The 134,224-nt window shown below is 42.7% G+C and overlaps 1 protein-coding gene across 1 annotated transcript; it reads left to right on the forward strand.

Moving 5' to 3' along the window:
• The first annotated feature begins 5,143 nt into the window (after positions 1-5,143).
• Positions 5,144-104,569, forward strand: ARHGAP20 (Rho GTPase activating protein 20). Its single transcript, XM_063127073.1, has 15 exons — positions 5,144-5,317; positions 21,706-21,791; positions 58,106-58,276; positions 65,684-65,833; positions 70,441-70,482; positions 74,087-74,171; positions 78,422-78,499; positions 80,364-80,430; positions 86,714-86,902; positions 91,179-91,357; positions 93,194-93,355; positions 95,432-95,541; positions 95,952-96,141; positions 101,108-101,222; positions 101,989-104,569. Exons 1-15 carry the CDS (start codon positions 5,219-5,221, stop codon positions 103,731-103,733), a joined length of 3,468 nt encoding a protein of 1,155 aa, XP_062983143.1. The 5' UTR covers positions 5,144-5,218; the 3' UTR covers positions 103,734-104,569.
• Positions 104,570-134,224: the final 29,655 nt, after the last annotated feature.

Raw genomic sequence — 134,224 nt, forward strand, 5'->3', positions numbered from 1 at the left:
ATAAGAGATCTTGGGAGATCGTATATCTCCTAGCATAATTGTGTTGATTGGTCCTGAGCTTCCATATGGGTCCTCAGGAGAAGATCTGTAGCAGCAGAACTTGCATTGATAAACCCGTATCATCCAAATATGGATAGGAACCTAGAACCAATCGGTTCTCATCCCACTCTGCAATTGGAATGGACAAATCTGTCGATTTCTCTCTGTCTCCTTTTTCCAGTCCTCAGTTTGTTTCATCTTGTTTCTGCATCAGTCTGAGACTTTTTTTAAGAGCCCGCAAGAAAGTGTGCATGGATTTTTGTGTTCATTTCTCCTAATATATTAATTTTGCTTATATATGAGGTCGCCTACACGAGGCTGTTAATCCACTGTTAATCCATTGTATCCACTTTCAGTTTCGTTGCATAATTGAGACCTGAGCACTACACAAGAGCGTTTCCTTTCCTACTTTTTCTCTACATAACCTCTAGGTGGCAGTGTGGTATAGTGAGATAGCACAAATACACAAGTGAAAAAAGCAATTTCTTCCCCTTTTCACAATTAAAAACTCGCCAAAAGTGCCTGTTAGACGCAGAAGTGAAACTGGAGGGTCACAACATCATCTAAAGAACCCATAATAACTGTGAGTAGGGAATGACAAGTTCACTATAAATGATGTGTGTAGAAAAGCCCTATCTATATATCTATATGTCTCCACCTAGATTATTGCCTTCCTCTGGTAGGTTGATGGGGACTGTAGACCTAAATACCTGGAGGCTTGCATATTACATAGGTATAGTTCGCATACCATTGTTTTTATAAGGTTTATGTTTTTGATGGTTTTAAATTTTGTATACTTTTTCACTGTTTTTAACTTTAGTAAACCGCCCAGAGAGCTTCAGCTATGGGGGTGTTATATAAATGTAAATCATCATCATCATCCCATCCTCCTCCCTAGAGTGTTGCCAGTCCCATGTGGCACATACAGGATCATGTTTATTTATTTATTTATTTTATTTATTTATTTTATTACATTTATATACCGCCCCCCAGCCGAACCTCTCTGGGTGGTTTACAACAATTAAAAATAGTAGACATTAAAAGTATACAAAAAAATTTAAAAACATAAAAACAGTATAAAAACAACAACAGTATTCATTTAAAACAACAATTCTGGGGTCCATTAAAACAAACTTAACGTTATTAAATGCTGTTAAAATGCTGTTAAAATGCCTGGGAGAAGAGAAAGGTCTTGACCTGGCGCCGAAAAGATAACAACGTTGGCGCCAGGCGAGCCTTATCGGGAAGATCATTCCACAGTTGGGGGGCAACCACTGAGAAGGCCCTCTCCCTTGTTGCCATCCTCCGAGCTTCCCTCGGAGTAGGCACTTGGAGGAGGACCTTAGATGTTGAGCGCAGTGTACGGGTAGGTTCATGTCGGGAGAGGCATTCCATCAGGTATTGTGGTCCCAAGCCATGTAGGGCTTTATAGGTTAAAACCAGCACCTTGAATTGGGCTCGGAAACATATAGGCAGCCAATGCAAGCGGGCCAGAATCGGTGTTATATGCTCAAATCTTCCTGTTCTTTTCACTCCCAAAGGTGTATGAGAGAGGAAAGGGGCTACAAAGTACTTCTTACAGCTGTTTGCTCTCTAAAGATGGAACTCAGCTAGGAATCACTTAAAAATGAAAATGAACATTCCCTTAAATGTATGAGTTTGTATATGAGAGTGGTGAGACATGCTAGCAGACATGAATATAAAGTCAAGATTTCTGGCTACATTCCTCTTCCCAATCTCCCACACAGAGTTGCAGATGTTTCTTATTTTAAAGGGTCATCTCCCCCCCCGCCCCCCCAACATCATCACATGGAACATAACGGATGTCCCTTATTTCTGCATTTTCACAGGATCTTATAGCTGATACAACACCAAACCAGATGAATCCAACCGACCTTCTTCATGCAACATTAATGTGAGCCCCTCTGTTTATGTGAATGTTGTGGGATAATTATTAGGGGGGGGGGGGAAGTCATTTAATGCTAAAGATGTAGCCAAATCAATGTAGCTACCATTTGTGAATTAAATATACCTGAAATGCAAGATGGTTAATTTTACTTATTAACAAGTAAAATCTGATTTATCACTTGTGAAATAAGCCTTAATATGCTTTTCCAATTAATTTCTCACTGTGCTAGTACAACTTCTTTGTTTTGCTTGCATGGTTGGTGACTCAATCAAGAGACTTTCGGAGAAATGTATGATTTCAGATTATATTTTCTCCTTTGCTTAGTGAAAGAAAGAAACTTATGCATGGTGTGGAGAATGTGGATAGGGAGACAATTTCCCCCCTCTCCCATAATATTTGAACCCAAGGTCATCTAATGAAGTTGATTGGTGGGAGATTCAGGACAGATAAAAGGAAGTACTTCTTCACACAACGCATAGTCAAACTATGGAATTCACTACCAGAAGTTGCTGGGATGGCCACCAATTTGGATGGCTTTAAAAGGGGATTGGATAAATTCCTGGAGAATGGCTACTAGGCGTAATGGCTATGTACTACCTCCAGTATCAGAGGCAGTAAGCCTATGTACACCAGTTGCTGGGGAACATGGGTGGGAGGGTGCTGTTGCACCATGTCCTGCTTGTGGGTCAACAGCTGATTGGCCACTGTGTGAACAGATTGCTGGACTAAATAGACTCTTGGTCTGATCCAGCATGGCTGTACTTATGTTCTTATGACTTAGCATGTGCAGCTGAAACAGTCACATATTATTTTACTGTGTACTCCGTTTGCCTCCCCTTCCTCTGCTACTTTGCTTTCTGTTGAATTTTAGATTGTAAGTTTCTTGGGACAAGCATCAGTTCTTTTGTACAAGGGCTGGTCATACCAAGAGGCAGAGTGAAGCATCTTACTCAGGCGGCAGATGCTGAAGGGTGCTAAGGTGTTTTGTACCTCCTAAGCTAGCTTGCTGCCTTCAGCTGTAGCAGAGGATGCTGTCCCACTGCCACTGTTGAAGTGAGGTTCTTATGTAGGTGGCATGCAGGGAGCACTGTCTTGCTTTCACTTCCAGTTTTGGGTTTCCCTTCTCCTTGTACTTTGTAAAGCAACCTTCACCAACCTGACACCCTGACACTGAAATGCACATTATCCGCAAATGATCAGACCAGGGGGACTGCTGGTTGGGGATGATGGAAATTGTAGTTCAACACGCTTGGTGGGCACTAAGTTGGCCAAGGCTGCAGAAAAGCATTCTGTACATACTGACGGCACTGAACAAACAAAGAAACAGTAGCTGAGAATCTCTGGGCAATTGAGTTCAGCTCTGTAGATGTTTCACACTGAAATTAAGACCTTTTCTACACAAGGTTGTTAATTGCTGTATCTACTTTTGATTTCTTATTTATTTATTTATTTATTACATTTTTATACCGCCCAATAGCCGAAGCTCTCTGGGCGGTTCACAAAAAAAATTCACAGAACTGAGATCTGAGCTCCACAGAGAGGTTTTCCTTTCCTTCTTTTCCTTTCCTGCTATAGGTGATGCTGTGCTATAGCAGAATATCATAATTATACAAGTAAGAAAATATTTTTTCTTTCACTTTCAGAAATAATACCCCATTTTCTCCATCTAAAAAAAAAAAACATCGAGAAAAGTGTTCTTAAGAAATAGAAGTGAAACTGGAGGATCACGACATCCTTTAAAGAACTTGTAAACAACTATGAGTAAGAAATCATGAGCTCATAATAAATGCCTCATGTGGAAACCCCCCCACCAAATTAGCATTGGGCGAAGTATCCACTCGAATGCCTATTCCCCTTGGTAACATCCAGCAAAGGCCATGCACCCCCTAATAAGCTGTCCCCTTGTTCCTTGTTTGGACTTGCTGCATTCTCCCCCCACAAACCTCTTTTGTGCCCCAATCCTGTGCCTGTCTACTCAGAAGAAAATCCCACTAAATTAACTCCAGCCTGAGGTTGCAATCCTAAGTACACATATATATCTGGGATCAAACCCCACAGGGCTTGGCTGGACTTATTTCTCAGTAACAGGCAAGACTTGCACCTATCTGCATTTCTCTAATTCACCTTAACAAGCAAGGTTGCCCACATTCTAAACACTCTTTGTCCTGTGTCCTTATGATAAATGTTGGCAAAGTAAAGTGTTTCTGCAAATCTCCAATGAATGAAATGATGATGATGATGATGATGATAATAATAGGCCACAATCCTATGCATACCTGCCTGAGGAATGCTGGGAGCTGTAGGACATTTTTCTGCCTAAACATCATAGGACTGTATCCAAAATAAACCAATACAAAAACATGTTCATGGCTATGAAGAATGGGAAATTCTTATTTGATTAAGCTGCTAAGGGTACATGATCTTTCATACTGGCTGATATTGATATCAGCTGGTGTGGAAGATTGTTTTGTATATGATAAATGCAGTGGAGGCTGGCTGATTGTGACTGAATCCCAGAATGGATTCATAGCCTCCCAAAATCAGAGCCACCAGAGCCAATAAATAAAACCAATAATTATTAATACAACTGACTATCCTTATCCTTTCCTTCTTCCCATCCCAAATGGGGCACGTTTTTAATTTAAATCAGTATCTATGTACTTGTTCTACTTTCTTAAGAACCTCTATCAACAACGCCTATGGCTGCATTTCATTGAAAACTTATCTAAATTAAAAACATATCCATGGTTAAAGGAATAGAATAGAATAACGATGGAAGAGTCGCTTTACCTTCCACCTCAAAATTCAATTCGAAGCCTTCCAGCGCCGCCCCCGACCTGCAATCTAGCTGGGTGGGCGGGGCTACCAGTGTGGACCCGAAGCAGAGGCGGGGCTGCGAAGTTGCCTGCCGGCTTTGCGGGCTCGGCTCTGCAGGGGTAGGGGCGTGGCCAGCGAGGTGGCGTCTATCTGTGGGCGGAGCCTGGCCGCTAAGCTTCGGCGCCTTCGGGCCGCCGGGGGGGCGTGGCTAACGGTGCTGCGCTGTGCGGCACTCGCATCGTTTCTTGCAGAACTCGCTGCAGCTGAGCTCGCGGTAGGCGCTGCGAGATGCTGCGGAGGCGGCTGTTGCTGCAAAGCCCTTTGCACGGTGCCTTCCCGTGCTGCCGCCTTAGCGGAGACACCAAAGGGGGGCGCCGCCTTCTTTCCCCCTGGACTGGGCCCGAGCCTGTGATGACCCCGGGCTTACTTCGGGCTGTTTAAAAGTGGAGCTTGATGGAAGCGATGTCCCCCCAGCAGGATCACATCGGGCAGGGGCGCTCTTCCTCCCTGGCCGGGGTTTCTCGACTCTCCGCAGCTCCCGACAGCAAGAAGGTGAGAGATCGCCCCTTCCCCCGGGTTTCCCTGTACTCCCCGCCGCCCTTGCAACCCCGCCGGCAGACAGCACCGAAAGCAGGGCCCTTTTCCTGTGCAAGCGGCGCCCGGTGGGTTCGCCATCGCCTCGAATCTAGCCTTGCTACAGGCTTGCAGGTTGGTCTCGTTTACTCGGGAGCAAGCCCTACTGATTTCGATGGGGGCTTACTCCCAAGTAAGCAAGCCTAGGATCGCAGTCCTGCAGCCCCAAACTTAAACGCGCGTTTCCTTGGAAGTCTCACAGAGATCGGTGAAGCTTAATCCCAGGTAAAGCATGGCAGCTACTGCCTGTTACCTGGCAGGGAAAGAACTGGGTTCCTCTCGCATTCCTGGTCCTTGGCTTGCGCGTCCACTTTCTCTTCTTTCTTTCTCCTTGCCATCTCTTCCGGGAAGAGGGAGGCGATATTATTGTTATTACTATTATTACTATTATTTCTGATTGCCGCCTTTTCATTACCATCCGTGGGTGACCATTGGCGTCATTGGGTTATAGCCAGAGCCAATGTTAGTCTTACTTCGAGTAGACCCATTGAAATGAATGGGACTTAAGTTAGGCTAACACTGGATAAACCCTTTGTCATCGTTTTATCAATCGTGTGAATGCCCCCCTTCTTTTAAGGCTGCGATCGTGTGCACGCGTAAGGTGAGCCAGCCCTATTGAAAGGCAGCGGCGCTTGGGATCCGGGCTGCAGGTCTCTGGAGCAATGTGCGTATCTCGCGCGGAGCCCTTGGATGAGGTCACAAACTGTCAGTCGTGACCGGGAGAAGCTCGCCCGCAAGGTGCGAATGCAAATCTTCTCTCCAGCTGCTGTTCTCCGTACATCATGTTCCTTAAAAGCACCAGGGAAACCTCGGCGTGCCGGTGGGAGGAGCAGCAGGATTTATCCCCCCTCCCCGCCGCCGCATGCGTGTTTCACGGCTGTAAGTTTGCATGCCTGTAGTGTGTTTGCGCTCGGCGGATGATCATTGCACCAGGTCCGCTCTTGCCATGGGCGACGGTGCTGCGGCGGGTCATTGCTGAAGCCCTGCTGTCCTGCAGCCAGAGCGGCCCGCAGCCCTCCATTCCGTGTCAGCCGCCTACTGACATGCACAGTGCGGGAAGGAAGTTCGTGATTGAGCTATTCATGGAATGATTGAAGATGGCCTCATCGCAAGTCCCGGGGTGATCGGGCTGGATTGGCATCTTGAAGAACTGCTCCTTGTTGGTGCTTCTGGGCTAGAAATGGAACAATCCCGAGGAAGGGTAGTGCTCCCGTGGGAGCCGGTCCGGTTGTGACAGTACTCCCCCTCGAAAGCACTCCTGTGTATCGAGGTATTTTTTTTAAAATTCGGAGCCTTTTCTAAGGCTGCAGTCCTCAAGGCACTATCCTGGGAAGGAAGCCCCATTGTACTGGACAGGATTGATCTGCTGAATAAACCAGTATGGGGTTGTGCTTGAAGGTCCTGGAAGCGCTTCCGATGCATTTTTGGTGATCACTAGGACAAGCCTATTAGGTAGGCCTGTATTGGTATCCTCAAATTACTGATGGTGGGGCTGGGGGAGGGGACTGGGACTGAGCAATTGTGCCTGGGCTAAGGACACCCAATAAACGTCCGGCTGGCAAGGTATATGAACTATTTTGGGGGTGGAGGTATTATTGCTTGGTACTAGATCAGCGTTCCCCCCAACCCCATGGTACCCTCCAGATGTTTTGGACTACAACTCCCATGGTGGCTGGGAATGATTGGAGTTGTAGTTCAACACATCCAGAGAGCAACCACCAGGTTGGGAAAGGGTGCTGTGGATGATTGTGTATGATATGAATGCACACAAATTTTGCTACCTATGCACGAACTGAGGAGGTGGGAGGACTGGCGCTTGGACCTTCCAAGGAGTATATGACTGTCTTGCATAGGAGCTGTGCGGTTTCCTATGTTGCAGGAAATCTCATATTCTATGAACCCGAAGCTGGTTTCAAAGAACAAGAACAATGAAGATTTTTGTGGCATCTTAAAGACTAATGAATTTGTTGTGGAACAAGCTTTTGTGGACTCTAGAAGTATCTTTTAAGGTGCCTCAATACTCTTGGTTGTTTTTCTCAGTTGTCTAGAAATAACTAAAAATGTCCCGTCCCACCCTTTGTAAATACCAGAAAAAGAATGCTTGGGAGATGGAATTGGGAATAGATTTTTGTGTGAAAGGACTTGCGAACTTGGTTCTGATACCAATCACAAATTCCTGGGCTAAACATGTGCTCAGAGGAGACATGTTCCTTAGCACGTGCCTGCCTGTATTTATATACAGAAATAAATGTATTAATACATTTATATCCCACCTTTTTTCTTCTTTCAAGGAAGCCAAGATGGCTTACATGATCTTGCTCCTCTCCATTTTATCCTCACAACAACCCTGTGAGGTAGGTTAGGCTGAGAGTCAGTGACCAACCCAAAGTCACCCAGTGAGCTTTAGGGTTGAATGATGGTCTCCCGAGTCCCAGTCCAACACTCTAACCACTATACCATACTGCTTAGAAACCATACATTTTGTTTGTTTGTTTGTTAAGGAAAATAAACTTTAATCTACCCCTCCTTGAACAATAATACATGAACTTCTGAAGACACTAAAAGAGTCCTGTTTCACTTAATTCACCATCCTTGTTCTAACATTGGATGGCCAGCAGGAAGACAATAGGGCTCCTCCAGGGTTTAGCACTGGATGGTGCTCTTTTGAATACATGAGGATTTGCATTCAGAGAGTGAGTTTTCTGTTTGTCAAAAGTAAGGTTAAGTAGCTCCTGTTTTTTTTAAAAAAAAGGGATGAAGGTTTGAAAATTGTATCTCCAATTGTGTATACAGGTTGTGGTTACTCACTAATGGAGCAGCAGCACTTGGCTTATGCTCAGAGGCACTCATTTCATTGCTTTTTCATATTCTTGCCATTGATCTAGCCATTTAAGACAGGTTTTAGGATGAGGCCTGGCTGTAAACTCTTGCCTTTCTGTTATCCCTTTCAATTATTTAACTACTGGCACTTATTTCTAGAAGACTTGTGAAAACTTTGACTGCTGAAAACCATTTGTGAAATCTGTTTTGTGGTCTCAAATGATCATGGTGGGTGATGATGGGCAGTTCCCTTTGCTACACAGGCAATTGCTGCTGTCCTTGTGGAGTCCTGTTGTATTCATTGATCACAATGGGAGGGGCACAGAGAAATGGGCTCCCTTTTTAATCTTCCTGGATCACATCATCTCTCTGATCCACAGGCTACTCATTCTGGAGAGAAGCTCCACTGAAATTCCAGAGATCTGAGCAAGCACAGGGATGAGTAGAAGACAGATCAGGGGCTGCTCTTGGTTCTCTGAGTGATTTCTAGGAGATCAGCAAGGGTTTCTGGCTCTCAGTTGTCTAAATTGAGCTAAACATTATGGCTTAGCATGCCATGTGAACCATTCCTAACCATGGTGGCTACATAGCCCCAGTTTAAACATGCTCAATAACCATTTGCTGCAAAAGGGCTAGTGGCCTAGCCATGGCTTAGCTTGTTATCTGAACAGGCCCACTGCCAGTAACTAAGTCTTGGGAGAGGCATTTCAATGATTTAGAGGCAAAGCTGTGTATGTTTAGACAGAAAAAAGTCCTACAATACCCAGCATGCTCCAGCCAGCCATTCTGGCTAGGGCATGCTGGGAGTGGCAGGACTTTTTTCTGTTTAAACAAGCATAGGATTGCACTCAGAATGTGAAACAAAAAACACAACAAAGGCTGGGAAATCACCAAACGGTCGGTGGATGGGGGAAATGGATGTAGCTATCTGAGAAATCTTGGAGACCCAAATTATGATCCCAGGCAGACTGGATTTGCCCCTTAGGCCTCAGTTTCTGCAACCCTTTAAAGAAGGACGGGATACTAGTGCAATGAGCCAGTGTAGTGTAGTGTAGTGGTTAGATTGTTGGACTGGGGCTCAGGAGAGCCAGGTTCTAGTCTCCACTTGGCCATGGAGCTCACTGGGTGACTTTGGGCAAGTCAGTCACTGACTCTCAGACTAACGTACCTCACAGGGTTGTTGTGAGGATAAAATGGAGAGGAGGTAGATCATGTAAGCCAACGTGCGTTCCTTGCAGGAGGGAAAAAGAGTGGGATGTCTTAAATCTTATATGAGAATGCGGTAGTGCAAGGCTTATTACTTGGGCCCTACCAGACCGACGTTGCTAATTTTTGTTTTAAACTGAAGCTTGAGCAGTGTAGAAGCACAGAAAACGTTGAAAGTTCGAAAAAGTTCAAAGCTTGAGCTTCAAGAGCAATTAATTTCCTGCGGGTCCAACAGGCAAGGCAATCCTTCCGCCAGCAGGATGATGGACAGCCCTCCTCAGCCAGCATGGTACGAAGGTAGGCCTTGGGCGTAGCTGCACGGTTAGGCTGTTGCCGCCAGGGGGGAGAGGCTGGGGGAGGCGGCCAATCGGAGTGTGTAAGGGAGGGGGCAGGGCAACACCGCATGCAAATTTTGGAGGGGAGATTCACTATGCATGGGCCATATTTGCATTATTCATGAGCCCCTCTGTCGTGAGGGGACTGAGAAGCAAAAAAGCAGGAAAGGAAGCAGGACTGCTAGCACCCATGGGGACATGGGCTTTACACTAGTACATGTAATAGCACATGAATAAAAATTAAGAGAAAAAGTAAAATAAGAAGAATGTTCAGTCTTGAACCCAAATCCATCACTCTTAAATGATTTGGTTCACCTGTTGTGGCATGGGTATATAGGAGATTTCAAGGGCAGAAATTGTGCCTTAATGCTTTTTGCTACTCTATTAGAAAAATCCTGCATCTAAGAATACATATTATATGTGTGGGCTTGCCTCTGTGTGTGAAACCTGGCAGGAGAAAGAGTGTGATTTATGAGTCACAGATATGTTGGGGGCCCAAAATATGTTTCAGCATAGCAACTCCTCTTTATTTCCCCCCTCCCCATTTTTTAAAAACTCTGTCCCTGCCAGAACCTCTTCCAGAATAAATAGTGCGAAGACGAAAGGGAACCAAGCTGGGAAGGAAATCTCCTATTTGCAGGGTTTGCATTAAAATGTCATTAAATCCCCGCAAGCGCATTCTCCTTAGAGAATTACTGCAGCAGGCTGCCAGATTGCTTATTGGGTTTTTAATGCCTGCCTGGGTTATTATAGTGCACTTCATAAATATTTCCAGTCCTGATCACGATGGGGAAGGAGAGAGAGAGAGACAAATGGGAACTCTACATATGTAGTTTTTCTCTTGGATGTCGGCCCTCCAGCGCAGTGTGAGATGGTTGTACCGATAAACGTTTTATATTCCCCAGTGTGTTGGCCCATCACAGTCAAGAACGGAGCATTTGAATTAATGTGTGCTCCTGTAAGAAATCTAATTTCTGATGTCAATAAAAAATGCCTCACCTTAGCACCAGATGGGGAGCTGTGTTAGTCTGTGGCTGCAAAAAAACATGGGGCAGTATCCAATGCTGGCACTACGCCAGCTCTAAATACATTACGCTAGCTGGAATAACTGCTAGCGCAAGGGAAACTAGTGCCTGCTTGCGTAACCCGGGAAATTAACTGAAACCACCACTTCCAGAATGGGACAGGTCAGCGGAACTCCTTTCTGCAAGCCCCACTGACTTGTCCAATTCCAGCAGCGGTAATTTCGGCTAGTTTCCATTTGTGCTAGCCGGCACTAGCTTCCAGTTGTGCTAATGGTTGTTTCTGCTAGCGCACTGGCAGCATTGCATACTAACAGTGGAGGTTAGTGGCTCCAATTTCAGTGGGGCTGTGAATCCATTCTGGGTCTCAGTCAGAACCAGTCAGAACTCTAAAGAAGCTATCCAACGTGCTGAACCTATTTTGGGGGTAGGGTTCACCACCTTGGATACCTCCTTTAGAATTTGGATGGCTCTGACTAAAACTCAGAGTAGATTTACAGCCCCACTGACATTGTAGCCACCAGACTCCACTGCATATACTTGCCCTTAATTATTATTATTATTATTATTTATTTATATAGCACCATCAATGTACATGGTGCTGTACAGAGTAAAAAACTTAAGTTTTACCACACATTGCTGGAACCATTTTCAGATTCCTGCAACTTGTGCATACTTACAAGGCAGTAAGACCTATTGAGTTCAATGGTGCTTCCTCCCAAGAGTGCAGCCTTACAGAAATCTTTTTAACATATATCTTACCTGCTCATCCTACTCACCACAACTTTCTTGAACAATATCTTGCAGTATGAAAAATATTTAATTAGGGGCGCGTTAGCTCAGATTTGTAAATAGCTGTTTGGATGATGATGTTTGATGATGAATTCATGATGGCTTTGGGGGATCTTAAATATTTATTTCAGTTGTGGTATTAGACATAAACTAGAGTGACCATATGGAAAGGAGGACAGGGCTCCTGTGTTTCTAACAGTTGTATAGAAAAGGGAATTTCAGCAGGTGTCATTTGTATGCGTGCAGCACCAGGTGAAATTCCCTCTTCATCACAACAGTTAAAGCTGCAGGAGCCCTGTCCAGAGTAACTAAATACAAAAGATGGCAGGGCTCCTGCAGCTTTAAGTGTTGTGATGAAGAGGGAATTTCACCTGGTGCTGCATGCATACAAATGACACCTGCTAAAATTCCCTTTTCTATAGAACTTTTAAAGATACTGGAGCCCTGTCCTCTTTTCCATATGGCCACTCTACATGAACCCGAAATTGCATATAGCTCCTGAGCCAGGGTTGGGCCAGAATGGGGAATTTGGCTGTATGCTTTGCGGATAAAATGTTCTGTTTTCTAGTAATATCCATGCAAACAGACTCCTTCCTTGTGTGTTTTCTCCCCCACCCCCTTGAAAATATGCAGAATACATAAGATTTTGTGGGATATAAACATGCTGTGAGAAGCATTAGTATATCATGATTACCTCTCAGTACAGAAATGGACAAGAGAAAGAAATGCATGGGATAGGTTTTGCAGAGTAGAGATGGGGAAGAACTTCATTCTGTTCACATTTTGCTCAGAACTTACCCAATTTGCACTTCCTGAAACAATATGCAATCCTGAATGCAATTATCCTTCAGTATTTGCGCTTTTCAGAATTTTGTGACACAGTACTGCAGACAAAAAGTGCATCAAAAATGCATATGTTAGGGGAAAGTTGCACAAAAACATGTATACTGGTGGCGGAGAAGTACAGAATATTCTGTTATTGTAGGAAACTTCTGTTCACATTCTGAATTTCTGCCAATCACAAATATGGTAAATAAACACACATGCAATCAGAATGGTGTAAACACTTTACAAAGAGAAGGAAGGCATTGGGCTCCTAGAATTGTGCCTTTTCTAGAGCCAGTATCACATTGCTAGATTTACCTGTGATTTTTCAGCTCTGCTTATACCAAGTACAGGTGACTTACGCCTTTCCAGATGCTTTCGCCTACAACTCCCATCAGCCCTGGCCAGCATAGGCAATGGGGATGGATGGTGGGAGTTGTAGGCCAAAACATCCTCAGGGCCACAAGTTGCTGGTCTGCAGCTTACACCAAGAGAAGCTAGTCCAGTAAGAGATATTGGGAGATCATATATCTCCTAGCATAATTGTGTTCTTCAGCCTTGGGTTTCCATAAGAGTGTTGAGAAGAAGACAACCTGTACTAGCAGACCTCGCAATGATAAACCATAGAATCCAAATATGATTCGAAACCTAAAACACATTGTTTATTTCTCATCACAGTCTGCAGTTGGAATGAACAAATCTGTCAATTTCAATTTCTCTCATTTTTTCAATCTTCAGATCTATCCCATTTCTGCTTCAGTTTGTGACTCAAAAAAAAAGTCTGCAAGAAAATCTGAACACATTTTTGTGCAGTTTCTCTGAATATATGCCATTTTGTATGTTATTTACCTCAAAGATGCATTTTTGCAAGTAGTTCTCTCTTACATAATGCTTTTTCTCTCAAATGCTGTACCTGTTGAAATTCTGCCTATCTTGTATCAGTTAAAGGCATAGTAACCCAGCCAGAAAACAAAAGTTACAAGTTGATACCTGTTTGTGAACATTGCTTTCCTAATGAGGAGCTGTTCCTGTTCATAAATCATCTTTCTATGTGAAATCAAGAAGCTATGGACTGTTAGTTACAAAAGATGTTGCTACTGGGACATTGAATGTGTTGTATGAAGTGAGTACATTACATGCTGTTAGAATCACAGGTCTGTCCTTTGTATTCTGAGTTATTTGTTATCAGAGGTGTACATAGCGGTTGTATTTCTCCTTCTCCTGCATTTGCTGTTTTTTCAAAGCACAGCCCAGAAGGGGCAGCTAGCAGGCTGTTTAGATGGTTAATCTAGAAGTTTAGGGATTTACCTTCCTATTCTTTAACCAAGGGTTCTGTTGTGTGTTAGAAAGAAAGAGAGAGAGAGAGAGAGAGTTGTGGTGCAGGTGGGGATGTATATATGATTTAAAATTGCACATTTGGGAGGAAGTGCCATTAAACTCAATAGGTATTACTTCGCTGTAAGCATTCACAGAATTGGATTGTACAAATCTGAAAACGGTTCCAGCAAGGATTTAGTTTTCTAAGGGGAAGTGTGTTAACAAGTTGACTTCAACTATTTTTTTTAGCTTGCTCCATTTACATAGTTGTTATGAACATGCTTGTCATTCTGATGTGATTTGATTGTCTCAAAAGTATTTGTGCTATCATGATTGTTGAAAGGACTGTGATTCTCTGGGACAAGGCTTTTAAATATGTAATGTTCTTTAAAAACACACACACCAAGGTAGCCCTTTAGAACAGGGTTGGGGAACTTATGGTCATCCAAATATTTTGGCCTACAACTTCCATCAGCCCGAGCCAGCATATCCAATGGTTACAGGCTCCCCAAAATCTTAAGGGCCTCAAATTGCCCGCCTTGATATAGAATGTAGTAAGTGAGGGCTGCTCTTACAATAGAGGCAGAAAAAATGAAGACTGACACAGATTAAAATTCTGTTAACTAAAACGGGAAACTGGCATTGGGCCCCTTTATGGATTCTCTGGGATGTTGCTCTCAACTTTGCTATTTCTGTGGTGAAAATCCTTTGTGCTTTGTATTGGAAGCTAGAGTGAAAACAAAATTCAATTTTTAGGCCGGGAGTGCCAATAGGTAGTGCAATTGGTGTGTTTCTATATAATTCTATATTGGATATTTTTCTATCTCTGTCGCTCGTTCCTTGAAGCTGAGTCTGTATCATAGAGTGCTTCTGCTATGATCTACCCATTAGGCCACTGGTCTCTTTCTGTAACGGCCATTTTAAAGAAGGAAGTGGCCATTGAGTGAGAACACTTGCTGCGGAATAGGACTGTTGTATATGTCATTCTATTAGAAAGCAAGGCATGAGGAAACCTGCTTATAGATGGATGACATTTAAACGTAACGTTTCTACATTGTTCCTGTTAGTAATGAGAGGTAAGTTTCATGGAGAATGGACCCACGAAGGTGTTAGAGTAGATCTTAAAAGTGTCTTTCTGTGGGAGACAAAACACCTATCAGTATTTAGAAGGTCTCTCTCTCTCTCTCTCTCTCTCTCTCTCTCTCTCTCTCTCTCTCTCTCTCAAACACACACTCACACACCTCTGCCTAACTCTCTTACAAAGAATAAGAGTCTATATACATGATTTTACTTCAGTTTGCTAAAAACTTTCCATACATAATTGTGGAAAATGGAAGATGGATGCTCTTATTAGCATCCTAGGCCTCATAAAACTGACAAGTCCCTAGGTTCTTTGAAGGAGGCAGTCAGTATTAACATGGCTTTGCTCTATAGCACAAACATGCTTCAAGACAGCAAGATCAAAATATCAGGGATAGAGCAAAGGCTGTGATGTTGGCTTTCTGCTGGTGTTTTGTGACAAATTCACTTTTAATCTTTTATCCCGGTTTGTACACCGGTGTATGTTCTAGGAGTGAGGCCAAAAATACCAGCATATTATAGCTTAGAGGTCATAGTGCCAGTAATTGAGCCTTAGGAGAAACATTTCAAACTTTTAAAATGAGGGAAAAACTGTCCGAAAGCTGAAAAACCACCAAATGATCAGTGATGGGAGTAAAGGGGGTGGGGCCATCAGGAGAAGTCTGGAGGGCTTGATTTGGCCCCATGCCTGAGGTTCTGCACCGCTGTTCTAGGTTATATGTTAATTATGCCTAATCTAAGACATCAGAATTAAGATTTTAATGTTTTGGTTTTATTGTTTTCCAAAAATGGGAAGATCAGAAAGAATTTTGTTTTTGCAGTTTTGTAAAAATTTTGCAATTTTGTTTTTGCAGTTTTTTGCAGATTGCAAAAGGAGTGAAGTTTGTATTGCATTTTGTTTCTTCGTTGCTTTGAGAATAATTTGATTGAAATTATTGATCAAATTATTGATCAAAATAAATAAATAAATTGGTATGTATGTCTATGAACTTCTCATGATCTCATCCAGAATTTCTGTATACACACAAGGAATAAGTCCCATTGAACTCAGTGGGGCGTTTTCCTGAGTACTGATGCATAGGATTGTGCTGTCAGGTACATTTTACTAATCAGCATCTGTATGTTTTGATTATGGCAAATATTTTTTACCTAAATTCAATATAGGGCTCTTAGAAGTTGGAAATATTTTCCAGTCCTGTTTTGGAGCATGCATTAGTAAAGATTATTATTATTCTGGTTCCTAGGACGTAGTGTAATTGGTCTCTATCTTTGTTTTATTTTCTAGCGCAGTAGCGCTTGCTTAATTCTATTGACATCAGTGTCTGTGTGTGAGATTACACCTTTGTTTTTGTGTAGTAATCCAATATCTGAAAATTAATACTGTGCCACTGTACAAAATAGAAAAAATATATCTTTTTTCATTGACCAAGTACAAGCACTCTTTCGTTTGGAACTCTTTCATTTGGAAGTTCCATTGCAATCTTTCTGGCAATTTTATTGCCCTAGTCATAGGCTATTGCAAGTTCATCCATCAGCAGTTATGTACAGGTTAATACAACATGCAGTATTTATGCTAATACTAATCTTCCAATAAAATTGTTAATATCAAAAACAGAGAATACAAAAACAAAACATTAGAAATGATACACTTGAGTCTTCATTTCTGTGTAGCCATTGCAAAACGTACCAGTTTTCAGGTCTCAAACCTGTATATGTGTGTGTCTGTGAGAGAGAGGGTGGTGGGGGAGATTTTACACTTTAATGTTACAACTCCATGGGGAGTTGTATCATGACAACCCTGTGTGCGTGCAGGCAGAGAAGGGAAAATCGTGGGTGCCTCAAAAACAGGGGAACTTCACAGGCAGCCTCTCCTAGTGCAGAGGCAGCTGACTCACCGTGAAAACCCTGCGAAATTATTAGCAGAGGAGGTAACTGCCCCATTCCTAGCCCCCCATCCTCATTTCCAGCAGAGACAGTAGGGAGAAGAAAACGCCTCTTTCGCAAAGCCAGCCAGTTGGAGAAAGGTGGGGTGACGTGGCAGCAGCAAGGGAAGACAGGATAGAAGCAGGAGGACAGAGAGGGGGCTGGGGTAGAGTCAAACAGTGCACAGTAGCTTAATAAACCACTCACAGTAGCTTATTTGTCTGGTCATGTGGGGGATAACTGTAGTTTTATTAACCCGTTGTGGGCTTTCGTGACTTCTGAACACTGCTTTCCTCTGAGTTTTGTATGTAATACATCTGAGCACCTGTGTGATTGGGTCAGGTTGTGCAACAAAATATATTCTTTACCCCTGGACAATGCAGAAGTTGACCATTTCTGATCTGGATTATGAAGGCTGACTATTGTTGGTTGGTGCAATGTGAATGAGCAGTAAATAAGGAACCTGCTCTAGGGAAATGGGAAAAACATTTGGAACTGAAAGATCTGTTCCATAGCTATAATTCTCATTTTACATGTTTCAGTATTCATACTTCCATTAATCAATCAAACTTCAGTCAAAATTAATTTTGAATTAATTTTACTTTAGACAGAATTTAAAATGTTTTGTGATCATCTCTGTGCCTGTGCGAAGGAGTTCTTGCTGAGAAACAGTATCTTAGAGCAACACTTTCCTGCATGTTAGGAGGTCTCTGAATGGGGTTTATTCGGCATTGGAACTTGGCACGATTTGTGTTGGCTCACCCGCCCAGACGCCTATCCCCAGTAGCAGTTTGGAACAAGCTTAGGACTGTGTGAGCCATGTCAGTTTTAAAATCCCGCTGGGAAACCCTGAAGTCTAGGAGGACGGGCACACTCTGCCAAGTATTAATCTGCTCACTTTGTTTGTGTATATTTATATGTGCGTGCTCTTGGTCAAACAGAGGCTGGAATTAAAAAAAAATAGAGTTGGTCTTGGCATGAAACCTTATTGGGGAAAATGTCTTCTCTTTTTTTAAAGCTCCTGCAAGTGTTTTAATAAATGGATCTTCATTACACCCAAGTCTGATTCAATGGCAAGTGATCTCCTGATGTCAGATTTATACCATTTGATGACTTTAATCTAACCGGTTCTCTTTTTCTCTGTTGATGATCAGTATATATAACTAATAAAATACTTTACAGGACTTGTTTTGTTTATTTTTGCAAGCCCTGGGAGTTGCGTCACTAAACTTACTGAGGCCCTGCAGTCCTCTTCTTTTTTTTTGGTGAGGAATGTCTTCAGCCCAGAGTGACATGACTTGCTTAGGACACATGAGGTGTGCAGTAAAACCCAGTTTTCAAATTGTAAGATAGCACTGAACTACTTTGCTAATCATGTGTGTAGGAATCGGCGTGGCTGCAGATCATGGAGTATCTTTAATACAGGACTCTGAATTTTGGCAAGTTTTTGCTGGGGGGCGGGGCAGGGGGCCAGGAACAGCTTTCTAGTTGTGATTGTGGAGATATAGCAGAATGTCTATTGGCCATTCTTTCCTAAGGTTTTAGACTCTACTCGATGCCATATGGCCCATGAACAGCTGGGTGGATAGGAGTCATTCATCCCTCCATCCAAAGACAGTTCCCCACCTTTTCTTTTGAGGCAAGAGGGGAGTGTAGGTGCCATTTCTTGGTGGCTAGGGGATGGTTTTTCCTTTTTAAAATATCCATTTGTCTCTTCCTAGGTTTTATTATAGGTTAGGATTTTTTTAAAAAAAATTGTTTGAGCACAACTCTAAAGATACCCAGATAAATTGCCAATGTCAATTATAAATGTAAATCCCACCAAATATCAGCTAAACTTTCCTGTACAAGCAGAAAGGTGTTAGCTTGCTTCTGGAAGACAGTCAGGTTAGAGCTACTTCCATTTGCTGTGGTCACAATCCATTCCCCCAGTCCCTCTGCCCTTAACACAGCCGTTCTCTCATCCCATTATTTCATTAGCTTTAACTCTTCTCCTTTCTATTTTTGAACTAGTCTCGAGAGTGGGTGGGGAAGAGAGATCCCAAACCAGATATTGTAAGCAAATTTTCAAATTTGGGGTTGTAGGAGGTTAATTAGGGTGACGATATGAAAAGGAGGACAGGGCTCCTGTATCTTTAACAGTTGTATTGAAAAGGGAATTTCAGCAGGTGTCATTTGTATATATGGGGAAGCTGGTGAAATTTCCTCTTCATCACAACAGTTAAAGCTGCAGGTGCCCTGCCCTCTTTTAAATCAGGTTACTCTAGTATAGCTCCTGCAGCTTTAACTGTTGTGATGGAGAGGGAATTTCACCAGGTTCTCCATATATACACATGACATCTGCAGAAATTTCCTTTTTTATGCAACTGTTAAAGATACAGGAGTCCTGTCCTCCTTTTCATATGGTCACCCTAATATCCTGAATTCATGCAATAGGATCAAGAGGTAAACTTACTCACATGAAGCAAAATTCTTTCAACTGAAAGAGCATTTCCAGACAAACCCAACTGAAGACAACAATGAAAATCATTATAATGGAAAGGAAGGTTAGAATTTCCAAGTTAAAATACTCCCAGATTCTGCAATGAAATTCTGGAATAGGAATAAATTGCACTCCTTCTAATTAATTGAAATGAAGAATAAGGATCAGGGTTATTAATAGCATTTTTGTCCTATTGAAGAAAACTATATTTTATTTTATTTTATTTTTAATTAAAATAATTTTTGGCTTATTCCACAGTGATCTCAGTAAAACATGAGAGAGAAGAAGAGACCAGACTTTTATCTGGTTGCTCATTTGCAGTTCAGATGGTCTTTCTGTACCCCTTCAAAAACTTAAACTCGTTTATTTGGCTTGGTATGGGATCTTATCAAACCTGTGCATTGGGCAGAGTTCATTTTATTTTTAACTAATCCAAGAATATGCTTTTTCACTGATACTTTGGTTGCTTAAACTGCATGAAAAAGTGCAACATGTTGGCTTGAAATCATTAACTGTGTTTTATAGTGTGGGGCTTATTGAAAAGGGCAGCACTAGAGTCACCCATCCAAGTAGCAAAGACTTGTGAAGTCCAGGCATGACATGGGCAGTGCCCCCATGGGCCTGCCTGCCTTTACCTTGTCATTGAACCTTGACTAGGATCCATTTTTAGATGTAAGAGATTTACACACTTGTCATTTCCACATGAGACAGAGCTTCTCTACATGAGTGATTTATTGGGGGTACTTTACATAACGCCCTCAACCTCCAGGACATTTCCCGCACTTTTCCCTGGTAATCTCGCTTTAAAAATAAATAAAATGGAGATAATGCAGTATTTAAATTATCGTGGGATTTTCCCAGCATTTAAAGCTGGCATAGTGCTATAATTCTGCCACTAGATGGCAGTGTTTTATTTAACAACCTGATGTTCTTTGTCTTAACTGCTTTCAACAATAGACTTAATTGATAGGCTCATATAGACCCTATTCATTCATCCCCCCTCCCTTACCATCTTATGAATGGGAGAGTGTTGCACCCTCATGACCCTCATCACCTTATATTAAATTGGCAGGCACCATCTTAAGAAAGATGTGCCCTCTTGTATGAGAGAGAATGGCTACTGTGGCTACTGCAACACAGCTATGCATCATTTTAAAAACAAAGTCTGCTCCGTTTTTTCTTTAGAACCATCCTGTTCCCCATATGCAAGTTTCTGCAGATTTCATCAGTAGATCGATCTATCAACTCAAATTTATGTGATTGACTAATATTTATTCATTTTAAAACATGTATATCTTGACTAATCTCTGAAGACTTCTTGGCGGCTTACAAAAATGCATTATTTAACAATTGAATACATCCTTCCAGTTTCTCGCTATAATATCAAATACAAAAACAGCAACAGAAAGACATGACACAACAGCAATCAGAATATTTAAAACATTAAAAAGTGGAGACTGGTTCAATTTAGTGGCAGCCCAGTTTTTAGAGGGTTTTTTTGTGTTTGTTTACAATTGAAAATACCAATGATAAATCTCATATTCATTTTGTAGGGTACAGAAATCTTTAAGTTTTTACTGCTTCAACTTACTGTAAAGGCAGTGTAGTTATTTTTAAAGAAGAAGGGAATAAACTGTACTCTTGTGGGATTGGCTTACATTGGTTTGGTCAGTGAGGTGGAAAGGATATGAATAAGGTAGTCACAAGTTTAAAGTCCTGATAAAAGTAAACACTAGGTGGGGACACTGGTAGTGATGACAGGCATTGTGTTTATTAGCAGCAAAGTTTTTGAAAATGCAATATAGGTGCTAACCATACTGCATTGTCCCTTAACATTTATACCTTTTGGGTATTCCATTCATGTGATGAATGAATGTGCGGAGGGGGGCAATGGCAGGCTTCACCCCTATCTTTTCGCATGTTAACTGAACAGTTGAAGAGAGACCCATGTATACAGCTGCATGCATTAAGGACTCCTTCCATGCAGGCAAGTTCCCAATTAGCAGAGTCGCTGCTTGTGTAGATGGAGACCTCTATGCATGGAAGTTCCCTTCAGCTGGAGAGAGAGAGTGTTCATTAATTGCATAAGAGGAATCCCTGATAGGGGCTACAATGAATGGCAGTTTAGATAATTAACAAGAGGAGGAGCACTGGTTAAGGCCAGACACAGGATTTGTCCATGCACCAAGGTACTTGCAACATTTATAGAAATAAAAATAAATAAATAAATAAATAAATAAATAAATAAATAAATAAATACATTTACTTGAACCAAAGTGTGCCAGAATAGTTGTGTCTCACCTGGATACCTCTACTTTCCAAATATGTAACATCCTGCAGTCTTACCTCTTCTGTCTTCTAAGGACTGGAGAAACTGTTTCTGCTAACAAGACATTATAACGTCTGTACATTGGAACTGTTTTTTGTTTTCCTTTCCATGTTTTTCTTCCTTACAATTGTTGTCGTAAAGATTTTTAACCTTTAGCTTTGTTTGTTTTTCATCAGAAAATGAAGAGCTTGGCCCAAAGACGTCAGTCGGCACCATCCCTGGTTCTCAGCAAAGCACTGAACAAGTCCAGAACGAGTGCCAGGTGAGATGGGATGTGTTCTTTCTGGCTGGGCCTTTTTTGCAGGATTCCTGGCCTAGATCATAATGTGTTTTTGAAAAGCAATTAACCATACATGGCTAAAATGGTTTCTGGAGGCAGAGCTGTAAGTCAAGCCACAATGGTCTTTTCATGATGGTATTTGATCTATGGAAAGTGTGCACTCTGTGTGTGTGTGTGTGTGTGTGTGTGTGTATAGCAGAATGTGACCAAAACGTCATAAATTAGGCTTCCCACATTAAAAACAATTCTTGGATTTTAATGTTGATGATTGATATTAAAACATGAGTATCTACACCAGTCTTCCCCAAAGTGCTGCTCTCCAGATGTGCTGGACCACATCTCCCAGCATCCAACACACCTGAAGGGTACCAGGTTGGGGAGGGCTGATCTACATAATGCACTAGGTCCTAATAATTTTATCTTATGAACCACCCAGAGAACATTTTGTTGTGGCGAGGCCTATAAATGCCATAAATAAATGTTTCATTGGAAAATTGCACAATTAAATTAAAATTGGGTGTAGAGAGCAGTTCATATGAGGGTTGCAGACTACCTGGGTGGCCTTTGCAAGTCCGACTGCATTTCTTCACATATGGGACCTGGCTTCAAGACTAAATGGTCGCTTTAGCAGTATAGGTAAAGCGGTGTGCATGGTAAGTGGATCTGTCTGGAACACAGCAATAAGGCGGCTCAATCGGAAAGTGCAAAGGGAAACTCTGGAAACATGGGATAGGCATTAGAGTGCAGCAGAGAATCATGCTAGGAAAGAGTCACAAAGAGTGATAGTAAAGCCAACTGGACTCCTGGGGTTATTCTCAGAACTGAGACATGCCAGCGTGAGGGATGCCCAAGCACAAAGAACGAACATCAGCAACTTAAACTCAAGGCAGTTAGAGGGTTTGAAACAAAGGGGTGATTTTTCGTGTGATCATCATGGTTTGGTCACCATTTCCCCAAGCTTTACACAATGCCGTTGCTGTGCAGTTGTTGTCCCACCTCTCTCTCCCCCCCTTTTTGTGTGTTATTTTGAAAATGCAGTGCTTTTTGTGGTCACGCGATGAAACCACCATTGTCTTCCCGTGTAATCCTCCCGTCGTGCTGTGTCCTGCTTTAGTGAGCGGGTGTTGGGCGGTGCAATGTTGAGGTCAGTACTGACGAGGGTCAGTTGGGAGGGTCTCTTCCCTCCCCTCTGTTCCTGCTTGGGTCCATATTTCAGGAATGCCTAAGCAGATGGGCAGTGGGGAGGAGGACGTGAGCCCATGCAACCTGTTTCCATTTAATCCCCTCTCTCAGTGTACACTCAAACGAAAAAAAGTTACTGATTGCTTTTACAGGGACAATACTGACTTGCATGTTGTAGGGGGTGGAGTTGGGCTTCTGAAGACACAGACCTCTGAACTTGCGAAGAATCAGCGCTTAACAATGGGAAGGGGTTGCTCTGCTCTGCACGTGGTGCCTGGAAAATAAGGATGTGCACGGACCCCCCGCTCCGCCCTGCCCATACTCCGCTCCTCTTCACCGCGGAGCTCCGGCTCCGAATTGGAGCTCCGCAGTGGAGGGGAGTGGCGCCAGGTAAGGCCGGGAGAGGAGGTTGGGAGGTTTACCGGGCCCTGCCGCCGTCGCCGCCCATGCGGCGACGGCGGCAGAGCCCAGTAAGGGACCAAGGGAGAGGGGGGCCTTACCTGCCTCCGTCCGCAAGCGGCCCAGACTTCCTGGTTGAACCGCGGGTTCAATTGAAGACGCCAACGGACCGCGGACGGAGGCAGGTAAGGGAGAGGAGGGCGGGGGGGGGTTTACCAGGCCCTGCCACTGTCGCCGCATGGGCGACAGCGACAGTGGCAGGGCCTGGTAAACCCCACTTACCTTTCCGGCGGAGCTCCGGATCGAGGCGAAGGATCCGCCTTCACCTCGATCCTCTTCGCCACGCTCCACCGGCCCCCCAATCCTCTTCACCTCCGCCTTAAGGGCAGGCGAAACCCCCCGCTCCGCTTCTAATTCGCCGGTCCGATTAGAAGCGGAGCACATCCCTACTGGAAAACTTTTAGCCCTTTCTATTCACTCTCCATAGGAGAGAAGACATGTTCTGTTTCATGCTGAGAGAGGGGAGGGGTTACGCCAGAGGGGTGGATGTCTGATAACATCCTGACAGGCTCTACCCACCTGTGGAAATGGCATATAGCATTATGCATAACAAGAAAAAACGGCTCTATTAAGACCCCATTTAAATCCCGAAAAGAATCCAGAGCAGGAAGAGGCGGTAAGTCACGGAGAACAGCTCTGTCTGAATATGCCGAAAGGGTACAAAAAGCTCATCAGCTCAAAGGCTGGATCCAAGACGGATCAAATCAAAGGGAACAGCATTTGGGTTCTGATGACTAAATAGAAAGCTCTGGGAGGTTTCTTGCCCCTTGATTAATTCTCATCTAGTCAGTTATGCAGTCTCATAGTACTGTGGTACTCAAAACAAGAGGTAGTGCTTGACCTTGCTGGTGTATCTGGGAGGCGGGGATGCTTCAGGATTGAGTCATTTTCCCCGTGAGGGCTTCTTGATTGGCTTGCTTAAAGATAATCTTGTGGGTTGTTTGGCTGGGTGGTGGCATAGCAATCAGGAAGGCATTTCCAGGTTTCCGATGTTTAAGGGAACGACTCCCTTTAATCTAATCAAGGAAGAAGCACATCTACTCTATGGTTCCTTTGCCTCTGCTGCAGTCCGCAGCCTTAATGATGTTCCTGGAACTAAGGTGGATTCTTTAGCTAAGGTGTCAGAGTAATACCAATTCAATACTCTCTCTCTCTCTCTCTCTCTCTCTCTCTCTCTCTCTCTCTATATATATATATATATATATATGATTTTTATGCTACCCCATTTCCAAAGCTCTCTGGGTAGTTTACAGCAATTAATAAAAATACAAAAAAATTAACACAGAAAAATTAAGACAATGTAAACAGCTTAAAACAATTGAAATAAATAAATACGTGTGTCAGAGATGCGATGTCTGAAGTTTCTCTGTAACAGCATAAATACATGGTTGTAGCCCAAGTGGTCCATTTATGTCCTGATCCTAGTGTATACAGGCTTCCATAAATGTCAGAGCAGTGACTTTCAAATTTCCTGTCTTAAGGGAACAATGTCTACAAAGGCTCTGGGATGGTGTTATTCTGAACCCCTGTGCATTGTGCTGCAATCTAGGGCATATTGTAGGGCGTGGTCAGGTCACTCAGAGCGCTAGCCGGGTCTTTTGGACATTGCCATTGCGATACTTGACTACAGCTGCAGATTTGCAGCCACCATGTGGCTTTTCCTTGGGAACTTACCCTGACTTTTTCAGTCGGAGCGAGGTCAGTATGGCTCTTCCACCATCTGGCCTCACTCTGGGGCCGATGCAGGGGGTGGTCCTGGTGGAAGGTGCCTGGCAATTTGTTGCCTTGGGTTGGGGTGGCAGCTCTGGTACCCAGATGACTGCTGGAAACCCCGCGCTCCCGTCTTGGTGACGGGATTACCCGATGCCACCCAGCGTAAGAAAAACTGTGGTTTTGGGGGGAGGTGGCACCAACTGAGCACTGTGAAAACAGGGCCCTGCTTTTCATTGAGAGACCTCAAGAGTGCAGTTGGAAATCCACTTGTTAAGCTCCACTTCAGCTTCTGCAAAGCTACATGTCACTATAAAGAGATTAGCTGATGATAAGATTAGTTAGATAATGTCTGCACAGCATTTTTATTTGCATTGTCATTCTCAAAGAACTTGAGTTGTATTGGCTATCCTCACATGAACTGATTTCTTTCTTTTCTTTTCTCTTCCTTTTTTACATATTCATGTTCCACCTCTGTCTAATAATCTTCTGAAGCAATTTCTACCACTCTGTTCTACCACTCATATAATTTACTGCGATTGTATCTATAAAAGCTATTGACAATTTACATGAGAGGACAATTGGCTCCTTTTTAAGGGAAGACTTTCAGTTCAGTTTAGTGGATTTCTCACCCATCTACCCCTTGGTCTAAGTCCCTTCTCTGTTTTAACAAGAATGCATTTGCCTTCATCAATAATCAAACAAATGGTGTTTGGATTTTCTACTTGTATGTGTTCTGTAAATGCTTAACTCTTGTGAGTTGTTCACTTTTATAAGCAACAAAAGAGCAGTGAGTGGCATAACCTCTGGTATGTTCAGATCTTCAAATATTTTGTTTTTAAAGCTGTCTTAACTGTAGGCAAACTGTTGATTTCAAGTTTAAATAGATTATAGATTTATTCTGGCACTAATTCCTAATGTTGATACTCAGTACTCTGTTTTTTTAGTAGTTAGTTTAATGGCCTGTAGATTACAAAACTCTTTTCCAACTCCATCTTAACATCTGCGAGAGCTTTATATGAATAGTCCTTCCTTAGCAGCTGATTCATCTCAGTATTTATTGAACTTAATGAGGGAGTTTGGTCAGGAAATATTTAAAAACCTAGTAAGTTTATAGTTTCATACTATTTTATTGTCCATTCTCATGTCTCCTCTCGCTACATGTATAACAACTGCACCACTATGTAGGATTGGCTATTGGGATGATCTTGATTTTAAGATTGTTACCAACATATAAATGTTCAAGCAAACTATGTTATGACGTCTGAATATGATTGATTTTAACATTCCATGGATTATACATCTTGACATTTTCTGGAAACTTGGCTGATAATTTTGCCTACAGCTAGGCTATAGTAGGGACGTTTTGACATTAAAGGAACATTTCCCTGTTCATTACTTTGAGTGAGATAGTAGCTTTAGCACTTAGATATGCGGAGAAGATTTTTTCCCCCTCGTTTGTCTTTTGCTGTGATCTATCTCAATTGCAGGGAATTTCAAGTAGTTTTGAACTTTGTTGACAAACTTGGATCATTGATGGCCTTCCAGAATAACCAGCACTGAAGTTTGCTAATACAAACTTATTTGCCCCGAAATAATGAATCAAGAATGCTACTATTGGATAATTCACTTCTAGAAATCGCCCTGTGGTATTCACTTACTAGTGCCAGTTGTTCATAGTCCAGAACTTTGCCTTGGTGTTTTGATTTGTTTTCTACCTGGGATTGGAAATATGATGAAAACCTGAATGAGTGCACATAATATTAATATTTGTCATATGGTAGGAGGAATCATGGCGAGAGGTATTTCCTATAGTGCAGTTATTGATATTTTCAGCCCACTTTATATCCAAGGATACATTCAAAAAATGGTATTTCCTCTAATAATGAGCTTGGGTAGTGAGTGCTCACAGACTTGGAACCAAAATGGAGCTGCTGAGAAAGGAGACAGCAGTACTGACATGCTTGGAGGAATCCCAATATTTGCAGAAGGATAATTAATCCTCCTCTTGCAAAAACAAAACAAAAAAACCCTCCACAACTCATGGGTGTAAATATATCATGCTTAGTAGCCACAGAATTACCAGTATAAGTTGGAAAAGAGAAATGGGAAACCAGGGGAGGGTGGTGGAGTGCATTGCCTTGCTTAAGCTATAGTATCCTAGAAGAGGGTCTGTGGGCTGGCAACCTAAATAGGAGCACTTCTATTAGAAGCTACACTGCAACATTTTGTTTCAGGTATACTTTTTTAAAAATAAAATTGGGATCTAATATAAATGAAATATGGATCTCAATTTAAAGCAGAGGGAGAACATTGATAATGCTGTCTTGATGTCATTTCTATTGCATGGTAAGTCTCTGGCACTCCCAGGTCAAGATGATAATTAATTAATTAATTAATTAATTAAATTATTTATATATCAGTCGTCGCTATCAAATCACAGAGTGGTGACAAAATTAATTAAAACAACAATTAAACTAAAATACAAAGATAATGACAAGAAATCTACTAAGCTAGGTATTAAAGTAATCAAATGTCTGCTGAAACACCATCAAGGTTGGTGCCTGTCTCATTGCAGTGGGAAGAGAATTCCCAAGGTGAGGTGCCATAACAGAAAAGACCCTCCCCTGGGTTGCTGTCAGATGTACCTATGCAGGTGATGAGACAACCAGGAGGCCTTGATCTGTAGATTTCAGTAAACGGTCAGGTTGATATGGGAAAATTCGCTCCCTTAGGTAGTCTAGTCCCAAGTTGTTTAGGGTCTTAAACGTCAATAACAACACCTTGAACTTAGCCCGATGATATATTGGCAGCCAGTGCAGTTCTCTGAGCAAAAGTGTAATGTGCTCACTGTTGGCTGCCCCACTCAGCAACCTAACTGCAAAATTCTGCACTAGATGCAGTTTGGGGACCAGTCTCAAGGGAAGCCTCATATAGAGTGCCTTGCAGTAATTTAATCTTGAGCTTACCAATGCATGGGTCACCGTGGCTAGACAGGCCATATCCAGGAATGGACACAGCTATTGTACCAACAGAAACTGATAAAAGGCACTTCTCGTTAACAAGCCCACCTGAGCCTACAGTGATGAAAATGGTTTGAGGAGTACCCCCAAATGAAGAACCTGATCCTTCAAGGGAAATGCAGCCCCCTCCAGAACAGGTAACCCACCTAATTCCTGAACACGGAACTGTGCACCCATGGCGTCTCCGTCTTGTCAGGATTCAGCCTCGGGTTATTTACCCGCATCCAGTACACCAATGTTTCCAGGCATGATCTAGGACTTGTACTCTGATGTCACAGAGAAATAGAGCTGAGTATCATCAGCATACTCATGGCACCATGCCCCAAATCTCCTAATGATTGATCCCAAGTGCTTCATATAGATTTAAAACAGTGTTGGGGAGAAGATAGATGGCACCCCCAATGCTTTGTGGCTGACAGACAGTCACCCAATGCAATTCTCTGACACCAGCCCTGCAGATGGGAATAGAACCACTGTGTGATACAGTGCCTTTTACCCCTAACCTGCAGAGCTTGTCTAAGAGGATGTCACGGTCGATGGTATCAAAAGCTGCTTAGAAATTTAGAAGAATCAACAGGGTTACAGTCCCCTGTATCTCTCTAGATAAAGGTCATCTATAAGTGTGTCCAGGGCTGATTCTAAGCCAGAAACCAGATTGGAATTGGTCTAGATCAGCGGTGTGGAACGTCAGGCCCAGGGGCCAAATCTGTCCAGTCTGGGGTCACAGTCTGGCCCTCTGGGCTTTTCCATTTAGCCACGTCCTCTTTCCCAGGGCCCACCTGCTTTCCTACAACCACCAATCACTTGGTGGTTTTCTGACTTTTGTGCAGTTTTCCCCCATTCTAAAAGGTTGATTTTTCCCCCTAAGGCATAGTTACTGGCAGGAAGAGTGTTAAGCTAAAATACGTTGGTATTTTGGCCCCACCCCTTTCCCCCTAAAACCTCGCTCACCAGTGAAATGCGGCCCCTGAGAGCTTCTCCAGAATTGAATATGACCCTCGGGCTGAAATGAGCTTTACCTTTTCTTTCTAGACTGTGGTACCAGATGGTTTTGTTGGCATAGCTTTCCCATGAAGTAGACTTTTATGGGAAATACTGTCAACAGGCTTGCACTAGACATGTGTTGAAAATGGCAGTCTCAAGCAGTATCTGCCCACTCATGTTCAGGTTTGGGGAAAATTGGATCTCATTTAATTTCATTAATATCTGATGAAGGGGATATTTGGCTGTGAATTTGGTACACAGCTGTAATCCACTTGTTTACCATCGGGACTTCGTTGTGTGGGAGGCATCTCGATGCTAATGCTTATTGCTGTGCTTGAGATATGCCTGAAGTAATTCCCTTTTGTTGGAATTCTAGTTTTATATAGGGAGATGATGAGAATTAAAATGAAGACTAGCTAACAAAACCTTGGTGGTTTGAGCTATGCAAATACAGATCTCCTGGGCCAAAATTGTGTTATCATATTCCTTTCTGCTTTGAACAAAAGGCTTTCAAAAGTGGCATAATTTCTTGCATTCTAATCCAGTGTAAAATCTCTAATGACTTCATTAAGCATTATTTAGAGACCACTAGCCTCACAACAGTGGCTAACATGGGGACAGGCGAGGTGCAGCTTTGTTCTGCTTTCATGTGTCACTTCTAGGTGGTATTACCCACAGCATGTTTGGCGAGGATGTTGTACATTGACAGTTGTACATTGGACCTATGTCCTCCTTACGAGGTGTCATGTTGCTGGAAGCCAGAGTGAACCCCACTGGAGCTCCCAGTGAGGTAGGAGATGCCCCTCCTTTCAGAACCATAGCCTTGACTAAAGGAGGCTGTGCACACAACACGCTAACCCGCACTCACTGGTTCAGTATGGGTTGTTTTTAACCGTGGATTGTTTGCTGAACTGTGGGTTAGCATACTGTCTGAATGTAGTGCGTTTTCCACAGGGTGGGTTATCGTGTTGTCTGAACGCAGCCAGGGTGGCTTGTTAATGTGGCTTGTTAACCACCCTGAATGACCCAACAAGAAACCATGGGTTCTCAAGGCGTGAAAATAAACAACATGGCATGGTTTACAAGCCACTCTGGCCCATGCTAACCCACAGTTAAAAACAACCCATACTGAACCAGTGAGTGTGGGTTAGCTTGCCCCATGGAGTGTCTCATTACTTTTGGTCTAACAGAACACCCCGATGTTAGATGGAAAGGCCCTTGCATGATGGAAAGGTGCTTGTCTCACCCTCATGGAGAGGATGGTCTGCTATGCTGAGTGGAAGAACAAGAATGCCAGCTCTCTCATTCTAAGGGTCAAATTAGACATGATATGACACCATTCATGTAACTAACAAGTTGGTGATTTATTTTTTAAGTAAAAAGCTGGTGTAGAGAGCCCAATATGAATTGAGATCTTGGGTCAGGAGGAGCATAAAAAGGGGGCTTTAACCCATTGCTCCCTGCTCTTGCACATTTTTCGGGAGAAAAGATGGTGTACTTTGTACAGAACGGAACCTTCTTTTAAAGATTTCACGTAACTTGCTTGTTTAAAATACTTTTTAATGAAGGTGCCTGTAATGAAGCTGATAGGCAATATAATACAGTAGTCTGGAGATGGGGACTGTTTGTTTTTAAAATAGCAAACTTAAGGAGGAATTTTAATAGACTTTATAAATAAATGTATTTGAACCCTTGTATTTATAATTCTAAATTTGGATTTGTAGGCACTGAGGCAATGATGTGGTTTTTAAGGCATTTCCCAGTCTCTCTTCCATCTGTGTTGAACAATACCAAAGATCCATGTTTCATGGAAATTCTGCACTTGCCTAAATCACAGTAACTGATTTTGACATGTTATTTTGCAGCTCTGTGCCAAATGCTGAGTATCCCTAGATAACAAAGATCATGTGTGTTATCTAGTAATGCAATCGGCTTAGCTCTACTATGGAGATACACTGTGTACCCTAAAGAATTGCACAGAGTGTTCTCAAGGATTTAATCGGAAGACATGTGGATCATCTGAGCTATGTGGCTAGAAGAAGATGATCGGAGATTTATTAAATGCAAATTGCCAAAAGGCCTTAATTTGTCCTATCTAAGTAGACAGTGCTTCATAAAACAAAAATGCCTAGTTCACCAAGGGTTCTTTTTATGGCTTTCAACTTGCTTCTGCCTGATAAACCTTTGCTTAGTGCAGCTAACCCAAGGCTGAAGTGGAGTTAGGTTTTTTAGGGTGTCCCAATCCTTCTGTAGTGGGTTTGTATTTCTTTTCGCTCCCAGTACTTCAGCAGAATTACTTTTTGTGTTAAGTTTCCTTGGCAAAGACATTTGCAGTCCCAGTTCAGCTAACTAAGGTTTCCTTCTTGTTTAAAGTTTCACCTTGGGCTGAGGCTGTCTAGTCTCCTAGGTGGTTTAGGGCTGGGTTTTTTTTTAGCTTTTGGACAAAGCTTTGAGAGTAAATCTTGCCTGAGTTGCTCTACACTGCAGCAAAGCTGAGTAACCAAAGAAGTGTTTCCACAACGTTGTTGCCATCTCGGATATGCATGGCCCTAAAATACCTGCTACTATAAATCTATTTATTATTTATTTTATTTATTAAAGCATTTGTATCCCATCCTATTATCACTGGGATTTCAGGGTGGTGTACAGATAAAATCAGAACAATAACCAAGACTGGGCTTTCTCCATTAGAAATGCCAGAATTAGCTAGAGCCAAGTGGGATGTTGAAAGAAACCAGATGGAGGGGAAATGAGGTGAGGCTTAATGTCCCTCCTCACCCCCCTATTTTGTTTTTGTGCAAATAAAGGCCTTTTAAAAACTTATACAGAGGAGTAGGAAGTTGAATGCATTTTTCTAGTCAACAAATGATTTTTTTTAAGATTCCACAGACTAAAACCTATTCCACAGGTTTTAATTTTTGTGAACCGCCCAGAGAGCTTCGGCTATTGGGCGGTATAAAAATGTAATAAATAAAATAAAGAAAGAAAGAAATGTGTTTTCTTTCCAAATGAATGTCTTTCTATGTTGCCAGTAGACAGTTGACTTCCCATTTAGTGATAGGGTGGCACTAACTGTAATGTGATCACTCTACAAACACAATTAGATTGGGAGAAGTTTGTGGTTGCTTCCTTTTTCTTTTCTTTCTTAAACAATGTAGACTTCTGTGATGGGGATACCAATATTGGAAAGGCAACAGGAAAAAGGTGTGCTGCCTTACCGTGTGTCCACATCTACATGTGTCAATGGTTGCACGTGTGCATAGGAGAAACACACCTTTGAGTCTTGAGCCGAGAGTCATAATCACGCCACAAGGAACTAGGCCTTTTAGTGAGGGTAATTGGCAACTAGGTAAGAAATCAGTTGGAGTAATTGAATGTACTGTTTATTATGGAAATATAAAAGGGGCATACATGAGTAGCATTCAGACTGGACTGGCAACTATTTGGTAAATTCTATAGAAAGGAAGAGGTACCGTGTTCAGGAGGAAAGAGCTGGATTAAGAACTGGAGAGGGAAAAGAGAACCAGACCTGCAGTGATTAGCTGTTCACAAAGAAGTAGGAGCATTCTGCTTCCTCCAGAGAGTTCACTGTAGGTAGGGTTGTACATGGGCAGCTACAGTGATAACTTAGCCACCTTCCTTAGGACTGGGACATTTGGATATATCTGGAGCCTCTGGACGTCATACCCCAGAGGTGGAAGCAAAGGCATTATCACTGCTTGAAACTGAACATTATGGGGAAACAAAGGTGGGCAAAGCCCTTGTAGTCCCCCTTGAGTCCTAATCTCCTGAGTACAAAAACCGGAGATGAGATAGCAAAGAGCAGGGGAGAAAGTTGGGTAAAACTAACTGAACCTGTCTGCCTTCCTGAACCACTGAGCTCAGTTTTAAGTTTTGGATCCTTTGTTAAAGGTTCGGTTGTATGAGGGAGGGGTTTTCCGAGATCAAAAGAAGGGCAAGGCTGATATAGGTGAGGCTTGGTTCCCTGCCATGGGTGATGAGTGCAAAAGGGGGTTCTGTATGTCTAATTTGGGTAGAGGTCTCTAACCGTGATGGATGCTAATAGAGGCTGATGTGTTTACTGGTGTTGACTGTGCTTTAGGCATGGAGCTTTCCCCGTCAGGACTCTAGATAAGCCAATTAAAGGTTGCATCTGGGTTACTTGATTGCGTTAGGAACCAGACAGACAGTAGGCCAGGAGGTTGTAAATGCCTCCTTGAGAGAGGGAGTGGTGCCGGCCTCTTTAAAAGAGGCGGTAATTAGACCACTCCTGAAGAAGCCTAATCTGGACCCGGAAGATGTTAACAACTACAGGCCGGTGGCTAATATCCCTTTCCTGGGCAAGGTGCTTGAGCGGGTGGTTGCAGGACAACTCCAGGCACTCTTGAATGAAACGGATTATCTAGATCCATTTCAATCGGGTTTCAGGCCTGGTTTTGGAACAGAAACTGCCTTGGTCGCCCTGTGGGATGAGAGACAGGGGGAGTGCGACCCTGTTGGTTCTCCTGGACCTCTCAGCGGCCTTCGATACCATCGACCATGGTATCCTTCTGGATAGGTTGTCTGAGCTGGGAGTTGGAGGTACTGCGTTGCAGTGGTTCCGCTCCTACTTGGATGGCCGATTCCAGAAGGTGGTGCTGGGGGATTATTGCTCTGTGCCGTGGCTCCTAAGCCATGGGGTTCCGCAGGGCTCTATTTTATCCCCTATGCTGTTTAACATATACATGAAGCCGCTGGGGGAGGTTATCTGGAGATGTGGACTGAGGTGTCATCAATATGCGGATGACACCCAGCTCTACCTTTCCTTTTCATCAAACCCAGGTGAGGCAGTGACTGTTCTGAACCAGTGCCTGGGCACGGTAATGGACTGGATGAGGGCTAACAAACTGAGACTCAATCCAGACAAGACGGAGGTACTGTTAGCGGGTGGTTCATTTGTCCGGCGAGGTGATGTTTGCCCTGTCCTGGACGGGGTTGCACTCTCTCTAAAGGATCGGGTCCGTAGTTTGGGGGTGCTCTTGGATCCAGAACTGTCACTTGAGGCACAGGTGAACTCAGTGGCAAAGAGCACCTTTTATCAGCTTAGGCTGATATACCAACTGCGCCCTTATCTGGACAGTGATAGCCTAGCTACAGTTATCCATGCTCTGATAACCTCTCGTTTGGATTACTGCAATGCGTTATACGTGGGGCTGCCTTTGAAAACGGTCCGGAAGCTTCAGCTGGTACAAAACAGGGCAGCCCGTTTACTAACAGGGACTGGCTGGCGAGATCACATTACGCCAGTCCTTTTACAACTTCATTGGCTGCCAGTCCAGGTCCGGGCCCGATTCAAAGTGCTGGTATTGACATTTAAAGCCCTAAACGGTTTGGGGCCAGGTTATTTGAAGGAACGCCTCCTCCCATATGTACCTACCCGGACCTTAAGATCATCTACAGGGGCCCTTCTCCGTGAGCCCCTGCCAAAGGAAGTGAGGCAGGTGGCTACTAGGAGGAGGGCTTTCTCCGCTGTGGCACCCCGGTTGTGGAATGAGCTCCCCAGAGAGGTCCGCCTGGCGCCTACACTGTACTCCTTTCGTCGCCAGCTGAAGACCTTTTTATTCACTCAGTATTTTAACACTTAATTTTAACTTAAATTTAAATTATACTGTTTTAACTCTGTATTTTAACCTTATATCAATTTTGCTGCATGGTTTTATCCTGGTTGTGCTTTTTATATTGTATTTTGTATTTGTATTTTTAACTTGTTGGTTGTTTTATGATGGTTTTAATTTTTGTGAACCGCCCAGAGAGCTTCGGCTATTGGGCGGTATAAAAATGTAATAAATAAATAAATAAATAAATAAATAGGCCATTTGCAAGAGGTCTGATGTCCCTTGCATATGAGAGCCACTCCTGTGACCTATGCTAATAGAGGACAACCTGTGTACGCTGTGGCTTTGCCTTCTTGTCCTAATAATCTGAGATTTTTGGAGACTTGACATGGAAGTGAGGCTGTGCTTTGTGGTAACAATTGCATGCAACGAGAGGAGGTTGAGTACTTCTACATCTCTGAAAGTGTGCAAGACAAGCACTGCTATTGAGCTTCAGAATTTAAAGCTTTGAAAACACAGCAGTGCCTCCCTACAACCGCTTTGCAAGCAGCTGAATAATTGGTATGTGTAACATTATCACGTTGAGTAATTGTGCTATTGTATCTTCAGCTGCAAGTCATGGACAGACCCTGCAGGGAGCTCTGCTGAGAGAGAATTACAATAATCTAACCTCATAGTTAAGAGGGCAAATGTTGCTGTTATGGAGTTGTCCCAGGATAAACAAGGATATGACCTGCACACCTGAGAAAACACCTTTGCTCATCCCTGCACTGGCCTCCATGGTTTAGGCAAGATGTAACGGCAAAGCTCGCTTACCATCCAGGGACCTGGAGAAAGCTCTGCCCTTTCCTCTGCAGATATTTATCATCCAGCAGAAAGTTAATAGGTTCTACATCATTTTAGCATTTTTCCATCTAAGAGTGGTAAATCTGGTAAACATGAAATGATGTATGATACAGGAAAGCCTCATCAAAATTTAAACCCAAACCACTCATGTGTATTAAGGCACAATAAACTGCATTCCCAAGTTTTAGCAGTTTAGGTACAGGATTGAGATAGCCTCTGCCTCCATACGTGCTACTCCTTTTATCCAATCTTGGCCTTTTCCTTCATGTTTCTCTCATTCATATCACTTGCAGCTTCAGATCTCATTTTCTCCTTTGGCTGGGTCACCCAGAACCTGAAGTGTGGGGCTAACTCAGGAAGCCAACTCTGTCCACAGCCTGTGCATGCTTCTATCTGATCCCTGTTGGCATGTGGACCAGCAGGTCACCAGCGCATACTGGAGTGCTTGGCGCTCTGATTTGGCAGGGTATAGATTGCAGACTGCAGTGATACAGTCCGGGAAGGATCATGCCATGGGATATTTCTAAACAAGTAGATTTCCTGTGTAACACATCTTCTAACGGAAACCATCCAGTGGGAACATGCTGTCTCAAAATTAGTAGGCTTGTACTGGCTGCCGGCCCACTACTGAGCACAAATTCAGAGTGTTGGTGCTTACCCTTTTAATCCCCCAAAGTCTTGGGAACCAGAGATCTGAAGACACGACTTCTCCTACACAAACCTACCCATGTACTAAAATCATCTTCGGAAGCGCTTTCCTGGGTTGCCTCCATCTTCAGTAGTTAGATGGATGGTGACTAGAAAGAAACTTTCTTGGTGGTAGCTCCATGCCTTTTGGGATGCCCTCCACAGGGAGGCTTGCATGGAGTATATTCTTATCTCTTCCCTGTACTTGGACAAGACCGTTTTTATTTTCCAAGTCCTTTTAAAGGTGGTTGAGCCCTTGGATTTTATTCTGCAGTGTTCCTTATTGCACTAATTCTTTTTGCAGGATTTTTTTTTAATTGTGCATTTAATGGTTTTATTGTTTTACCGCCTTGTTAGTCTCTCTTGGAATAGCAATACTGAAGGGTGTGACAGCAATTCAAAATCTAAATAAAATACGATTGTTTAAAAAAGCTAATCCATGAGGTCTGATAGTTGTGCTGGAAATGGCCCTTGGCTTGCTGAAGAGATAAATAGCAAAATATCATTAGTCCATTTCCGTGCTTTTTGAGTTCAAACAGGGATCATTTAGTCACAACCTGCCCTTTCTTGAAAATTCAATGTGGCTGATATTTCCCTATGATTTTATTATATAGTTGTTGGATTATGAAGAAGAAAAGATAATAAAGGGAGATATGGATATGTACACAAAATATGGGAATTGGCAGAATGCCAACCCAGCAAGGCGCTTAGTCCTTCTCATATGAATTCAATTACACCTAGTTCAAATGACTGACAACAGCATAGCACAAAATGAAATTTTTGGATCCTCTAATTCCTGTTTCATTTGGGTCAGTTATGATGCGTGTGTGATTTTAACTAGAGTTATTTTTGTGCAATAATAGCTGGGGATAAAATTTCATTAAAACTGTTAATAAGGAACAACATGAACCTTCTGAGGTCTCCTCTCCTCCTCCTCCTCCTTAACTTGCAGACTTAAAATCCCCTGTCCTCCTGCTGTGACTTTTTCCCCCTTCTGTTTTTGTAGGACATTTCAATTCTACGGTTATTACATAAAAGTGGCTTTATGGCTGTGTTTGTACACCTGGAAAATGAAATGGGTTAGTTCTATTCAATCCTGGTAAAGTACTGTTTTTAATTTAAAAAGAAGGGTGAAGAGAAGCAGAAGGAAGAGTTCATAAGTACATTTCAAAAGATAACTTAGTTTTATCCAATGAATCTATACTCTAGTATTCTTTATGGAAAATTGAAACTCTACTGTTCTATGAAAGTGCTTGGACCCCAACCTTCAATATACATTTGCTAAATGTAATTTCTAAAATATTATTAACAACTTTGAGTGAAAATATTTTTGAAAGGTGCTTAAATATCCTAAACAAGACTTGATGGGGGGCATATTTCTAAATTGGCCCCTTAATGAGGGGTATCCTGTGTATATAGAGCAAAGAACTTATGAGTAGATCAAAATTGGGCATTAAAATGGTAATGTAACAGAAGTTGGCAGGAGAGCACCTCAGTTTGTCAGCACTCTCTCTTTGACTTAAGTATCTGTAGACTTTATAGGGTAGCTTCAAAAGATGACTGAAACAGGCAACTAGGCAGATGTAATTTATTAATGGATTTGGTTGTGTTTCTCAAGTCATCTGTCAGGTATGCTTTAAAGTGGATTCCTGCATTGAGCAGGGGGTTGGAATCAATGGCCTTATAGGCCCCTTCCAACTCTACTATTCTATGATTCTATGAATGAGGATTATGGCTGGATTTTGCATTACCCAAGGCACCAGATCTGTGAGCATAATACACAATCAAATCGGTAACAGCTTTTATCTCTTCGTAATTGGGATTGTTTCACTGTAAATGTTCATTCTTGTCTAATTAACGTGATATACCTGGTTTGGTGTGCCTTGATGCAAACCCCCCCCCCCAAATCACCTACTTTTTCAGTACAGTAAATCAGTGAGTCTTTAACAGCTTGATCCTATATGTAGTTATTCAGAAATAAGTCCCATTTAATTGAATGGCACTTGCGTCTTAGTAAGCTTTGTGGCCTAACGTCTACAATATTTTTACTAATTGTTCCTCCTTGAAAAAGGCGAGGCCACTATATGGAGGGAGAGATTCTACCTCGTTCTATTCACTGGTGAGCAAACTGTGCCCATCATGTGAAAAGGAGTTGCTGAGAGATCTGTGAAATATATAGGAGACTTTCCCCCTTGGCCTAGAGAGAATCACTCTTGCAGATCTGAGGAGCTCTCTTCTAGTTAATTTGTAACATTTCAAACACCGATTATTCAAGAAGACTAGGTAACCTGACACATACCTCAAGGGGAAAAATGAGATGGACGTGGTCAAAAACCCTTTATGACCTTTGCTCTTTGCTAAACAAACAAATGATTTGTAAAATTTGATGGGATTAATATTGACACGGCCAGGTATTGCATTCCACCTGATGTGGAAGTCACGCAGCAAATAGCGTGATTAGGGATCCACTGGTAAAGCTTGCTTTTGACTACCTATCTTTGGTAACCATGTCGGGTAAATACGGTATTGTGAAGGGATTACCTGAGATCTTAATTATTTGTCTTGGTGGATGAAGCATGTTACGCAGAATCCGTTAAGGAAGACATTGAGTGACTAAGAAGTGTACATAACTCTTATCTAATGTTTTCCCTGTCCATTAGATCAGGGGTGCATGTGTTTCAAGTCAAATGTACATTATAGTACACATGGCGACACTCTCCCCCATGACTTCAAGTTGGTTTTGTCTACTAATTTAGCCTATTGAGGTAATAAGCTGGGTATCTAGGCAGCAGTGAAGGGGAAGGGTAGTCAGGCATGTAGGTCTGACTTTGTGACACTGGCTCTCCCTTTTTACAGTTATCAAAAATGCCTGCTGCCTGTTCAACTTGAGGCATCCATGCCACTGGTTGGCCATAAGAATTTTCGCTCTCCTTTACCTTGAGCAGAATAGAGTTTTGAGGTTTCCCTTAACTGATGTAAGGTCATTTTGAGCATCTTCTAGTGGAAATCACAAGTCATACATAAATACTGTATAATGATTGAAAGGTTAAGGAAGGATGGGAATCTGTCATCCACCTCATTCCAAAAATTTGACAACCAGCTGAGATCTATGTTTCAACAGTCTACTAGTTGGAAGGATACTGCATCAGACCAGTCTTGAGCAAAGCAGAGAAGAAGACACTAATGTGCTTGTTGCAAACAAGAGTAGAGCTATGGCTACATACAGCCTCCAACCAAAGTAATATCTGAGGCATGTGCTTGAGAAAAGCAGAGGTGCTACCAGTTGAGTGAACCAAGATTTGCTGACTCTAAGTAGGCTTAGAAGGAAATTTGTTTTCGTTGCTCTATACTTTGTATGGACAGGTGTACATTCTTCCACAAGTAAGCCTCAGAGCTGTGAAGAATTCGGCTCTCTACATCATTTTCCCAATGGATACTGCAGCTCCAAATAAAAAATGCTCTCTGAACAGTCCAGTTGTGAACAAGCACATAAATGAGAGCTGCATCCACCAATCTATTGTGCTAGCGTTGATGGAATCTAGGTCACTGTGCATATACATTTGCCACAGCTACAAAGTCCAGAAGAATCGATTAGAAGAGAATAATCTCTTTAGTCCACTAGGATAATGCTTGTGTGTTAGAACACATATCAAAATATGGTTCCAAAGCTCTACTGACAAAACAAGAGGATATTCATTCACATTAACTCTGTGGGTTTGGTTTGATCTTCAGTTTTTTAACATTTCAATTTGAATTCCCGCCTGAACTTCAAGTCATGTTGAAACCTTCCCTTAACACAACTGACGGGGCAAAAACGTTATTTTAAACAGTGACCTACGAAAGCTGTATTATATTATGGAATATGGAACCTGGCCCATCATGTGGAATCCATTGGCTTGAAAAAACTCCCCAAATCAAGCAAACTATATATTCCCATTTAACCAGGGAGGGATGTACCAGGCCAAAATAAAAACAACAATAAATTTCTTTCTTACCCGCCTCAGCAACATTGTATACAAAAATACTATAAAATACATAAAACCGTCCATGCCATAGAAGGGAATCTTGCCCTTTGATTAGGTTCCACTAGTTCTGTTTAAATAAACGTGCATAGCACTTGATGCACTACAGCAGGGCGTGGGTTAGGTTGCAGCTGAACTGGGGGGCTATTATTATGTTACGATGCTTTTGTTCATCTACTTGTTATGTACTTCTGCCATTTTTGTGCATTCCAGAAATGGAAACTAGAAGTGTAGGTTTATGAAGTTGTGAAACTGTTTTAGACTTAAGTTTTTTTTTTTTAAAATGGTGCTGTAGAATTGGCAATAAGACTTTGAGTAGTTTCTAGATTGATGTATACATTAAGGGTGCAATCCTATCCATGTTTAGACAGAAAAAAGTCCTACCACTCCCAGCATGACCCAGCCAGACACTCAAGACAGGCATTGAGCTGATAGGAACCTCAGTGATTCATAATTTGCAGGACCAGAGCATTCTGAGAAAACTATAGGCTAACCGATATAGGAAAGTGGTTGTATATCTTTCAGTTTCTTGCTTCGTAAAGTTATCCTGTTCCTGCCTTTTGGAAGGTGTTGCCACGAGGACTTCTGACAACTTATATAACATTTCCACCAGGGCTCAACTCCCTTCTCAAGGAAAAGACCAAGTATGGATGGATCTTTCGCTATTGCCTTCTGCTTCCCAAAGGCTCAAGGGTGCCTTCGGGCAACAGTGTCCAATGCTTCCCAGCTTTATTAGGAAAAGCAAATAGGGGAATGCTTTTTCGGTTTGACTTGGATGGCTAAAACTTTTCAGATGCCTTTGTTGCACTGCTGCCAAACAACCCCCAGCCTTCCTCCCAATTTTCGAGTGGTTCAGGTAGCAGAGATCACCACACAGCGGTTTGGATGATCCCACCCATCTTTGCAGCTTCAGAACTGGAATGAAGGCTAGCTGCTTGTCACACTCACTAGAGAGCTGAGACTTACAATGGCACGTGCGTTGTTTGAACTCTGGTTCTAAAGTACTTCTATCCTTTAGAAAAATCTGCAATGGTTTTGCAACTTGAAAAAGCGATTTATGATAACTCTCACCTTCTGGTGAGTGGGAAAGATTTGGAGGATAGGAAGGGTGAGATGTCTGCTTTCTGAAAGGGAGGGAAAAAATGCAGGGGGATTGGAGACAGCCACAAAAGTGAGGAGACAAATGTCTCATGTTGCATGATGCAGTCAAAGTTAACTCATGGGAAAAGGTGATCCTCATGATGTCCTTGACTTGGGGATGGACACTCCAGATCTACCTCCAAATTCTGACTTGAGAGAGCCTGCTTTATCAGTGGATCCAGATGTGGGGTATAAAAAGTTTTCCTTCTGTAGATCTTGATTGTGCAGACTTTATACTGTTAGTTTTACCCTACCCTGTGCCTGCTTACCCTACCCTGTGCCTGTTTGCATTCTCTTCCCCTCCTTATTGTTTTACTATGATTTTATTAGATTGTAAGCCTATGCGGCAGAGTCTTGCTATTTACTGTTTTACTCTGTACAGCACCATGTACATTGATGGTGCTATATAAATAAATAAATAATAATAATAATAATTGATTGTATATCAGGGGACTATTGAACTATAACCTCATCCCAATCTACACTTTCCCAGTTCAACTTACTTGCAAGTAAAACATGCATACCATTGGACTGTTAACCAGTGGTGGAGGACAAGCTTGTTGAGAAGTAGAGACTGATCTTTTTTCATTCTTCTCGTTTCTCTTTGGTTATTGGGTTCAAGACCTAGTTGTTGTGGTCAAGATGGAAGAACAAAGAGATCTTTGTTTATTTAAAGATAAGTAGAGTGGTATTTAATTGATGTAATTGTTTCAGGAATGCTGTTCATCGTAGCTTCTGCTATGAATAAAAGTTTAATGAGAGTTGGGGTTGAGGACATGGGGTCAGTTCTTCTGCAGTCTGATGTCTATACTTCCATCTCTCTACAAGACAGTCTTTTGGATATGCTCTGTAGGCATTGATTATTGTCTAGCTGCCTGGTCTGGTAGCTTTACTCTTGACTCAATTCAGATGAGAGTTGGCTCCAGGCTTTGGGGGATCCTTGGCAAGATGTGTTCAGTAGGCTCCCCTTCTTTGAGAGGGCCCTCCTCCTCCTCACTGCCGTTGCTTCTGCCTGTTCACTTACACTCTTCCTCTAGTCCCAATCCACACAGCCAGCCAGAGGAAGAAGATATAGTGGCTCCTTCTCACTCCCTTTGCTGCTCTCTGACTTGGAGGGCAGGTGAGCAAGGAACAACAAGTCTTCAGCTGTTGGCAGTGGGCTCCCTCCTGAGGCAGCGGCCTCAGCAGGTGCCCAACGACACCAAGGTTGGGATTGAAAAGGAGCTAGGAGTTTATATTCTCCTTCTGCCACCCCTTTCCCCTCACATATGCAACTTCACATTCAGCTTCTGGTTTAGCACTAACAACAGTCTGCTCAGATACCTAAACTGGCAAACTAGTTAGCATTTGCCCTACAACAGGAATGGGAAACTATGGTTTGATGTTTGATTGGGCCTGTGTTTCATTTCTGATCCAACCTGCCATACTTTGGAATACTGTCTGAGTTGAGCATTTTAAGCAAGCAAAAATCTCATGGATATTTTTATTCCATATAGCTGTTTGTTACTGAGCCTTGAAAGCTCTTTTCTCTCTTTTGGATGATTTCTTCTTTCCTTTCAGTTTTTAAAATATATCTTCCAGATTCCTCTGTCTACTTCTATTGTTCTTCACCTAAGGCACTGTGCTTGGGCCCAGCATTTCCCAAAATATTCCTATTCCTATTCCTCGCCTTCACTTTTTAGAAAGCTAAATTTATCCACTGAAGATCAGGTCTCTTTATAACATATTTATTTTTTATTATTTATTAAAACATTTGTATCCTGCCCTATATCATTGGGATATTAAAATTTGTGTCAATAAAAATAGTGGGAGATGTGCTGTGGGACGGTAAATGTTTGGATCTCCACGGAATACAGAAAATCATACTATGTTAGGAAATGTGTATCAAACTTAGTTGAATAGTTTACATATTCCACCAATTCTCAGAGTTAGAAATCACTTTTTGCGGGGGACACTTTGTAACTTTCTAATACAGCTGGTGAAGAAGACAGCGGTCAAAGCATGTTCTGCGATTTGTACTCATAACTGAATTTTGAAATATGAAGTATGTTCCAGACTTCGTTGGAAGTTAAAGCTGTTAATTCTCTTACGCAGCGTGGGAAATGATTGGGCAGTTACATTCAGAACAAAGGCAATTGGAAGGCATGAGTTTAGCTGTTGCAAGTGGGAGTGTGTTTTAGTGGGACACATAGAAAGAAATAGAGGAAATAGCTTTTTGATATCTGTTCTCTGAGTTTATAGCAGCAGCGAGATACAAATTTGGTGCCCCCCTCCCCAAGAAATCTGTTGTGTTTCTGAGAAGAAAAATCTTTCAGAGCTGCTGCTTCAAGGAAGCTTATATTGCTGGGACCTGAATTGGCAGTAGAGCTTGCACTTGGAGAACAGTCAGTCACCATTTGACAAACTGATTTTATTGAGCTATTTTTGCGAGGTGTTTGCTAATAAACTCTGATTTCCAGTCGTCTGTGTGGATGTAGCCTTTTCCAGATGCTGCTGTTATATTGTTTTGTTTGGATTCCAGATTCAGATTTTCCCCTCCCCGTTCATGTGGATAACTAGTTGTTTTTGTATCACTGGAATTTGTACCTTCTGCAGTCCAAAGCATTTAGCGCTCCCTTTAAATGCTTTGGACTACAACTCCCATAACCCCCACCATTAGCTGTGCTGACTGACTGCCCCTGTTCAGTTGTAACACCAATGAAATAATGTTGATTATAAAATTTCAACCCCCACCCCTCCCAAATATAGCAGATGAATGCTTTAGGGAGTGGTATTCCTTAGCCTCTGTATAATGTTTTCGAGGGTTCAGAGTGCAGCATGTATGTTATCTTGCACATTTGGGGTGGGTGGGTTGAGCTGAGATAGACGGATTTGCCAAATGCCATTTAGTGAGTTGATGGCAGAGGTAATATTTGACAGGGAGCATCCTGATTCCTGGCTGAGGCCAAACTACATGTTAATTTATTCACACTTGTCTTAAAAGTGTGTGTAAACTGGTTGCTTTTATTTTGAAGAAAAAGCAGCTGCAGATCTGGATCCTGTACCATTTTCCTGTAAAAATCCCCCCACTCCCACAGTTTAACCCCGAAGGTGCTGTTTGCAATAAACAGCAATTTAAGAGTGCAATGTTATGCATGTTTAGCCAAAAAAAGTCCTACAACTCCCAGCATTCCCCAGCAGGAGAGAGGGGACCGTAATCTAGATCAGAAGCGTATTCCGGATCAGGACCCCCCAGCTATTTTTCTTCAACATCAAACTGGCCAGTTTAAGCACACCTTTTTAAAAAGCATCAATAATGTAACTTGTAGTTTGGTGGTAGTATAGTATATTCACAAAATATATCCCATTTGATTCTTTTTTTCTGAATTCAGAAGTGTTTTCATCACAAAGTGCTTGAACTCTTAAAATATTTTTCATTGTTAAACTAAAGGGCCCCATTCTTGGAATGAGCCTGTCATAAGTGCTCAAGGGATCCAGTTGCTGGTAAAAATTTCAAAAGTAGATTGGATATCGTTCTGAGAGAGGAAGTTTGATTGCTTTTCTTTATCCATGTACTTTCTGTTAATAGTATAATATTACAACCTCATTGGAAATCTGGAAGGTTGCTCTTCCTTATTTATCCCAAATTCTTAAAGAAGAGAATCAAAACAAAGCAAAAAATCTTCTATTTTTAAAATGTCTTAGACTGCAATCGGATTCCCACTTACCCACAGATAAGCTCCATTGAACTCAGTGTGACTTATTCTGAGCAGACACATATTGGATTGAGCAGACGTGTTGTTCTTACAAAAGGAGACTAACTTCTTAAAAATATTAAAATATAAATCTGCAATGAATATAACTAGAGCACTAATAAAACAATCCTGAGCAGCCATAGGCCACAATGTAAAAGACTGTTGAGAATGAGGAAGCCTTATCCTAACAGAGAAAGGCATAAAGAAATGGGTTACCATGAGCTTCCTTAGGGAGACTTGCCCAAGGATGAGCATCACCACAATGGAGGCTGCATGAGTTAACCAAAGTCCCTTCCCATGAAGTGGCTCAACCCTAGAACAGAGCCTTCCCATCTGGTATTGCTGGGATCATCTTCCATTCATATGGAAGAAGCTTGACTAGAGATACCCTGCTGTTCTAGAGTGATACCTTTAGAGAGGACTTAGTCAGGAACAAAGAGTGTGTGTTATCTAAAGCTTCCTCATTTTTTCCTCCTTCTACTTCTGTCTCCATATGCTGCTTCCTATATTTAGGCTTCCTCCCTCTCTGTTCCTCAGCATGTGGACTCATTCCCCTTCTTTTTAAGTCCCTTCTCAAGGGTGACTTCTTTGGTCTCCTGACCTGTGTTAACCTTTTAAGAGCCATCTGACTCACCCACCCCCCTTACCTATCTCAACTACCCTTGTTTCAGTCCCTGTCATCTCTCACATTGTGACAGGATTATGGTTCAACCTGTGGAATCTTATCACTTAATTCTTTGACATGCTTAGCAAACAGTACTCTATAAATGTTTGTAGTAGTTGCAGGCCTACTGTGAGACACCTCCTATAATTGTTAAGTGATGTTCCCACAATGGGATTAATGCCTCATTCTTAAAGCCATTCTGTGCCTTTGCATCCCAGATAATCTGCAGCGCCCTATTAACCTGAGTAGAGCTGGAGCCTCCAGTACCTTACACTTATCCTGCATGTAATTTGGGCTATAGTGGGAAAGGATGTGCCATCTCCTGCCTAATAGTTGAAGAGCATGCCAACCTGGCTTGCGTCACCCCAGCCTCATTGGACAATGGGAGAGTGGCCGACCTTTCCCAGATGTGTCCACCATGGTTTCTTGTATGGCAACAAACTTGAATAAAAGGGCAATGAGGTGGGTAGCCTTTATTTATAGCAGGCCATTCGCGGCCCACTAAGCCAAGCCTGAAGGCTTGCCAGGCGCCCTGGATCTGTTGCTGCTCAAAAAATTGTGGCAGCACTGCATGGGGTTTCCTGAACTAATGCTAGGAAGGAAATTCCTTCCTTATTTCCAATCTCTAATTTCTGGTCAAAGATAAGGGACAGGATTCCCTTGCTGGTTTGGGTACCCCCAGGCTTTCTGTAGACAATTCTAGATTCTATAGGGACTGTGTCAGGCTAGCACTCGTGCGGGAAATCCCATGCAGTTCTGCCATGATTTTTTCTTTGCAGGGCCTTTAGGAAAGCCCTCAAGACCCATATGTCTTCATTGAGCTTCTCTTGATTATGTCTTAATGGATTTGGATTCAGTTCTTGGATTTGAACTGAAATTGCATTTCAGATTTTAGTACTGTCTGGGCTAGATGTTTGTTATTGCTAGTGTGTATTGATTTTATTTTTGCTGCTTTATTATTATGAGCATCATTAGACGGGGGGAAATCGCGTTTCCTTACTGTCGCTTTAATCCCCGCTTCTGTCCCACGATACTTCCTCTTTCTTCACACTGGGGAAGAAAGAGGAAGTAAACAATGACCATGTGGCCATTGAGTGGGCATTTTTATTGCGCCACTTTTCCTGCACATATTTTGTGGGTTTTTTTTTTTAAAAAAAGAATTTACTGGGTCTATTTTGTGACGGAATGAAGGCCAGAAGGAGCGGGAGACACGTGGGAGGCAGATGTCATCATCTAAAGGACATGCAAAAAGCCTTGAGTGGGCAGTAACGAGCGTGTGATAAAACACTCGTCTGATGGCGCTCTATATGAGCATTTGTCCTTAAAGTTGTCCTAGAAATATTTTAACTAAGCTAAGCAACAATGGGTAACAAAAAGAGAGCACGTATGAACAAGATATATTTATTTATTTATTTAATTTATTTACCGCCCCATAGCCGAAGGTCTCTGGGCGGTTTAATACCAACCAAAGTGCCAGTAGAAATACAGAGTCCTATGATTCAAGCAAATTCTTCAGGTTGTGAGGCCAGGCAAAACAAGCAGCAACTATCCTTCAAGTGGTCTGCCATTTGGGAGCTGAGGGAAAGACATTATGTAAGCAGACTCTTGCTGGTTCAGACTAAGGATCCATCTAATCCTGCATCCAGTTACGAAAAATTGCCAACCAGATGCTTTGGGGAAGCTTGCACACAAAGCATGAATTCTTCCTGGCTGCAATTATACGTTGTTTCCACGCTAGCCCTTTTCTTGGAATTCCCATTACATTCTCTCACCTTTTTTTATGGATCATCCAGAGGGCATTGTTGTCAGTCTATAGTATTTCTGTTTTTCTATGTTGCCTTCCTTGATCTCCCCCCACCTGATATGTGTCTAGTGTAGACAGGCAGAGCGCAATTGAAACTTCTAATGTGGCACTGTTCTGAGGAAGAACATAGTTCTGTGCAAGGAGGCATTAATTCCAAGTTTCCTTTCATTATTTTCTTCTAAATACTGAAATAGTGCTATTTCAATTATTATTATTTTTAAAAATGTGTAGAAATCAGAAACTGCTATTGGGGCAATTGAGAGAGATGCTATTTAAGGGAAGTTAATAGGCCAATCTTCCCCAACCTGATGCTCTCCAGATGCTTTGCGCTACAACTCCTAGAATTCCTGCCCATAACATCTGGGGGGGGCAACATGTTGGCGAAGGCTGTAATAGGTTAACTGCCCACCATTGCTCATCAAGTAGTCCTAAAATTGGCTGAACCTAATTTTAATAAAGTTGTTGCAAACCATCCCTGAATAGATTTGTTTGTCAGTAAATGTTATAAGAGGATCTTGGCTATGGGGAAAGGGCTTTGTTATATAATATAGTGCTATATGAAGTGCTTGTATAGAACCTCTATATTTAAATTTGGCCTCCACCAGCTAATTGCAGCCATGCGATGCCTCAAGTAGAGCTAAAGAGATCTAGTGAGAAAGAAAACATGGATGTGTGTGTAGAAGTTGTAAGATGTTGGCTGAAATGAAATATCTATGGTCAAATCTGATTTATTGTTCTTGCAGGGATGATAACTTCTTCAAGTGCTCTATAAATAGGTGTGGTGCATATATTTATTTTTGCTATGTTCTACAGCCCCTGTGATCTGAGGGCGGCTCTCCAGTTTGGGGATGTGTTCATTATGAATGCAAGCTGCATTGGCTAATTATGAGCACTTTGAAGTCTGCTAATAATGAGAAATCAGTTTGGTTGCTAAGATCCACTTAGTTACATGTGTAAGTCACATTTCTTCAAACAAGGCTTGAATTAATAGTGTTCAAAAGGTTTCTTCTCAGAGGAATTGTTCGGAGAATCTGAAAATTAGGCTGTGAAATAACAGAGTGGAGGCTGCCATCTGCTCACCAGAATAATCTCCTTTTTCGAAATGAACTTGACCTAGCTTTGCCATCTTGGGATAATGACTACCAAAAGAGAGCAGTGACGCACTCATCCTTTCAGTGTGCAGTATAAAAACGTGGTTAGATACATATTGAATAGAAAGAGAACTAGAGCAGTGGAATATAGGTAGAATGAGTTGTACATTAGTATCATCGGAGCTCTGTAGTTCAATTTTAACCCAGATAGCATGAAAAATCCAGTGGATTCTGTTTCGACAGGGTTAGGATGATATAGATTAGCTCATGTTGGGCTCCTGTATCATTGAGCGTTTCTACACTAAGGAAAATTGTGTTGCTTACCTGGGGCTTTTGTTTCCTCTTTCTTTGGCACAACTATTACAGGCTGCATTACATGGGTGAAGAGGGGTGGCCATGTGCTTTGAATTGAATCCTTCCCCTCCCTTCACTTCTTTTGAGACAGTGCCATCTAGTGGTGGAAAATCCTTCTTTTTCTCGGCTATTACCACTTTAAAAGTGGTTCTTTTATATCAGTATTTCCAGGGGATACTACAGGAGAGACAATCCATAGATGTGACATGTAGATGCCAAAGCAATGATCCACTGATTAGGCATTTGGTGGTGGTGCCCATAGCATGGTCTCAAATTTCCAAATGTACCCACAGATCCCAAAAGGTTGTAACTACATTGATATTTTTGTGAACCGCCCAGAGAGCTCCGGCTATTGGGCGGTATAGAAATGTAATAAATAAATAAATAAATAAATATTTAAATGGTTATTTTTATTTAATTTAACCCTGAAGAACCAATGGTTTTGCCACATTGTGGTGAACAGAAACAACTAGATCAGGTTTATTAAGAATTATCTTCCAGTCCTGATCCCAAGTTCATGATTTCACCCCTCAACCCCACCCACCAGCATGTGACATAGCTCCATAGCTTACACTGCCTTCAGCTTTTATAAGGATTTCTATTAGTATTACTTGAGAAAAGTGTACGATGCAAATGTTCAACTACCCAGTTCATGCACTTGCCTGAGTGCATGACTCGTCAGAAGGTACAGGTTCAGCTCTTAAAGTGTGTCCGATGGTTAAATTAACATGTTCAGCTTAAGCAGTATCAACCACCAGAAGAGGGAGTTTCAAAGCTCCAGACATAAAACACAAAATCTCTGATAGCCCATGTGCGCTACCAGAGATAGAAGCCAGACACCTTTCATTCTCTTTTAGTTTGCTGCCATGGTGGGTGTCATTTAAGGATTATGGATTGGAAGTTGCCTTGAATCAAGTGGTTGCGCTGGGAAAAGTCAGTATTTTCCTTGTGATCTCCTAGAATGTGTCCAACCCTCCTATTCCCCATCTCCTGGTTGGGGAAGGCCAACTCAGGATATTATTATCTCCCTTTGTTGGGTAATTGCCTGGGTAGATAAGAGCAATTATTCATGATGACTCAGTGCAGTGATGATTGATTATTTGAGTTTCACATCTTCGGATAATGGACTGCAGTTGTCAAAAAAACCTAATAATCTCTTCCATTTCCTGCCAACTTCCCCCACCACCACCACCACCAATATTAAAATACAACGTTATATCATTTTGAGGAAATAGAAATATATTAAACACAGCAAACTGACCACCCAATTCATTCTAAATGTTTGATAGTTTGATATATCCAGTGTAAATCTAGATATTAATAATAATAATAATAATAATAATAGTAATAATTGTATTGACTGCTTTTTTCTTTCCTCCTTCCTATTTCCTCTTCCTTTCTCCTCCAAGGCCAACATTTTCACCAGTCAAAAAGAAAATGGGGAAGAAATACGCTTTCTATAGATAGAAATGTTATTTTTCTTGAACCAGTATATTTTGTATTCTACTGGCACAGGAGGTTTGAGAAAAAAATCTGGTAGCAACAAATGATTCCCCCTGTAGAAATATTATTTTTTTGATTCTTTAGATTGCTAGAGCTTTTAACTGTGCAATATACCTGCTGTTCCCCTTTAATTTCACAGGCTAAAGATAAAAATGATTTTTTTTTACCCAGTTGGTATTTCCAAAGAATGAAACACTCTGTTTGGGTTATTTGCATGGAGCTCTTGCAAAGTAGAGCCAGCAGTTTGTGTAAAGTTGAGCTTAGTCTGCAAAGCAAGTGGCTTGTCTCAACTTTCCATAAACTTTTGAGATGAGCATTTGTTACAAAAAAGTAAAAATTTAAAAAATTCAATTCCATTTGTAATAATTGCTTGAATACACTGTACTTTTAATATACCAAATGTGATTTTATGCCAAACCAATTTGTACATAATTACATTTTATGTTCCTAAAATAACAAAGTGACTTTCAATCTGTAAAAAGTGTTAACACTGCATTTTCCCCCCAATTTGTCCCCAAAAATCCATTTCCCCCTGGGAAAACCCCCCAATTTCCGCCCCCATAGCTTCAAAATTTCCAGAAATGTTACATCTCTACCAGTGGTGAGTCCCCCTTTTGATTTGCCATTATTAATGCACCACAAACCAGTTTGGTAGGTGGGGCTGGTAACTTTTGCGAGCTTATTTCCAGGGCTGGTAAACTGCCCGAAAACATGGAGGTTCCATCTAGCTACAGAATAGTCAGCTTCATTGCCAGAAAGTTTTTGAATGGAGCTGGGTTTCTGGAAGTTCTCTTTTGTCAGCTACCAACCTATCCATTGACTAGAAGCCAGACTGCCATATGGCCTGAACTGTCAGCTCTATGGCATCTGAGTTTACTTGCTCTGTTCGAATAATCATAAGCCACAGGAGGACTCATTACTTTTGAGAGGGCTTTAACTAAACCATGTTGACTTAAAAATTGGCAGTGAGCTGTGCTAGCTGCTTCAGAGCAGGTTGTTAAACTGAGCAATCCTGTACTGACCTGTGCAAACCTAACTCTTCCACTAATTGGAGTTTTGGGGATTACTTGTGCATTGGGTTACTGTTTTATCACCTGCTTCTTAGCAGTGGGTATAAAAACAATAATGTTACTGAGGCTGGGTCCCTGAACTGTTTTAGGTAGGTTGGGTTACCCACGGGGAAGAAAACCTCCTCTTTTTCAATGAATAAAAACACTGTTTTCTTTCAGACCTTTCTTCGTGCATAGGATTATCTTTCCTGGTTTGATTTAGAATGATCATACAGCTGCCCAACTAGTTGCTGTGTCTCCTCCTCTTCTCCTTTCTATTATGTGGTGTTCAGATGCACTTCTGTCTCTGGCGCAGCATGTAGAGGCTGATGTCACCATTAAGGGCCAGTGTACAATGTCCCTGTTTGCTTGTGTCCTGAGCTACGTTGTTGATCTTCTGCATGGTTGACATGTATGCCTTGATGAAGCCATCAGAGTAGATAAGCATGCTTTATATTTGATTGACTGATTGGACTTGCATATCTTTCTACAAAAGCTTGATGATCAATGCTTGGTCTTGGCAAACATGGGTGATCTCACTGTAGGTCTCATCCTTACCAGACACTGAGTCTTTGTGTGCTCCTGGGTAAATCCCTGGCTTTGCTCTTCCCAGTCTGTAACAGTTTGAGGAGGGAAAAAGAATGAGTAATGATGAGGTCAGCCCTCAAGCATCCTTCATTGTTTTAAAGGTGCAGTGTTAACCCAGACAAATTGGTCCAGTCTTGTTCCTGTTCCTCTTATTAACAAGCCCTTCACCACTACTTCGCTGTACTTGACCTCTGTGCTGTGTAGATTGTAAAACCTGGTTACAGGAACTCAGTCATTTTTTCTCCAATGGATGTGGATCGTGATGCTGCTGTTTCCACCCAACGTGAGTTGTTTTATTAGGTTACTAAGGGACATTATCTTTTCTTGGACCTGTTCCATCTAGCAGCAGATATTAAAATGTATTTACGGTCTGCTCTGAATGAAAATAAATATATTGGTGCTCACATAATAAAGATACTGGCTTTATTTAGAAACATGGATGAAAGCTCTGGAGGGGAAAAAACTGCTTGCTGGTCAGTTCTTGTTTTAATTTTCTTGTAAAGATAATGTCATAATGATGTGAGACCCACAATGTTTGTTTTCACTTTAGATACAGCCTGGGTGTTCTCTCTCAGACTCTTCAATATTTAGGTGGTTCTTAATCCTGGCCACAAAGCTTCCAGTCACCCACGTTACACATGGGCTGGAAAGCTCTTTCAGGATAATGTAAGGGATCTGCTATCCTAGTCGGAGGTCAGGATGTCACAACAGAATGCAAGGGAATGGTTTTAGGCAGAGTGGCTATTGTGTCACAAAGCTGCATTGTATGGAAAACCTGGGCTTGCCTTTCCCAAGGTCCTTTTAGGATTCTTCATCTCACCTAGACAGATTTCAAGAAGGCAGATGAAGCTTTGCACTTTCGTTTTTGGATGGGTCATGGCCACCTTGGATATAGATATGCATTGTATGGTGCAGCCTCCATGTATCTTCCAGGTCTGACTCATTGCTGGGTTCTTGGAACCAAGTTGGCTAATTCCAGAAATTGGGGAGAAGTCCTGTGTTGGACCAAAACGATCAGTAAAAGTAACTTAGCCCTTTGGGTTTCTGTAAGTGGTTTTCTATTGGCTGAATGCCACACTGACCTTGGAGCCAGACTGTGTGCCTGGATTCTGGATAGTGTCCAGGTGCTGTGGCAAGCCTTCAAGTGGTAGGGTGGTCCTTGGTTCAATTCCAAGGTTGGCAGCTGCTATTTAAAAATATAATCAAGCAGTTACAGGCTTATTTAAATTTCAGGAAAAGGTCATTCAGAGTTGAATTAGCTTGATAATCTGTGGAGATGAATTTCTCAAATGTGCTTTCCATTTTTCCACAAACTAGTGCTTTTAATGACGTGTGATACTGGCAAATCAGTAATAATTTTGATGTAAGTGTCTTAATCTTTAAATAGATGCTTTTACCTTCAGTCTTCCCCCTTTCCCATTTTGGGTGTATTAAAATTGCTACGTCAGGGGGTTGAAATAAATTATACAGAAACTTCCAGTTTTTATCTTAGGGCTTTGTAAACAAGATTCTGTTTATATATACTTGCAGTATATTTTAACCAGCTATTGGGCGGTATAGAAATGTAATAAATAAATAAACCAAGTATGTTCTGTGTGTTTTTTAAAATTCATACAAGTTGATCTTAAAATGGGGGAAGAGAGAAAGTTTATTAACTCCCACTCCCCAATGTATTTATTTTGTAGGAATTTGGGGCAGTAAATTGTATTATGTTTACTTGCCAGTAACATTTTCATGGATTTCTTAGTTGGAGGTATTCATCTATCTATTTTATTATTATTTCTATACTTAAAATAAAAACAAACAGTTGAAAAAAGAATTAAACCTCTTTGAACTTCATTTTTTTCTTCATCATAAAACTATATAATACAATCTTTTGTTTAAAACTTTTGAAGCTCCATGGATGTTACTTTTTTTTACTTCCTGTTCCAGAAAGCTTCTGTTTTAATAGAGTGGTTCCCATTTTTTAAAAAAATTAATAAAAATTGCACATGTTCTTTTCTAAACTTGCTAGATATTTCATACTGCTCCAGTCTAGAAACCTTTTTATTTTTCTTTCCTCTCACCCACCCTGGCATATTCCCAGCTTCTATAGGCTCTCAGGCCATTTAACCTCTCCCATTACGCCCGGGGATGGAAGAAGGTAGATCTGGAACTATTAGTATATCTCTGGATGATTCACAGTAGGTCTCTAAAGGATTTCTAACTCCCAACTCTTTAGCTATGGCAGCAACAAAATCCCCCCAAATTATAGTGCTGAAATTAAGAAAACTTGGGGTAAACAGGAGTGGACTTCTGTGTGGAAGAACTGTGAACTCAGTTGAGTTCTGGTACTCAAAACAAATTCCTGGGCTCAGAATTCTTTAATTCCAAGTGTGTATTTTGCATCAGGCTTCGATTGCTGGTGTTCTAGTAAAAAACAAAGTGCTATACTGAATCAGACCAAGGGTCCACGTAGTCCAGCATTCTGTTCACACAGTGGCAAACAACATGCCCATGAGAAGCCCACAAGCAGGACATGAGTGCAACAGCACCTTCCTGTCCATTTACCCCAGCACCTGTGGTAGATAGGGATACTGCCTATGATACTGGAGGTAGCAGAGAGCCATCAGGACCAGTAGCCATTAATAAATAGCCTTCTTCTCCAGGAATTTGTCTAACTCTTTTTTAAAGCCATCCGAATTGATGACCGTCTTGTGGTTGCAAATTCCATAGTTTGACTATGTGCTGTGGGAAGAAGTACTTCCTTTTATCTGCCCTGAATCTCCCACCAGTCAACCTTTCCTGTTCTACACATATACCCAATGCTCACCTCTTCATTGCTAGCCTGAGGTATCTGGGCCCCCATTTCTCCATTTTAATGGATCCATTGAGGTTGCAGCCATTCTTTGTGAATCCTGATTATTTGGAGGCCTCTTACTACTGATACTTGCAAAATGGTGTCCCTAACCCCAAATACACTTTGCTAGTGTTGTGTCTCACCTCCCAATTTGAATGTGTTGTTCTGGTATTATCACACCATCCATTTAGCACGTGAGATTTTAATCGTTAAGTGTTCCATGTTTTCTGATTGCTTTTATCTCTAATATGGAAAGAGTTGTCAGGCCAAATTCAACATGCATCCAAAAATGCTTAATATGCTGAGTAAAAAAGGAGAGGACAAAGATTCTTGAATATGTTTCCATAAGAAGTCTCATTTTCTTAATAGTCTGAGTTGAGTGCCCTGATATGACCCAAATGCAAGAAATTGAAAGCTTTATTTGTGCATGTACTTCTTTAAAAAAGAAAAAAAATGAAGGGGGAATAAAGGTAATTTGAGGATACTTCCTGTTTCTGTAGTAATAACCAAGGCTGCCAATTCTCAAAGGGACAGAGGTCAGTGGGGCTACTTCAGAATAAGTGGTTTGAGGATTACAGCCTCATTCTAGTTTGGTGAATAATCTTCTCTGTCAAAAAGTAAGTGTTTTGCAAACAACATAACTGGGATGGTGACATCCGCACCCTTTTTCTTAACTATGAATGGAAGGGAATTATGGATACATCTCAGAGCCAAGGAGAAAGAGGACTTTGGCACCAATTAAAAGCCATATGAGTACAAATAAAAGTACTGTAGTGGTGTTAGTCTCTAGTCCAGAGTTTACTGTTTCCTAATTCCAAGAAGAAGAAGAAAAGGCAGAGCGTTTCAAGGTACGACTCTTGACAAAACAAGAGACATAGGAATGCAGTTTATAATAGATGCATTTTTACATTTTTTAAAAAATGTGTGTATACTAAGCAAATGAAATCTCAGTGCTTTCAGAAAAGGGTTCATCTTTTCTGCCTGGGCTTGCTTGTAAGATTATTACCCCTCCTTCCTCCGGTTTGTCTGCTGTGCCTTTCTAACAGCAGCATGCCTGGCAAAAATTCAACAGATATAGTTTTCATTATGCCCTACCTTCAAGGTTCCATTTCCATATGTCGTTTGTCTTCAGCCCTGTTCAGAAGTAAGGCTCACGCATTCAGTCAGCATATGAACAAGGCCGTGCCTATTATCCCCACCTCCTGGCATCTGCGGATATGGAATGAAAATCTACAGCAGGAAAACCGTCACACTTGCCTCAACCGCTTTTCCGTTATTGATGTTCATGCTCTATGTGTGAACGCTTAGTGGTGGGGCTAGTCAGCAGAGCCCTGCTCATGTGTTGATTTAATGCAAGAGTGTCATTTCTGAATGGGGCCTCTGTCTCCCAAGGGATCCCTAAACATCAACCAAGCGTCCTTAGTCTGTTGCAAAGAATTCTGGGGCAGTTTCTAAGGTTGTACACTCACATTGTGCAGGGCACTGCCCAGGCCTAATAGACCTGCCTTGTTGACCTGTCTACCGAGACTGCAACCTAGAGCCCACCTTCTATCCCCTAACAACTGTAAGAGAAGGTGACTAGTGATGGGCAAGCTGTCCTTCAGGGAAGCTACTATGGATCTTTTTACTTGAAGGACCCCTTGCTGAGCATTCAAGAACCCCAGTATTCCCCAGAACACAATATGAACAACAACACCTTCTAGAATTGTTATAGTATGACTATTGAATGTGTGAGGTATGCAGATTTTCAAGGCACAGGGGCCGACCAGAAGAAATATGTGGCAACTCAACTTGTTCACACAATCCAGACTCAAAAGTTGTCTCAAGTTGTTACGAAAGGTGTTTTAGCCACAGATCCTTGTTAATTGCATGGATTGTTTGCAAGCCTTTTAGTTTTCTCTAAAGAATGGCAAATTCTACTCATCAGCAACAACAATCTCTTTGTGTGTGTGTGTTTTTTTTAAAAAAATTAGATAACCATCCTGGGCTAGAAGGGGGTTAAGCATTCAGATCTTGACAGGCTGTTGATTCCAGCTTACTTCAGCCTCCTTATTCTCCACTTTGAAGATTTAAACCAAGGAGAAGGGGGGCATGGAGCGCAGGATCTTGTCTACTTTATGGAACTCCTAAAAATGCCAGATCTCATTCAGACAGGACTTTTGTAGGCCGGCTTGCAATCTTAGAGCTAACTAATAATCGATCCCCACAATTAGCTATTTATCTTGGCTTTTCCTTAACTCCCCGGCCAGCTTCACCAGTGTAAAACTAAAAGCATCTTTATCAGAATTAAGGAACAAAATACTATGTTCTCAACCCAGCAGAGAAAAAAGAGGATATGTCTGGACTCTCATTGGCCTGCAAGAAGGCCACAGATAACTGCAGCCTGACAGTGAAAGTGAGTCATGCTCATGCTGAAGTTCATGTCCTTCCAGCACCAGCTGTCAGGGTTTCCCAAGTCAGCAATATTATTAGACCCCTCTGAGTAATCCAGCTGCACTCAGCAAGGTTCATAACAAACACTGGGATAGGGAAGCCAGGAAGCATCCAGACACAGCGTGAACCTCTCCGCCCTGGCAATGACCCTGCAAAGTTCTTTGGGGTGGCCAGCTGTTTTCACTGCTGTTGTTCCAGGCAAGCAGGGTTCAATGAAGAAGGATTTGAGGGTTCTGGGGAAGAGCAGATAGCCAGATGCAAGGGATAAGGCGGGGTGGGCGGGTGGGAAGGTAAAGGAAAGCTGGCTTGTCCCAACGATAAGATCTGGCCCTGTTATCTATGATACCAACAGCGAAATCAAATTTTGGCTGAAACTTAAGAATTACTATCTGGTCAATTTTGATGGTAAGGCTGAGCTGGAGAGCAGTGAGAAATAGATGACAGGTGTGACCATTTTCAAGGATTGAATTTAGGTGAGTGCATGTGAATGAATCATTTACTTTGTAAGACCAAAACAGCGAAGATCCCCCCATGTTCTGAAAGATCTGTCTTCAGCTTAACTTGCAATACCTTCTTTTTCTTTTCTGCAGGGAAGGCTGCTTCTCCCCAATCAGTCCGGAGTCATGCCCGCTGGTGCAGTCCTTCCTGGGTCCCAACAGAACATTCCTTCTGGATGGGCATGTACAGCTGAAGACTGGCCTGCAGACTCAAGAACGGCACCTTTTCCTCTTTAACGATCTCCTTGTGGTTGCAAAGCCCAAGTAAGTCCAGTGCTGAAGAAAATTATTCTTGTGAAACATCCTGACAGCTGACATCTTTTATCTGACTTCGTATTATGGAGTTGGTGAGATGTTGAGGATCCTTCCAACATGACCTACTCGCACTAAGGCCTATTCTACACCAAGCAGGATATTGCAGTAGGAAAGCGGTATGAAATTGGTATATAAAAGGTAGGAGCCACACCAAGCGGTATATATGGTATGTGTCAATGGGCCCCCACAGCTGTCAGTGCACTTCAGTACTGCTATAAAGCATTTGTGTGGCTCCTGCCTTTTATATACCACTTTCATAGGGCAATATCCTGCTTGGTGTAGATTAGCCCTTAGCCTTTTTTCAGTTTTACCACAGGGCACCTGATATGAGCAGAGAGTCATGGCCAGATGTAAAGCTTGGGTTGATGATGGATTAGTTAGCAGAAATTAATAGCTATTCATTGTATTGTGTTGTTACTAGACTAGACTTCAGTATTGTGCTATAAATTTAATGGTGTTTTATAGGGTAGCGCAGGTGAAAAAGAAAGACTTCTGCCCGAAGGAGCTTGCTGTTTAAAATCTTGACCGTGTGAGAGACAGAGGGAAGGAAAGCAAGCAAGAGGCATGGAGAACAGGATGGATATGAGCCAGGCAGTGACATATCGCCCCTGGGACTCCTGAAGTTGCCTATTCCTGCTTGCAACAACTACAGAAAGGGCCTATTTGTATTAGCTGCCCCAGCCGTCTTTTGTGTGGCAACAAGTTCAAGATATGCATTCAACACATCCAACCTACTGCACCCATTATCTGATAGAGGAGGAAATTATATCAGGTCTTTTCCTTCTGAATTTCTCCTTCACACATAATCACATGTGAAAGAGTCCTCCAGGTTTGCCTGAAGCTACTAGCGCTACATGAGGCTGGCATGCGAGAGCTCCAGCTTGTAAGTTTGATTTAATTGTGAACGGTCGAGTGAATAATCCAAGCTTAGCATCAAGCCTGATTGCTCACAAACAGCCTACCCAGACTCCTTGGTGCGATCACCTTCTGTTTAGGAGCATCTTCCAAACACTTTCTCTTTGTGCAGGAACATGAGGAAGGCAAAACAGTATGCCTGTGCTTATGAAACATTGCCTTTCTGTGAACTTGTTCTTGAGATAGTATCAGTAGAGCCCCCAGTTAAAATCACCCCTACGTAGAGCTGGTTTATACACTTCTTGGCTCCCTCCTACTCTAGTTCTGGATCTCAGTGAGCAAAATCTAACATCGTGCAAGTGGACTTCCGCGTGCACAGTGAAACTTTGCCCACCTCCCTCCTGCCACGAATCTCCTCCAGAGTGTCCCCAAATCCTTTGGAGCACCTTTTGAATGTTTACATGGGGCTGTAGTGGGGAGGGGAAATCACTAGCTCCCAGTTCTGATCGCAGAAGCTGTTCCGTTGGCAGGAAGGGTTCATTGGAACCAAGCTATGCCTGTATCTCAGGTTGTCTTTGGTCATCCATATATCTGACCCACATTTTCTTCTCCTGTCTTGTGTTCTTTAGACTCCGTTATGGAAGTACTAACAACGTCCAGGTAGCTTCACTTCCCTATCAACCTCCTAGATGTTTTCTCCCATGACACATGGGTATTATATTAAAATAATACAAACGTGTGACATTCATGTTGCAAGTTTATGCGATCATGCATTTAACAAAACAAGAAAAACACTCTAAAGCAACGGTGGGGAAAAATAGAATGATTTGCATACATCACTCTTTATTCTGTCAAGGACATTCCAAGGGTCTAGCCACTTCAACAGAAATCTAATAGCTGTTTTTCCAGACCCAAGGGGATCTGGCCCATGTAGCTGTAGCTTCTCAGCACCAAATAATTCCCTTCCTGAAGCTGCTTTTCTTTAGAAAAAAGTTAGGCAACTAGGCATTCTCCAGATGTTTTAGACTACAACTTCCATTATCCCTGACCATTGGTCATGTTGACTGGGTTGGTAGGAGTTGTAGTGCAAAGCACCTGCAGGGCACCAGGTTGCTTGCCCCTCCCCTAGAAAAAGCAGCCATTGGTGTTCTGTTATACACACATGTATTTAATGTGTAGTTGGGTCTAAAGGCAGTGGAGAGCAAGCAGCACTGGCAAGTCCTGTGTCATGGAGGGTAGGCCTGTCAGTGGTTGTTCACTAGCTGAATGGTTCCTCCTTGTTCACAGGTAATATGCCCCTGATTACTGGTGACAAATGGAAGATAGTGATAATAGAATATTCATAGGACCTCCTTAGACATTATTAGTAATGCTTACAATACGTTGTATGGGAAGTCATTGTTACTATACAGGCATGATAGATCCTATATAGGGTCCAGAAGGTTGCAAATTCCTCCCTGAGAGAGGGGGTGGTGCCAGCCTCTTTAAAAGAGGCAATAATGAGGCCACTCCTGAAAAAAAAACCTAACCTGGACTTGGATGATGTTAGCATCTATAGGCCAGTAGCCGATATCCCTTCCTTCGCAAGGTACTTGAGTGGCTGGTTGCCGGACACCTCTAGGCACTCTTGAATGAAACTGATTATCTAGATCCATTTCAGTCAGGCTTCAGGGCTGGTTTTGCAACAGAAACTGCATTGGTTGCCCTGTGGGATGACCTTTGCCAAGAGAGCGAGGGGGGAGTGCATTCCTCTTGGATATCTCAGCAGCTTCAATACTATCACCTATACTTCAAGATAGGTTGCCTGAACTGGTAGATGGAGGCATTGCTCTCTGGTGATTCCAATCCTACTTGGATGGCTGATTCCAGAAGGTGGTGCTGGGGGTTATTGCTGTGTGCCTTGGCAGCTGTGCTGTTGGGGTCCACAGGGCTCTATTCTATTCTCCATACCGTTCAACATCTACATAAGCTGCTGGGGGAGGTTATCCAGAGGTGTGGGTTGAGCTGTCATCAATATGCATATGACACCCAGCACTATTCATCCTTTTCATCAAATCCAGGTGAGGCAGTGGCTGTGCTGAATCAGTGCCTGGGCATGGTAATGGCTGGATGAGGGCCAACAAACTGAGACTCAATCCAGACAAGACAGAGGTACTGTTAGTGGGTGGTTCATCTACCTGGCTAAGTGATGTTCAATCTGTACTGGGCGGAATTCACTCCCACTAAAGGATCAGGTTTGTAACTAGGAGTGCTCTTGGATCCAGAATGGACATTCGAAGCACAGCGTGGAGTACCTTTAATTAGTTTAGGCTGATGCACCAACTGTATAGGCTGGATTACTGCAATGCGTTTTATGTGGGGCTGCCTTTGAAAATGGTCCAGAAACTTCAGGTGGTCCAAAACAGGGCAGCAAAATTGTTAATGGGGGCTGGCCAACAATATCATATTATGTCAGTACTTTTCCATCTGCACTGGCTACAAGTCCATGTCCAGGCCCAATTCAAAGTGCTGATATTAACATTCAAAGCCCTAAATGGTTTGGGTCCAGGTTACCTGAAGGATCTTCTCTTCCCGTATGTACCTGTCCAGAACATAACATCATTCTCAGCAGTCTTGTCACTTCCAATATATACCATACTCTCTAACCCAAAATGAAAGCAGGTGGGGAAAGCAGGTCGGTGTTACAGCTAGGTAGCCACTGATAATGGCAACCCACCTCAAGAGGCTAGATTCTGTATGGAATATGGCCCCTGTGCCTTTAATAACAGCATAGCAACAAGAAGCTAGGCACGGAAGCCCTGCCTTTTATTGACGTGTTGGCAGCAAAGCATGTTAGATCAGGAATTTCTATAGAGAGCTTCCCAATGCAAACTTTTTTTGTTCTTCACACTTGTCCTTTTAGATGCCTATTAAGGTTCCCTTTTTTAGACTGACCTACATTTACACAAGACTTTCCAATCGCAGGCAGTAAGTCACTTATCAGGTGAGAGATTCTGCAACAACCATCTCCAGAAAGATGCTTTGTTAGAAGCAAAATAAGCTGGAGACTCCCAAAGAAGGGAGAACGTCTTTCCATTGATTTACTCCTGTACCTTTCAGCATAGAAGAGTAAAACTTTCATTTTGCTGCCTCCGAGCGGGAATTGACTCATATTCATTCTGCTCTCTGTCCTGATCCTTACTTAGTGTTGATGAATCTCTCTCGGCCTTGTGGAAGGAGAAAATATCCAGATGAAAAGAAACTTCAATTGGTGCAATTCATCCGGAAGCATCAATTGATGCAAAGCGTGGCAGCCAGGCTGCTAACCAGGCTGCATGGAATAGAGATTACATGACACCAATATCAAACGATCTGGACTGGTTGCCTGCTGTTTTCTGGGCTCAGTTCAAGGTGTTGTCCTTAACCTTTAACATCTTAGGGAGTGGATGTCTACAGGTCCACCTGTCTTGCTATGAACCTGCTTAGATATTAAGATCTTTAGGATGGACTATTTTGAAGATACCCCTGTTTGCAGAAGCCTGCTGGTAGGGTACAAGTGAAAGGACCTTCTCCTGAGCTGCTTCCAAACTCTAGGATGCTCTCATAGGAACAGAGGAAACTGCCTTGTACTGAATGACATCACTGGTCCATCTAGCCTAGTATTGTCGGCACTGACTGGCAGCTCCTCTCCAAGGTTTCAAGCAGTTTTCTTCTCTAGCCCTACCTAGAGATGCTGGGGATGGAATCTTGGGCCTCCTGCATGCAAAACAGGTGCTTGTCACTGAGCTACAATCCCTCATTTTAGAGTTCTGCTTGGCGCCGACTGTCTCCGTTTTTAGGAAAGATGTCAAGTCACATCTCTCTAAACGGGCCTTTTAAATTACTTTTGGGCTGCAACCCTATACCCACATACTTGGGAGTAAGTCTCATTGAAGCCAGTAGGATTTACTTCTGAGCAGACAGGCTTGGGATTGCACTTTCGGGTTAGAATCCAATGCTGTCCTAGTGCAGGCGGTCGGCCAAGCGTCACAATGTGCAGAAATGCTCGTTTTCAGAAGGGGCAGGTTGTGCCTCTTCCAGAATGAACTTTTCCCACTCGCTTATTTATTTTATTTATTTATTTATTACATTTTTATACCGCCCAATAGCCGAAGCTCTCGCTGTGGCGCTTCCTTCTGGAAGGCGGCGTTGGATTCTACCCTCAGTGTTTTATTGTGGTTTTAATATTTTAAAAGGTTTTTTTTTATGGTTTTAATTGATTGATTTGTTTTGATTTGCTGTGCATCACCTTGATTGCTTTTAGCAGAAAGATGGTATAGAAATGATGATGATGATGATGATGATGATGATAATTATAGGGTGGCACAAATACTAATTAACTAATGTAAAACCACAGTAGCAAATGTAAAACCACAGACCGTAAACAAACATTTGGGTATCTGGCCTCCATCTTTCTTTCAGCTTGTGACCTTGAAAAAGAAGTCCCCACGTGAGACAAGAAAGTTCTGTCTCAATTTTTTCCCTTGGGAGTCAGATGGTTTTCTTCAGTGCCTCATAAGTTATTTATTTTATTTATTTAAAACATTTCTTGGCCACCTTTCAGGGCAGAAGTCCTCACAAGGCAGCTTACACCACTAAAATACATAAAACCAGTTAAAATATTAGAAGCAATAAAAACACAATCACAATAAAATAGCAATTAAAATCAATAAAACCAATAATAAAAATCGCAAGAGCAACAATAGCAGCAGTAACAATAAGTCCCATTCGCCACATGTAGTTCTAGCTTAGCTCATGCTTTGCCCCTGCCACCGAAACAGTAAAAAGGGCATGTGGCAGAGTTAGTGCAGTAATGAATGCCCTGTCAGTTTCAGCCACATTGTGATAAAAGGCATGGAGTTCCCCTGCATCACATTTTTGTTTTGAGAATTTTTCCTGGTGCCCAGTTTGAAACTCATGTGCAGGAGATATGGCGGTGACTGGAGATGTATGGCTGGCAGTAGGAACAATCCATGTGGAAAGGCTGGAATGCCTCAGCACGCCCCAATGGAACTCATGGGAATGGTGTAATAAGAGTTAGACACAATCACACTTCTGCTCATTCTAGTGGGGTTTATGCAGGAGACATTTCCCAGTGAATTGTGTCCAGAGCAATGTTTATATCTGTGGATATTTGGATTGGAGCCAGTTCTGCTGCTGCACAGCATCCAGTCACAGCTGTTATCGGACGAGATGTTAAAAGCTTTGGAAAAATCAGAGCATCATAAATGTAGGTCAGTCCTTTGAAATCCATAAAGGTCAAGGGCTTTCACATTTCAGATCTAAATAGCTGGATGTGGGCTATGCTATGTTGGTGATTCAAATTAGACTATTTTTGAAAAAGGAATATCATATTTTCCAACCCTCTACATGCATGTTCAGGCTTTACTTGACCCTTGGGATTCTTCCTGAATTGAGATTTGAGAGCTGGAACTAAGGCCGTAGCTAGACCTAAGGTTTATCCCTGGATCGTCCAGGGGTCAAACCTGTTCATCTAGGTGACACACAGGGGATCCAGTGCTCAGGCAGGGGTGAACCCTGGATGATCCCAGGCTAAACCTTAGGTCTAGCTGTGGCCTCCGTCTAGATTTTGCTCAGTTCTAGGCAAGCTGTTAAAACTTCTTTTTGTTCTGCTTAGCTTGTTGTTGTATTAAATGTATGTGTTGCTTCCCACCACAAAAAGCCTCGAAGCAACTTACACACGCAATGCAGAAATCCGTGATAAATGGAGGTAGTGGTGGACCCAAAATCAATATAAACCATAATCAGCACAATAATAGAAATAAAACTAAATACCATAAAAGCATAAACTAAAAACGATACAATATCAAAAGTGTTGATCCACAAATTTTAAATGTATTAGGTCCACACTCTGTTTTGATGTTTTTCTTGTAAGTTGCCTTGTGGACCAGCAAATATGTTTGTTATGACGAGTCACAGATTTCCAGCTGTCCATATCTGTGGCAAGGCTGCTTGTCCCCTAAGGTTTGAGGTGTGGCGTAAAGTCCAGGCACCTGCAAGCTTCCCTGTGCCAATTCTGCCTTTTTCTGCTTCCTCCCTAGGCTTCACACACAGTAGGAAGTCAGGAGTCAGGCTTCAAACTGGCTTACAGAATGAAAAGATAACCAGCCGCGACATAAAAATATTACAGAGCACTTCTTGTCATAGCTTTGAGATTATCCCAATTTTCACATTTGATGCATACTTGCCCTTTGATTTGCTGTCTTCCTTCGATTACAGCATTTGGTGACGGTTCTTTTTGCCTGGAGAAACTAGTCTGGTCCAACAAACACAGATTTTTTGAAACTGACAATCCGTCTGCTTGCTCTTCAGGGCTGCTGCAGTTGCAGTTCGCATTTGTAGCAACGGTGGGGTTAATTGCTTTACGGACTTCAGTTGATCTTAAGTTTTGCTGATTTTATATTTATTTCTAATCCCCTGCTTGTATGTGATGAACTACAGTACACTTTGTTTTAACTACAGGTCCCAGTTACATTTCAAGCTGAAGAGCCAGGCACGTCTCAGTGAAATGTGGACAGCATCTTGTATGGAAGAGGTCTGTGAGGGCAGCCCTAACCTGGAAAGGTCTTTCGTTTTAGGATGGCCCACCACTAACTGTGTTGCTAGTTTCAGGTATGAGAGATTCTTTACATTGATTGCTCAGCTAATGAGTCAAAGAGTAACCTTTGGTGCAAAATCTGTAACTCTGAAAACCGATGATGACGACGATTGGATGTGGATTTGCACCCTTTTTAAGCAAAGGAAGTTGGGACTGAGAACCAGGGGTTGTATCCAATGGTTGCGGAAAGCCTTATATTTGCTCAAGTTGGCACTCCTTATTTTTGCTGCTCCTCCCCCCATACCACTTAAGCCTCCTGTCCCCTCCCACAAAAAAACTGCTCCTGGGTATTGGGGGACCCTTGGGGACAAAATGGGATATGGTGTGCATGGTTGCAATATGTAGAGAGGATAGGTGAAAGTTGGGTCCCACAATTTACACAAACGGAAGCACTTTCTGCTGTGGTGAAGCCACCCTTGTGTACAACCCTAGGGTTGAAATCCTACTTCTTTCTGTAGCCCGGGGGGGCTTGTCTTGACGAAGGGTTTGCCCCGCGATGGATTTGGAGTGGCGCAGGTCATCTACATATTTCAATGCGGCAGTTTGGAAGCATTTCCTGAAATGTCCTTGTAGTTCTAATTTTTTAAAAACAACAACAACAACAACACTCCTGCCCTCTCTGCACCTCTGCCCCAATCCTTCTTTCTCAGGGATCTTTGTTGTGTGTTATTAGTATAGCTCTTCCCTGTCTTATACTAGTTTAACTGTCATGGCTTCTTCCAAAACATTCTGAGACTTGGGCCAGATCTACACTAAGCAGGATATGACACTTTGAAAATGTTTCGAAAACTCTACATGAGGTGTGTCCTGGGCCTCAACAGTTGTCACTACTGTTATAAAATGTTTTAAAACAGTAGTGTAGATCTTGCCTGGGTTTGAGCACGAAGCTTCCTCATACTGAGTCAGAGCCTTGGTCCATCTAGCCCAGTTTTGTCAACACTGACTGGCAGCAGCTCTCCAAGGGCTTCAGGCAGAATTTTTTCCTGCCCTACCTGGAGATGCCAGGGATCAAACCTTCTGTAGGCAAAGCAGGTGCTCTACCATTAAGTCACACATGACCCTCACCCCTGAATTCTCTGTTCGAGATCTCTAGTCACCCTTGGAGAGCTAGCGTTTCCAGAATTTTGGAAGGAGAGGGATGCCTGTTTAAGCCAGTTTTACTCCATAGTCTAGCTGTGTCTGAAGAGTTCTGCAGGAACCTCTGCAGCCACAAAATTAGCATTTGCAGCAAGAAAGAAGCATTTTTCTGATTTGCAAGGAAGTGGCTAAGAATGGAATATTGTAAGTATTCCTTCTGAAACAGAAAATCTGAATGTTCATAGAGATGAATGTTAATTTGAGAACTACAGGGGCCCAGTTGGGATACTGATACTGTAGACATGAGCTTCTAAGATTGATCATAGCCTTGGCAGAAAGTTATAAACGTTGTTAAGTTTTCACCTTAAAATTGAGATGGAGGATTGCATCTACCATGGTAACTTGATTGAATACTGGATAAGTTGAATGGAACTTGCCTGAGTACTGAACGCTTAATACAAAATGCAAAATTACCATTGCTTTTACTTTTATTTTGTTTTTGATTTTGATTTTATTTTGTTGTTGTTATACCCTGCCTTTCTATAAACTATTCTGGGTGGCTTACAATAAAAAAAATAAAGCAAAACACAATAATAAAAACAAGATATCCATAGAACTAAAAACACTTTTAAAGACTAAAAAAGGCAGTGGAGCAAAAAGCAGTTTAAAACAACTTAAAGATGATAACCCACCAAAGTTTGCTGAGATAAAACAATTTTCACTGCCCATTTAAAAGTGAGTAGTAAGAACATAAGAAGAGCCCTGCTGGATCAGACCGAGGGTCCATCTAGTCCAGCACTCTGTTCACACAGTGGCCGACCAGCCATTGGCCAGGGATGAACAAGCAGGACATGGTGCAACAGCACCCTCCCACCCAGTAAAAGCGCCAGGTGGACATTACTTCGGAAAACCATTCTGGATCTTGGGTGCCACCACTGAAAAGCACCCACCCACCTCTCCAGTGCCCACCTGCCATATTTCTGACAGCAGGACTTTAAGTGAATTCTGGAAACAAATTGGCAGCCAGTTAATCTGTCTTATGTATGACAGCGGCAGGCTATTTGTGGCCCTCCAGATGTTTGGCCTACAATTCCCATCAACCCCAGCTGTCATTGTCAATGGTTGGGAATGATGAGAGTTGTAGTCCAACAACATCTGCAGGCAACAGCTTCCCACCCTTGGTTTAGTCTGCAGTCCACAATCTGTGTAGTTCAGAGAAATCTCACTGAGCTCAATTTGACAGCTTGGAATAAATAGCTTGCTGCTTATGGTGATTACATTCTTAGTCTTACTTGAGCTACTGTGTCAGTAGTCTTGCTTGACTCTCTCTTGTTGACTCTGAAATAGTCAGACTTTAAAAAAATTGGTTGTGTCTGTCAAAATGGAATTTTAGGTTTTATGTAAGCTGCGCCATTCAGACTGGGAGGTAAAGAGGGTACATGAAGAACTTTAAAAGGGTTGTTCTGGAGTATTTAATTACACAAGAATGTAGTAAGTGAAAAGATTAAAAGAAAGTCCAAATATTTATGAAAGGCATGCTGTGGAAGCAACTTACGCTTCCCTAAATATCCTCTTTGAATCCACGGGAGCCTTTGGAATTCTCTCTAAGAGATGAAGGTGATACAAAGGCAAGAGATGCATGAATTGATGGGCATGAATTGATGGGCATCTTCCTAAGGTCAAGGCCATTGGTGATGTTTGTCAGCTGGTCTAAGCCTGTCACTTGGTGTCTTTGTTAACTTGCAGCTTGGTGGGGGTGGGGCGGCAATCTAGTTCCATATGAATGCAGTGCTACAGCTGTCATTAAATTGGGCGATGCAGTGCCACTCCTTTGTATTCCACTTGCAGATTGCTTTGTCTAGTTCGCATTGTCATTTTATTAGTTGAAACTGGTCACTTATACTGTGGTTTGGATTGATTGGTTTGATGAAAACATTTACATCCTGCCTTTCTGGTGCAAAAGCACCAGACAACAGCATTTTCAAATTATAACTTCGCAAATAATAATAATCCTGATTCAGTAAAAGACAGCATGACTAGGCAAAGCCCATCATGTCCATTTAGAAAAACCACCACGAGTGAGAATAATAATAATGATGATGATGATGATGATGATGATGATGATGATAATAATAATAATAATAATATAAAACAACCAATCATGGTGACAGAGTCAAAAATTCAAAACAGAGCACAAAACATTATTTGTCACTTACATGGGGCAAAGTGTTCCATAACTCTTTTGTTATTTTTACATTTCTTTTCCTAGGTTTTACAATGTATGTTTTAAACTTTGTAAGACCGCCTTGATGCCCAGTATTGGGCAAAAGGCGGGATACTACTACTACTAATAATAATAATAATGGCACAGCTACTGAGAAGCCCCTTGCTCTTGTCCTACTCAACTATGTTGCCACCCTAGACAGGACAATGAGCATTTCTACAAGAGGCATTTAATGTGCGCTTGTGATTCATCTCTCACAGTGGTTTGCGGGTTCTTTGGATGATGTCGTCATTTTCCAGGACCTCTTCTGTGCTTTGCAAGCATTCTGTGAATGGTGGCAGGAAGCCCTGGTGAATTTGCGCAATTTTGTTACACCACAGCACCACCTGGTGGTTGTGTAATGGAATGTATAGAAGGGTAGAAAAAGAAAACCCCTGGAAAAGAACACATGTAAAGCAGCCAATCTTAATCCCACAAAGAATCTGGAAGCAGGAGCCTCAGTAAAGTGGCAGGTTAAAATCCTCATGTAGAAATAACCATAGAGAAAGGCCTCTCCTTCTGATATTAGGGAACAGACAAAATGATGGTTAGAGCAGTATGACAATGTTAACCAATTACTTAGGAAGGTTGTGGGCTCTCCCACACTAGAGTCCTTCAAGAGGCAGCTGGATAACCATCTGTCAGGGATGCTTTAAGGTGGATTCCTGAATTGAGCAGGGGGTTGGACTCAGTGGCCTTATAGGGCCCTTCCAACTCTATTATTCTATGATTCTGTGAGATATCCTGAACACGTGGTTGATCTCATACTACCAAGGATCTTGCCTGCATCCACCGGCTGTACAAATTTGAACATATTCATCACAATGAGACAAGCAGGTGCTAAAAGTACATCCCTAGGATCTGCTGTAACCATGACATCCAAGCTACAGTGGATGTGAGTGACTTTATCCTCAAAGTAGGTGACAAAATTGTCAGAGCAGGCTGTGAGTTAGTTGAACCATGTTTAGCAGGGTCTCATTTCAAGCAAGTGAGGCCAGATTTCTTACAGCAAAAGAGGTTCCAGAAGTGGCATCTTGCATTTAGCTCTGTTGTTGTTGTTGTTATGTTGTTGCTGTTGTGTTTATCTGACTTAGTGGTTTGGCAGTTTACCCCAATTTTCTGAAGAACTTTGTCTTCTAATTAAATACCTCTTTTGCCTCTCTCTGACCAACTGCTCTAAAAAAAACAAAGTTGTCCAAAGGCTTATACTCTGCAAATTGTGATATAGATATTCCTATTGCACTGACGCTATCCTTTCAAACTTATTTTTAATATTTTCAGTTCCGTCGAGCAGAAAGAGAAGTGGCTCACTTCCCTTCAAAGGTACTTCTGTTTTACAGTATTATCCACAATAGGAAATAGAAAGCCTTTTCTATCTGATTTATATTATACACAGGTCAGTTACTTGTTGTAGTTTCCCTACTCAAAGATTTGGTATCGCCAAAAACTGAATCAGTCAAGTTCTATAAAAACAAATTGAAGAGGCTGACATCTGGCTTGGATAGTTGAATTAGGTCAAGCCTTTATGAAATAAGTTCTCATTTTGTGGACTCAAAATTCAGCTACGCAAAGGGAAAAATAAAGTTATGTGGAAAGAATACTTGTAATATTTATGTATTTATTTATTTCAAACATTTATAGACTGTTTTACATCTAAACAAATTCTGGAGTGGTGATGAACAATAGAAGATAAAAAGAATAAAAACACCATATTAAAACTTATAAAGAGTAAAACAACATATTAAAAGTTTTTTAAAAACAGAATACCAATAAAAAACATGCCTGGTCAATCAAGGAAGGTTTCTTGAAATAATGATGTCCAACAGGTGCAGAAAAATGCCATGTGGTGCCTACCTGACCTCCAGAGGTAGGGAGTTCCATAGAAAGGGAGACAACATACTGAAAGTTGGACTCCAGTCAGGTCATAAGTCCATGTGGAACCACCAAGAACATCCCATTTCATGACCTCAGTGACTGGGCAGGCTGTTAAGGGAAAAGGCTCTTCCTCAAGTATTCCAGTCCCAAGTTGTGTGGGGCTTTATGCACTAGTAGACACTTCGGCCTCCAGCGACAGTGATGGATCTAGGAGTACACCCAAACTACGAACCTGATCTTACAAAGGGTCTGAACCCCCTCCAGGACAGCCATTGAGCCTATTTTCTGGACTCAGGAACTACTCACCCACAAGACTTCTGTCTTGCCAGGATTTAGCTTCAGTTTATTAGCCCTCATTATTATTATTATTATTATTATTATTATTATTATTATTATTATTATTATTTATTTATTTATTTATATAGCACCATCAATGTACATGGTGCTGTACAGAGTAAAACAGTAAATAGCAAGACCCTGCCGCATAGGCTTACAATCTAATAAAATCATAGTAAAACAATAAGGAGGGGAAGAGAATGCAAACAGGTACAGGGTAGGGTAAGCAGGCACAGGGTAGGGAAAAACTAACAGTAGAAAGTAACAGTAGAAGTCTGCACAACATCAAGTTTTAAAAGCTTTAGGAAAAAGAAAAGTTTTTAGTTGAGCTTTAAAAGCTGTGGTTGAACTTGTAGTTCTCAAATGTTCTGGAAGAGTGTTCCAGGCGTAAGGGGCAGCAGACGAAAATGGACGAAGCCGAGCAAGGGAAGTAGAGGCCCTTGGGCAGGCGAGAAACATGGCATCAGAGGAGCGAAGAGCACGAGCGGGGCAATAGTGTGAGATGAGAGAGGAGAGATAGGAAGGAGCTAGACCGTGAAAAGCTTTGAAGGTTAACAGGAGAAGTTTATATTGGATTCTGAAGTGAATTGGAAGCCAATGAAGAGATTTCAGAAGCAGAGTAACATGGTCGGAGCGGCGAGCTAAGAAGATGATCTTTGCGGCAGAGTGGTGAACAGAAACCAACGGACTGATGTGAGAAGAAGGAAGGCCAGAGAGAAGAAGGTTGCAGTAGTCCAACCGTGAAATAACCAGTGCATGAACAAGCGTCTTGGCAGAAGAGACAGACAAAAATGATCGAATCCTGGCAATATTATACAGGAAAAATCGACAAGATTTAGCTACTGCCTCAATATGAGGAATAAAGGAGAGCGAGGAGTCGAAGATAAAGCCAAGGCTACGAGCTTCCTTGACCGGAGTAAGCGTAACATCATTGACAGTAAGAGAGAATGAGAGATGAGGAGAAGGTTTAGGAGGAAAAACAAGCAATTCAGTCTTTGCCATGTTAAGCTTCAAGCGACGATGAAGCAGCCAAGCTGAGATATCTGAAAGACATGCCGAGATACGATCGTGAACATCAGGAGAAAGTTCCGGAGATGACAGATATAGTTGTGTATCATCGGCGTACAGATGATATTGGAGGCCATGAGATTGAGTAAGCTTGCCCAAGGGCAACATGTATAAGGAAAACAACAACGGGCCAAGCACCGAGCCTTGCGGAACCCCTACTGAAAGGGGAAAGGAGGAAGACGAGCTGCCATTAGTCAACACGCTGAAAGAGCGACCCGCTAGATAGGAGGCAAACCAGTTATAGACAGAGCCACAAAATCCAAGGTCATGAAGGGAATCTAAGAGAAGATCATGATCAACCGTGTCAAAGGCTGCAGTTAGATCAAGGAGAATAAGAACGGAATAATGGCCTTTAGACTTGGCAATAAGGAGATCATTGGTGATCTTAGTAAGGGCTGTTTCGGTGGAATGCAGAGGACGGAATCCAGATTGAAATGGATCCAAAGCAGAGTTACTAGAAAGAAAGTCAAGACAACGAGAGTAGACCGCACGCTCCAGGATCTTTGAAACAAACGGCAACAAAGAGACAGGTCGGTAGTTAGACAGAGATAGCCTATCAAGAGTAGGTTTCTTGAGAATGGGAGAGACTGTAGCATGTTTAAAAGCAGAAGGAAATGAACCAGAGGACAGAGAAAGATTAATAATATGTAGCAAGGAAGGGAGGATAGCAGGAATAAGATTAATAAAGACGCGAGAAGGAATCGGATCACGAGAACAAGTGGAAGGCTTCGAAGAGCGCAGTATTGTAGACAGTTCATCATCCAGCTCATCACTGAGTTTAGACACTGATCAAGGACTTGCACACCTTCAACTGATTCAGATGTTACAGGGAGTCAGAGCTGTGAATCATCGGCATACTGATGGCATTTGGGTCTAAATCCCCTAATGACTGCTATCAGTGGCTATATAATAGATGTTGAACAACATTGTGGACAAGATAACCAAGGGGCCAAGGAATGTTCACCCAGTGTTATTCTATGAAATCGACCTTGCAGATAAGACTGGTATGACTGTAATACAGTACTTCCAATGACCAGCCTACAGGTATCTATCCAGGAAGATACCATGGTCGAAGGTATCAAAATCCAATGAGATATCAAACAAAATTAACAGAGTCGTACTTCCCCAGTTTCCCTCCTGACAAAAGTCATCCATCAGGGTTACAAAGGCTGATTTAGTCCAGTCAAAACCCAGACTGGAATGGGTCTAGATAAATAGTGTCCTCCAAGAGTGCCTGCAGTTTCTCCAACATGACTCTCAAGTACCTTCCCTAAGAAAGGGGTATTTGCAACTGGCAAGTATTTGTCAAATACCATTGGCATAAATAAATAAATAAATTCTACATAAATTTATTAATTTATTTATGTAATAAATAAATGTAACAAATTTATGTAATAAATAAATAAGCAGGAACCAGTGCGGCCATTCGGTGGGGAGAGCAGGGCGGGGGAGAAATGACTACTCAACGGAGTCCGAGTACTCTATTCCTCAGAACACTACTTCCGTGTCGCCCAAGTGTGGCACGCAAATAGTAATCCGTTAAATGGACTTTTCACACTCTGTGGACTAAAGTGTTGTATGAATGCACCACTGTCTCTGTTCTAGTTTTCTAGATTTACATTTTAAAAAAATCTTCTTGCTTTGACAGTCGCATCAAAGACGAGAAAGCCAAGGACTATCCCAAGAGCATTCCCCTGAAGATTATTGCGAAGGATATTGGAAATTGTGCATATGTAAGTATTCATAAGCCACCTTTTGAGTATGTAAGGACAATGGTTATGCCACTTCCTGGGCAAGCAGCTGTGAAGATTTGAACATTGCATGATTTGCAACATTTATTCTGAGTACAAAATTAGGTATTTGTTTAGAGAACTATTAGTCCCTATAGTGCAGTTCCTCTTCTGTCTTTGGGTCTTTCTGGATGTAACACTAAGCGATGGCTTAGTGTTGCATGAAGGAGTCTCAGACTTCCACGCTTCCTCCTTCCACTCTCCTTGTCTGGTATGGTCATGATATGGTGATCATAAGGTGCGGCTTCTGCTTTTAAAACTAAGCAAATACTTCGTTCCCTCAGGACTCGGGGGAATTCTGGTTTAAACTGTTCAAACAAACTAGGATCAAACCATGATTTAAACTAATTGTGGTTTCGAATAATCTGAGCTCCCCTGAGGTAGGAAGGGGCTAAAAATTCTCACCATTGAAACGGCAAAACTGATCTATGGTTAAAAAAAATGGTTAGGAAAGGTTTGAAGTGCCCTCCAATGGATAGATATTTAACAAATCAGCAATGTCTCTATATTTTAACTAATCCTAATTTTGCTTTGTGAAATGCTATAAAAGATACTGCCATAAACTACTGTCAGACTCGCGTAAGTAAATAACAAAAGCTTCCTATTTCCCTTGTGGGAGCTGTTTGCTACAGAGACGTATTCAACCTCCTGCATGCTATTTTATCTGAGAGGAGTATGTAGGAAACCTGGTAGGCGTGAGGAAGCCCAGTAAGATTTCATCATGCTACCTTGTGTCTTACTCTAAAAATACAATTCTACATGATTGCTGCTAGCAAGCCTGGTCTCTGTTGCCTGCTTTCCCAGCTTTTTCCTTTGACCCAGTTCCAGCAATTGGGATCTCATGTGACCTTGACTAGCCCAGTGTGGCCAATTGGCCCCTGAATCCCTTTCTTATTTTTGTATCCCTCAGGCCCATTTAGGAATTGACTGCAAGGAATAATAATAATTTATTTCTAATCTGCCTCTCCATTTTGATCAAGGCAGAGAACAGCAGTAAATATAAAATACATAAAACTGAATTAAGAACATAATATACATTGTTAAAACATCCTAAAAACATTCTAAAAAAATCCTAACGGGATCAAAGCTATTATTGCTGATCATTAAGAGTTATTAAAAGGAACTCTATGGCAATCCTCTTTCTGCTAAATGACCACATAACAAGTGGAGATTTATTGCGGAGCAGGGTGGTGGGGTGGGGCGGGACCGTGAACATATAAAATATTTGTAGTGCTGGATGGTGCCGACTTGATTTGCCTATGCAGTTGCCTGCAGGTGCTGTGGATTTATTTCTGTACTACTGCCGGCGTGCAAATCACAGTTTGATTCTGCATCTTGGGACAGCTGCCGCAAAACCAACTTGTTCCGGTGCCTAAATTTTTAAATAAGAGTCAATCCCCTATAATCGCAGGACTACAACTTCATAAATAAGCAGCCCTGCTGTATCAGTATATGGATCCATGTAACTACTTTGTAAATTAATTTTGAATACCACTGTATGATGCTGTTTTAAAGAAATAAATCTAGTTCTAATATCCTTTTGCCTGATGTATCTTGAAAATCCTCAGGCAGTGTATAAAGCTATGAACTGTCACCCCTTGGCCACCAGCTCTGGGTTTCAGAGTTATACTAGCCCATGGAAGTTCCTTTTAGATAATATGATGAATAGCCATTGGTAGACCTAGAACTTCTTTAAATGAGCAATTTATAGCATGCTCAATTTATAGCACGCTCGTTACTGGCTGCTCATGGATGTTTGTGGTTCATCTTGATGCCGCTGTAAGCCTCCTGTGCATCTCCTACTCCTTTTCTTCGTTTTAGCATCACAAAATAAACCTCAGAAAACCTTACTGTTCTGAGATATGTCGGGTTTGTCAGGATTTCCTGCCGTGTGCAGAGGAGGTTGCACCATAAAATGCCACTAGAAGGCTCTGTCCCATTGAAATGTACAGGCCATGGGGTTGCTGCTCTCTTCGCTGTGCAATTCTGCTCGTTTCAAACCTGGAAGGAAACCAGGAAGAGAGCCACGGTAAGGAAATGCAATCCCTCCCCTGCCCTGTCTGAAACAAACTTCTCCAAACAAAAGTCAGTAGTACTGGTTCGAGACAAACTGAACGAATGCTCATTTAAGATGACTTGGGAACTGCATCTGTCAGTCATGCGTATGCATAAATTGCACAGTAGTTCAGAACCTTTCAGCTGAATCGCTAGGGACTCCCCAGAACTGGTCATCCTTGAAGTCTAGTGCAGGGGTGCCAGAAATATCACCAATAAGGCAGCCGAATGGCAGATGGATAGAAGCTTCCAAAAATCCTAAATGCTTTCTATGGAGTTCCTCTTCCTTTTCTGCTAGAGCAGCTGGGGTTTTGGGGGAATTGTTTCATTTTATGCCAGAGTCAGGGTTAGCGAGGGAGGAGGCATATGCAATGCAAATTATTTTGCTATGTGCTAGCCAAAGGCAAGCCTTATGCAAATGTGCTGACCTACTCCTGGGTGCCAGATGTCATCGCTTTGGGGAAATGTTAATTTTTTTTGTTTATATTATGATCGTTCAGCTATAGCCTTGGGCAAAAATATATTGCGTTTGAACTCCTTCACTTCAGTTTCCTTTGCAGTTTATAATTTTCAGTGGTTCAGGCAGAACGATATTTTGCAGGGAGCAAACTGGCACGGGGGTTGTGTGACCTGGAAATTCCGTGGCCGACTTTAAAAATTGTTTCGGAATTTAAAATCTGTAGTAGAATTGGACAGAATGGTCTTCGGATTAAAATGTGGCAGTCTTCATTTGACTTTGATATGCCTCTCGTGATGTATCTCTTGGTGCTAGTAAGATATCATTGATAATACTGGAGAAATTGTTTCTAATTTTTAGGTTTATTCATTTATTTATTTATTACATTTTTATACTGCCCAATAGCTGAAGCTCTCTGGGCACCAGCTTTGTATAGAGTTGAAAAGAAATTAGAGATTTAAATTTATTTAAAAACAAGGGAGTCCCTACTCTCCTGGGAGCTCCCTAAATGATATGTCTCTCGTAGGGGTCTTGGTTAAGTTTCTGCACTGATGAGAGAGCTGTTTCGGGGTGGGGTGGGGTGTAGTTGTGGTAAGTCTGATTTCCATTTATGCCCAACACCCCATTGGCTGCATCTGCACTTCACACTGAATGTGTTTTAGTACAGTGTGCCCAAACCGCACTGAGCCTTGGGCTTCCGTGCCCTCCGCTCCCTTCTCCTCCACCCATGTGGCTGAGAGGAGGCCTTCAGCAGCTTTCCAGGTCATCCAAACCGAGAACCGTATGTAATACTTCCTATGGTTAATTTCTACAAGCTAGCTTCAGAAACCAGAGATTAAAGTTGCCTTGTTAGAAATGATGAAGTCGTCTTGTTAAAAAATTAAGCATAGCTAGCGTTCACCATACTTTGTGACACCAGACAACACAACAAACCACACTGTAGGGAAAGTGAAAGCAAACGCTTCTGATCTAGATGTGTGGCAGAGCAGAGGGATTGGGAGAGCACAAGACCAAGGATCATGTGTATGTCACGATAAACTATGGTTTAGGGTGACATGCAAATGCCGCCAGTGTGTCTATTGAATCTGTCGCTATGTAGAACATCCTGAGGATAAGAAAGATAATGTGCTAATATATCACAAGCGGATCTGTTTTCCACGTAGTACATGTTTCCTTATCAGCTAGATGGTAGACATAGACATTACCTCCAAGTTCTAGCTGATATTTTCAGCTGCTGCTGTCCTGTAAAAGCCAAACAGCTTTTCTACATGATGCGTTTATCATGTGATTGTTACTCACAGTTGCTTATGAGTTCTTTAGATGATGTCATGACCATCCACTTTCTCATCTGTGTCTAGCAGCACTTTTGGTGAGTTCTTTTACAGCAGGGGAAATGCGACATTTAATTGTGAAAGTGGAAGAAAGTGTGATTTCCTCTTGTGTAGTTGCACTATTCTGCCATACTACAGTGCTGCCTAGAGGTTATGTAGTGGAAGAGCAGGAAAAGAAATGCTGCTCGTGTAGTGCTCAGATCTCAATTCTGTGATGAAACCAAAATTAGATGCAGCAGTTTAATAGCCGTGTGTAGAAAAGCTCAACATTTCATGCAGTATTGACTCTTTTTAAAGTGCCGTAATTCTAATACTCATGTCCCCTTCTGTCTCTTTTCTCCCTCCAACAGTCAAAAACCTTAACTGTGACCAACAGGGACACAGCCAATGATGTGATCCTCATGGCCCTGCAGCAGCTTGGAATCAATGTGAGCTTTTATGACTTCTTTGTTTTGTTTTTGTTTTTGTTTTGCTTTCAGTCTACTCTAGTCACTAGTAATATGTCTGCCAGTGTCATAAGTTATCTGATGCCTAGTAGAAAACTATAGTACTCTACAAGTTGGGCCATCATGAAAATTCACTGGGGTTGGGGGAAAGAGAGAGAAAATCAACTAGGGTCAGAGAAGGAAATGTATCTGCACTTGGCTCCAGACACCCCGCCCCCTTTAAAACAAAAGAGGCAGTCCACTTCTCTTTTTTTAAAGGATCCTGGAGCAGAGAGGGCAATTGACCACTTGCTTCCTTCTAGCCATCTGACCAGAGCTTGCTGCCTCATCTGCTCGTACCTGTGCTTTGCTCTCTGCTGCCAAGGATGCTTGAACAGCTGGCAGCTGGCCTGATCCCTGCCTGTAAAGCTCTGCTCAAGGCAGGATGCTGCCCTTCTGCAGAGGGGTGCCTTTGAAAGCGCAGATCTGCCAGGTTGACAGCTGACCCAACCCGTGCTTTCGAAGAGGAGGCTGCCCAGCACTGGGCAGAGTCTGACCTGAGGAGTGGAGAGCTTCGGAGGTGCAGACTGTCCGCCTGGTCCACGCGTTCAAGCACACTTATGGCGGAATGTTGCCGGCTGGTCTGGGCAACCGTGCCCCTGCTAGAAAGAGTGGCAAGACTTCTTTTAGATGCCTCCTCCTGAAATAGTTAGAATTTCTTCCCCCGTGCTCTCCAAGCAGAAAAAAACGGGCCAAAAATTTTGGCCCAATTGTTCACTTTTATTAGAAAAAACTGGGTGCAGTTCTCTCATGTGATTGAAAATGAGCAACCATTCCCAAACCATTTTGTGTTCCTCGTCTGTGTGTGGCAGTTATGTGATCCAGGAGGACGGGTCCCAGTAGGCAGCTACTTAACCGGTGGACTGCTTCAAATGGGGAGGGGGGTGGAAGGCTACCCCAGAGTAATTGGGTAGTGAGCACGGCAATTACTGCCCCCTCCCTTCCATGTGTTCCTTGAAATGTGGAGCAGGAGCAAAAAGATGGGTCCTGCTCTTTGCCTCCTTCCCAGCTCTGTTTTGTCCTTGGCGGAACAAGGGAAGTGAGGGCAGATGTACCAAAGCAGGATGCTCAAATCTCTGTCTTGCCTCATCGCCAAAGCTGATCCAAGAAATGGGGCAGGGAAATGGGGCTAGCAGCTAGGGAGCCAGATTTTACCCTGCAGGCTGCTGGTTGTTGGGCCAGTGTTGATTTACCATTCCAGGTTTGTTTTGAAGCAGCTGTGTTTTCTTGGCTCATCCGACTACTGTCTTTCATCGCACCAGGTGGTTTAATGAGCCCAGCATGTGTTTGGGGGCAAGCCCCTCTTTCGTTAGGGTTTTGGATGTGTCAAAATACTATTCTAAAAAAGGGCCTCATGATGCAAAGTCTCTGCAAAAGAACACTGGAAGGACGGGGTGGAAAGGAATGGAATGGAAATAAAACACAAAATGAAAGGAATGTCATGGATCGTTTCTTCCCCTTGCCTTGCTCCCCATTCAATTTCTAGTCATTGGGATTTGTGGGATTTGCAGTGTATGGAAGCAACACCTGACATTCAGCCCTGTCTATAACTCTCTGATGTCATACTATGTCATTTCTGATCAGTATCTCATATAATACTCTACTCATTGCAAATGCAGAGGATGCCTGCAGAAGGCTATGTCAGGTGACCTCTTGCAAAGGGTGGGCTAATAATGTAAGTCATTAGGAATTCTGCCATTTGAGCTCTGTGGCTGTCTGTGACAGCTACATTCAAAGCAGAGATTTCATTGTAAAATTGTAAGTAAATCAATTTCCTATTCATTCTAATGGCTTGTATTTTTTAAAGGGCACTGAAAAGGAGTATCAGTTGTGGGTGAATTCTGGGAAAGAAGATGCCCCGTATCCCCTTATTGGTAAGCTTCTGAAAAGTGTACCCTTATGTATGTTGCTTCATTTGGTGTCTGTCCTCTGCCTTCCCAAGGGTTCAGGGCAGGTTGCAATAGCTAAAAAATTAAACAAAACATACACAATCACAAAACCATTGGGGTGTCAGTGTGGTGCAGTGGTTAGAATATTGGACTGGGATTAGGGAGATCTGGGTTCATATCTCCCCAGTCACAAAGCCCACAAGGGGACTTTGGGCCAGTCACTCAACTTAACCCACCTCACAGGATTGTTAGAGATAAAATGGAGAGGAAGAGGCTTGTGTATTTATTTATCTATAATAGCATCATAGAGTAGTAGAGTTGGAAGAGGCCTATAAGGCCATTGAATCCAACCCCCTGTTCAGCTGACTCTTGAAGGCCTCTAGTGTGGGAGAGCCCACGACCTCCCTAGGTAATTGGTTCCATTGTCGTACTGCTCTAACAGGAAGTTTTTCCTGATGTCTAGCTGGAATCTGGCTTCCTGTAAGTTGAGTCCATTATTCCATGTCCTGCACTCTGGGATGATCAAGAACAGATTCTGGCCCTCCTCTGTGTGACAACTCTTTCGAGAACTTGAAGAGTGCTATCAAGTCTCCCCTCAGTCTTCTCTTCTTCAGGCAAAACATGCCCTGCTCTGTCAGTGTCTCCTCATAAGGCTTTGTTTCCAGACCCCTGACCATCCTCATTGCCCCCACTCTGAACCCCCTCCAGCTTGTCTGCATCCTTCTTGAAGTGTGGTGCCCAGAACTGGATGCAATACTCAAGATGATGCCTAACCAGTGCTGAAAGACAAGAACCAGTACCTTGTGCGATTTGAAAGTTATACTTCTATTAATGCAGCCCAAAATAGCATCACACTGTTGACTCATATTTCTTTATTTATTAAATTTATTTATTAAAACATTTGTATCCCGCCCTATATCACTGGGATCTCAGGGCAGCTTGTAATTCAACTTGTGATCTACTTCTACATTGCTGGATATATTAGAATCCCTAAGCAGTATGTATGCCTCCTTGGACTCCTTGGAAAAAAAGGCGGGATATAAATGTAACAAATAAATTAATAAAAGCAAAAACACAAAAATCAACAGTAGAACAACTCCTTGCTTGCTGAATCTTGGTGTGTTGAAAGCCAGCCCAAAGAGAGAGAGGTTTTCAGCTCTGCCAGGAAGTCTACAGGATCCAAATCTCATGGGGAACGAAGTTCCATAACTGAGCGACAGCTACTGCCAATGCCCTTGTTCTTCAAACTTGGCGCTTGGAAGGAACAGTCAGGCAGGCGCTCTTCGTTGTTCCTGCGGAATAGGCTTTCATTTCAAGAATGCCAGAAGTTCAGAAAAACGGACTTTCCACGCTGACTCCCCTGGCTTTGTTTTTATGGTGTTGAGATTTTGCCATGTCAAGTTGGTGTTATATAAGGCTGAGTGGATCTGAAAAGATGAACGTGCAACTTTTATAGTATCTGCCTATTTTAAATAGGCAATGTTTTAAAAAAACAGTATATCATATCCTAATAAAATCTTTTAGCATCCATTAAAATTCCCATGGAAGGGCGGCTTGTCCTCTTCATGCTGAAGGCGGTAAATGGTTTAGATACAAGGCCCTGGCCTGCTGATGTTGCTGGTCTGGTCTCACTGCTCTCCGCAAACTGCACGGGTAGTCTTCCTTTCCGGCCAAGGTGCTGTCTGAAGTGTAGAATTCTGTAGCAATTTTTTTGCCTTTAATTCACTATTTATTTATTTATTTATTGCATTTCTATACCGCCCAATAGCCGAAGCTCTCTGGGAGGTTTACAGTAATCAAAACCATGAAGACCATTCAAAATATAAAACAAACCGTATACAAGTATAGTATAAGATGCAATATAAAAACACAACCAGGATAAAACCGAGCAGCAATGCAAACATTAATACAGATTTTAAATACAAATTTAAAACAGCAACATCAAAATTGTTAAAATACTGAGAGAATGAAGAGGTCTTCACCTGGCATCTAAAAGAGTATAATGTAGGTGCCAGGCGAACTTCTCTAGGGAGCTCATTCCACAGCCGGGGTGCCACAACTGAGAAAGCCCTCCTCCTGGTAGCCACCTGCCTCACTTCCTTTGGCAGGGGCTCAGGGAAAAGGACCCATGTGGATGATCTAATAATGGGCTAGTAAAATCCAAGCATTTTTTTCCCCTCAAAGCTGTAATGATTGCAAAACACTTCATGGTGCTCCAAGTAATATTGCTGGCAATCTGGCATTGTTTAGAAAAAATTCTGGGGGACCCCTTGGGATTTTAATGTAACTTCCTGCATGTCATCTTGCTCCTGTCTTTGTTCATAAGATTTTGCATCGACAGTTTTGAAAACAGATGGAAGGACTTTGAGTTCACGGAGTCTCCTCCCCTGCAACTCCAGAACATCATCTTCTCTTACTGAAACCATTCCAGGCGCTAAAGAGATGCTCCTGGTGAGATTCCGCCAGGCGCTCAGTGAAGGGAGCCAAGGGTCCTGCTCCCATCTCTGCTGGATCTGCTGTGGGCGTTGCACGTTGTGGCCCTGATTGCTTTGGCATTGTTCTCTGACTGCCATCACGCCCACAAACAGATTGTAGGTTTCATCGCTTCCGAGTACATTGAATGCTTAATCCTCTGCAATGTTTCATTGAAACGAACCGGCGTGCTATAGGCTGTTCTAAGCCAAGGCAGAGCGTGTTTGAATTCAGGTTGTATTGCCTCCTTTTCCCTTTGGGGTCATAAGGTGCCTTGGCTGTGGTCGCTCGATGCATATTTGTAGTGATTTAACAATAATAATAACAATAATAATACATTTATTTATTTATTACCCGACTCTCCCTCTGGATCGAGGCAGGGAACAACACTAAATAAAATATAATACATAAAATTAGTTAAAAGACCATATAAAACCAATACAATATAAAAATAACAATCACATGCACTGGTAATAGGGACATTAGAGTACTTCTCTGCATCAGACCAAACGTCTGTGCAGTCCGGAGCTCTGACTCTGACAGTGGTCAGCCTGATGCTTCTGGACACTCCCAAGCAGGCTCACAACCACCCCTTTATTGCCTGTAACGGCAGCCTTCCCCCAGTCTGGTGCCCTCCAGGTATGTTGGTCTACAACTCCCAGCATCCCCAAGCCCACTATCATATACTGCCTCTCTCCATGGAAGGTCCCCATTAGTGCCATGGCTATTAGCACTTGACAGTCCTATCCACCGTGGATCTAAAAAGCTTAGGTAGAACAGTCCTCCCTCTTCAAAGTCATCTAAGGGCAATGGTCATTTCCACCGGCCGTGGCCGTGAATTTTCATGCTGTAGATCTATTTGTCACTTGCGAGACCAAAGATTGAGTACATATTACAGCTTGAGTTGGATATATTGGATGAAATTCAACGGTGACTTGTGGTTTAGATCACAGGGGGCCAGAAGGTCGATTGGGGATCTTCTGGTGGATTTCTCAGTGGTTTTGCAAGGGTTTCTGATGTAACAATAGCAACAGCAAAATAACATTTCCCATTTAAATTAGACTGCTGACATGAAGAAAGCTTGAAGGTAACCAGGAGTGGGTTTCTGTGGGATAGGAATATGCGCTCAGTTCAGTTCTGGTGCTGAAAACAAATAAGGCTCAGAATGTGCTCAGCGGCCCCTTGTTCTTTCATTCTCATTTTCTCTCACACTCGCTCCCTCTTTCACACCTGGCTGTGGTTGGTGGATCTTGGGTTTCCATTTTTTTTAAAAAAAACACCAAGATCTGACAAATCTGGAGTCTGCCCACCACAGATTTTGAAGGGCTTACTTATGAGGAAAGTTTAAAGGAAAGGAAATCCTCCCCCCGTTCAAGGTCTTGCTTTAGCTAAATAGCTTTCTCAGAGCTAAATCATTAAATATTTTAAAAGGCTGTCAGGTTAAATGAAAAGACCTGGAGCCCGATGCTAAAGCTTACCCTGGAGTCTTGTGAGTCCTTGTCTGCACTCCTCTCCTCATACACTACAGAACATACAACCATAAGGACCTCTCAAACCTGTGCTGAAGATGATCAGGCTTGACATGAGTGCCAAAGTCAGATGGATATTATCTTTTTATTTCTTTATAGCATTTTTATCCCACCATTCAGCTGGAAAGGCTCCCAAAGCACCTTGCAAAGATATTGATGAACTGCATCCTCGAGTAATGAAGGAGCTAGCGGAAGAAGTCAAGAGTCATATATCTTGATTTCAGCAAAGCTTTTGACAAAGTACCCCATGACATTCTGATTAACAAACTAGCTAAAAGTGGGCTAGATGGAACAACTATTAAGTGGATTCCCAGTTGGCTACAGAATCGGACTCAAAGAGTACTTATCAATGGAACCTTCTCAAACTGGGGAGAGGCAACAAGTGGGGTGCCGCAGGGCTCAGTCCTGGGCCCAGTGCTCTTCAACATTTTTATTAATGATTTGGACGAGGAGGTGCAGGGAACGCTGATCAAATTTGCAGATGACACAAAATTGGGTGGGATAGCTAATACCCTGGAAGACAGAAACAAACTCCAAAGTGATCTTGATAGGCTGGAGTGCTGGGCTGAAAATAACAGAATGAAATTTAATGGGGATAAATGCCAAGTTCTACATCTAGGAAAAAGAAACCAAATGAACAATTACGAGGTGGGGGATACTTGGCTCAGCAATACTACAAGTGAGAAGGATCTTGGAATTGTTGTAGATCACAAGCTGAATATGAGCCAACAGTGCGATATGGCTGCAAGAAAGGCAAATGCTATTTTGGGCTGCATTAATAGAAGTATAGCTTCCAAATCACGTGAGGTACTGGTTCCTCTCTATTCGGCCCTGGTTAGGCCTCATCTAGAGTATTGTGTCCAGTTCTGGGCTCCACAATTCAAGAAGGATGCAGACAAGCTGGAGCGTGTTCAGAGGAGGGCAACCAGGATGATCAGGGGTCTGGAAACAAAGCCCTGTGAAGAGAGACTGAAAGAACTGGGCACGTTTAGCCTGGAGAAGAGAAGATTGAGGGGAGACATGATAGCACTCTTCAAATACTTAAAAGGTTGTCACACAGAGGAGGGCCAGGATCTCTTCTCGATCCTCCCAGAGTGCAGGACACGGAATAACGGGCTCAAGTTAAAGGAAGCCAGATTCCAGCTGGACATCAGGAAAAACTTCCTAACTGTTAGAGCAGTGCAACGGTGGAACCAGTTACCTAGGGAGGTTGTGGGCTCTCCCACACTAGAGGCCTTCAAGAGGCAGCTGGACAACCATCTGTCAGGGATGCTTCAGGGTGTATTCCTGCATTGAGCAGGGGGTTGGACTCGATGGCCTTGTAGGTCCCTTCCATCTCTGCTATTCTGTGATTCTATGATTTCTTAAGGCAGTCCCTGCCCGCAGGCTTACAATCTAAAAGACACAACACAAAAGGAAAGGGGATTGGGAGGGAGAAGGAAAAAGAAGCCAATTCAGGCACAACGTTCTTTAGTTGCAAAATTCAGCAGGTCATGGAGTTGACCTTGAACCACTGTGAATGTTTCCATTGCAAGCCTATGCACTGATTTATTTATTTATTTATTTATTTATTTATTTATTTATTTACTGTGGCATTCCTTGTTTATCAAGGGAAAGGAAGGAAATGGCACCTTTCCATGTAGCATTCAGATGTTCTTTTGCAATCCTCAGGTTATGTGTAGAAATCTCCTTGTCATTTTTATTTTCTAAACATGGTTTGAGATGCAAACATCCAAGGGGGATTTTTTAATACATTGTGGAGATTGCCGCAAGTACTTCTGATAGTAGTAGCAGCAGTTGCTGTGATAAATAATAGTGGGCATACTTCGGATGTGCCCTGAAATTGGTCAGACTTAAAAATACTTCACTTTGGCTGGCTTGTGCCCCAAAGCACACAGTGCTGTCAGTATGCATGGCACATCTGTAGATTTAGGGGGAGGTTCTACTACCATCTCTTAGCTTACACTCTGAAATTGGACAAGAGTTTTAAGTTGTTGTTGTTTTTTAAAAAAAACTGGCTGTGAAATAGCGAGTTACCGTTTTAGGAAGAGAGGAAGCAATGTTATTGAGTTATTAGAAGAAATGGGGGTGTGCGGAGATAAATTTGCAAGCTGAAGGAGAATCTAGGGAACAGAATACATTTATTCAAACGACACAAGTACAGTTTTAAGGAATCGATAGCATTGCGACATCCCTCATACGTCTTCTTTTTGTTGCTTGATCTCCACTCGGTGCAAATTAAATTCTCTTCCTCTTTCTCTGAGCAGGACACGAATATCCGTTTGGAATTAAAATGAGCCACGTTCGTGACACTTTGCCTCCGGCGCAGGGATCAAAGGACTTCGTCTGCCCTCTGGACCTTCAGGGGGCCTTCCTGATGGAACAGCTGCCCCGGGAGTTTCAGTGCCAGTTCATTCTCAAGCCAAGTCGTCTGGCCGGCTGCCAGCAGCTGAACGGTGAGTCTCTCCGCTTCCAGCAGCCTCGTTCGGAGAGCGGGGCTTGTTGGTTTCTTTCCGATTAACCCATGTGTTAAGCCTGCATTCTGGAGAAAGGGGGCAAAGGAAAGGGCAGGAGCGCCCTAGACAAGAGATGATGCCAAACGAATTTCTTGTGCCGGGATGCTATGTGCGTCTGTGTCTATGAATGCTTCTCTTATTAAACCAAAGCTTACATGAAATAAAGCAAAGCCATCAAGGAAATGGCAATTTTTTTTCATTATCTAGTCTGTACTTATGAATGACTAGACCTTTTGTTCGAAATAATCATGTCTGACCAGACCTCCAGGTCTCGGGGCACCTAGCTGTCCCCTAGTCAACTGATGCATATATATCCACTCGCACGTATATGCAAGTATTTCTCAAGGCTTACCTACATGCTTCTCCATATACTTGCAATTTATTTATGTCTCCTTGATTCACATTTTTAGCCTGCTCTTGAAGGCCTTGAAGCAACCCTAATTGAAATGGTGGGGGCAGGACGCTTATGCTAATACAGTGGTTTTCAAAGTTTCTGGCTTCTGGAAACTCCTTCCACATTTGACTTATGAGGCAAGGACCCCCTGCATATCTGCCTTGGAATCCCTGTGTATTGCAGAGGGTTCTGGGTAGCGTTCTAGGGTGCACACGCCGTTCATGTGGGACGCCTGTTGAGCCTTATTGTCCCTTCCTGTGACTGTAGCCAACAGCAGGGGCGGGGAACTCCTTTCAGCTGGATATCCGAATTCAGTTTTGGAAAAGCGCTCAAGGGTCATGTCCCAGTGGTGCGCAGGGCCAAACGTAGCAGCATATTTTCTTTTAAAGCTCTTGCTGCCAGTAGCTAAGCCTTAGGAAAGGTGTTTCAATCTTTTAGAATTGGGCAAAAGCGGCAGAAAAAATGGGGAATCGTTAGGGGAAAGTGGGTGGGAAAAAAGGGGCTGGTGCCAGGAGAAGGGGGGTGGCCCTTTGGGGAATCCCAGAGGGCTGGATTTGGCCCCATGGACGGAGGTTGCCCACCCCTGACCTAGAGGAACCACGCCATTCCCCTGCAGTTGCATATTGCAGGGGAAGATTAATTGTCTTAGGGAAGCTTGCATGCTTTTATCACCGATTGCATCATGGCAATGTCACTTCGAATGTACACACACTGAAAACCACCCGATGGTCTGCATCTCTTCGTGCTACTTTCTTTGTGTGCATGCGCAACGCTTTCAAGACTAGAGTACTGCTTTTGTTGAATGGGATCTAAAGTCAGATTTTGACTTCCTTATTTGTTTGTGTGGGGGGAGCAGTGATTCCCCATCCGAGCTTCCTATAATGCCTCTCTGATCCTCTAGTATCTCTGTGGCATCCGCATTCCGCCCCTTCTAAGCCACATTAATATGACACCCCTTTGTCTCTCATCCTTTGCATATGCTTTAAGGAGCTACTTCATGCCAGCTACTCAAACAGAACATGGGTCCTGTTCTCCAACGTTTATCAGGAGTCTGTTCTCAGGAAGCTACAGAAGGGCGCCCCCCCCCCCACCCTGTGGCTGCTCAGTGCTACAATAAGAAGTGGCGCTCAGAATCCACTCAGAGTCCACTCACCGCTTCAGCAGTTTTGCTATAAGAACTCTGGGGATTGTTGCTTTGTGAGGGGACTACAGATTTTTATTATCCCGCACCTCCTTGGAGGAAGCCATGATATTTGTTAGGGTGACCCTATGGAAAGGAGGACAGGGCTCCTGTATCTTTAAGAGTTGCATAGAAAAGGGAATTTCACCAGGTGTCATTTGTATGCATGCAGCACCTGGTGAAATTCCCTCTTCATCACAGCAGTGAAAGCTGCAGGATCCCTGCCCTCTTTTGGTCAAGAAGGCAGGGCTCCTGCAGCTTTAATTGTTGTTAAGAAGAGGGAATTTCACTAGGTGTTGCATGCATACAAATGACAGCTGCTGAAAAACGCTTTTCTATACAACTGTTAAAGATACAGGAGCCCTGTCCTTCTTTCCATAGGGTCACCCTGTTTAAGCTTAGTAGAGCAGAGTCTAGTGAATAGCCTGGGTAGGTCCTATGCTGCAGCATTGCTAAAGCTAAGTAGATGTTGATTTGATCAAAACTCTCAATGGTAGTTTACTGGGATCCCCACTTAAGAGTGGGATATAAGTATAATAATAATTGTTATTTTGGAAGTTTTTAGTGCCGGTGTCTCTGGCTTTCCCTTCTCTTTAGCACACTATACTTCCCAGAACGCGTACAATTGCCTATTGGGACATCTTTTTCTGCCTGTTGAGATGCCACAGCGCAGCTGCCCAGGCTTTCCCAGAATTTACCAGCAGTATATTGGCATAGGAATTAGATGGACAAATGCTTCCAAAATGAAAGCCTATTTCTGTTCGATGCAGACACGCTCCAACTCTGCTTCCTGCAATGTCACCCGCTGGCTAAGTCACAAAAATATACCCAAACAGTTCAGTTCAGTAAAAGGAGCCTTTCCTTTTTGAGGGTTTTGTTTTGTTTTGGGTTTTTTTGCTCCACATACTGAGAGACAAATGCTCACAATATTAATTTCTCAGCAAGGTCTTCTGTATTGATGTTGCCAACAGTTCACGTGATATATTTTATTGCTGCAAATTGTCTAGCATCCAAATACTTATGTAACCATGGCTTACAAGGCAACAGAGCATAGTCAACTGGTCTCCTCAAATCTTAGTAACGGAGGCAAATACTCAGGGGTCGTTGTTTTCAAATTGGGTCCAAAGATTGCCAAATAAGCAAAGCAAAAACCTCTTTTATTTAGAATCTTTGAAATGTTTCTTAATAGACTTATTACAAAGGGAGAGTCTGTGTATGTGGATTTTAAATCTGGATACATATGGTAGATGCTGAAGAAAGGGAGTGCATAGCACTTAAAAAAACTAAACAAGAAATCAAATAAATGGTTCACTTAAATGCTATAATGTACAAGTTCTCGGTTTCTAAAAAAAAAACTAATTAAAAAGAAGCTTTTTAAAGGCATTGATATGGGGTAGAGGAAGTTTGGATGCTTGACACTGGTCATTAATGAGCACTTGACCCTTGCACAGCTATATCCTACAGGCCATTGGTTATCATATCATGCACCATCTAGAAGGAGAATTGCATGATACTGGGCCTGGTTTGCATGCAATAATCCAAGATGTTTTAAAACCTTGGTTTGTTGTGAACAAGCCAACATGTCAGTCCGTGGAGCTTTTTTTCCTCAGGGGCCTCTCAATACACGGGGAAAGCCCTGTGGTGGCTGTGGATCTCTGCCACATTGGTTAGACGCCACAAGCGCCACTTTGCAGCTTTCCCCCGCGATGCTGAGATTTGAAAAAGCTGGGGATTTACCCCAACTTTTTCAAAGGGTATCTTGACACTGTACTGGCCATGAGTACAAGGATCATGCATTATTATCATAGTTATTAAGAACATTTGTGTCCTGCCCTGCAAACAAAGAGCTCAGCGTGGCATGCATTTTAGGCTCACAACAACCAGAGAATTCAGTTAGGCTGAGGGATGCTAGAGATTGGCCCAAGAGCACCCAGTGAGCTCATGGCTTGAGCAGGGATTTTAATCAGACTCTCCCAGATCCACTTGGAACACTTTTAACTACTACTACACCACACTGACACCGTGCTAATAGTCCTTTAAGAAGCTAGTGTGCTTCAACTCAGATTTGTAGGCCACAGTAGCTACATAGGCTTTGACTTTTGCTGGTTCTTTGTAGTCTTTGCTAGAGGAAAGCGTTCTGTACCCAAAGAAAAGAAACACTTGAGTATTTGTGGGAATAAAACGAACCTTTGTACAGAAAGGATTAACATGCAAAGACAGTCAGTAGGCTAGATTTGTTAAGCAATCATCTTCTATGTACAGATAGAATGCAGCTATCACTAGACATAGTTCCTGGAAAGTCCTGGAAAGGCCTCTTAAACTCCTGTTAGGCATGTACAACATGGAGCCAAATGGTGGTGGTGGAATCAACTCTATGGGAAACAGTTGTGTTCATAAAACCTTCTTCCCCATTTCCAGAACCATCACATCCACTAAAATGGGTAGGCAACTTGTAGCCCTCCAGATGTTTTGGCCTTCAGCTTCCGCCAGTCCCTAGCCAGTCCCTAGCAATGATGAAGAATGATGGGAGTTGTAGGCCAAAACATCTGGACAGCCACAAGTTGCCCACCCCTTTACTAAAACAAATTAAGGGAGTTGCATACTTCCCCCCTCTTGTAATAAAAGCCTCTTTCTTTCCTCAGAATTGAGCCAAAAGCCATTTAAAAGGAAAAGGTCCATTATCAATTGGGCCTTCTGGCGGGGAACAGGTGCCCCACTGGACAATGCGCCGCCATCACCAACTTCTCCCGTATCAGGGAAGCTCTTTGGTCTTTCGCTGCCAGCTATCTGTGAGAATGACAACCTGCCCAAACCAGTCTTGGTAAGTGCTCACATACATTCTGGGTTGATGACTAATCTCTCTCCTCCTCTCTCTCCTGCTCAGTTCTAAACGTAGTCTCAGTGTTATGTGTGCCTCTAAGTTAATGCTGACCAGGTTTCCTTGAAACCATGTTTTGCAAACCCATATCGAACCATGGCTTCTAACTATGGTTGCAGAGGGACCATGGTTACCATGTACTACTGGTTGCAGGCACAGAGCACCCACACAAGAAAGGACTTCCAATTTTTTTGTTCTCATGTGCGTACAAGGTTATGTTATTATCCTATAAAGCCCTAAACAACTTTGAACCAGGATACCTAGCAGACCATGTATTTTATGGTTTTAAATTGTTAACTGCCCAGAGAGTCTCTGTTATTGGGCAGTATAAAAAATTAATTAATTATTTAATTAATGAGGGAATGTGTAACAGTGCAGGTCTGAGACTGAAAGAATTAAAGCTGTAACTAGCCATGAGGTTTTCTTCTAAAATAGCAAGGTGCTGAAGCTTTTCTGAAAGAACCTTGCAGCTCTAATCCATCCTTCTCCAAACTGTTGTCCTCCAGATGTGTTGGGCACATCTGCCTGGATAATGCACATCTGGAGGGCACCAGGTTGGGGAGGGCTGCTCCAATTTGTTGAGTTTAACCACATTGCGCTGCCATTTTTTCTTTAGGACCAAAGGGTCAAATTCAGAATAATCCAGTTCCAAATGCTTAAAAAGGAAATGGAATTCCCAGCACAAACGGTGCAATACAGATAACAAACAAATGAAGTGTATGTGAGATCTGGGTGGGGAGAAAACTGAAAGCCGTTCAGCTGCATGTCTTTTAGAAAAAAAGGCATGTTTGAGGCTTCTCAAACTTAAGTTCCTCCCTGCCATATTTGCCTTGCTGGGCTTTAGCAGAGCTTAAACAGAAGTCCAGATTGACAAGACAGACGAAAGCTGCTGCATCCTACTTACAATAATAGAAACCTAGCCTTAAATAATGGTTTGTTCTCTTCCTGCTTCCCTTTATCTGCCAACGAGTCAAAGATTCTTCTGTTGAGAAGAAACAGTACCTACCATTCATTCTGCTTTTAATCATCTAAATTTCAGTGTTCCAAGCTGCAGCCTTTTAGCTTTTGATACGAGTAATTTTTGTGTTGGTCCCAAGGAAACGCTGGTAGGATTGGACGCCTGTCCCATCTCAAAAGAATTATTTTCTTTAAAACATCCGCACCCCACCCTTCACCCATAGATTCCGGGGTGGTGGTGAGCAGCAAAGATACAGTATATCATGATTTATAAAACACTAATACACACAGACACTAAACCCATAGCATTAACAATAAAACAAAGCTTAAAAAACATACTGCAGGCTCAATTTAAATTGCCTGGGAAAGTAAAAAAAATACCGTAAGCTGGCGCTAAAAAGTTTGCAACGGAGGCACCAGGCGCACCTGTGTAAAAGGGCGTTCCACAACCAGGGCTCCGCCACTTCAAAGGCCCTTAGGGAAGGCACCTGGGGAAGAGCTTCAGCGGAAGGTCTCAAAACATGGGCTGGCTGGTAGGGGAAGCAGTGCTCTTGTAGGTAGCCGAGGTTCTGAGTCCTTCCCTTATGCTCCTCAGTTGTTCACTCTGTATGCTGCAAGTCAAGACAGGGGCCCATGATAGTGAGCAGCTGAGATGCTTAAGGGAAGGGTGCTGGCCAAGCCTTCTCCGTGGGAGCGAGGGAGCCGGGGAGAGAGCCGTACAGCTTGTCCTCCAGCCCTTCATCAGTTCAAAATATGGCATCCGTTAAAGATGAGTTGCCAGCCACGGCTTTATGTGCTAATCTGTATGTATTTCTTTTACAGGATATGCTTTCCTTTCTCTATCAAGAGGGGCCGTTCACTCGGGGCATTTTCAGACGCTCCGCAAATGCAAAATCTTGCAGAGAGCTGAAGGAGAAGCTTGACTCCGGAGATGACGTGCACTTACCCTGCGAGTCCATCTTTGTGACAGCCTCTGTGTTTAAGGTAGGTGGGCCTTCCCCCCCCCCTCCACTCTCACACAGAGAGGCAATCTTGACCATTTAAGTACGTAACTTAGGATGACAAGAGCTGGCTGTTCGTTTGTATGGCAAGCCAAATCTGTAGTCAGCTGAACTTAATTCACAGCAGGTCTTGAAGCCAACTTCTTAAGAGATGAGGCAGAGGTTTCTGCCAGTCATAATCTTCGAAAGACACCTTGGAATATGTCTTGAACCTCGGAAATGCAAAGTGTACAGTAGTCGACTACTGAGCTATTTCTGTAACACTTTTGATTCTTCTGACATGTTCCATGTGCAAACACCACTCGGAAGTTAGGGCTTTATTCTGCAAGTTACGTTCTGAGCCGCTGGGCTCTCTGCCCCCCCTCTCTCTCCCCCCCCCCCTCTCTCTCTCTCTCTCACACACACACACACACACACACACACACACACACACACACACTATATATATAGTATTTTTAAGGAGCAGCAGTAAAGACGCCATTTCAGGATGTGGGGGAAGAGGGAAGGGAAGAGACATATGGGGGTGGCAGCAAGATTCTCAGCAAGTTCCAAAGGCCTGTTTGTAGATACAGTCAAGACTAAAAAATTTAGGAGCAGGGGGAGCAGTGCCCCCCCACCCAAAAATGCATTATTGTGGTTGTTATTTTCCCATCTTGCAACAACCAGAGAGAAAGGAGAGCCCAAGGAAGGCTCCATGTGTGGTCTGAAAATGACACCTTCTCCCCCACCCACTCCTTGAATCCACCTCTGAGCAACATATTCATTATCCTCATGACTATTTCCGGGGCATCTTGTGTTCTTGCCCAGCTATTCTTAAACTTAAGAATGGGATTTCCCTCCCAATAGTCTCAGTTTACTCTGCTTATCCTTTGGCTTCTTGCTGTGGCCATGACAGGCAAGTGTTCTCGCTCTCTACGGCTGGGCAAGTCCACAGTGCAGGCAGGGAAAGCAAAGAAATTATGAGCCTGGAGGTCCTGCCCAATCCTACGATTCTGCAGGAGAAACACACCCACCCAAAGCAAACTTTTTTTTTTTTTTTTTTAGGAATTTAAAGAAAACAAAATGTCTTAGTAAGGACACTTAATTTGAACTTAAATTTAAATTTTACTGTTTTAACTCTGTATTTTAATCTTATATCAATTTTGCTGCTTGGTTTTATCCTGGTTGTGCTTTTATACTGTATTTTGTATTTGTGCTTTTAACCTGTTGGTTGTTTTATGATGGTTTTAATTTTTGTGAACCGCCCAGAGAGCTTCGGCTATTGGGCGGTATATAAATAAGGAGAAAAATTAGGCAGGTGTCATAGGCTAGAGCTTCCTAATGGCCTTTCTGATGTCCTAAAGTGGGTCATGGTGGTGTCTAGATGAAAAGAAATAGCTTGAGCTACTTGGAGGAGACAGGAAACTGGGATAACTGAGAGCCAGACTTTCAGAATTCAAAAGCTTGGCTGCAAAAGTTTGCTGACGGATTGAAGGTTCCATTATTACTTGCCACATTGGTATCCCAGCCTCCTTCCGAGGAGCTCAAGTGAGCTTATTCAAGTGTATCCATGTAGCAACTCTGAGGCAGACAGGCAGGTTTATTTATTTATGTACAATTATTTTTAGGCCACCTTTAACGGTGGAATCCTCGCATGCACAATTAAAAAAGAAATACAAAAGTGTACAAGTTAGTAATAAATATACATCCAAATATTAGAAAACACTATAAAAACATATTACACCTGGTTGGGCTGAAAGGTCAGAGCTTGCACAGTGGGCTTCATGGCTGAGTTGAGATTTGAACCCAAGTCTTCTGGGTTTGTTTTCTATACTTCGCTGGCTAGTTGTGGTTTTAGTAGTAGGCTTTTTGTTCAATGTCAAATTATTTCCTGTTCCATTTACTCAGTGGAAACTATTCAGATCCATACAGACAGAGAGAAAACCCCATCCCTGAGCTACAGGATGCAAAACGCAGGCTTGCATCATGCTGTCCCAATAGTTAAATGCCTTGTTGCATAGGTTTCTTTCCCTCAAATATGTTTGCTCATGTGTGCTGTTCTCCCTTCTCTCCCAATAAGGATTTTCTTCGTAATATCCCAGGCGGCATTTTCTCATCCCAGCTCTGTGATCAGTGGGTTTCCTTAATGGATGAAGGGAACCATGAAGAGAAGATAAAAAGCATCCACAGGTAGACTTATTTGTATAACCTCTTGGGCCACTTCCAAAAGTGAATATCCAGAAATAGCTGAACTGTGGAACGTAGGTCCTATAGACTCCATTTCAGTCAAGCTCATAAACTTAGATTCATTTTGATTGTTGTACTAGAGTTCAGTACTCTGTCTTAGTCCCCTTTCAGGTATTCCCATCTGCTCATGTTATGCAGAAGAGTGTATTTAGAGTACAATTCTCTGTAGTTAGCATAGAATGTGTGGGTGGGTGTGTATTTGTTTCCTTTGCAAACTTCCACTTACTGTGAAATGGCCTTTTGATTGGCACCAGTAGGAGGGTAAGCTGGGGAGTGTGGGGAGGAAGGGTCTTGAGGGTAATTTTTGCAAACACCATCTTGTCTTTGAAAGAGTTGTGTTTGTGTGTCTCTAGGCTAATGGAACAGCTCCCCAGAGCCAACGTGGTGCTGTTGCGTTACCTCTTTGGAGTATTGCACAGCATAGAAAAGCAGTCTGAAGACAACCAGATGACCGCCTTTAATTTAGCAGTCTGCATTGCACCCAGCTTACTCTGGCCTCCAGCTCCTGCAAGCCCTGGGACTGAAGGAGAATTCACAAAGAAAGTAAGTTCATTTCATGGAATCATAGAATAGTAGAGTTGGAAGGGGCCTACAAGGCCATCGAGTCCAACTCCCTGCTCAATGCAGGAATCCACCTTAAAGCATCCCTGACAGAAGGTTGTCCAACTGCCTCTTGAAGGCCTCTAGTGTGGGAGAGCACACGGCCTCCCTAGGTCATTGGTTCCACTGTTGTACTGGTCTAAGTCAGGAAGTTTTTCTTGATGTACAGCCGTAATCTGGCTTCCTGTAACTTGAGCCCATTTTTATTTATTTATTTATTTATTTATTTATTTATTTCATTTCTATACCGCCCAATAGCCGAAGCTCTCTGGGCGGTTCACAAAAATTAAAATCATAGTAAGACAACCAACAGGTTAAAAGCACAAATACACAATACAATATAAAAAGCACAACCAGAATAAAAACCATGCAGCAAAATTGATGTAAAATTAAAATACAGAGTTAAAACAGTAAAATTTAAATTTAAGTTAAAATTAAGTGTTAAAATACTGGGAGAATAAAAAGGTCCAGTAATAAATGAATTATTCCGTGTCCTGCACTTCATTTCATTTATTATATTTCAGTTCCGCCCCATAGCTGAAGCTCTTTGGGCGGTTCAAAAAAATGTTGTGCTGCTGTCCTACACAACCATTTTGCTCAGTGGTGTCTCTTTACGAGGAGCCATTTCAGACGTTCCAAGGAAGCGTCGCAAGAGGAAGCGTGAATTGTGCTTCCTCTCCCCACGATTCCAGATCTTGGTTAAAGTGGGCAGATGCCTGCTCCTCCAGTGAAAGGGTAGGATGAATATTGCCCTACTTTGCCCTCATACTTTCTCTCTTGTGTTCTTGGAACATCTAAGAGCCCTTGCTGATTTTACCTTTGATGGCACGTTCACTGTTACAGTTTGGGTCCTTTCCATGTCATTCTAGAGGTGGGAATGCTGGGAGTTGCTGTCCAACACATCTGGAGAGCACCCAGTAGGGGAAGGCTGCTGTAGTACCATCAAGGGGCTTTCTTCATGGTGCTGGCTTGGGGATGCCTCCCTCCGAATCCCCACGGTTTTCTTCTCCTGGGGTGGCATCGGGGAATCCCAACGTCAAGGATGGAGCGTGGGGTTTCTGGGCAGCCATCCGGGTACCAGAGCAATGTCAGACAGCGGAAGAGCTGTACTGATGTCACTTTGACTGAACAAGTCAGGTAAATCCCCGACTTTTTCAGTCCACAGTTTCACGGGAAAGCCCTGCAGTGGCTGCGAAGCTGCACCTGCATTGTCTAACTGAGGCAGCGCAGATCCGTAGCCACCGTGGGGCTTCCCCCACATATAGACAAGCCTCCATGTCAGGTGTAGTAACATCAAGTCAGATGTCCAGACCCACAGCTCCTTCCTATGTTGGCATTGCTCCAAACCTCCAATACATGTTGAGACCAAGACATTTCACTACACTAAGCCATGGCAAGTGGAGTTGTCAGTACAGATGTCAGTACATGAGAGATGTGACACCCCAGATGATGCTGGGGGCAACTCTTAGCTCATGCCGTACAGCTGCCAGCACGTGTGAGATGAAGTGTGGTTCCCAAGCTCTACTGTGATGTTGCGAGGTATCTGGGGATGCATCTTGAGATCATATGATATATTCGCTTCTTTGGGTCACATTATACTGACAGATTACAGCCTTTAAAAATATGGCCACCCCAAGTTTCTGAGGCTAATGTAATCAGACTGTGGCCCTGTTGGGATTATCTCTGGATATTAAAGATTGGCAGGAACTGCATTTCTCCTGGTCAAGATTTTCTGTACTGTCCTAACTGCTGCAAACCAGAATTTAAAAAGCAAAATAATGGCACAGCTGTTCTACTTTCTTGTGCCACTTACTTATGCAGGCTTCAAGCCCTGTGTGCTTCATGCTACCGTTCCAGGAAGCAACAGTGAAGTCATGAAATGCACAAGGCATATTGAATCCACCTGGCTTAAGATGAAACTATTTGCTGTGTAGGCAGAGGAACCTTACAAAGTTCTTGTAAATTGTCTTGTTTGGTACCAGAAAGATGGGACAGAAATATAATAAACCAGCTGATAGATTTCTTTATTTATTTTAGCATTTTTGCCCCGCCTTTTAGCCAAAAAGGCTCTCAAGGCGGCTTACAAAAATATTTCTTAAGACAGTCTGTGCCCACAGGCTTACAATCTAAAAAACATGACACAAAAGGAAAGGGGGTGGGAGGGAGGAGGGGGGGGGAAGCAAAAAGCAAATTCAGGCCCTAGATTCTTAGTTGCTAAGTTCAGCAGAGACAGTTGGTAGCAGGAGGGAGGGGGCTCTCAGCTGGAGCTGGACCCAGGCACGATGGAGAGGTACCTGGCTGCTGCTTCCTCCCCCACGGGTCCCTGAATAATGTTTATCATGTTTATCTAATAAATTAGAAATATCTACGTGAATATTCATCTTTAAGGAGGGGACTGGTGTGGAATGGTATAAAACCCCAAATTTATTTCTGCCTCATTTCCCCCAACCATTTGCCCACCTTTTATGTTACTCCACTGGCCTTTGTTCCTGCACCTGGTGAGAGAGAGAATGACCCTGTGGTATTGAAAGGGGGAAGATCAGTACTGAGTCCAAATGCCCCTCTCCGACCTTTTAAACCCTGCTAGCAGGGCTGCAAGTGGTGTGGAGCGCAAACAGGGGCAAAGAGTTTGCTTCGTTTATTACTGGAGCTATTTAACGCCCCAGCTACTGGGTATTTCCTTCCATGCTTCCTAGTTTCTCCTACCCAGGAGACACCAGCGTGAGGGTGGCATGGCATTGTCACCTCAGAGCGAGGGCAGGGGCAGGAGATGATGCCTTTGGCCCTCATTCTGGAATCTTCTCAGTAAGGATAAAACTAGGAGGCATTGAAGAAAAGGCATCCAACAAGCCGGGGGCTGTCTAAACGCTCGGAAAGCCCTGGGGTGGGTGCGCAATGGTGCAGCATTGATTATTTGATGATGCTGCAGTCGCACACCTGCCTCGGGGCTTTCCGCCGAAACTGCCAAGAAAAAAAGCCAGGGACTTACCCTGATTTTTTTCTCCGGAGTGAGGCGAGAATGTGCAAGATGGCATCCAGCCAGCCCCAGAGCCTCGCTCCGGAGTTGCAGTGCAAGGTGTGACCAGGTAGTGCCTGGTGGAAGGCGACTTGTGATTGGTCGCCTTCCACCAGGAAGGGGGGGTCAGCTCTGATTAATTAGAAATTTCCTGATTTGATTGCTCACAGTGTGAAATAATGGGTCTGTTGTGCAGAGAAAAGTCTCATCCACATCCCAAATTATTAAACTGGGATAATGATAATTCGAACGGAGCCATTGTCTGTTCTTAGCCATGGTGAGGCATCCATAGAATAGCAGTTTTATTGCATGTTAGCAGTCCAAGAAGTATGGGAGCCAATGCCACATAAAATCTTGCTTTTTTTTTCTGAAGAGGCTCACAGGCTTGACATTGTTTTTATGCTAGTAGGGAAGAAAGCATAATTAAAGATCTACTATGAAGACTGTCAAACTATCAGCCCTCAGATTTGAACCACCACAGATATGCTCTTGCTTGGAGATAAAGAGTATTGAGGATAGAGCATTTTAGATGCCAATGGTGTAGCCCTAGTAAAATAAAAATAAAAGGCACCATGGAAGTTTTAGACTTGCAGAGTTTTCAAGGGACGCGGCACTAACCCAGCACTGGGAAGACCCTCCCCCAGCAGGATCATGTTAACATGCACCTGGGATGGCAAAAAGGTGAGGGGGGGGCATAGTTTCATGAAATCTCCCCACCACCAAGCCTTCAGGATCAAACTGAAAAGATTCCCAAAAGAACATTTGGTTCAGCTCAAATGCAGACACGTTATATCCTTTTTTCTGCACGGCTTTCATTGGCCCTCGCGATGGGATGCTTAGACAACCTTCCCATTTGCCTCAGGGCCAGTTCTGTTCAGGCGACAGAACCAAGTAGTAAAGCTTTTCTTGGACTATCGCGCGAGAGAGGTTGGGTGCCTGAATATTCTCCCACAAAAAAAGTAACAGCTCCTTGCAGGTAGAAAGCAGGGGAAGAGATTCAATCCCTGATGCTTGTGTGTTTGTGTGTGTGCAAGGAGGTGTGATTTCTCTCTGTGTGTGTTTGTTTCTGTTTTGTTTTATGGACAAGTATTCAAATATACAACCCAGTCTGCAGCTTGAAATGGAGGGAAAAGGAGAGAAAAAAGAAAACCATCACCAATTCTGTTGAATATATAAACTACCTTCAACCCCCAGCGGGTAGTTCCTGTGCTTTATTTTCCCGTAGTTATTTAAATAGATTTTTGTTGTTGTTTATTTAAAGCTATTTAATAGGTACAAGTTTGTCTAGGTGCTGTAAAATCAAGAGCAGCCATCATCCCATCCTTCTTTCCTGATGTGACCAATAACTCTTGTAGGGCACTTTAAAATTCCAGTCCCGTCTTGGGAGGCAGCCTAGAACAAACAGGTTGCGCGAGGAGGATCTGTGTGGGAGGAAAAGAACTGGCGCAGAAATGGGAGCGCGCACAGCTGACAGCAGGCAGGCGAGGAAAATGTTCCAGTGCTGAGCAAAAGAGGAAGGCGTTGTGGAAAGAGCCTGTTCTGTGCCAAGGGAACAGCCGGGGCTAGAAGGAAAGAAGGCTCCACATTTTTAAAAAAATGATGCCTGCTATTTATATGTGTCATTCTATATATAAAGGGCATTCTATAAAGGAAAGATTTGCATAACTGCACATTCCTCCATAGCACAGAACATCAGAATTAAAATTGATCTACTACATCGATCCAAGGAGTGTGATTAATGGGAGGAAAAGTGGAGAGTTTTTGCATGCTGGACCTGCAGAGGCACAGCTAAGGAGGAGCTTTCAGCGAACGGTGTGGTTTCAGATCTATCTTTAGGTCCGCAACGAGCCTCATGCCATTGAAATACATCTTTTTGTCTTTCTCCGGTTGCAGGTTTCCGTCCTTGTACAGTTCCTGATTGAAAATTGCTGCAGGATTTTTGGAGAGGAAATTTCTTCCATCTTCGCAGATATCATGCCCAAAAATGACAACAGAGAAGATGGTTCAGGTAAAAACAAACACAAAAACGCACTAAAAACAATAACAGGAGGTAAAAGTGATGTTTAAGCACCACCTTCTCAAGTAGACATGTTGGCTGGGAATGATGGGAGTTGCAGTCCAATACATCTGGGGCGCACACCAGGTTGGGAAAGGATGTTCTAGCATTCTGACTTGGGCTACAGCGAAGTCTCTTTTGGTGCCTTCTCCATGGCGAGTGTAACATGTGCTCCAGATAACAATATGGTACAAGGAAGTGGATAGTGTACGGTCTGAATGTGAGTCTCCTAAAATCAAATCCCATGAAGCTGATGGAGTGGCTTTCAGCAAGTCACATGCTCGTTCAGTGGCACGTGGTGGCGCCGCCCTTTTGAATATTCAAGCCGCGATGGGCGGTCGCCATGGCTTGTCATGTTGTGTGAATCCACTGACAGTAGCTTATGCAAGGGTTACGCAAACAGGGTTATGTGAGGGTTGTTTAACCCTTTCATAAACCACACTCACTGGGTTCGACGACACAACAAGCCACGGAGATCAGCGACACGCTGTGGGCTGCGGTGATCGTGCAAACCCGGTCACTGTCTCTCTCCTGAACCCTACCTTTCAGGATGGCTGTGAAAATGAGTCAATTTAGATTAAGAATTGTAAATCATGCTGGACTCTGAAAAATCATGCGTTAAAGCCTGCTGTTTGCTGTTATTGAGCAGTGCTGCATTTAACTGAGTTGGTCTGATGACACCTCACGCTGTGCTAACACCCATTTCATGCTTTTGCAGATCTCTCATCTTTTCACCTGAATGACTCCTCCTACGACAGTCTGGAAAATGAGTTGAATGACTGTGCAGACTCCTCATTTAACAACCTCCTTAAAAAACGAGGTCAAGAGAACAGGAGCAGGGACTCTGTTTTGACCTTGAGTGACTGTGACCTGGACCCACCAGAAGCGGAAGACCCTCAGATCAAGTTACCAACAAAATCTCAGCCACTGTCTATTTCAGCTGGCTTCCATCATAAATCTCTATCCAGGGAGCATTCTGAGAATGAGTCTCTGTGCTCCATCACATCGGGCTACTCGTCGACGGCTATCTCAGACGTTCTCAAAAGCTCGAGAAGACACCGCCGCTGCTCTGAACCCACCATTGGCCTTCTTGACTCCAAGTTTACACCCCTCAGTGGGTTTCATGAAAGTGCCGTGCGCAAAGCCAGCTGTGATGCTGTTCTGTCCCACACAGATGAAGACTATCTCAAGCAGTTCCGCTCGCTACAAGTGGAAGGCCAGAAGCTTATAAACGAGAGTTTGGTCACAAGGATAGAAGTGGACACGGATGGTCCTGAAAGCCGGATCAGTGAAAAGAAGGATGTATCTAACCGCCTTCTCCCACCACCTCCCCTTAGGTTGAACATTTGCTCAAGGACTAGCTGCTCTAGCCTATCATCCCCTGGCACCTCCCCTTCAGGGTCTTCAATGAGTTCCCTAGATAGTGCTTTTTCCCAGTTTTCGGACTACTCTGTGTTTACCCCAACAGAGACCTCCTCTCCTCTGGACTGTGCATTTCACCCTCAGAGGAAGTATGGGGAGGTATCTCCTGATTTCAACCCTTTCTCAGGCATCCACCTTGGATCAGGGGCTGGCTCTTTTCCTAACCAAGCTAGTGGTAGCCATAACAGCAGCTTGGCATGTGTTAGGAAAGAGAGTCTGGAATGGCCTCCTCACAAAAGCCCTATCACTCTGCATCCCAGCACGTGGTTAAAAAGTGGAGCTTCCACCATGAAGAATTGGACTCTGCGGAAAAGGGAAAGAGCCTCCAAGCAGGAAGAGAAAAAGAACAGCGCTATCAAAATAATGGTGGAGTCACAAACCTGTCCTTCGGATGCATCTGACTGTAGCTTACATCAAAAACAACATCAAGGAGTGGGTAACTCTTGCGCACCAGATGTTAATGTTGTGTCAGTGGACCTGGAGAGTAGTGGTCCTTCTCAGGGAGAAGTTGGGCAACTCAGCAGCCTTCCTTTTTGTCCAGGGGAAGTCAAGGATAAGCGGCTAAAAGCCTTAGAGCTTTTGGCAGAGCAAAGCAAAGAAGAGGAAGAGGAGGAAAGTTCTTCATTTTTTCCTTCTCATAAAAGACATCCTTCCTGTCGTAATCCAAATGCTGAACATAAACCCGAGCCAGATACTGTCTTTGGCGCTGAATGTCAATGGGTCGCCAAGGGGAACTTAAACGATCCTGCACTTTTCGCAGAGGTCACAGCCCAGCAAACAGCAGATTCCAAGAATTATAAACCTTTGTCAAGCGTAGAGCCCAAAGCTGCTGAAGCCAACTCTGGAAGGGAATTCTGTGCCTCTCCGAACCTCATCGAAGCTGAGGATGAACTTCTGTTTCAGTCTGATTCAAATCGTTGTCCCCCAAAATCGCAGGAAGTGACTGATGCTAGCAAAAGGGAGTGGCTGAAAAAGCTGTGCAATGACCCGCAATTTGAGGAGTTGGACCAAACGTTTTTCACAGAAGAATCTTACGTTTGAGCAGCCAGTGTCTAAAATATATGTATATTTCAACATAACTTTGTTTGCTTTAATATCCCGTGGGCGATATATTCTCATCAGGGACTTAATGGAACTCCTGCTGTTTGAGGAATTACCAGAATGGCTTTCCCAGATATAGTCTTGCAATTTAAAAAGACATTTCCTGATAACTGCGAAGGCTGCATCAAAACCTTCAAGAAGAACATTCAATTCTAAAACACTAGCAAACACTTGTGGATGTGCTTGCTGTACGCAGCTTTTCTCGGAACCACTCCTGTATGTTGTAAACATCGTAAATCTATGTTTTGTGTCCGTTGTGGTTTGGATGTAGTGTGTGAGGTCAGCCTGGGCGCCCTAGCTATGGTATCGTATTTCTATTTTGAAGCTGATGGTCCATTTCATTGTCCTCCAAGGAAAGAAGTTGTAATGTTTTTGTATGTTTTATGAGGCAACTGTTCAATGGTTCCAGACACATTCCTCTCACAGCAAAGAAGAAGAATGTTTTTAAAATGAAGTATAAAACCCCGACCCTCCTCTAACTTACAACTCCCAAGTTTTATGTGTGTCACATTATTGCTCTCCATTTGGCTATTAAATTTTTGTTACCATTGTGAATAGTTTCTTAATGACGATACACTCAAATGGCATATTACATCTTGGTGGCGGTGGTGTTGCAGGCAGAACTTGTGGAATTTTATTATATACTATTGAAATCATCTTTATTATAATATATTGAAAGTAATGCATTAACTTCGAAATGCTTCGAGATTGTATAATATATCTTGGTAAATTTTTGCTATTGTATATGTTCTCAAATAAATGTGTATTTTTGTACTTGCGGAAAACGCTGCTAACTTTTTGGGTGGTTCCAGGTGCTGGTAGTGATGTGAATCCATGCAGTGGTGTATTTTGAAATAAATATAATGTTCTTCCCTAACCCTGATGGGGTAAGAACTGTTGGACAAATAGCATACTGATAGTGCTATATAAATAAATACTACTACTACTACTACTACTACTAATAATAATAATAATAATGTCATGTCAGGTTATCATAGAATCATAGAATAGCAGAGTTGGAAGGGGCCTACAAGGCCATCGAGTCCAACCCCCTGCTCAATGCAGGAATCCACCTTAAAGCATCCCTGACAGATGGTTGTCCAACTGCCTCTTGAAGGCCTCTAGTGTGGGAGAGCACACGGCCTCCCTAGGTCATTGGTTCCACTGTCGTACTGATCTAAGTCAGGAAATTTTTCCTGATGTACAGCCTTAATCTGGCTTCCAGTAACTTGAGCCCATTATTCCGTGTCCTGCACTTCATTTCATTTACTATATTTCTGTTCCGCCCCATAGCTGAAGCTCTTTGGGCGGTTTTAAAAAATGTTGTGCTGCTATCCTACACAACCATTTTGCTCAGTGGTGTCTCTACGAGGAGCCATTTCAGGCATTCCAAGGAAGCGTCGCAAGAGGAAGCGTGAATTGTGCTTCACAACCTCGCTAGGTAACTGATTCCATTGTTGTACTGCTCTAACAGTCAGGAAGTTTTTCCTAATGTCCAGCTGGAATCTGGCTTCCTTTAACTTGAGCCCGTTATTCCGTGTCCTGCACTCTGGGAGGATCGAGAAGAGATCCTGGCCCTCCTCTGTGTGACAACCTTTTCAGTATTTGAAGAGTGCTATCATGTCTCCCCTCAATCTTTTCTTCTCCAGGCTAAACATGCCCAGTTCTTTCAGTCTCTCCTCATAGGGCTTTGTTTCCAGACCCGGGATCATCCTGGTTGCCCTCCTCTGAACACGCTCCAGCTTGTCTGTGTCCTTGAATTGTGGAGCCCAGAACTGGATGCAAGGTTATAGTTATTCTACCCAAGCATTGCCTAAGGCTTAGAGACATTTAAAAATAGAGAGCACAGTCCGTTCATATTTTCTCCAGCATAGCCCTTCTAGAAATAAATGGGGGGTGAGTGAGAGTCCCCCAAACCACTGCTGGATGCTCCTGGCTGTGGTGTGAAAGCTCCATACATCCGGGTGTTGCATATATTATGTGATAGCGTCCTGTCCCTCCGCCCAAGCCAGTCATTTTGAGGAGGATGCTAAGTGTTAAAGGATCCTGAGCTTTCAGAACCTGGCTTCTGGTGTGTGTGTATTCTTTGGCCTAGTTTATAGTGTGTGTCCTCTGCCCTCTGAGGTATTTCAGAGGGCAGGTCAGTGTTCACATGCCTGAATGTGAACACTGAAAAAAAGATGTGAAAAAAGAAAGAAACAGGGAAACCTTACCTACACATAGAAAACTAGATGCCAGGAAGAAGGGTCCTGGTTTAGCTTCCCCCCCCCCCCCGACCTCTTGTTTTCTATGTGCAGTGAAGTTTTGTTAATGAAGAAACATTGATCAAACTGCAGGTAGGCAGTCACATGAAGTGATACAGCCCAGACGTAGGTGTACTGGCTCACTGAGGGCTAAGCTATACATTATGTTAAATGTGTAACATGTAGCTGAGCCTAACTTCTTTTAACTTAATTGTGCAGGGCCCTGATCCAGAATGGGACCACCGTGGGTGGGTGGAAGTATTAAGCCTTCCCACATACCCACTTTTACTTCTTAAATTTGCCCTGCCTGGGGGCTAAAAGAAAAACAACTAAAATCCTTGTTTGGCTGCAATGGTGTTTTTCATTTTTCTTTTTTAGCCCTTGCGTGGGAAGGGTGGGGGAGAGAATTGGCTGAGTGGGAAGGTTTAACCCCACCACCACCACCAATGCATGGGTGGACCTAACCTAGTTCATGGGCCCACGTACTTACATTAAAGTTAAAAAAGCTGGACAACCATCTGTCAGGTATGCTTTAGGGTGGATTTCTGCATTAAGCAGGGGGTTGGACTCGATGGCCTTATAGGCCCCTTTCAACTCTACTATTCTATGAAAAGAAAAGTTAGGACCAGCTACATGCTATGCATTAAACACAGTGTATAGTTTAGCACTTAGAACTAGATCTTCGTTATAAGTTACTTTTGCTTTAACTGTGCATACAATGTTGAAAACCTGTAAGCCACATGGGAGCAGCAACCAGTGGTGTTATCCTAGTCAGGCTTTCACTGCCCTATCCTGGGGGATGCTGAAAGGTTGATGGGATCTTCAATTAAACAAGCAATTCCTTCTGTACATGTGCTGTGCCTCTAGAAAGCTAGGCACTGTGGTCTATACTATACTAGTTTGATCATATGCTGTTGTGGGCTTGCGCTGCTGTGCTTAAAGCCATAGCCTTATGCCAGGAGCTGAGGCACGGCTGTGCAGGTTAGGCCATTTGACTTTTAAAATAAATTAAAACCTCCCATCAACTTCCTTAATATAGCCATAGTGGTGCTGTTCGGTCCTGGATGTGTGGAGAGAATGTCTATGGCAACTTAGAACACTTGGTGTGGAGGTGAGAGGATGCTGAGCGGATGCACTCATCCCGACCAGATCAAACCAGAGGTCCGTTGGGTGGGGCTTCCTGTTTTCCTCTGGGAAATCCATAAGCAGGATGTGAGGGTGGCAGACTGGCCCTCCTATTGCTCCACATCAAGAGGCGTTCAGTGGCACATTGTTTCCAATGGGGCTGCATTTAGCTATCGCAGCTAATAATCCTCGACATATCTATACCTCCATGACATAGAGGTTCATCAGACGAGCGTTTTATTGCACACTCGCTATTACCCACTTATGGACCTGTGCGTGTCCTTGAGCTGATGACATGCCTCCCGCACATCTCCTGCTCCTTCTGCTCGTTTTTCCATTGCAAAATAGACCCCTTTTAATCTGACTTTCTTAAAAGAACGGAATGTGCCACGACCATCTGCTGTGTGCAGGAAAAGCGGCGTGATAAAAACAGCCCCTCTGGCCTAATCTACACCAAGCAGGACATTGCGCTATGAAAGCGGTATATAAAGGCAGGAGCCACACTACTGCTTTATAGCAGTATTGAAGTGCACTGACAACTGTTGGGGCCCATTGACACATACCATATGCCGCTTTCATGCCACTTTCATAGAGCAATACCCTGCCTGGTGTAGATTTGGCCGTTGTCTTTCTTTACTTGCTCTTTCCACTCTGGGAAATAAGAGGAAGTAATGAGGTACAAAAGTGGGTGCGGAGAAACGACAGAAAGGAAACGTGATTTTCCCCTGTGTGATGACGCTCATAGTCTTATCCCAGGGTCTCCCCTAGACATTTTGCTGCCTGAAGCGAAGGCAAGACGGTGTCCCCTGCATTCCACATACAGAAGCTAACTAAACTGAGAGTTGAATCTTACTTCAACAGTGGCAGTGGGACAGCATCTTCTACTACACCTGAGGGAAGCAGGCTAGCTTAAGTGGTGCAGGCAAAACCAAGTGGAACACACAGTTCTGACTTCCAACACCTCACCATCTGCTGCCTGAGGTGGCTGCCTCACTCTGCCTAATGGCCCTGCCTAACCCCCTTTTCAAAACATCTTCGTAAGCTTCGTGAGTTAGAGGACTGACACAGGAGACCCTCCTTTACCACACAGATGTTGCTTTTGTGAGCTAAGCAGTACGTGCGGATACCTGCCTTTCACAGCTCTTTCCTCTCACAAGAAAAAATAAATAATTGGGGGGGAGGTTGCACGAACTCTGCATGTTCATGGGTAGCATTCTGTTCCTAAGTGACAGTACCAGTCTGGAAGGAAACGGTGCCCATATCATTCCTCCAAAACTGAAGGCTCATAATTAGCCTGTTTATGGATGGATGAATTGAGCCTTGACTTTTAAGAATGCAGCACTGTGGATTCATCTCTTTCCTCTCCCCAATTCCCTGAGAGGCTGTAATCTTGGCATCGTTTGCTTGGTGACATTTCCTTGCAAATGAACTCAGAAACAATCAGCCGAGAGTCTCAGCATTCTATTAAAGAGTTCCTGGGCCTAGAAAAAAATACTGTGGGCTCGATGCTGCCCACGTGCCATATGTTTTTATCCATTGTTTGTGTGAGCAGATGGGAGAACACTTAAGGAACTTTTATTTGTTCTTCCTCATTAGAATATCTCAGGGCGGTGTCAAAATTTGAGCAAGGAGAGACTGAAAAAGTAAACTTTAGTTGCAGAAAAGGGTAACTAAAACTATCAAGGGGCTGGAGCATCTTCCCTCTGAGGGAAGGTTTCAACAGTTGGGATGGTTTAACTTGGGGAAAAGGAGTCCCCAAGTTAAGGGAGACATGGTAAAGGTGTGCAAAATTATGCATGGTGTGGAGAATGTTGATAGGGAGATATTTTTCTCCTCACATAATACTAGAACCTGGGGGCTTCCCATGATGTTGATCGGTTGGAGATTCAGGACAGATAAAAGGAAATAATTCTTCAGTGCATAGTTAAATTATGGAATTCACTACCACAGGATGTGGTGATGGCCACCAATCCTGGTGGCTTTAGAAGGGGGCTGGATAAAACAGATATGAATGGACCTTTTACTCAGACATTCAGCCCCTTCAGTTCTTCCTTCATGGGAAAATTAAACCAGGAAGCCTCTAATTAACCATCGTTTTCTTGTTTGTCTGAACCTGGGAAGTATAGTTATCAGCTTTGGAGCAAGCCAGGATAATAAACCATGGTTTGAAGTTGGTTTAACATCCTGGTTTGTTCCAAGGCTGGTGGTAACCATCATCTAAATCAAGGAACTGATTAATTAGAAATTTCCTGATTTGATTGCTCACAGTGTGAAATAATGGGTCTGTTGTGCAGACAAAAGTCTCATCCACATCCCAAATTATCAAACTGGGATAATGATAATTCGAACGGAGCCATTGTCTGTTCTTAGCCATGGTGAGGCATCCGTAGAATAGCAGTTTTATTGCATGTTAGCAGTCTAAGAAGTATGGGAGCCAATGCCACATAAAATCTTGCTTTTTTTTTTCTGAAGAGGCTCACAGGCTTGACATTGTTTTTATGCTAGTAGGGAAGAAAGCATAATTAAAGATCTACTATGAAGACTGTCACACTATCAGCCCTCAGATTTGAACCACCACAGATATGCTCTTGCTTGGAGATAAAGAGTATTGAGGATAGAGCATTTTAGATGCCAATGGTGTAGCCCTAGTAAAATAAAAATAAAAGGCACCATGGAAGTTTTAGACTTGCCTATAAAATATTATACAACCTGGTCAGTAAACTAGAGACTGTTAAATGCAACTAAAGCCAAATGATTTCTGGGGCACTTAGGATTAATTCCACTCATTCCATTCTGTATGATCCAGATAGCTGGCTGTCTTCACCCAGTGAACAAGAGCTAGTTGTAATTTATTTATTACATAAAAATGTAATAAATAAATAAATAAATAAATAAATAAATAGTTTTCTAACTGGTACTAACTAGTACATTGGGCAGCGACTTGTGGCAAAGCACTCAATGATAGCGAAAGTGGGGACTGGCAGATCTATCTCACTTCACTGCCCTGTCAAAATACAAATTTAAAGGTGCAATCCTAGGCATGTTTAGACAGAAAGAAGTCCTACAACTCCCAGCATTCACCAGCCAGCCATGCCCGGAGTTGTAGGCCTTTTTTCTGTCCAAGCATGCCTAGGATTGCACCTTAAATGTCTGTTTTCTTTCAAGATATGGATTTAAATGCATATTTTGTTAGGTTTAAACTGCTGAGAAAGACATCACAACATTTCAGAAAAGAAATGCAAAATCTGGTGGCTAGCTAAGTTCCTGTCGCACTTTATTTATTTATTTTATTTATTTATGCATTTTTATCCTGCCATTCAGCCAAAAAAGGCTCTCATGGCGGCTTACAAAAATATTTCTTGACAGTCCCTGCCCACAGGCTTACAATCTGAAATTTCTCAGGAGATATTTTTCTAGGTACTTCTGAGATTTCTTTTTCCATCCGCATAGGAAGAGAAGGCCATTTTGCAGAATTTTCTCCATCTTTTTTGTGGTGGCTGCCATTCCCCCTGCCCCCCGCAACGTCCTGGAACCAGCACTAGGGCATTGCAACGTGGTGGCCAAGCTGATAACAAAGTTGATGCTCCCATTGCTTATAGGATCAGCAACAACAATTTATTAAGGGGGGGAAGGTAATAAGCTGTACCACTGCCACTGTGAATTGGGGGGAAACTGGTGGAGAAATTCTCTGCCTACAAATAGGGTGGACATTATCAAGTCACAATTTGCAACACCTCTTCGAAAAGAGTGCCCAAGGAACATGTTGTGGTTATTGATGACGCATGGCTTCGAGGGTAAATATTTTGAGCCCAAGCCATGAGGAATGGAGCAAGCGGTGCTGAGTCCACTGTTTTCTGGAGAGGAAGTGAATGGTGAACATTGTGTTTGTGCAGCAACGGCAAAAGTTCCGGGGAACAGACCAGGCAGGGTTACTCCAGCTCAAGAACAAAAGGGATGGTGTTGGTTGTTGGGTGGTGTAGAGTTGCATCCCAGTACAAGTTCCTTTGGAAAGACTAGGCATAATCCATGTGCTGAGTCAAAGCATCTGATTTTTACAATTCATTGTTGTAATGTGGAATTCACTGCCACAAGATGGAGATGCCACTAGCCTACATGACTTTAAAGCAGGCTTTGCGGGGGGGGGGGGGAGAAGGAGGCTGTGGCCCTCCAGATGTTATTGGATTTTACCACCCATCAACCCCAGACAGCAAGGCCAATGGTCAGGGATGATGCCAGTTGCAATCCGATAACATTTAGAGAACCACAGTTTTTCTACTGGTGCTTTAGAGGAAGATTAGATACTCTTCATGGAGGATTGCTCCATCAAAGGCTTGTTGGCTAAGGGCATATTGTAGGGTGGCCATATGAAAAGGAGGACAGGGCTCCTGTATCTTTAACATTTGTGATGAAGAGGGAATTTCACCAGGTGCTGTATGCATACAAATGACACCTGCTGAAATCTATGTACGCAGACTCAACCCCTTACCTTTTAAGTGCTGAGTTTAAAACAAACAAAATTCAGTGAATAGAGTGCACTTCTTGGGGGGGGGGAAGTCACATGATTAAATCGAGTCTTTCTGAGTAGTGATTTAAATTGTGATTTAAATCAAATCCACCCTGCTGGGGACTTTTTTCTTTATTTCTGAATAATCTTCCTGTGCATTTATCAACAGTGGGTTGGATCCAGACTTAAGTCACACCTAACTTAAGTCCCATTGATCTACTCTAAATATAATGATGTCTGGATCCATCCCATTCCAAGCTGCGCATCAGCTACCACTATATTTATTTATTTATTTATTACACTTATATACCGCCCCATAGCCGAAGCTCTCTGGGCGGTTTACAACAAATATTCCTAACCTGCAGCATTAAGGGCTATCGTTGTGAAATGTGACTTTTTAGAATTTAAATTGCTGTTGGGTGGAGTTCTGATGTACCAGCCTGCTTGTAATTACATTCTTGCAAATGTACAATTCTGCTACGCTATACTGACACAATGTGAAATATACCCCGGGACCTGTCACACTGTGATAGATTAAGCAGGAAGGTGGGATATTCGTCACCCTCGGGCTGTGATGAAACAGACGCAACCAGGCCAAGCATTTCAGAGGGGAAACTAGGGCTCCATGCAAAAGGGTTCAGCAGATTCTGTTACCCTTTGCATAGCCATGTTTGCTCAGAGGTTTAGTTGCTAGAAAAATGACATGAATCCAGGTTACTCATCAGGCAGATTGAAAGGATTTACATACAAGGTTACAAAAGGCTGGTAAAGGCTGAGCTATAGGCGCGGGAGGTAGGAAGCTGCCTCATACTGAGTCAGACCATTGGGCCATCTAGCCCAGTATTGTCGACACTGACTGGCAGCGGCTCTCCAGGCTTTCAGACATGAGCTTGTCCTGCCCTATCTGGAGAAGCCGAGGGATTGAACCTGGGACCAGGGAATGTGCTCTGTCACTGACCTGCAGCTCCTCTTCCACACGGGCCAGGAGAGAGCCAGGGAGTCAGAGCGCATGCCTTATCCCAGGGATCACCCTAGGATCATCCCTGTGCATCCACATGATGCACAGGGGGGCAGGGAGGGATGATCCGTCCATTTCCCTGGGATAACCGGGATGGCTTTTACCCCGTTTTTCCCCGCGGGCTCGGGACTAAACGTGAGGAAATGGGAACCAGGCACGGGGCACAGAACTCTTCAAGTGCTCTGTGCCCATCAGGGGTGGGGAGGGGAGTGGGGTCCAGCCCCCCCTTTTTTACTTACTATTTTGCTGGAGCACAGGTGCGCTCCAGCTCCTTTTCTTTAAAAAAAAATGGCGGGTGCGATGTTCTCCTTCCTCCCGGGACGTCATGCTCCGAGTGTGGACTAGGGGGAGGATCTCACAATCAGCATATTGCGAGATCCTCCCCTCTCCACCTGGAGGTGTAGATATGCCTGGGCAACACAGCAGCAACAGAAGGATCATTGTTGTTCAGGCCAGGAAGTCTTCTGCAAAGCTTGAGTAGGTTGGGCCAGTGTAGGGCCAGAGAATACAGCCTTCCATGCTGTAGTCCTGATAGATCACCACATGGAGAAGCCACATAAGGTGTCCATGTGTACCTTTCTTTGCAGAGGACAATCCTCTATTTGAAGGCATCCTCTGTTTTAATGGCTGCTCATTCCGAGATGGGGGAGAATCTGCACGTTGTTCTGAGATCGCTTCTAAGCGACCCCAGTGCGGCGTGAAAGCGAGCGTGTAACTGGCCTTTGGAAGAGCCAATGAAGAGACGTCCTTCCCGCCGCTGCCACCCGCTGGGACGCAGAGCTCGGGGGAAGAAGGCGGGGTGGAGAGCTTCTTCCGCTCTCAACCCCGCCTTCTTCAGCTGAGCTCTCCTCGCCGGTCGGTGAGGAGGGAGTTGGGTGGCAGCGGCGGCGGCGGCAAGGTCGTCTCTTCGTTGGCTCTTCCAAAGGCCAGTTACACTCTTGCTTTCACGCTGCATTGGGGTCGCTTAGAAGCGATCTCAGAACGACGTGCAGACTCCCCCCAGGAGCAGGTTGAACTTGCCCATCAGGAGTTAGCACCTGGACAGCAGAGTGAGGTGGCACACAGGTCACCTGGTCAAGTCTTCACCCCTGTGGTGAAGTTTATTGTGGTGGTGTTTTGTTTCTGTTTTTTCAAATTATAGCAATACATATAAATTAGCATATGCATTTTTTTGTGCAAATATTTGCCCTCTTTTTGTAACATGTAAGTCTACAGCCACATGTAGAAATGCAATTTTTTAGTTCTAGCCTGACAGCTCCTGACAAAGCCACAACCAATGGGAAGTAACTTGTGTTGTACAATTTTTTTCTCTATGAAAATATTCAGATTGAAAGATGAAGGATGAGTTAGGGAGGGGTATTTCACATCCTCCTCCATGCTTTGTTTTTCTGTATGCTGGTCACCCAATTGCAGTGGCTTCTTTCCTTGATGTCCAGGTTTGGTGCCAATACCCCCCACCCCGAAAATGGGTTTCTTCTTCTTCTTCTTCTGGTGATCCCAGGCAATCAGGGATCAAATTAAAAATCGCATAGGGTATAGCCTATTAGGTTTTGCTTTTTCATTCAAACTAGTGCATTGAATCATGTGAATAGTCTATTCAGGAGTACATTTTACAGAAAAGAAATAATGCCATTTCTGCAGTGGCATGGCCCAAACCACTGGAACAAGTTGGTAAAGACACACACACACACACACACACACCAGGCTTTGTAGCATCACTCAGGTGCTGCTTGAGCCCTGACTGTGGAAAAAGGTCAGTTGAGCAGAGGCAACGATACCAATAAGAAGAGAATAATAGTTGTTGTAGGAGACTCCCTGCTGCATGGGATTGAAACCAAAGTATTTCATCAAGACCCATGGGACTTGCCAGGTATGCTGTCTCCCTGGAGGATGGATTAGAGACGTCACTGAAGGGTTTCCAATGCTCATAAAGCCGACTGACATGTATCCCTTTCTTCTCCTCCATGTGAGAACAAATGGTACTGCCAAACAGAGCTATGAAGAAATCACATCAGACTTTGAAGCTTTGGGAACAGTATAACTTGTTCAAAAAGAACAGAAAAAATAGATAGGGAAGTGGAGTCACACTATATATTAAAAATTCTTATCCCTGCACAGAAATACAGGAGGATAAGTCTGGTAGCCCCATTGAGAGCATCTGAATTAAAATAAATGGAGCAAGCAATAAAAGGAACATGATGGCATCTACTACAGACCATTCAATCAAGGAGAAGATGAGGTTGAAACTTTTGAAAAGCAAATTGCCAATGTTTCTAGGACGTGTGATGTAGTAGTAATGGGGGACTTAAATTATCCTGATATTTGTTGGGAGACATATTCTGCCAAATGTGGCCGCTCTAAGAAATTCCTGAAGTGTGTTGCTGATAACTTTCTCCTACAGAAAATGGAGGAAGGAACTAGAGGATTGGCTATCCTTGACTTGATTCTGACCAATAGAGATGACTTAGTGGATAAAGTGGCAGTTATAGGAACTCTCGGGGAAAGTGATCATCAATCCTTGGGAAATTTTTGAAGCAGATTATAAAAAAGTCAATCTGTAAGTCCCTTGAAAACAATGCAGTGATTACTAGAAGCCAACATAAATTTGTCAAGAACAAATCCTGCCAGACTAGTCTAGTCTTATTTTTTGTTTGGGTAACCTCCCTTGTAACAGAGCATGTTCTTCCAAACCCCCCAAAATTCATGCTTGTAATTAGGGGTAGCCAACCTGCAAATGCTTTGGACTAGAACTCCCCAAATTCCTTCCCATGCTGACTAGGGTATAGGGGAGTTGTAGTCCAAAATATCTGGAAGGCACCTGGTAATCTAACCTTGATGTATTTCATTTCCCCATGCCTTGCATTGTGCTATCACCCAGTGTTCTATGACTCCCCATATATAATTCAAACAATATGCTACCTTGCATGAATCTTCCTTTTTAGGTGAATTGTTCTGCTGATCACATTTCCTTAAGCAAAGATTTTAATAGTGTTGCCAAATTAAATTTATTATTATTATTATTATTATTATTATTATTATTATTATTATTTATATAGCGCCATCAATGTACATGGTGCTGTACAGAGTAAAACAATAAAATAGCAAGACCCTGCCGCATAGGCTTACATTCTAATAAAATCATAATAAAACAATAAGGAGGGGAAGAGAATGCACCAAACAGGCACAGGGTAGAGTAAAACTAACAGTATAAAAGTCAGAACAAAATCAAGTTTTAAAAGCTTTAGGAAAAAGAAAAGTTTTTAGCTGAGCTTTAAAAGCTGCGATTGAACTTGTAGTTCTCAAATGTTCTGGAAGAGCGTTCCAGGCGTAAGGGGCAGCAGAAGAAAATGGGCGAAATTTCTTCTCAAGCAAGAATGCCGAGAAATTCTTAAATGATATCTCATTCACAGCTTTTTCTTTTTATATATATTTGAAGTAATGTTTAATATTTGCTTATCTTCCCAGCAATCCGGTGGTGTGTTTCATTCATGAGGAAAGAGTACTAGAGAGGTTAAGAGACTTGCTTGAGGATACTGAGAGAATCAGTGAGAAAACCAGAAATTATTATTCAAGAACATCACCAGGGTCTCCAGTTCAGACATCTCTCCAACAGGAGCTTTTATTAACCCTTACATCAGATGTGTTGAGGTTCAGTATAAAACACGATTGCTTCAGAAACACCGAAGCTATAGACAAATGCTGCAGAAAGGGTTTTACAACCAGATTTTTGACTTAAATTGTATGTGACAACAGGATCAAGTGAAGGGGAACCATTCTTATGTTGAAAACACTTCTCTTAGATAAGGTCACTGAATGGCTAAATTCTGGACTATTTAACTTGGCTACTGCTAGTTGTGGTACCCGCCTACTTGTCCCGGAGGAACAGTTGACATTTGCAGTCCAGCCTTAGAAAGCTCTTGATCTGAGGATGCCTAAGGCAGCCCTTGTGCTCAGCAAAAATCTGTGCTCAGCATACAATTCAAATTAGCAAATTAAATTCATGTGCCAAGCCTGGTCGGCCTCACATAGCAGAAATGTGCCATGAGGAAGCTGAGAATGACGTGGGGCTCCTGTCTGTATAAATGTGGATTAATTTCTTTGCATATCCACTGTGACAACAATATTGCCGCTGTATCTCCCAAGTGAATCCATTCATGGTCACCCATGGTCTTTGGCCTGCACTTTAAGAAGTGATGCAGTGTATAGACAATGGGAAATCCTCCATTTAAATTTGCCTCAGGCATGGTCTTGTCAGGTGGATTTAGAGCAAGAGCTACACATCATCATCATCATCATCATCATCAAGTTTAAAATTTACATTTGATCGTTTTAAGGTGCAATCTTATGCATGTTCGTTTATTTGTTTGTTTAGTCTACGGCTGGGAAATGCTGGGAGTTGTAGGACTTTTTTTCTGACTAAACATACAGGATTGTGACCTCAGTCTTTTTGTAAATGCTCTGGGAATATGATTGAAGGGGGGTATTAAAAAGGTAATAAAAGAAACAAAAGTATGATCTTAAAATATAAAAGCATTTAAAGGACATTTTCAAAATGACTGGGACTTGATTATTTCTCTCTCTCTCTCTCTCTCTCTCTCTCTCTCTCTCTCTATCTGTCTGTCTATTTGCATTGCTGTTAGCATCCATGGCAGAAGAAATGAGATTATATCTGGATAGGTTACATTAGTTATTTCTACCACAGTCTTCCGAATATTATCCCATTTCTGCTTTCTCTCTGATTTGATTCCCAGCTCATTTCCCTAGATCAGCCTTCCCCAACCTGCTGTCCTCAAATGTGTTGAAATGCAACTCCCATCAGCCCTAGACAGCATAGCTAAAAAATGAAGGAGAATGGGAGTTGCAGTCGAACAACAACAGGAGGGCCACACATTTCCTATCCGTGGTCTGCGGAGTCACAATGTGTACGCTGGTAAATGGCTCTGCAATAGGGCTTTTTCCCTGTTTCGAATACAAACGTTCAAGAAGGTTCCCATGTTCCTGCCCCCACTTACATTTGGCTGCTGTGGCTCCCAACTCAGCTGGAATAATATTGCTGATGGAGCCCGTCAACCCCACATTTACTTCTGTGCAAATCAAATGTTACACCTAGCAGATTGGGCCATCACTCACAGTGATCTGAAGCGAGTGGGAAGATGTGGCAAGCCCTGTCAAGTTGCATTCTGACAAAGTGTCATGTCAGGAGATGTGACACAGCAGTGCTGTAAAGACTGACATCAGATTACGCAAACCACTGTTTTTCTTGGGGGTGGAGGGGGGTGGAAGGAATGGGGAAGAGGCCACTCCAAGCTGGGAACTGGATCCTAGTGATCTTCAGTTTCCAAACAGGGATGATTAAGGAATCAGATCTTTGCAAATTCCAATGTCATCTCCTCTGATCTGCAGCTCCTGGGCTAATGAGTGGATCAGAACTTATGTTACCCACCAGCTTTCACAGTACACAAATGCTTTGATGAAACATCCAGCTAAAAAAACAACCCAGTGGAGCTATCCAAGGTGCAAAGCTATCCAAGCTTGTTTAGAGTTTTGACTGGTTCTAAATGAAACCGGTAGTGGATTCACTGCCCCATTGGCAATGGGGAGGGGTGTGTGTGAATCCTCCAACCTCCAGTTTGAAAGAAAATATATTTGGAAATAAGTATTTAAATGCAGAATTAGAGAGAAATTAGGTTTAGAAAGTACACATGTAAATCCAGGTATCCATGCAGATTTAAAAATAAACTTTTTATTAATTTAGTTTATTTGTGGCATTGACATACTGCTGAATACAGTAAAATCTCAGCTTAATGCACGATCAATGCAGAACGGACACGTGAAAGTGTGCTAGAACTAGGGTGGCCATGTGTCCTACTTTACAGAGGACAGTGCTCTGTTTGAAAGGCTGTCCTGTCCAATTTTGGTTTAAAGGTAAATAATCCTAAGAACTGTTGCACATCAACAGTTAACACCTGAACAGCAGACTTTACAGACACCTGGTCAGTCTTCCACAGTACTGTATTTCTATTTAAACTGTAATAATTGCTTCTAAATTAGCATCTATGCATATAAATTAGCATATGTGTGGGGTTTTTTTTTGCTCATCATTGTCCTCTTTTGTGATGATACATTTTGGCCCTATTCAGACAACCCCCTAAGCCATGGTTTGGCCGCTAACCCTTTTGCAGCAAATAGTTAGAGAGCGTGTTTAAACCGTGGTTATGTAGCTACCCTGGTTAGGTATGGTTCACACAACATGCTAAGCCACAATGTTTAGCTCAAAATGGTTAACCACAGTGGCTTAGTGTGTCGTCTGAACAGAGTCTATCTCTTTTTTCGTGATTCACAAGTGCCCTCCCTAACAAGCTCCTATGGAAGAAGACAATGTGAATTTGATCCTCATATGTTTACTGTCTCTGTTAGTTTCAGTTCTGGCTGGCTTCACTCACTTCAGAAACTAGGTGATATTCTGGCCTAGCAAACATTTTGGCTCACCATAATTTTGGGTCTTCTAATTGACCCTAATACAAACACGATTTTTCCTATATTCCTTGAATTAAAGGCAGCAGAAAATTGAGAGCTGCCATTCCCTGATCCGGACCAATTACGCATTCACGTCCATGGCTCTTTCCATCTGTCACATGTATTTGCTCATTTCATACAGTTTGATGCTCTCAGGAATGAAACTTTTGACAGAATCGCCTCCCTTCTGTTTCACGCATCAGTCATTCCGCAACGACGCTTCTGGCTGAAGAGTGTGTTTCTGCGTCAAGCGGAAGAAAGTTGACAACTTGATTCCTTATTTGCTCTTCCAGCTGACCCTGCGGCCTTGAGCACGGATATGTTTGTTTCCATTAGTAGACTGTACAAATATGATGTGGATGAGGGAACTCCCCTCCCCTCACAAACACGATAGGCATGAGTAGGGAATATAGTTTTTTTAAATGCAATATATTCTCCCGATAATTGTCGAGACTTTTTACTGTGAAATTTGACAATTACTATGTCATTTCTGTTAGTCATAGTTATTATGTACCTTTCCCTCAAACTCTCCTGAGGAAAGTGGTCATTTATGCATTATGAAAAAGGAGAAAATACGTCACACACATAAAGAGAAAGAGAGAGAGAGAGAGAGAAGAGGACGTAGATTTCAAGAAAATGCACATATGTTAATTTATATGTATAGATTTCTTTATTTCATTTATACCATTTACATTCATACCATTTTTCATTTCATTTATAACACCTACATTTACACGATTTCTCATTTTAAAAATCCCAAAGCGGTTTACAACAAATTATCATTATAAAAGCACAACATCATTATAAAAGCACAACATTTAGACATAGTAATGAGTGGGAAAAGCCAGAGTAAATAATAATATTCTTAATAATAGTTGAAAGCACATTATTGTTGGTGCCTGGCATATTGCAGAAGGGAGGTTATTCCAAAGGGAAGGGCTCCTGCCATATTGCTGCTACATGGGACTCTGCAGGATGTGTCACAGACAGCATAGTGGTCTTACAGGACTACATAGGCCCTGTTCAGACAACACGCTAAACCATGCTGCTTAACCACAAAATGGTTAATGGAATGCATTAAGGTTAACCATTTTGTGGTTAAGCAGCATGGTTTAGCGTGTGGTGTGAATGGGGCCACTGAGGGAGGCAATGTTTCAGGTAACCTGGTCCTAAGTTGTTTAGGGCTTTATATGTCAGTAATACTTCTCTTCTCAAGGCTAAACATAACTAGTACCGTCAATCTTCCTTTCAACTTTTGTCCCTTGATCATCTTTATTGTCCTTCTCAAAACTCATTCCAATTGGTCTGAATCCTTTTTAAAGGGTGGTTTCCAGAACTGCCTGATCCTTGTGATCCACAGCACTACTTCTGACAATGCCACATGAACTTGATGTTCATCTCAGGAGAACCTGCCATGGTGTTTAGTGTCGCCGCACTCACCCTCCAGAATATGACTCTCATTGACATCATGCAGGGCTTTCTCTGACTAGTTGACTAATGATTATTTCAGTGTGTTTTTATCGGTATGTTTTTATCATTCCTGTAAAATGCTTGGATAGCCCACCAGAAAGCGGTATATAAATCCATGAAATAAATAAATAAAATATAGCCCAGTTCAGAAGACACCTTAAACCACATCTTTAACCATGGTGGTTAAGCCAGAAAGCCAAGCCGTGTTCAGAAGACACCTTAAACCATGGGTTTAACCATGGTGAATAAGGCTTTAAAGTGCAATAAAAAAAGGAATGAATTCAAATCACACTGGAGACTATTGGTGGTTGAGGAAGAGGAGGCGGAGTTGTTAATGCCATTGGTGCTAACCCATAGGCACCCTCCAAAGTTGTGTTGCCCCTGATTCTAAATGAATTGTGTTGAAAACATGCAAAACTGGGTTTTCAGAGCTCCTTTGGGACTGAAAAAGGTGCATGTGACATGGCTCCTTTCAGGCCACCTTGCTAGTCTTAAAATGTTATATCTGTCTTCACTGTCTAATATATCCGGGAGGGGGAAGCCTCACATAACCCTTAAATGGTTACATTTCGGGGGATGCAAAGCAAGCAAGTGTGAATCTCTGGACTTCCCTCTCACTTTTAGATGCCCACAGCAGTACTTTGACTTTGGCTGCTACAGTAGGTAGCATCACTCCACTAGGCCCTGTCTTTACAGAAAAGCATTTCCAGTAAGGTCTTTGGAAAGAAACAGCGAAGGAAGTGTTAAAGGCCTCAGAAGTCACCTCCAGGGTCCAATGAAAGAGACTGGTGGCCGGCTGGCTGGCGAGATGTCTAAGCAAGCTGAGTAGACAGAATGGAACTGCCTTGTGGGCATGTTGACATTCTTTTCAAAACCAACTCCCCATATGCAGAGGCTTGTCAGAGGCTGACTTATGCATGCTAAATGATAGCCCTGGTACTGGTCAGCAGCAGCAAACTAGTTCAGGGAAGAGAGCAGGTGATGTGCAAGAACGTTTGTCGTCTCAGGGTATATCCCAACACAAAGAGAAAGACATCTAGAAACTACTGGAGATTCTAGCAGGGTCTAGCAAGGGGCTGGACCTAGGAGATGAGTCATAGCTCAGAAACCTGGTCAGTGTGCAGCTATGTAATTTCAGACTTTGCACTTAATAGCCTTAAGCCTTCCCCACAACTCTCTAGATCGGGGGGGGGGGAACATGTAACCCCTGCCACCCCCTGCTGCTGCCCACTGACCCCCCCCTTTTTTAAAAAAAATCCCTTCCCCAAGATGGTGGCCATACTTGCTACAGAGCACCAAAAGGGTTAAATTTAGGTTGGAAACAAGCTAAATTTAACCCTTGTTGCACTCTGTAGCACTATGGAGCAGTTTGCATGAAGTCCCAACTTCAGTCCTTGGTAACTCCAAATTAAAGTAGCCTCTGCCCACAACTTTGGGAAACCACTTAGGCATCACCAAAAAAAAGAGGACAGAGGATGATACAGATTTGCATAAAACGTGCATATGGTAATTGATGTGTACAGAGTCCAATCAAGCCCCTTATTTGTCCTTATGGTTGTATGTCTTTAAACTAGCCTTGGATCAGACGGCCCTTCAAATATTAAATGTGAGGACACTTCCCAATAGAGTATTATCGTCTGATACTCCTTCAAAGAGAGATCTGTAAAGTAGGGTGTGTGGCCAACCTGCCACCAGTCCAAACAGACAATACTGAGCACTGATTGAATACTGATGGACAAATCATTTGAAGTCGCCGTCACGGAAAGCGAACAGGATAAAGGAAAGGTTGATGCACAAACAATAGTTTTCCCGACTCAGAAAAAGACAGCCATTGCTCTTGCAGAGGCTTATATTAAATTGTTAGCATATATTTTAAAAAATTACAGTTATCTAGTCAAGTGAATGCCTTGATTGGAGACCAGGGCAGATATATCTCAGTAACAATTTAGGGATTATTCACCTGATCTTGTGGCACTCAACAGGAGCTACTCAAGTAGGAAATGAAGAGCCACAGGGAATGGATGAAAGAGGAGAAGATTTGTTGAACAAACCTCCTTGCTATGGGGGGCAAGAGGCAGGGAAGATCCCCATACCGTTTCTAGCTTCTTCTTTCTAAAAGGGAAGTAAGCACACAAAGAGGAAAAGTGCATACGAGCTAAAACTCGCTAGACTAAAGCAAAATGTGGAATGCTTCCAAGCCTTTTCACCTTGGCTGTGGGTCAAGGTTAAGCCGTCAAACAAAGTCGCAGGGCAGCTGCCTACACAGCAGTGCTCCTCCACTAATTTCGGGACTAATTTCAGCTTCCCTCTTTGTTGGGCTAAGAACTGGTGTTCAACCAACAACGTGGTGCAGACCTGGGCAGGGCGGCGTATTGCTTGCCATCAGCAACATCAGAAGCGCTAATGAAAACAGACGGACCCTCTGCAACAAGCCAGTGTGGTGTAGTGGTTAAGGTGTTGGACTGGGAGTCGGGAGATCCGGGTTCTAGCCCCCACTTGGCCATGGAAACCCACTGGGTGACTTTGGGCCAGTCACAAACTCTCACCCAACCTATCTCACAGGGTTGTGTTGTGAGGATAAAATGGAGGGGAGGAGGATTATGTACGTCGCCTTGGGTTCCTCGGAGGAAAGAAGGCGGGATATAAATGTAATAAATAAATAAATAAATAAATAAATAAATAAATTAAAAACAAGTGCAAAAAGGGTGGATTTGTAACATTGTAAATCAGGGGTGGGGAACTTCTTTCAGCTTGAGAGATGAATTCTATTTCAGCAAAACTCTCAGGGGCTGCGTTCCAGTGGTGGGCAGGGCTGAAAGTAAAAGAGGCAGGGCCCAAACACCAACATAATTTCGTTTTTACTACCTGTAGCTAAATCATAGGAGAGGCATTTCAATCTTTTAGAATAGAGAGAAAAAACTTCATAAAAGCCCAGAAAACCATGAACAAATAGCAGTCATGTGGATGGAGTGGGGGTCAGAAGGGTGTGTGGCCATCTGGGGAACCCGAGAGGGCTGGATTGGGACTCCAGGTGGGCCACATTCTGCACCCTTGTTGTAAAGGTACAAAATAGCTATATGATAGGGATCAGCAACTGGAAGCCCCAGGACAAAATCCTGTCCTCCCAGTTGCCCCCTCCAGTTCTAAACTATTTTTATTCATTTAAAACATTTCTTGGCTGCCTTTCAGGGCAGAAGCCCTCACAAGGGAGCTTACAACAATAAAACACATAAAAACAGTTTAAAACATTAAAAGCAATAAAAACATACACAATGAATAGCAGTTAAAACAATAAAAGCTAATAATAAAATCATCAAGAAACAATGGCAATAGCAGCAAAACAGTTCTCATTATGAGAAGGCCACTGTAAAATATAATGTTTTTAAGGCCTTCTTAAAAACCTGCAAGGATGGTGTGTGGCAGACCTCCAATGGAAGTTCCAAAGATGTGGGGCCACTGCAGAGAAGGCCCTCTCCCATGTGGATGCCCACCTAATTTCTCTCACAGGTGGGCAAATGAGAAGAGCCTCTCTTTCTGATCTTGAAGTGTGGGCGGGCCGATATAGGTAAAGGCAGTCCTTCAAGTAACTTGGTCCCAAATTGTTTAGGGCTTTAAATTTCGAAACCAGCACTCTGAATTGGGCTCGGAAACACACAGGTAACCAGTCCAGCTGGCGCAGTATGAGAACATAAGAACATAGGCATTAGAGATGGAAGTTGTGTGGAGGGGGTGATGGTGGCAATAGCAACCAGGTGTCCGGACGTGGGCAGGGGAGGAGAAGACCTGGCCCCTAACTCTTCACCTCCTCCACAAAGTGTCCCGCCTGTAAAACTAAAGACAGACAAGGATACTAAATCAACCCAGTCTCTATTAGGTTTGGTGCAACCTTCAACTGTTAGACTGAACTGCCTCACTAAAAGTATTTATTTTGAGGCTGTTCTCATGCAAGCATGGGTCTATAAAAGGGGGAACCGATACCATCGCACAATAGAAATGAAGAAGTCTGCTGTGCTGACAGCCTTAACAGGCCATTGCTCATAGATCATTGCATACTTGTCTGTGCACACGAAGAAGGAGACTGAAAGGAGGAAGTAAGCTTTCGTTGCAGGTTGGCCTTCTGCAGCAAATGCCCTTCCTTTGCATGAGGACATTTGTTTCATCTCCACTGAAACCGGCTTTCAAAACATGTAAAGGAATTCACAACTTGCCAGACATAAAGCCTCAAAGTCTGGCTTGAGCCGAGTATGAACGTCTTTGTCTACAAGCCCCCTCCTTCTGTGCCTGCAAGGCTTTTGATGGCGAAAAGTCTTGGACTCCTCCGGTGAGAATTATTCGGAGGAAATGTCAACTCACCCTGCATCATTCCAATTTATTCTGTGCTTCTCGGTTGCTGCCCGTCTCGCAGTAGGAAGGCTGCATCGGTAGCTGGCTGAGAAATTAGCCTGGCGAAACTAACCGAGACGCTGCCTCTGCCCGAAGCCAAAGAGAAAATTGAACTGTGATTCTTTCAATCTGCCTCCTCATTAGGCTAGCAGCATCATTGGCTTTCTCAAGAGTTGCTTCAGGACATGGGGGGTGGAATGGTTTGCTATCCACACTCATTAGCATTCAGCAAATTTGTCGAGGAGTTTAAGGGTCAGATGGCAATGGTAGACTATTTATGTTTAACAGCAGAGTACAAGCTCCCATATTTGTAAGCTAATACCAGACAAACCTTCTTCATCCTTACTTCTAAAGCATTCCACCATCTTCCCTCCCTCACAAAGGACAAGGGAGGAATCCATTCACTTCACATTTTAATGTGAACGTACCCAATTCCACACTTCTGAAACAATATGGGAACCAAAGAGCCATTATCCTTTGAAATTCACAGCTCTCCGAATTTTGCAACAGGTTTGTATGCACTAGTATGTGCATACAAAATTGCACATATTAGTGAAAATCATGATCAAAAGGTCATATTAGGAACATTGCTTCCAAAGAAATCTGTAGATTAGGCAATGTTATATACAAAAATGCATATATTTGGGGAAATGTGCACAAAAAGGCATACAAATTTTTATGCAAAGTTTTTTTTAAAAACCCTCAAAATTCAGGACGAAATGAACCTAAGATTGGAAAAATGAGGAACTGAGAGCAAGTGAAATTGAAAGATTCATCCAAACCTTCCATCACCTTGGGTTTCTCCTCTTATTTCAGGTGCATCTCAGTGTGGTGTAGTGGCTAAAGTATCAGACTGGGAGTCGGGAGATCCGGGTTCTAATCTCCACTCAGCCATGGAAACCCACTGGATGTCTTTGGACCAGTCACAGACTTTCAACCCAACCCACTTCACAAGGTTGTAGTTGTGAGGATAAAATGGAGAGGAGGAGGTTTATGTACGCTGCCTTGGGTTCCTTGGAGGAGAAAAGGCAGGATATAAATGTAATCATCATCATCATCCATCATCATCCATCATCATCATCTCTACCTAGGGCCTTTAGTCCTCCAAAGCTGCCACTCTCGGTCATCCAAAGATCCCCTGTTCCATTTAGTGACTCCACGCATTTTCCCTTCCTCCCTCAATGTCTGGAACTCCCTTCCATAATCCCTGGCTGTGTTTGTGGATGGACGGAGCGTAGCTTAGTTGTAGAGTACAAGCTTTGCATGCAGAACATCTCAGGTTCAAGGCAAGCCATGAGCTAATCATCATAAGAATCTCGCTAAGATCCACATCAAACCTGGAGATGCTGTCAGTGCAGAACCATGCATTACACAGCAAATGCATTTCCTGAGGGTACACCAGCATTTTCCATAAGACGCATTTAAAAGTGCAAACAAAACACATTGATTGGGCCAGATGCACATTGTGTGTGACTGTGCGCTTGCACATGTGGGAGTAAGAGACAGGAAGAGGGTCTGATGTTCCCCCTTTCATCTGTTTGCTCTGGGAAACACTGGTGTAATGTAGCAACTGCATTTGTTGCATAAAATATGGAGCTGTCTTCAACGTTAAGGGGACAAATTACTTGTGAAGTACAGCACGATGTGCCCTGATTTTCTAGTCTTCAAGGTTTTGGAGAAAGTTCTTGAAACAAGGTCGTCAACACGCGTCAGCAATAAAAATGAGTCAGAAAGAGGTTGAAAAGAAGAAAAGCTCTTCTCCTTTGCAGAAGTTGCCCACATGCACAAAAGGAGGAGAGAGAGACCCTTGAGAAAAAGCTGGTCAAAGTGCATGACGTCAATGCCAAGAAAAATGGGCAATCCTTTATAGCCTGTGGGTATTTTCCTCTGGGGGGAGCGGTTGTTGTCTTGGAGAAAGGGGCAAAGACTGGAATCTCGGGTGGAGCTGAGAAAGTTTTATAGCAATAAGCCAAAACTGAGAAGCCAGACCCAAAGTTTCAAAAGCTTTTCATGAATATCTCTACAACTCGTGTTACAACAACCAATCAGATTTCAACAGGGAAGGCGACTTTCCTTATCAACACCCCAGGATGGAACGCCTCAAAGAAGTCAGAGATGCTCAGTCTTATACAACAGCTTCCAGACAGAAATCCCAGACCAATCTTCCCTTTACTCTACAGGAGATAAGCTGTGAGGAAGCAACAAGAAAATTTCTGTGCCACGAGAACAAAGGATAACTTATTCTCCTTCATGGCACGCAGAATAATCTTCGAGATCTGAAATTCCTGAGGCAAAAAAGAAAGGTTAAACATATTTGGTTTTCAAGAGAGATTTAATACTTTTCTTTTTAAAAAGAAGTATTTCCTTACAACACAAGCTTTTCAGTAGTACTAGTATTAATTGGTAAACAGGTTTAGTAAATGGTGCAACCTGTAATAAGATGATGCAGTGTGGAGTGCTTCTGTTCAGAGTTCCAGCCAGGCAGGCAGTTATACCCTTTTCTGAGATACTCCATTCCATTCCATTCCATTCCATTCCATTCCATTCTCTCTCTTTCCTAGATTTCCATTTCCTCCTCAATAGTCAGTCAGCATTTCATTGCCAGTAGGCATTTCTAGTTCCCAGCCCCTCAGAGTTTTTTTTACTCAAGTTTTATTTAAAACCCTTCTTGAAATTGTAGGTGTTCCTTAAGTTTGCCAATACTTCCCTATTGCGTAGATGCTGCTTTGGTGGCTGCGTAAGTATCCACACTCAGAGGACAGGTTCACTAGCAGCATGGCCATGCTGGCTGAAAATGAGGGGAGTTGTAGTCCCCTGTAGGGCACCAGGTTGGGGGTGTCTAGGAAATTGTATAATCCCATATTGATGGCTTCATGGCTATTTGGTCTTGTTAATAAATGCTACAACTCTATGTCATTTAGAGACAAATTCATTTCAGAGCTTTTATTTAAATCGCATTTCCCGGGATAAAAATGGCTTGTAATAGACAACACTGTTCAGTTCTAGCATAATAACATAAGAAGAGCTGGGTCAGACCAAGGGTCCATCTAGTCCAGGACTCTGTTCACATAGTGTCCATTCAGCTGCTGATTAGGAACCCACATGCAGGACACAGGTACAACAGCACCCTACTGTCCATGTTCCCCAGCAATAGGTGTATATAGGCTTACTGCCTCAGATACAGGAGGTAGCACATAGCCATAAGGACTAGTAGCCATTGATAGCCTTCTCCAGGAATTTATCCAACCCCTTTTAAAGCCATCCAAATTGGTGGTCCTCACTACATCTTGCGGGAGTGAATTCCATAGTTAGTTAATGTGGTGTGTGAAGGACTTCCTTTGTGAGGTTATTCATTGGAAAACATGTCAGAACATGGCAAAAGAATACTAAAAATAAGAATGTAAATAGAGCCCTGCTGGATCAGTCCAATGGACTATTTTGTGGCTACCTGATGCATCTGGGGAGCCCACAAGTAGGACATGAAGACAACATAGCCCTCTCTCTTGTGGCTGTTCTCTAGTAACTGGTTTTCAGAGGCATGCCATCTCTGAATCTGGAGATTACATAGAGCCATCATAAGAAATAGCCATTGATAAGATTTTTCCCTCCATTTGTCTAATCCAAGGGTCCCCAACATTTCTGGAGCCATGGGTACATTTGAGAATTTGAGAAACCACCACAAAATGCCTAATCAGTAGATTGTCACTTTGGCATGTACATATTAACATACATAATGTATATATATTAACATACATATTAACATACATTCATGTATGTATATAAAAAAGAGGCAATTTTTTTAAAAAAAGTTTTGAGGGTATTTGCGGGCATCACATTGAGGACCCCTGGTCTACTCATCACAGGTGTGGGACCCTTGCCTGCATCTTATTAAGTAAAAAAAGAAGTTCTGTGTCTATTGGACTCCACAATATCTCTTGAATAAGGATTTGTCTAATTTGGTGAATTGCTGGTGGTGGAATACAGCTAATGCTTCTTTTAAACATACATTTTAGAAATTCCCAGTAGTCACTTCTTTTGCAGAGGAGGTTATTACACAGATAAATTTTGTGCCGGAACAGTCTTTAATATTTACTGATGTATACGCTTTTTAAAATTATTTAACTGCTTTGTGGAAATTAGCAAATAGTCAGCATAAATGGATTTGCCATACCCTTTTGACTGCTGAAAGACTGATATCACCATGTTGGAAGGATAAACACTCACCTCCTATAACGCAAAGGATTGAGGACCTTGCAATGCTTTCAGTATTTGAATAGGTGACATATGCATGCAACCTTCAAGTGGATACTTATTTGGATATTTGGTCTGCTTTTGTTGAAGCCTATGTATAATTGCTACAAAGTTGTATGCATTTAATATGTATACATTGGTATGGATATATACAAATTCATGTATGTATATTAAAAAAGAGGCAATTGTTTTAAAAAATTTTTTGAGGATATTTGCGGGCATCACATTGAGGACCCCTGGTCTAATCTATCTTTTAAGTCATCTAAACTAGTGGCTGTCATCACATCTTGTGGCAAGGAGTTCAATAAATCAATCATGCACGGTCTGAGCTGTCTCTCAGACACAGAGCTTCTTTAAATGTGTGATTTATAGCATGCTTGTTACTGGCTACTCATGGATGTTCTCGGTTCCTTTTGATGCCTTCTCAGTATCCTGCTCCTTTTCTTAGTTTTAGCGTCACAAAATAAAGCTCAGAACACTAGAGGGCACTGTCCCATTGAAATGTACAGACTATGTGGTTACTGCTCTCTTCTCCATGTAATTGTGCTCGTTTCAAACATGGAAGAGAACCAGGAAGAGAGCAACAGTAAGGAAACACTAGTCCTTGCCCCATCTGAAAGACCTCTGAGATTGCCAACAATCCATTCTTTTACTGGCCTGAGCTGTAAAACTGTGCTGTCAACTAAGCAGTACTAAAACCTGATCATCAGTTCATTCCTGATTCTGCCTAGCTCCACCCATAAACTGCTAGGGATAGTATCCGCCCATCTCCCAGCTCTAGTGCCAATGGCATTGCACTAAGCATAAACCAACACTTGTGCAAAGTTTGTAAAATTGTAAGTAAGGATGTGGCAAAGATTAAAAAGAGACTCAATACGCAAAGAGGAATAACAACAACATCCTGACTTCACTACTACATAGGCAAATGGATCAGCCATCTGGCATGCTTAACAACCTGCAATAACTTATCAAAAGTAACCCTAACTCTAACCCTAAATGTAAATGTCCCAGGTGACCTTGTCCTAGGCTACCAGAAAAAAATACCTTTACTCCAAGGCCATGGTTTGAAGGCACATGAGGCAGTAGTAAACTTGCTGAAGCTAAGCAAGTCTGGGTCAGGTGAGTGCTTGGATGGGAGACCCTCTGGAAATCCTCTGTATGTTGAGTTCCATGATGGATGGAAGGAAGGTGGGATATAAATGTTCCTAATAATAAAGAAAAACTTCAATCTCCCTTAAGTTCCTCCCCATGTCCTAAGAACATCCAAGGAGGCTCTGTTGAAGGTAGGTTTGCCATGTTGCAATAAAGCCTTCTCAATACCCTGCCCAGAGAGAAGATCATCTAGTCAGTATGACAGTGAAAATCCTCTTCAGGTGGTCTTTCCTCCTTTTCTAGATTAACTGAAGCTGAAATGTTTAAAGCCCATTATTTTATTGTGTTTATTTTTTAATTCTCTTTCATAATGAGTGCCGTGTTAGAGCATCTGAATTAGGACATTGTCAGGAAATGGTATAAATTGGAAAAATAAACGATAAAATCGCCTGCTCACTCACATTTTTGTTGCCTTACAGTTTATACTGATTCATCTACTAGAGACTGAACCAACCAACTGCACACAGACAGAACACTCTGTCCATATGCCATTTGTAAGACTTTGGGAGGCACAATGGGGAGGCTCAATTTTCATGCAGAGGTTTTTTTTGTTTTGCTTTTTGGCCTTGTATTTTTAGCCCTCATTTCAAGTGATGGATGTTCTCTTCTTAAATATGCTGTCCTGTGGTAAGAATTGGAATGCATCCTAAAGAAAGCTAACATTTGCAGTCTCGTGATGCAAAAATGATCCTTATGACCGGTCAAACATTAGGGACCTCATAGAAGGTAAAATGAGGCACCGAGAGATTAAAAAGGAATCTTCATGTCCAGTAAAGGCATGTGGCATCACACTTCGACAACTATAAAATTTTAGAATATTTAAGTGAGACCTTGTATATAATGTTGAATGCTGCTGTTCAGGATTACTTTCAGTTCCTCGTCCCTGGACCAGTTTCTGTTTCCTTTCCCTGCATCCGTCAGCCAGCAGTTCATGGACAATGAGCATAATCAGTCCTCAGGAGACGTGGTTGATTTCCAGGGGGGGAACAGGACTTCTGCAATCCTGCTGTTACCTTCCTCTTGCAGTGCCCTTTTGGCTATACATACAACAACACTCACGGCATGCTAACCAGAAATGGAGGGAACGATAACTGAATGATCCCCGCCTTATATCTCTATCAACATCCCCTGCACATAGAAAACCAGGCTAGACCCCCTTTTTCTTGACATGCTAGACCTCATGAGCAGGAACTTTTTTTACATGGAGGAAGCATTCAGTCATGCAATTCCCCACTTCCTTTCCAAAGTGGTATAGCTTCACCTACACTCCATGAGGAGCAACCCCTCAAACTAGCTGCCAGCCAAGTCTTACAGCGGATTCACATGTCCGTATTTTAACATACTGAAGGTAGTGCACATTGTTTTTCCAGCACATTTGTGCCTGTGATGTTTCTCTCTCTCTCTCTCTCTCTCTCTCTCTCTCTGTGTGTGTGTGTGTGTGTGTGTGCATTAAGACACTCTGGTTTGTGGTATTAATTTTGAACTGCCCACACAGCCTCAGCTATTGGGCAGTATAAAAATGTAATAAATAAATTAAATAAATAAATACACACTTTCAGGTATTCAAGGCAGGGAGAATTGTGTATTCAGCAAGTGGGGGATCTACTGAAGAAGCAATTCATGTTGATCGTGATACATACTGTATTTCTTCGATTGTAAGACGCCATCGATTGTAAGACGCACACTAATTTCAGTACCACCAACAGAAAAAAAGCTTTGATTCTAAGAATAATAATCGCACCCGCGATTCTAAGACGCGCCCTGTTTTTAAATATGTTTATATGGGGGGGAAAGTGCGTCTTAGAATCGAAGAAATACGGTAATATCTGATGATGTGGACTTGGTTCTCAATAACAGAATAGTACTTCCACTGGGAAAAACAATACCCTTTGTTTGAACATCAGATATTAAAGCAAATATTTATTCTAATGGAATTGTTCTGAAGGCCAACCAATCCTGATCCAGCTTCCCTTTCCTCCCAGAACTGTATACAATGACATTTGGGAATAACCAGAGTGTAGAAAAATTGATGGATGAGGTAGCTGTACATATTCCATATCATAGTCACATTACACACAGAAAAAAATACATTTGCTATTATTTTTTCTTCTTCATTTCTGACCTCCCACCTAACACTATAAAACCATCAATGATGGAAAATGTTCTAAGCTGTGATCTGGACTCTTGAATCTATTTGTGAATTTCTCCTGTACTTGAAATCCCAAAGTTGATAAAAGAAACACAAAGCATGGCCAAGAGTCCAGGAAGGCATTTTGATTATTCTATTAAAGACAGATGTATTGAGCTGCTATGCATTGCAGAGGGATACTCTCCAATCTTTTCTGCAAAGGTTTCACAACTATTTTTGCATGGCAGAAAGGGCAAACGGAGCATACAAAAGATCTGTGTATAGACCTTAGTGATGGTCCCTCTGCCAAGTTCATTAAAACAAGGCCATTTTTGGCTTATTTCTTGTAGCGTGGAAGTTTATTTATTTATTTATTTATTTATTTATTACATTTTTATACCGCCCAATAGCCGAAGCTCTCTGGGCGGTTCACAAAAATTATTTATTTATTTATTTATTTTTTGCTGCACATACATAACTGAGAAGTAAACACAGAAGGGTCTTAGTATGCAATGCAACATTACCAGAAATAATACTTATTGACGGGGCAAGGATTAAGTGCTTAATAACAGTCATTTATTGCTAGAGTTTGATACACCAAAAGGTGTCCATTTTAAAGTAGATCAGGAACTGTATATTTACCCTATGAAGCAAAGAAGCAATTCTGTGGTAGACAATATCACTGATATTTCTATCTCCTGGCCCTGAAAATGTGTTGCAAAGGCTTCCCATGCCTGGCTCAAATACAGCTCTTGAATTCCTCTCTGTCTTTAGCTTCTAGGAGAAGGATTCCACTTCTCCTCTTGGCCAGCTGATTCTCCAATTTCTCACCCACCAATGCTCTTCCAACACCTCCCCGCCTGCACAGCTGACGGCTATAAATGTTCTGGCAGCAGCGAATGGAAAGAAGGAAGGGAAGCTACACACTGCACAATGTGCAAATGGCTCCTGGGAAATGTAGTTTCCCCAAGGGCTACTGACATGAGGCAAGCTATCAGTGTGGATGGGGTGGGCTGTTACTACAGGCAGGGGGCAGTGCCCCCATGAACCTGGATGTGGTGGACTAACTCCATCCCACTGCCTAAGCTCCCACCAACTTGCATGGTACCACCCTCAGGTTCTCTTTTCTGTGTAATGGGTTATTGCTGTGGATTCCAAATGGCTCCTTTGTGTTGCTGTAACCTCTTGCTCTACCTACTTCACTCCCCTGGCCTAACCACCCAGAGAGCTTGTGAACCACAAGAGAAATGCTCTCCTACCTTACTCTCCTCCACCCATTTAGGCCTTTAGACAAACATAGTGGGGGAAAATACAAGTTTCTGATGACATATAATTCTATAGTAGTACCTTGGAACTCAAATGTTATTCCAGCTCTGTATTAGAGTAAGAGTGCATATAGGCTTTTTAGACATGCTTACATAGACCAATAAAAAAAAAAATACAGAGCTATAGATTTGCACTAAAAACAGAACATGTTAAGGATAACCCAATTTGCCTTAGGACCATCATATGTTTAAAGCTCTGTGCATGAGTTAGAATTTCCATACCAGCAGCACCCATCTGGCCAAGAGTTATGCCTGTGTGAACATTGCCATGCACAAGGAATGATTTTATTCCTCATGTTTACATGGCATTAAAAGT

Source organism: Elgaria multicarinata, chromosome 5, assembly GCF_023053635.1.
Source record: "Elgaria multicarinata webbii isolate HBS135686 ecotype San Diego chromosome 5, rElgMul1.1.pri, whole genome shotgun sequence".
NCBI lineage: Eukaryota > Metazoa > Chordata > Lepidosauria > Squamata > Anguidae > Elgaria > Elgaria multicarinata.

Excerpts from the sequence above, each read along its gene's own strand:
- ARHGAP20 (XM_063127073.1), top strand. The coding sequence starts at position 5,219 with ATGGAAGCGATGTCCCCCCAGCAGGATCACATCGGGCAGGGGCGCTCT. Across the intron at positions 5,318-21,705 it reads CAGCTCCCGACAGCAAGAAG|AAAATGAAGAGCTTGGCCCA; the intron begins GTGAGAGATCGC and ends GTTTTTCATCAG. Across the intron at positions 80,431-86,713 it reads TGCCCCGTATCCCCTTATTG|GACACGAATATCCGTTTGGA; the intron begins GTAAGCTTCTGA and ends TTCTCTGAGCAG.